Genomic DNA, 124125 nt, shown 5'->3' with positions numbered 1-124125 from the left:
ATCCCTGGAAGTATTCAAGGCCAGGATTGACAGGGCTTGGAGCAACCTGGGATAGTGGAAGGTGTCCCTGCCCATGGCAGGGGGTGGAACTGGATGAGCTGTAAGGTTTTCCTCATGAAATTATGCACATCTGGGACACCCAGCACTGTATTGCTGGGAATGATTTTTAGCTTCATACAGGTGGAGATGAGGAGACCCCTAAATCAGAAGTTGAGAAGATGAATTCTAAAAACAGCTCTGAGCCCTGCTTATCTGTCTGTGAAGAAGGGCCCATCCAAGCTGCTAAATCGAATTTGGATGTCAGAAGGCGCGTATAGCACCCAAACTGCCTGTGGCCAAAACAGGTCCCTTCCCCAGGAACACACAAGCTGACAGGGCTGTGACAGTAACTTGAGCTGGCAGTGGAAGAGATGCCGAGGTAAAGGCAAATACCAACTTCAGAGATAGGAACACCCACCATAAATATCCTGCCTTGAGCCCACCTGGAATAGTGACAGAGCTTCACCTCAGAACCCTTCAGCCACATAGATCCTCAGGCTGCCAGTCCCAAGCCTGGATTAGAGTGCTGAGACCTCCTGTCTGTGCTGATGGGAGAAGCGAACAGCCTGTGCCAAGCAACGGGCATCTGCTCCTGGAGGCTGCAGGTATATCATCCAGCCCAGCTTATGGCATGTTCTGCTAAAGTCTTAATCCTTTGGATGTTCTCCTTTTATTTCTCAGCATTAAATTAGCCCTGTCTTGCATCGCCAATACTGCACACTCCCCTAAAAATAATTCCATATTCTTTCTCTCCACTGCCCCAGTAACAGGCAGGAAGGAATCACAGGCTGTAGTTTTGCTTGCATTTTCTTTAGCAAATGTGGGGTTTTTTTCTTCAGGTTGAGTTATTTTTAATCTGGCTCAATTCCCAAATCAGGTTCACCGCCTGGCAGCAAGAGCAGTTGAACCTGCGCACTTGGGAGGAGCTGGGGAGCACATGGAGCAGCTGCAGGAGTGCGGCAGGGGCCAGCACTGCTGCTGCATGAGGGGCTGTTGAAATACAGCCTTGTCTTCTGATTTTCACAGGCATTCACAAAGATATGTAAGAAATTGTCCCAAGGCACACAGGAGCCATGGAGGCTGCTTAGAACAAACTGCCAGTCTTGGGAATATACATGATTTCCCAAGGTTTGTCCTTAGCCTACCTCATGCAGACAGCCATTAGAAGAGGGTGGCTGAATTCACTCTCTGCCACTCAAGTCACCCTTTTCCCCTCTGCCAAAGGCAAAGGAAGAAAACGCAGGTGTAACAGCACAGACGGGGCAATTCAAAGTGCCAGAAAAGGCTCTGGAACTTACACAGTCCCTGGTATCCCCTTGATGAATCCTGAAGAGCCAAACCTGATCCTGCATTGAGGCCAGCTCGTTCCTCAGCAAAAGGAAAATGGGAAAGACAAGCCACCAGTCCTCCAGGAGCTGCATCCTGCCCAGCTTGTGCTCTCTCAGGTCTCAGGTCAGAGAGAGCTGTCAGGGGTCTGTAGGTACCTTGTGGGTACAGTGTGGGTGCAAAAGCCTCAGCCCTTAAATACTATAAGGGCAGGATTTTTCCCTGTGTACTTTTGTGTTGTGACACAAGAACCAGCTTGGCTGAAAACCACTGATACAAGTTGCAAAGCTGTGTCTCTCAGGAGCTCACTGAAGAAAAAATAACAGCATTTATTAGCTTTAACAGGAACAAAAATGGAGAAGCATTTTGGGACAAAATCCTTTGACCGTGAAACAGAAAATTCCCCCTTCAGGGCAAGTGGTATTGCAAAGAATATGCTCTGGGTTTAATTTAATCATGTCAAGAGAAAAAGATAGTTAATAGCTGTAAAACTAAGGCCAGAGGTTGCAAGTCCTGTGCATCAGAGACAAGTAACTCTCACCTGAGCACAGTGATGGTTTGGACAGTACGGCCGGCTAGAAACATCAGAACGCCCTACAATCAGTATCCCACGGCCAGCCTGGGAAGGAAACAAGGTTTACTGAGAGCTGTCGTCATTAGCTCTGCTGTTACTCTGTAATTAAAAACAGCAACTTGGTTTCTGGGATCAGTTTCTCATAACAAGGTCTTTATTTCTCCAAAGCTTTTCTTTTCCAGGTTACTATGCTTCTCTGCAAACCAATTCTCCCCAGGAAAGCCAATCGCTGAGCAATCACAGATAAAATGCTGGTACTGAAAAATGCTTCTCCAACAGCAGTGAAAACAAAAATTGCCGCCTTTGGAAAAAAACAAAAAACAGTGTGAAAGGGTTAACAAAGAACAAGGTCAGCAGGCTCTGTGGAGGCATTGTCTGTGCTGGCAGCTCTGGCATCTGGTCCTGAACCTCCCAGAGCCTGCACTGACTGCGGATGGCCCTGTCCCTGTGGTGCTGCTGCTGCAGAGGCCCTACTCCTCTCCTCTCCGCAGGGCTGACTCACTGCAGTGCTCCCAGCCACGCACAGAACACAAAAGCACCATGGCTGTGCCGGCACAGCCACCCCCTTCCCCTCCTCCAAGCCGACCACCAAGTCAATCCCTGCCAGCTGGGATTGCCCTCTGATCTGCCATGCTCCTGGCAGTAAAAGAATTTCAAAAACCCCAAAGGTCCCTCATCTTCTTAATGCCACGAGTCACTTGAGAAATGTGCTGATGCAATAGTACCAGCAAAGGACTTGAAATGGGAGTTTTCAGCCGGGAGTCATCACAGAGGATTCAGAGCATCACATGTCATGGCTGAGGCACTACAGACTAATGCTAATCTGACTCTGGGTGTATTTGCAGGTACTTGGCACAAAGTGATCCTCCCCCAATCCATGCTCACCCCAGCTCTATTCTTCTTGCATGGGTATATTAATTACTAAGGTTTCACGTTCTAAGGCATGAAGCAAAATGCCATTGAAGGGATTTTCCCCGAACTCGTTCTGGTCCTATTAACTGCCTCTGCATGATGTCACCAACCTACAAGGGACCTTAAGGTACCTTGGAACTGGGGGCCTTTCAATTGCTTATTGCTTTTGGAGATAAGAGCACTTACCTGCTCTCTTAAATGCAAGACTGGCAGTAGGGTCCCCTTACAGAAGCTAGAACCAAATGTTAAGCATATCTGCAACCCCAGACAGGGCCCTCTCCTAGCCTTTCACACAATTTGACTTGCCAAATTCAATTCCTCTCAGCAGAACTGCAAGCTGGATGCAGCATCCTCTCCAGAGCCTGGGATTGGGATTCACCCCTCAGCTGCAAGCTGTCACACTGCACCAGGAAAGCCCCCTCTACAGTCAGTGTGAGACAATTAACCTACAGATTCCATAAACATTTATGACCCCTGGGGAAAGTCTAATTCAGAGGTTTAGTCTACTTTTGCTGATGAAAAGAATGACTGAAACCATTCAGGTCAGGAATTTCTCCTTCTACCAGCCACTGCTTCAGCAGGCATGCAGGATATTCCTTCAGTCAGCTTACACCTTTGTACAGCCCCACCACCATCTCACACTGACTGCCACAAAGTGAAGCACTGCCCAAGCAAAACCAGCTCAGCATCAGCCCACTGAGAGGTGACTGCATAGAGATCAGTGTTCTAGCAAACAGCAAAAAATAAGCCCATTCTTTGTTAATAATTATTGCTGACCCTGACGGGACAACCAGCTCATAGCTATAGTCTCCTGAACGCCCTGAAGGTGCACACAGTGGCACCAGGCCTGGGCTGGGCAACACCCTTGCCAGGTTAGAAGCTCCAAACAGCTTCAGTGAATTCCTTATGTTCTGGCCACAGCTCTTCATGGTACTTGCACCACTCACTGGACAGGTACCTTGGTGAAACACACATATGTATTTTCATTCCCAACCAGGTGAAACACCCCTCCAAATACATCAGCTTGGTTTGATGCCAAAGGCACTGCTAGCACCAAGTGTCTGAGTAGTAACATTTTGGCTTTGCCACTGAAAGGGTCCAACACATATTTCCCATATAAGATTGGCAGTACTCAAATCCTCAGGCCAGAAGAGGCTGCTCCAGCACTCAGCAGCTGCAGCACCAGAATCTCCCAGCTCAAATGGTCCTGTGATTTATAAGATAAAAATACAAATTCTTGACTGAAGCCATTTTGTTGATGAGACTATTGTTGAGGTATTTCAGAGGCAATTACTATTCACAGTAGAGCTTCCAAGCAGCTCAGCTTCTGCAGGGCCAGCACAAGGACAGGCTGCTTGTTTCCTGACAAGGCAGCTCCTCTACTGGTCACAGGCTGCAGCCTGCACCCTCTCTCCCTGGCCCTTGGCACAGGGTGCAGCTCCCTGACCCCTGGTTACAGAGCACCACACCGAGCCAGGTGTGATCAGGGTGAGCACAGCCCTGCATCCCTGCTCACCACGAATATGGCCCATGGCAGCAGATGGGAACCACACTGCCACAGCCCAGGAGAAAGGGAAAGTTGTGGCAGAGCTGGCAGCATCACTCTGGCATGCTGCCCAGTCACTTCAGGAACCTGCCTGCCTCAAGAGACCTCACCCACTTCCCAAAGGAGCAGCAACAGCTGGAAATCAGAGCCAGGGACTCATTACAGCAATGTAGTGAGGAAGTTTTATTTGGAAACATGGTAGAAGTTTGTAACCCAACACTGGGTGCACGACTGATGCCGGAGCATACGCAGTTACTATTGAAACACGGGAGTGTTTCGGACAATTGCTGTAATAAAACACAAAATTCTCATACTCCAATACCAGGACACTACAGCAATCTTTAGAATCAAAATTACATCCAAGGAATTCTCTGCACTTACAATTTACCCCACAGTGTAATCTACCTATATATAAGATTAATATATATAGCATGGGAAATTGAAAATCCTTGCTCCATAGATGTATGAACATGTCAAGTCTTTTATAAATAAACATCCAGTGAAGAGAAAAAATTACATTTCTAGTTCATATTTATACATAAAATACTAACAGCAATGGGTGGAAAATTGCACACGGGCCACCCCAAGCCATGCAGCAGGCCTGGAGCAACCCATCCAAGTTAATATTGAAGTACACACAGGACAGACGAGTCACTAACATATATTGCGCATTTACAAGAGATCAACTACCAAACTGGGACAACTGTACACATTGGAGAAACCATTTTCATTCTGGAGCTTTTTTTTTTTTTTAAACGTAGATTTGTTACATCTCTTTACATCATACCGCAACATTTACTTCGTGGAGAGGATAAGGGCAACAATGAGGCCATAGAGACCCAAGACTTCAGCAAAGATCAAAATGAGGATCATCCCCACAAATAACCTGGGCTGCTGTGCTGTGCCCCGGACACCTGCATCGCCCACGATGCCAATGGCAAAGCCAGCAGCCAGACCGCTGAGACCCACGCTCAAGCCAGCGCCCAGCTGAAGGAAGCTCCTGTGGGACAGAGATGGAAGAATTTCAGTGGCAAGGAACAAGACACCCAGTCTTAAGCCCCTAACTCATTCAACAAGCCCAATGTGTCTCAAAGCAATGCTTACTGACACTCCTAACTCTGATACTTAAAAGATAGGCAGCAGTGAAGGATCTTCACCTGATGTTCATGTGAACATCTGGCCACCAGCAGGCTCAATATGATGTCAGAACAGCACTTGCAGCAATGCCTGTCCCACAGTACTTTGCAGCCTGTTAGTAGCTGCTCATCTCCAGCCACAGCACATTCAGGTGTCTTGCACTGCAGAAGCTGGGCAGGAATGGTCTGGTTTTCCAAGAAGGAGAGCGTCCTGTGGAGCAGTCCCTATCAGTGTCTGCTCACCTGGTAATTGCAAAGGACAATTTGTATCTGCTGTTTTAGACCATGTCTTGTTAGGCCAAGCACACTGCTCATAGGTAGAGCCTCTACAGCAACACAGATGCATGTCACTTCAGCAGCATTGTTTAATTCCAAGAGGGCTCAATCACACCAGTTCCAGCTGTTTTCAGAAGCCAAGAACAGACTAAGTTTCAGACAGTAGCTGCTAGAGGCCCAATGTATAGCTCAAGGATTGACTTACCACAGCAAAAGCAATATTAATTATTTACTTGGATCTCCCAGGCAACAGCAGATCTATTTAGACAGTTTTGGAAACACCTGTGCATCCAGGTCTGGAGTCTGGCATCATGACACAAGCTTTGCCTCCTCTCCCAGTGCTGCCTGGGAGAGGCTTCTTTCAAGCCATAGCCCCACCACATGAGCAGTGGGATGCCCAATTGATCTGTGACAGCCAGTACAGCCAACTCCACTGGGGCTGAGGCATCTGACAGGACAGCTGGAATCCAGCCCATGCTCCAAAGCCTAGCCAAGCACATTTAGCACTGCCAGCCCTTCCAGGGGCCTTGAGCCAAAACCACCCCCACACAGAGCATCAAACAGTGACAGGACAGTCTGAAACAGAACTGCCAGATGCAGCAACTTACTTGAATAGCGTGATTTCAGGTGAGAGGGCATTGGCAATGAGCACTGCCACTACAAGGCCGTAGATTGCTATAATACCCGCCATGACCACAGGGATGATGGACTTCATGATCAGTTCAGGCCTCATGACAGACATGGCTGCAATACCTGTGCCACTCTTTGCTGTTCCATATGCAGCTCCCAAGGCTGGAAGAGGAAAAAAAAAATGCATTACACATATCCCCAAATACCATTTCTTTCACTAGGCTGCAGTTAGAACAGCTAAGTCAGCACAAGGAAGGATTATGCAAAACTAACACAGTCACATGACAGCCAGGAATACTCCCCTAAGGGATGAGGAAGTGACCTACCCAGAGTCCTACTCCAAAAATGAATAAGAGGTGCTGTTCAAACACAACTGATAGCAGAACATCTTCCCAGGCCAGCTTCATAGCAGGGCACACCCCCAGCAGCCATCCATGCCCCTCCGTAGGGGCCAAAATCCAAAGTCCCAAGGGGAACTCCAGTGTTTGTGTCCTCCCAGAGTCCACACTGCAAGGCTCAACAAAGCACATCTGTTTACCCCAGCAGAACATAGCTGAGAGCTGGGCCACCTGAACTGAGTTCAGCTGCACAATCTCCTTTGTGGGGCCCATTCTCCCACAAAAAGCCATTTGCCTATGCTTTGGCTCTGGAGTTAAATGTGCCATTGCAGCTTCATCAGACACACGGAGATAGAAATCAACTCAAATATTACTGCTCCACGTCATTCATTGAAGAAAGGTTCTGGCACATGGAGAGAGTGACCTCACCTATGAAGGATTCCAGTCTGAACACTTGTCAATCCAGCCACTGGAACCACAAAGGAGAGTTTGGCTTGTAGTTTATAGGGGACCACAACCACCTTACACCTAAGGTTTACTCATCATCTCTGTCAACACCTGAGCATGCAGACACCTGCACAGGGTGATGGGTTTATCAGCTGTACCCAAGACCTGCTGGAAGAGTCCAAAGCTCTATCCCTAAGTAACTTCTGCCTTGAAAACTTTGTATTAGTCTCACAGAAACTTCCTCAAATACATCGTTCTTTGATTCTGCAGTACTTGAAAAGACATCATTCCTTTCAGCCTTACTGGGGAGTACTCTGGAAATCCACAGCTTCCTACTGTATTCACCATCATTCAGAGATGATATGCATGTCAACTGCCAGCCAGGAATAAGTCCCTGAAGCAGCGGAGACAGGCATATGGACCTCAGAGGTCAATCCTATTTGGCAAGAAAATGTTCTTGCATCTGTTCTAAAACACTGCTGGAGCGTACTTAAACTGTGGGCATTTAAAGTCTTTGTACTGTTCTGAGACCTAATAGTTACGTCTGCTCCACCCACAGAAAACTAAGGTTTCTCCAAGGGAGACCTGCTTGTTCCACAAAGATGTGTCACTGCCTTACACCAGTATTAAAGCGTGAGATTGTGCAGCTTGTCCTGAAGAGTTGCTGGGAGGTATTTTGATACATGCTTCCCTGCTTCTCACTCAGCCCTCCCATAAAGCCCATATTTGGAGTAGTCATCCTCCTGGCTTGGCACTAGAACCCCACACCATTCATACAAGCAGCACCGCTGCACTAACACAAGATTCATTCTCAAAAGGAAGTTCAGTTTTAGTTACAAAAACCTGAAGGGAAAGTCTCATTAACTACCAATTTGTTCTCTGCTAGCAAAGCTCTTGAACCTTGACTGGCACCAAGTGATGTAAAGGGCTATTTTGGGCTATTCAGAACTAGAACCCAACTTAGGAAGCTTGAGCCAGGAGCAACTTCTATCTGCAAATATAAGATGAACCTGGAAATGAGCACATGGACTTAATCAGCCATTTCAGTGAGGGCTCTGTTTAGGGTCTAGCCCTTAGGAGCTCTAGAAAGAAATCACTGACTTGAACTAGGAAACCTTTTTGTTGGACGAAGCACCTTCTAAGAGCTGGAACTAAGCCTGAATCCTGGTTCCACTGGCTACTCTGGGTACAGAATTTAGCAGAAACCACTTCTCCTGTCCGCAATCTTTTACAACCCTCTCAAAAAAATGCAGAGGCTTATGAGGGAAGTTCACTATTTAAAGTTTTATCAGGCATCACTTCCTCCAAAAGCATGAAGCTACTTGAGGGTGTTGCAATTAATGCAGTGATGGATTAGAGAAGGTGATTTTGTAACCCCACTTACAAGAAAGTCAGCTTGCTCAAGCTTTTGTGGTGGGGCAGTGCAGCACGAGTTTGTCAGTTCCCAGTTAAAATCCCAGAAGAGGCCAGATCTTATGCCTTGAATTTGTTTTAGATACAGTTTGAAAGAAAGCCTATGTTTACCAGTCTTCACATGACAGTCTTAGATGTCACTGAAACTCTACTGAACTCCCACTGGTGGCCACACAGAGCTTCAGAGCTTGGCACATCTGCTCCCAAGGAAGCCTTTACCACCACCCCAACCAAGAGACATCTCCAGCACCTTACAAGGCAGCTTTACTAGTCTGGCAAGTAGTCCTTGTATCTTTGACATTATCTCAGCATTACAGGGAAGGTGGCAAAGACAATACCTGCTTCCCACCATGCCTCTAAGTGGCACAGCCACTCAGTTTTGGGCTACGGACACTCTGGACAATGTTCCTTCACACCTTCACATCTACCTTGCAGCAGCTCTAAACAACTGAAGCACATATACTCATATGCTACATTTAAATATCCCTGATCGATTGGAAGGATGTGTTTTCCAAAATCTTGCTAAACAGGGTTTGAGGAGAGCTCTGTGGCAGACACTGGAAATGGGGCAAGAGCTGTACCTCTGCTACACACCAGGACTCTGGGTTTCTGTGTCAGCTCATCCAGCTCCCTCACCTCTAACATGCAGGCCAAGCAAGCTCCAAACACTACCTTTAAAGAGGTAGACCTGTCAAAACATTTACCTGGCAGGTCAAAAAGCACTTCACCTATCTAGTTCACCAGAGACAATCCATGCTGGTCTCTAACCAGGAATTGTGCCATTTAGAAGTTCAATGATGTTACAATACACAGAAGTTGCAATGCACATCACTCAAGACCATGTACTCCCAGTGATCCTGTTTCAAGGGGTAACCCCCTTGTGAAATACTTTATTTACTCCTTGAACTCACAGCCCAGAGTTGATTTATGTACTGCTCCTGGGGGCAAAATGCCCTCCCTTCTGGGCTGAGGATATGCTGCATGGCACCTCACCATATCTGTCCCTTTAAAAGTGACAGCAGAGGGAGTGGGGCTGTGCAGCTCCAGGATCAAGTATAAACTAGACAGACACTTGCCAGATAGGCTGTAGTGTCAAAGACTGAAGACTGGTTGTACTCTTGCCACTGCCACAGCTTTCCACAGGGTTCTGCCAGCATCCTGCTCTTCAGATCAAGGGCAGTCCCAGTATCAGAACCAACCTTTTCCAGCTCCAGCAGCTGACTGTGCTCAGTCAGGTCACACACCAAGAAGAGTAACCTTGCAATTAAATCAGATGCAAGTCACTCCCTTGATACAGAAAGAGGCTGTGAGGAGCCTTCCAAGTCAGGAGATCTAGTAGCACAGATCCAGTTTCACCAGCTGACATATTCACACAGGCTCAGCCCAGGAACAGGCTCAGAACCAGCCACATACACTCCAGTAGCATTTGGTCCATTCAAAGCCAGGGACTCCTCCCACATCCCACCATGGTGAAGCAGATTTCCACTCTGCACATGAGAGATTTGCAGAGCACTAACATGCAGAACTTGCCTGCATGAGAAGTGAGCTAGTAATAAAAGCCAGCTTTCCAATTAGGATACCACTGGCTACTATCACAGCAAGCATGAAGGACCATTTGGGATGAGCACTTACATCTGGAGCCTTTTAAAACTAATCATTATCAAATGGGCTGCCCTCTGCAGTAGGCAGGCTTCCCTGGGAGCAGATAGGCACCAATTCACCAACATCTATTCATCCCTGAGCAGGCTGTTCTTAAAAGGCTGGAGAAATGTTCGAGGTGACATCCAGGTGAAGTACAGTCCTTGCTTTGCCATACCAGAAACCTGGACACTTCCAAAGAAACAGGCTCCTTCCCACAGGTTGGCCCTGCCCCCTCCCACCCCACCACATTCAACAGCGCCACCTCAGGTTACAGTAATGGATACTTTTGGAAAAAGCCTGCTGCTCCGCCCAGGTGCAGCTGCACAGAACAGACAAGCTTCCTTAGGTGAACTGTACTGAAGCCTATGCAAATTCTCATCACACTGGCTGAAGCCTGTTCCCCAATGAAAACCCGAGGAGTAAACAGTGAAGCCGCTCTACAGGAAGCTGTAAGCTCTGAACCCTTTCGTGAGTCATCTGTTTCAGGATTAGGGATAACTTTTTGTTCTTCCATAATGTAATGAAAGGCTGCTAACACTGTCAGCTTACTGCATTATCAAAAATTCTCCAAGACTGGCAGGCCTTTTAGTCTTGGGTCAATACATCTGAGAACTTAAAAAACCACCAGCTCCTTTAGACATTGCTGTAATAGCAGCAGTTCAAGGAAAATAAAGGATCTGTGAGCCAACTGTCCAAGAGCTGCTTCAACTGGCACTCTGGATTGTCTGACACAGCACACAGAGCTCTTTGATTTTTTAAGTATGGTAAAGCACTTATGCCATGGAGCACAGGCTTGTCCTTCTGCAAGCAGCAAAGTCCATCCAGACACTTGTTACATATCTTTATCATCAAAGAGGTTCCCTCACAACACCTTAAAGACGACCCATTTCACAAACCAGGTGACCAGTGTATTCCAGGTACTGACTGGCAGAGCAGTGTGTTACACCACTTAGCAAGACCCCTTCCTAACCAGCAGGTCTCAGGGGAGCTTAGAACACTCAGCAGCACCCACAGCTCTGCTGCCCCATTGCTGTGGCATGGGATAGCCCATGTCCCCTGCCTGCACCCAGCAGACACTCCTGTGGCCACAGCAGCCTGACCCAAAGCCTTGGGCTCATACGATTCAAAGTCTGAAGGAAGTGAGTGCAGCCAGTTACACCTCACTGGAGAAGCACACACTGCTGTAAACCATTGCTTCAAGGTATACCCAACAGCCTGGTCAGGCTGGGACGTTGTTCACTTTGCAACATCTATGCGCAACCAGTCAGGCTCTGGAGATGGAAGAGGCCAGTTCTAGGAAGGAAAAAAGCTGACCAAGAGGTCCTGAGGCAGCTGTTCCCACCACAGGGGAAACACCTGCAGGCTGTGTAGTGACTCCAGGGTGACACAGGGATCCATCAGAAGCCACAGTACAAACTGCAGCATAACTGCTTAAGCCATGTTCTGCAGAGCCAATGGTTTATAATGATGATCCATCTCATTCTCTGATGTTCCCAAGACTGGCATTTACTGTGTGGAAATGATGCCCTTGTTGAGACGCCTTCCCTCATTCTCAAGCTGTAGAAACATCACCTACTTCAGTTCTGTTACAGCACTTAGGTCTTAGCCATCCACTGCTTTACCTGCTGTAAAGGACAAAAACTTAAGCTAATCTCTATTGCAGACAGTCTGGTAGTTCACACACCTGCCCACATCACAAGCACCCTCATTTGGATTAGAAAATTACCTTGAGCTGCACTCCATCATCTTATTTTTACTTGCAAGCAGCTCTCCTGTTCCACCTCCCCACCTCTCAGACAGTATTTTGGGAAGCACAGGTGCCATTTGCCTTTGAGGATACAAGCTGTTTATAGTCATGATGCCTTCCAGAATCAGACTGTGCAGGGCTGTCAGCTGCACCAAACTACATGTTCTGAGCCAACTATTTCACCATGGAGGTCCCTTAAAAGCCAACAAACTGCTAGGAGATCTAAAGCCCTAGTTTAAAATGAAAGAACTATTTCACTGCAGCAAAAATTAGAAAACACAGGACTAATTTAACACTGGTGGCTAAAGTTCTCTTCATGAAGAATCTTCCAGCTGCTCGGCAGTTCAGCAGGTATTGAAGGCACAGAATGCCCAGCGGGAGTTCAGGCCTAAGGACAACTCCTCTCAGCATGGAGGGCGCAGTGGGCACACCTGTGACAGCTCTGCACAGAGAACCAGCTGAACCAGAGCACACAGAACCAGACAGCTCTGCCCAACACCACACTTGTCCATTCTGGTGTGCTCAAATCACATGAAAAAGCTACAATAATTTAATTACTCAACAGCACCTGACCCACCACATTTCACACATGGGAAATAAGGAACTGCAGCAATGAGAACAAGTTGTAATCTGCAAATAACCAGACAGGCTCAAAGATGGCCAAGGTCACAGCAGCCTGCTCCTGTCTCTTGCTGACCAGAACAAGTTCTGCTATCTATTTACCATCAGCAAGTAGTGCTCACACAGCACATAGGCCTGCTCCAAGTCGCTTGTTTTCACATCAAACTAGCCTGGACAGTATAGAACCTGAACATGTTTACTAGAAACATATCTTGGAACTACAAGCTCCACAAGAATGTGATCTTTAGATATAGCATGAGTCAGACATGATTCACTGCACTAATTAACACGGATCCAGGACAATTTTAGAGTTTTAACTGCTTGTCCAGATTTAGCTCCTTACTTCAAAATCAGGGGTTTTTTTAACAACTACCATCAGAACATGCTGTGATGCAACATGCCAGTTACAAAAGCTACATAACACTGCAAGTTTTAGTTTATCCTCTGTTGACACCTCTGCCATATTGCCTTAAAAATACAAACTGCTTCACTGAACAGCCACATCTAAGAAATAATTTCCCATCAGCACTACTTATAACCTGTTGTCCAGCACCTGAACACATCACTGGCCCTGGCAAGAGTACCTGCATGGCTCAGACCTGCTGGTATTACAACATCATTAAGGTCAGGATAGACCTCTGAACTCATTAAATCCAGGACTACTAGACAGATTCTGCATCAAGGACCTCTCACAAAACAGCTGCAACACAACAGACACCAAACCTTCATCAATACAGCTTATGCACTGACTTTGCATTCTCCCACTCAAACATTCCCTTTGCAATCCCACAGCACCATGCTGTCATGCTGCAGCTTCGAGGAAAGGCTTCTCTGCTGGTTCAGACACGCCTGCACCACTCAAAACTCCTGTTAAAGAGCTGACTCAAGTTTGCATCCCTCACTCATGTTTCAGCTGAAGCACACTCACACATCACAAACATGGTGTCTAAAGCCATACAGCCACATTCTTTTGCTTCCAAAGTCCATTCTGCAAGAGGAAATCAGCAACTCCTTCCTTGGAAGGAAAGCTCACTATTTAGGACCATTTTGCAAAATGCAGTGAACCATTGACTACTTTTTCCCAACAAATAACTAGGTCTTAGTTTCCTCCTCCATTATCTTCAGTAGCCAAGAGGCAGGTAGGTCAGCAGTCCCAGCTCTGGCTCCTACAGTATTTCAACCATTGACTTTCAGGAAAATTTTTACCTGTCAAGTGTGAGTAAAGTGTCTGAAATCCAAGGTGGCAGGCCACTGACTGCCCTCAGCATGAACATCTGCATCCCACTACCATGTACAAACTAAGCAAGACTAAACACAACTAACCAAGCTTTTGTTTTATCAAAAATTTAAGTCACAAACATGGCTGGTGTGGAACCAGTCCATGGTGCCCACACCAGCATGGCTAGACAGCTTCCTCTCAAGCACTAATTTTAATTCACTGTCCACTTGGCTCTTTGCATGATTTCATCTCCCACACACATCAATCAGGAGCAGCTTCCCAAAAGCCATTCTGCAGACCCAGCCACCATCCTAGAGGCCATATTAACACAATGAGATCCCAAGCACCTCAACAGCACTTATGCAGCTTGAGCTACAACCAATTCAGGACTAGAAGGGAGCCAAAGACCAGTAAGTATGTTCACATCTGTGGAGACATGGGCTAAGCTTCAGAAAGGAAAGCCAGATTAGTTCCTAATTGTTTTATTCCTAATTACTGTGATACCTGCATTTGGGAAAAAAACAGCTGAAGCCTTCCCCATGTTAGATCCAAAAGGGAACAGCAGGTCTGCGCCCACCAAAGACCAACAAACGCTGTGCAGGAACAGCAGTCACCTTCTGTAGGTTTAACAAGGCTCTGAGAGACAATGCATTAAATGATGGTATTTCTGGCGTAAACCAGCATTTATGGTCCCTACATCTGTGCTCCTTCAGTGGGGAGAGCAGTGCCGCAGGATGACCCAATTTACACCGCACTGAGCTCGCTGCCTGGAGACGCAGAGGGAGGGCCATGGAGCAGGGCTTCCCCGTGCCCCGGCATCCCCGGTTCCGCGGGGCAGCTCAGAGCCCGTCCATCGCCTGCAATGGCATTAACGTCTCTAAGGCGGCCTGCCCGCCAAACGACCGCACATTTGTGTTTAATCCCATTAAAAACCGGTCTTGCGTTATCCGGGGAATGGTTTAGATACCACGTCCGATTCACAGTGGGAGAAGCGCCGCCGCCGCGGAGGCCAGGGGAGGCAGAGCCGGGGACTCCGCGGGGAGCCGGCACCGGGGTACGACCCCCCACCAGCACCGCGTCCGCAGCCCCGGGGGGACCCCGGCCCGCGGCTGCCCGGGGAAAGGGCGGGGGGACGACGACGACGGCCCGGGCGGCACCGCCGCAGTCACGTGGCCTCGGGGGCTCCGCCGGCGGTGACGTCACCGGCACGGACCCTCCGCTGCCCTCGAGAGCCCGGATGAAGCGGGGAGGGGGGTGGGGGCGCCCCCAGGAATCCCAGCCCCTGCCGGCGAGGGCGCCCCGCCGGGGCAGGGGGAGTGACAGGGAAAAAGAAGCCGCTTCCCCCACACCGTGCTCCCCCTCCTCCCCACCCTCCCTCCGGCCCCTCCCGTTGCCGGTCGGTGCTCACCGCTGAAGACCATGGCGGCCGAAGCGCCCATCACGGCGAAGAAGGAGGCGTACTCGGGGCTGGCGCCGGAGGACATGGCTGCGCGAGCCGGGCCGGGCCGAGGCGCCGCTAGAGTCGGAGCGCGAGAGGGCGGGGGAAAGGCGGAAAGCTCCGCGGCGGCGCCGGTCCTCGGCGGGCAGTGCTCGGCCACAAAATGGCGGGGGAGCGGGCGGGGCAGAGGGAGCCGGGGTGGGGGCGCAGGGCGGGCGGCGGCGAGGCCCGGGGCGCGGAAGCTCCGTCCCGGCGGGAGTGGCGGCGGCGCGCGCGCTGCGCCCTAAATACGGCCTCCGCAGGACAAAATGGCGGCGGCCCGCCCGTCACGTGATCGCACCCACCGCCCCCGCCCGCCCCGCCCTCGGCGCATACCACGCGCGCGGCAGGGGGGATGCCCGCTCGCGCGCTCCTCACTCCTCCTCCCCGCGCCCCGATCCCGGTTCCGCGGCGCGGCCGCCGGCGAGGTCAGCGGCATCCGGGCTCCCTCGCCCGCCCACAGGTCGCAGCGGCGGCGCTGGCTGCCCGACTCAGATGCCCTCCCCTCGTTCCCCCCTCCGCGCCGCCTGGTTGAGCCCGTCCCGCCCGACGGCGGCGGTCCGCTGAGCGTGATTCAGCTCTCATTAGCATAAGGGGCGTGTCCCGTCACGGCCCCGCCCACGCGGCGGCGGCCTTCCCTCGGCCCGGGGGTGTTCGAGTCGTGTCCGTGTGTCTCTTGCCCCTGTCCTGTCCCCCTGTCCTGTCTGTGTGTCGTGTCCCTGCAGCACCGCCCGGGGCGTGTCCCGTTACCTGACCCCGGGACGCGGCTCCTGCCGCGTATCCCCATGTCCGTGTGCCGTGTTCGGTGCCGCATCCCCCACGGCGCATCCCGTCGGCATGTGCCGTTACCCCGGTGCCATGTCCCGTGTCCCATGTGCCATGTTCCCCGTGCCATGTCCTCCCCAGCACATCTGTGTGCCAGGTGCCACCCGCCCTGTGCCTTGCCTGCGTGCTGTGCCCCCTTTCCTGTCAGGCCCTGTTGCCTGAGCTGTGGTCAGCTGTTGTGAGCCTCCCACGAGGCATCAGCTGTGCCCGTGGGGCCTTGCTGGCTTGGGGTTCCCTCTAGGGCCTTCCAGCCCCTGCACTCCACATCTTCCAAGGGTCCAGTACCAGTAGCATCTGTTGGAGTTCCACTGCCGTCCCAGCCATCGATCCTGCTCCCTTGGATGTGACAACCAGCCCCTGGCCCATCCTTTTCCCCAGGCTGGAGGTGAGCGCGTGGGCTGGATCTGAACCGTGCTATCATCCCTCCATAGGCTTTGCCACCTGCTCTCTCCTGCAGGTGCTTCCCTGAGCCAAACCTATCTCAAATCATCCCAGAGGGATGCTCCTACAGCCCATCCTGGAAGGGTGACTCATGCCAGCCATTCTGTTACCCAGGATTTGGGGGGTCATTAACAGTTCCTGCTGCCACAAATCTGGATGAGCTTTCCATGTCCCAAAACACCAGGTCTCTTAATTACTCAAGGGCCACCTGCCTGTGTTGCCACTTTTCTGTCCCCCTCAGCCTTGTTAGAGCCCACAGGGAAGCTGAGGACAGGATTTACTTTGGCAAATTCCTTTGCTGCTGCTTGAGCATAAAGAGCCCTGGCACTTCTGTGGGCAGAGGTGGCTGGTATGTGCTGGGGACTGGCAGCAGGGCATGCTGGTCCTGAGGGGGACACTGTCTTGTGGCAGGCTGTCACCAGGTCTTCATGGGGACATCCAGCACATGGCCCATGGCAGAGGTTGGCTGGAAGCACAAAGAGAAGCAGTGGGCTGGGGGTCAGCCACAGAGGTGGAGCCTGTCCTGAGCCCTGGCAGAGGTGGGTGCAGGGGCTGTGCGTCCCATCTGGGGAGCACATTGCCACTGTCACCACCAGCACTGCCACCAGCACTACCACAATCATCATCACTGCCACCACCAGCACCACTCCCCCCATTGCTGCTTTTCCACGCTGGGACATGAACTTTTTCAGTGTGGTCATCGTTGTCATCACTCTGTGGTGGTGGCTGTCACTGCTAGCAGTGTTTCCAGCAGCTCAAATTAACCTTTCACTGTCACAGGACAATCCCTGCCTCTAGGCTCCAGAGCAATTGGTCACTGAGTGAATTTCTCACCCTTTGGGCCACTGGCAGCATCAGCAGTTTGCTCACCAGATTTGGGCTGGTGAGGGGAGATGGGGCCTGGCCTGTGGTGCCTCATCCCACCCTGGTGCTCAGGTCTGTGCCCTCCTGGTGCTCACCTGGGCTGGGTCTGGCCATGCTGCCACCAGCCCTCACCTGGAGTGGGCATCTCTCCCAACACTGTGCCTGGCCTGGCTGCAGTGAGGGGACCTTGCAAGGTGCAGAGCCCAGAGAGTGCCATGAGCATCCTGGCTGGCAGGGATGAGCCCAGATCTCTGCCCCATGGAATTTATCTGTGGGTGATGGGTGCTGTCTTCTTGTTGGGCGAGAGCCTCAAAGCCCCAAGGACACCAAGAGACTGGAGCAACACCAGCAACAATATTTGGAGCAGGGACTCAGGGCCCAGGGTGGATTTTAAGGGCCCCTAAAGGCTGCTCTTCCCCCTGTGCCTGTCCCGGTCCCGGTGGGCAGCCCGGGCAGCCGGTGGAGCGGCTCCGTGGCCGCGGCGCTGCTGCCTCCTCCTCCCGTGCCCCTCCCGGCCGGCGCTGCCCGCCGATCATCCGGCCCCATCCCCGCTCCGTCTGCCGGCGAGCGGCCACCCCGGCCCACAAAGAGCCTCCTGGAGCCGGGAGCTCACGAGTGGCGGCGGCGGTGCCGCTCTGGGGATGCCGTGTCTGCGGAGGGGTTGAGCAGCGGCGCCCCGAGCGCCGAGCTCGCCTCCCTCCGCCCTTTGGAACTGCCGGGAGTCTCCCTGCCCCTGCGTCGTGCTCCAGCACCTTGAGCCAAGCCCTCTTCTCCTTCCTTCTCCGCCTCCCATGCTCTTCATCTGGGACTCATTCCATGTCTCTGGGTCTCAGTTCTCCAGCATTAAAGGTCCAATAAGTTGTTTGGGTTTCACCTGAAATTGCTGATTCACAGCGAGGATATTTTTTTAAGCTCTTGGCAACAAAATTTCCTTTCAAAACATTGCATTTTATATTTTCCCTGCGGCATGTATTTATTCAGCCTCCTCCTACCCGGGTGGAGCCATGGAGGTCACGGTGGAGTCAGTGTGGCTCCCCCTGCACATGCTGGCGCCAACACTCTTAAGGGTTTGCACAGAGGGGAGGTCTGGGTGCTGGAAGTGAGAACATCCACCTCCTTTCACCCATCCGGGACTGCCCAGCCCTCCTCACTCTCTCCACACCCCCCTGGACTGACCAGGCCGATGGAGGGAGCGTGTGCCAGGCATCCTCCTGAGATGCCCATGAAGCCACATTGGTGGCCCGGGTGTGGCTGTGATCGGTGGAGTGAGGGGACACAGGGATGCACAAAGCGCACGGGGGCCAGAGGAGGGGAAGGGCTCATTGGATACTGGTGACAACAGCACATGTGACCTCCCCGGGCTCCCTGTCATGCCTGGTGTGTTGCAGCAGGTACCCAAGAGTAACTACAGTCCTTCCCAGAGCAGGGCTGTTGGAAAGCACTGTGGCATTCCCAGCACAGCGGCATGGCTGCTGCAGCTGCACCCGCAGGCCCGGCAGCCATGGCACCCTTGGCTGGGGGTTCTCAGTCAAACCTGGCTCTGTTCTGGCCCCATGGTTGCTGCACTCAGCCAGCCCTCCCCAGGATGTCGCTGCCCTCCTGCCACCCCTCAGCGGGGACACCAAGGCTCTCATGCCAGTTCTGCTTCTGCCTTGTGGAGCTGCAGGGGTATTTCTTCCTCAGGAAAAGGGCAATGGGAGGAGGAACAAAATTCAATGCAAACTGGGAGGTGAACACAACATCAAAGGCAAAGGGCCAGAGCTTGGATGCAGAAGAACCCAAATGAATTCCTGTTCCCACAGCAACCAGCACTCACCCCCTCGCCAGGCGCTCGCCAGGCTGGCACCAAGACACCCACGTTCACCAGGGGGACGTGAGGGTGGCACCTCCAGTGCTGCCTTTTCCTTCTGACCTGGATTCACCACACGGCGTGGCATGGCACCACACTAAACCAAACCCAGCCTGAGAGGGATTTTGGGTTACCTGTTCCCATGCCAAGGAAGGAGCAGAGGGATGAAGTGGGCTTTCCAGCAGGTGCAGGGGAGAGGTGCCACCACCTTTTGGGGGGTATTTTCTGAGTGGCCTCATGGCAGATGACTCTCCCGCTGCCCTGGGCCTTGTCTGTGCATGGACCAAACACCCTGGAGAGCAATTTCAGAGGGCTCCAGCTTCTGTCAGCTGCTTCCAGTGAGCAGGAGCTGGACACTGTCTGCTCCATGCTACATATGGGACTCCAGGGCTGCTGACCTGCCCTGACCCAACTGGCTTTTGGCAAGTTGGAGAGTTGTTTACCAGGGGATCTATTTCTAAAAGCCGCGGCAATGCTGGTGGTTTTGCCCATGTCATGAAGCAAGGTGGAAGGCATCTGTGAAGCCAGCTGGGAGCACCCTGCCCCTGCAGGACAGGTCTGGGTACAGAGACGCCAGCATGGAATTGCATTGTTGCAGGACAGGCGGGGAATGCTCTGGCCCCCGGGTACCATGAGAGAATTTGTGTTAAGGTGTTAAAAATGCAGCTCAGCTCAGGACAAGCCCAGGTGGGCTTTCAGTCTGGAGGTCTGATAGACACAGTGGAGCTGAGCTGGTGCAGGGATTGGGAACAAGAAATGCAGGTCTGGCAGTGGATGCATTGCTCATGGCCTCGGCAGCAAGCGCTGGCCAGCCACAGAGCAAACCCTGTGGAGCATTTCCTCATTCAGTGCCTCCTGCAGTGTCTCACCGAAATCACAGGGCACGAGTCACGGCCTTGGGGCCCATCCCCCGGCTGCTCCTCCCTCCCCGAGTCAGGACTTTGGGGCATTTACAAAAGGAGTTTCTCTTGCTCTATTTGGGTCTTAATTAACTGATGCCCACCCTGAGTTGTTAATTCTTTCCTGGGATTTCCCCGGTGCTGGACTTCCTGATAAGGCAATCAGGGGCCTCTGATCCTATCCTATCCTATCCTATCCTATCCTATCCTATCCTATCCTATCCTATCCTATCCTATCCTATCCTGTCCTGTCCTGTCCTGTCCTATCCTATCCTATCCTATCCTATCCACATCTACCCTGATCTAATCTCTTTCCCTTCTCATCTTTTTGTCCAGGACTTCCCTACCCTATGTAAACCCTCTGATCTTCCTCTTTTCCACACCACGCTTCTGTGTGAATGCAGCTGGGAAAATATCCGTGTTCCTACAGTTTCTTCAGCTCCTGGGAATGGTGTGGAGAGAAGCTGCGTTTTTTCTGCCATCCTTTTCCTCAAATGCCCTACCCAGGACTGCACACTGTGTGGGGCTGGTCTTCATCCTTCCCTCCACAGGGGATCCATGCTGGCTCCCTGCACTCAGCTGGCAGTGGGGAGCAGCCCGGGCTTCCCACAAGGAGGTTCTGCCCATGGTTTGAAAATAGCATTTATTTCCTCTGGGTTACCATAGTTACTGGTGGAAGTCATGTGGCTCCTGCTGTTGGGTTGGGACATTCTCTCCATTGTGGCATCACTGTCTAGTTCCACCTTCACGCATGGAAAAGACAGGAATTTCTTGGGCATTGGGTGGGCTGTGCATGGGATACTCCCTTCCCCCTTGGCACCCTTCAGCAACCCACTGGCTGTACCTGCAGTGCTGTTGGGGATTTTCAGTCCCCAGTCACAGGGTTTGTATTTCTAGGAGGAGCCAATGTGGTTTTCCCAGCACACAGCCTGTCCCTACACTGCATCTGAGAGCTCTTGGAAGCAGACACTGAGACCCAGCACACCAACCTCCCACCCTTGGCTTTTGGGAAGCTGGTTTGCAAATGGGGGCCTGGAACAGCTGACATATCCTGGAGAGGCAATTTTGGAGGCATGATGCTTGGTGAGATGGGCATGCAGCGTGGGAGGGATGCTTGGTGGCTGGGAGCCACATGTGGGCTGTGCTCCAGGGCTCCCTGCAGAGACACCCGGAGAAGTGCAAGCCCAGTGCTCGGGTTAGCTTGCACTGGAGCCTTCCAGCCATGGCTTTTTCTTGCCAGAGGCTTATGAGTGCAGGCAGTATTTGTTATCTTCCCACAGCCATGGCAGACATCACCCCACAGAGAGAGCCTGGAGCTAGCCTGGAATGCTACTGGGACTCTCCTGTCTATGGATCTTCTCCTGCTGCCCTGGTGCCACTGAAACTGTGGAAAAAACAAAAACCCTCCAACAACATTTTTATGTTAGAGAGTCAAGGCATTATTTTAATCTGGCCAGGATGTACCACAGAAATAATCTCATCCACACATAGCCTGGGTGTGCAAAAGAGAATAATTCCATTACACATTCTTTTACAAGATTTTCCCCAAACTTTATACAGTCAAAACCCATAGAGATGCACTGTTTTAAAGCTCATTGGTCCACAGTTGAGTAACCCCCAGTATTCAGTTTCCCATTGGATCCGAATCTTCTCACCTCTGATGTTAATTAGATCTTCATTCTTCGATTTTTCATAAGTCCTCTCCAGAGGAGATGTCTCTAACTCTGCCAGAGGCAGAGTCTGGGGTAGGTGTTGGTAGATGGCTGCTGATGTTCCGTTGATGGCCTTTTATCTTTCTGGGTATATGTGGGCTACTCCAAGTCTATCAGGCCTCATCTAGAGAAACAATGTCCTGGAAAGAAAGCTTCAGTTCCCTTCCCCAGGGCAAAGGTGAACAAACCTGGCTAAAGTTATATGAAATATTTTTAAACTGGTATGTTTTCCAACACCGGGAGCTGCCCTGGGGACATGGGGAGAGGAGCATATTGGGGACAGGATGTGGCAGGACAAATCCAGGCCCAGGGTGCCACAATCTTTTTGAGGATGGTGCTGCTGGCAGATGCTGAGAATAGGCAGCCACAGGGCACCAAGGAAGGGAAGGATGATTTTGGGTCATTACACTCAGTTTTGGGGAGAAAATCCAGGTTGGTGAGGGCAGAAACTTTCTGCTGCCCGGGTGGGAGCTGCTTCAGAACCATGTGCTGCGCTGCTCCCAATGTGGCCTTTGTCACTGAGCTGGGACAGTGCCATGGCTCTGCCCTCACAGCCTGCTTCTTCTCTGTGCTGCCAGCTCTCCCTTGGCCTGTGGGCCTGGCAGGTAGGGAGGGAGATAAACCTTGGCTGGCTGGCAGAACAGCACCTTCCTGCAGAGCTGCTGAGCACGAGGTGCTGAAGAACCGCTGCTGCGAGAATCACCAGGGCTGGAGTCTCTTCTCCCCTCCCTGTCTCCCTCCCTGCTTGGCTCAGCACGTATCAGAGTCCTCACTACCAATTAGCAAATTAAACCCAATCCCTCTCTGTGGTATTCACATATTCTTTGAACAGAGAGAGACATAATTCTCTCTCCCAAGATTTCTCCTGGGAGAGGCAGTGAGAAAGCTCAGAGAGAGAAGAGAAAATAATTTTTATCTCTACTTGCTGCTCCTGTGGTTTGGCACATGTGGAATGTGTTATGGAGATTGTTTACCAAAAGGGATTTGTTAATTGGACTCTGGTGATGGTTGTTTTGACTGATTGACCAATTAGGTCAAAACTGTGTTGTGACTGTCTGTAAGGGGCCACAGGTTTTTCTTTAGTACATTAGTAGTATGATATAGTATTAGTATAGTGCAGTATAATATAGTATAGCTATAATAAAGCAGTTGTTCAGCCTTCTGAATCATGGAGTCTTTGCACGTTATTTCCTGGCTGGGGGTCATCCTGCATCGATACCTCTGACACTTCCCAAGTATTCCTACACAGCTGCTGTGCTTGTGTTCCTCCTGCCTTGGCTCCTGCACTCTCACAGAGCATCACCTCTGGCATGCCGTGCCTGCCAGCCTCTCCTCCAGGTTCCTATGCCTACGGACCCCTCAAGAGCTAGAGATGAAACTGAGATGGTGTTGGTGCCAGTGGCAGCTCAGTGGCAACTGTCTGGGAGCCCCTCAAGCTCCTGTCCTGTGCAGTTCATGGATGCAGTGTTACCCCCACCTCCCACTCTCTTCCTGTGCACATTCTCCGTCGGGCTTGACTAATACACTTAGAGAAGGATATTTTTGACTGGATAAAGAAATTTGCCAAAACAGGCTCAGATTTTCCCCAGCAATTGTTCTGTTCATGGGTTGGGGTGACCAGTTTTTCTGCAGATGTATTTCTGGGTGTGGGTGCTGGCAGTGCCCCAGTCTTACCCTGCTGGTCAGGGGGACCACGGGAGCTGTGCTCCGAACCCTGGCAGCCCCCATTAGTTCACAGTGGGGCAGGACACCCCATGGCCTCACCTCCCTGCCCCACTATTGGACAAAGGATGTGGCAGCCAGTGCCTTTCCTGGCCATGTCCCTGCTGCCCAGGACCACTCAACCTAAAATGTTGCTGGTGAGCCAATTTAACCAGCACTCAGTTATTACTTTGTTTGAGGAAAGACAAACTGAAAGGCAGAAGGAATGTGTTTCCTTTGTTATGGTTATTGTCCTCTCAGGGTGTTGTTTCCTTGCTCAGGTTGCTGGGGAAAATCGGGCCATGGCTGCCCCTGGAGCTGCTGCTGAGGAAAAAAGCACGAGACCTTTTTGTTTTAAGCATAATTTTTGTGTTTCCTGGGTTTAGCGTCTCCCTTGCAGGCAGTTCCTCTCCTCCAACTCCCTCTGTGAAACGTCCCGCCGTGGGGAGAGGACAGTTGACTAATCATGGGGACGAGGTGACATCTGCTTGTATGAGCCCCGCCCGGGGCAGGCAGCCCAGTACCAACTGGCGGCTGCAGGGACCAGCGCCTGTTTTCCAAAAGCATGGGCACCTCCTCTGGAACGAGCAAGTTGGGAAGGATCAAGACTACGAGAAAGCAGAAAAAGCTGCAGCAGTGAGAGGGAGTTTCTGTTCCTCTTGGGTTGGAAGAAATGCTCACCCAAACCCCAAATTCATATCCTGAGACCGGGTATGCTGGTCTGAGCTCTCAGGGTCTGCCCTGCCTCTGGCTTCATGTGCTGCCTTCTCCCCTAAGCCTCTGGAGACCAAAGTGCTGGTGCCTGCAGCCAGGGACATACCCAGCCCCAGGAGACAGACAGTATTTTAGAACTGCCTTGGCAGGATGGAGAAGAAAAAACCAATGATTTCACCACCAGCCCAGCCCCAGGGCCTGGGATTTGTCACGCTGCAAAGGGGACTGAGTGCTGAATGTCTCTGGCTGCAGCCAGCAAAAGTGGGGGCTGGATGCACTGTGGGACCTCAGTCTGGGGCTTTTTCACCCCTCTCCTATGTGCCAGAGCCTGATTGGGATTTCTTCTGCCCACACTCATCATCGACCATGGGTGTGTGGCATCCAACACCTCCTTTGAAGGAAACTCCATCATGCCTAGTCAAAGATGACCTTATTCAGACCTGTTGTAGCAAAGAGAACACACCACAGGGAAATTCAGAGACCCTCAAGGGCTCCAGTTCAAGTTTCCAGTAAAGTGAGGGGCAGCTGGTTACCTGCAGGTTCCTGCTGGCCACTTACACTTGTGTCAAAGGTGCACGCCAGGCCTCAGCCCACGACCACCACTGCTGGCAGGAGGTGTGCTGCCCTTGGGGCTGAAATACCCAAGAAAGATGATATTTGATAGGAGAAATTACTGTGTGCCATGGACCTGCTCACGTCAATGACACCAAAGCAGAGGATCTGGATAATGACCCCAGGGTTTCCAAAGCCCAGTTCTCTGTTTTCTAGTGGTTTTTAGGCTGCCCATCTACATGAAATTGTTTAGGTTGGAAAAGGCAGCTGAGATCCTTGAATTCAAGCATTACTCTAGCTTGGCCAAGGCCACCATTAAACCTTGTCCCCAGATACTCTAAGCCTACTTGTTTCCTGAACACTTTCAGGAATAGCAATTCCATCACTACCTGAGCAGCTGTGCCAGTGCCAAACCACCCTTTCCATTGAGTAATTTTCCCTAACACCCAATCTGAACGTCCCCTGGCACAACTTGAGGTTGTTCCCTCTGCTCCTGTCCCTGTTCCCTGGGAGCAGAGCCCGATCCCCCTGGCTGTCCCCTCCTGGCAGGAGTTGTGCAGAGCCACAAGGTCCCTCCTGAGTCTCCTTTGCTCCAGGCTGAGCCCCTTCCCTGCTCCCTCAGCCCCTCCTGGTGCTCCAGTCCCTTCCCAACTCTGTTCCCTTCCCTGGACATACCCCAGCCCCATAATGTCTGTCTTCTTGGGAGGATCTCAGAACTGACTCCAGGACTGGAGGTGCCTCAGCAGTGCCCAGCACAGGGAATGGTCACTGCCCGGGCCTGTGGCCGCACCATGGCTGGTACAGGCCAGGTGTCACTGGCTACTCTTGACCATAGGCAGCTGTCATGGGCTCTGCAGGCATTGCCTACTGCAGAGACAGCTTCAGTCTGGGCTCCTTGCTGGGGCAGAGCTGCACTAATCACTGAGTTTTGCAGAAGACACAGCCAAGATGGCAAAGTTCAGTGGCTGCAGATGAAAAGGGCAAGAGCATTTGCAGATGACAAAAGATCATACAGGGATGTTGGCTCAGAAAAGGGGAAGAGGGAGAGGAGACTCAGTGGAAAGATGTGGGGGAGATATGAAAACAATTGGTTCCTCTTTCTACCATATCCCCTAAGTACAGCATAGAAATTAAAGGGCAGCATATACTGAACAGATTAAAAGAAGCTGATTTTATATATTTTATTTCTTAGTTCAGAAAGTTTGTGCATTCGTCAGAAAGCCAGAGGTAAGGACAGACATGGCACAAAGCCCAGGGAACAATAAAAGTGACAATGAAGCACTGTGTTTTCCAGCACTGCTTCAAGGGTTTAAAAAAACAAGAGGTTTTACAGTGAGCATAAAACCAGCCTTGTGACTCCTTTTGGGAAAGGAGGAAATACCATCACCTTTAGGCCCTGATGGAAACTGGAGACAGCTGGGATGAGTGCAGCCACACAATGTCCTCACAGCCTGGTCCTGCACTGGACTCTCCCCTTCAAAACACTCTCCTCTCCCTGGAGTGAGAAAGCAGCTGGACACTCTTGGTGTGTGCTGGGAAAGGGAGGACAGCTCCCTGCAATACACAGGAACTGTGTTTAGATTGCAGCCCCATATCTAAGATCAGGACAGGGAGGCTCCACCAAGCCAAACATCTCAACCAAATCTCAGTTTGGTCCCTCGTCCATCTTCCCTCCAGGATATGCAAGGCTCTGTCCTCACCCATCCCTCACACACAGCTGGCTCCATGCTGGCTGAGCCCAGAGGCGAGGGATGGCCCGCACAGTCTCAGGCCTTTTCAAGGAACAGCCGTTTCTTCCACACACAGATTTTTTCCCATCAGCTGACACAAGTCAGGATCACACGGGGAAGCTGAGCTCAGGAACAGCTGGTTATTTCAGAATGCCTGTAAATGTGTATTAGTAATATCTGCTGAGGCACTGGCTCACTGGAACAGCCACTGCTTGTTCCCTGGGCACTTCTCATCCTCGTGGTCCAGCCCTCCCTCCCCATTTCCATGCTTGCAGGAAAACTTCCAAGTGCTGCAGCAGCCCTTGGATGGGGACCTCTGTATCTTACTGGCAGCTGCAGGCTCGGAGCTCCCGGCTGGGTGGGAGGCAGCAGCTCGATGTGCTGGATCTCAGCAGGCAGCCCTGGGCATGGCACAGCCTGCAGGAAGGGCAGTAGGGCACATTTGGGATTGGGATATAGGGATTCTTGGCCCCCAAGGGCTTTCGTGACAGATCCATCCGTGGTTGCTTTGGTGACAGTGAGGGACCAGCAGTAGGGAGGATGGGCTCAGGACAAGGTCCTTTGGAGAACACCAGGGTTGTTTGGGGCCAGGGCAGGGCTGCTCCACAGGAGACAGTGGCTGTCTCCAGGCATCACGGGGGACCTGTTGGATAATTTCCATTTCTGCAGCCTTGGGAAAAGGGAGATCCTGATCCCATGCATAAGGAGGAACAGAGCTGGTCCCACAGCCTTGGTGTGACCAGGGGAACCAGCATTGCTGTGGCAGTGCGTGGGGCCACAAGAGCTCACTGTTGGACATGGCTGCTCCTGCTCAGAGCAGTGTGTTTCTGCAGAAAACTGCCCAGAAATTCAAAACTTCCCCATTTTCCCTCTTCCATGTGCTTACAGTGCAGCTCTCCTGCCTGGAGGGGTATGTTTATCATGTGCCTTTCATCATCTCTGGCAAGTGGCTTTTCACACGGATTCACATCCCTGGATTTCACATCAATGCCCTTCTGAAAACCTCCCAGGCTGGAGGCACACAGAGCCTGGGAAGGACAAGGACCTTGAGCAGCCATCTCCCAGGCTCTCGTAACCTCTAGAAGTTCTCCTCTTCAGTAGGGTCAGATTAAATATTAAACCCCTAAAAACATCCCCTGCCTGAGAAAACCAGTGTAAAGGCAGGGCTGGAGCTGACTGGAGTGTACTCTTGTTGTGTGTACAAGGAAACACAGATCCAGCGCCGGCGAGCAGGCTCCGGCTGCCTGAGGGACGGACCATGGCAAAGGTCGCGAGCAAATCAGGCCAAAAGCTTCTGCCTGGCGTGCATTTGTGCTGGTTTACAGGACAAGAGCCTGCCCTTCCTCCTTTGGGCAGCTCTGGACCCTCTTCTTCGTAAACATCTCTCAGGACAGCCCAGGAGCTGGGACTGGATCTGACCCAGCTGGAGGTTGCTCTGACCCAGGGAATAGGCTGGAGCAAACATCTGCTCCCACCAACCAGAGGAGTAGCACATTTCCCTCCTAAATATGCACTAGAAATGCTCCCCAAGAGACTGGTCTGAGCTGGAGGCGTCTCCAACATTGTCAGAGGGTTGAGCACAAGGCAGGCAGCTGGTCTGGAGAGGTGCTTCCACACTTCCTTTGAAAGCCCTAAGTTGCCCCTGCCTCCACCCCAAGGCTCTGGCAAACACATTAATAAGATTTCCTCAGTGAGTCAGTTATTCCTCCTCTGGTTTCTACTTCTGCAATTTCAAAAATCTGTTCATGAGTCTGTTATTGCCCATTAGGGAAGAAAGGCATCCTGAGGAGAACCACACCCTGAGGAATTCTGGGGGCTATGGCTCTGCAGTCCTTAAATCGAACTCAGCTGAACTGCTGAGTTCAGCTTCTGAGCTGGAGTCAACCCTGGGGCACAACCCATGGTGGGCTGCGAGGAAAGCCATGACTCTGGGAAATACTTTGCCCCACAAGAGCACAGCATCCTACAGGAGCTGGTGATCTGGAGTGCAAGGAAAGCTTAATGAACTTGAGAGAGAGGTTGTGGCTGTTCGTTAGGCAGATCCTTACAGGAGCATCCACAAGTATTTCTGTGAGCTGTGGAACTGCTGAAATCCATTCTCCTCTGGCTTTTCTGAAGGGTGGGTAACTGGGGGGGATTTTGCTCCCCAGCAGGGCTCCAGCCCCACCACAACCCTTCTGTGTGGGAAGCAGTGCTGGAGTTCACTGCCTGGTTCTGTGGAACAGGCAGCCAAACCTGGGGAAATTCAGATCTCTGAGACATTGCTGCCTCTTTCCTCAACAACTTGGTCTGAGTGGGGCCATGGGGAAGTCCTTTTGGCTGTGGAGGCAGCGAGGAAGCTGCCTCCACTGCTGTGCTGTGCCCAAGGGTTATCCTGTGGTCCTGCTGAGGGGCGCGGGTGGCTGCGGTGTGCTGCAGTACAGAGACACAGCTGGTCCTGGGGGTGCCAAGGACTGATGCAGATGTACCCCTCGTGCCAGCTGGCTGCCAGAACCCGGACTGCAGGGCATCACAGCTCAGCAGGAGCCGCACAGCCACTGGCTTTGTGCTGCTGGAGCTGGCAGGGCTATCCTCAGGCAGGTGTGATTTGCCATGCAGGAAGTCCATGGATAAGACACTGGCCTGATGTACACCTAGACCCAGCTCACCAGTGATAGCTTGTGGAGTTTCAGCCCTAAACCTCCCTTGAACAAAACTGGACAAGTTGTTGCTCTGCAGGATTCACAGTGAGCAGCCAACCTTGTTTGAGTTGTAGTCTTTCTTGGGCTTGAATTCAGAGCATCATCAAGCTGAAAGTGCCAAGAATGGCGTACTCAGACCCCTGCAGCAGGTAAGAATGCAAAAGGAAAAAAAATATTCTAAGAGAGGTATTGGCTCCCTGCAACACAGCCAAGAGCTTCAGAGAGTGAGAAAGCAAAAGTGCGTCTTCACATAAACCCAGAGAAATTTAAGGAGGAGGATTTCAGCATGAGGGGGATGTTTAAGGAAGAGGAACAGACTGTGCCCCAGCCACTGCCAGTGGGAGAGTTCTGGCTGCAGCCAGCTAGGCTGCTGAGCTGGTGCAGCCAATGCTGCTCTGGAATGCTCACGGATCAAAAATGTGTACGCCCAGTCATTTATGGGACACAGGATCCAGCATCACACAGGCTGGGAGGATGAGGTACTGATCACTGGCTTGCTGTGCTTGCACTTTTCCCCATGGGATTCCAGACCTACCTCCTTCATCTCATGGCTGAGGGATCAGGAGGACGAGGCCAGTCAGAAACCCCTCAGTCAATGACATGTGGAGGGCATAGATGTAACTCTGGAGGACATTTAACCATGGAAAGGGAGGTGACTCACCATGAGGCTATGGACTGAAGCTGTGTCAGCACTGGGAGGTGCATCCCCCGGTTCAGGACAGCACAACAGTCCTGGTGCCTTATCTACCCTTGCCCAGCAGCAGGTTTGCAAAGCAGGAACAAACACACTCCACTATTCCCCAGCAGAATTCTCTACCCAGCTCCACCCAAGAACTGTTTGTGTGGTCTGAAATCAGTCAGCAGCAGCCTGTGTCACCAGAGTACAGACAAGGAGGGGAGCCACGACCCTCCCAGAGGCTCAGGCACAGGCTGTGCAGCCCAAAGCAGTGCTTGGGAAGGGCAATAGCAGGGCAGAGCTGAAAACACCCAGTGAGGGACTTGAAAAGGCAGAAAACCCTCTAATTTGCTGCCAGAGGCAATGTTGTGCCACAGCCAGTTATAAAACATCTCTCAAGGAAGCAGGTGTCTCTGAGACATTTACATAAAAGCCTGTACAGAAAATCCAGAAAAAAGAAGCACAACTGACAAACATCAGGCTCTTCTCACACTGTGGCAGCACAGCAAGACACAGCACAGCCTTCCTTTTCCAGTTCAGGCTCCTGTAGCTGCTACCAGCCCTGAGACGTCATCCAGGACCTTCCCACCACCGTGCTTTCTAGGCAGGACACCAAGCTACTGCTGCCTGATGGAATCAAGCACATTCCCCTCTCAGGTCTCAGTCACTGGGTTTGCAGCAGTTGCAAGGCCCCAAAACAGCTGCCTGCGCTGCTCAACTCCTTACTATCCCTGACTTACACCTTCCTGCGACTAAGCACCTTCATGATTAAGTTTACAGATTTCATCGGAGTTGTAAAATTCTGATTTGTGGTATTTAAGGCTCAGGCCACATTTGGAAACCATGCAAAGAAAGCTCTTTAAGATTGCAAGGATAGATTTACTGTTGATGGAGGCACAGGACCAGGCTGAGAGGAACCTCTAGTGGCCACGGGCTTCCTGTGCAGCAAACCTCCTGGCAGTGCAGAGCTGGCTGGAGAATTAATCATCTGGGAATTGCTTCTGCCAGCTCAGCAATCCCTTTTCCACACTGCACTGCCTTAAACCACAGCTCTGCTCTTGGAAATGTACAGCAGCACGAGGCGGCCAGATTTGGGTATGAGGTGGATATAGGGGGGTGGGACTATTTTTGAGGGGAAATACCCAAATCCCTTTGGCCTGACAGCAGTTTGTTTAAACCCCCACATTTCATGGAATTCCACTTTTTTCATTTATGTCCTTGGTCACTGTATGGTCTGATTGCAACTTACAGGCGCTGGCCAGAGGACACCCCTAACCTCCATTTTAAACCTAGGCTGGGCTGGAGCAAACCATGCTCTCTGGCCCTGCAAAGGGAAGAAAACTCATGTCAGAATTGGCTATCTAGAGACTTCAGAGTCAGTCTGACACCTGATCTCAGGGGAAGTCTTGTGAGATCTGAAATGATCAGGAACCATGTCACCACCTCACCACAGTGAGAGCTCTGTCAGAGAACACATGCTCCAGGGTTTCTCCTCGTTTCAGGGTGCCTTTTGCTATGAGCCCTACAGGAAGGAAAAGACAAGAATAAAGGACAAAGCCAGCAGCCTCCACAGTCAAATACCTTTAATACCCAAGATTCTGCACAGTGACAAAAATACCATTGACACAGGGCAGTGATTCCAAGATAGGGTAGAAAACCAACTCGGCAGCACATCACCACTCATCTGAAGAAAACATCACCCCAAATAGTACACACACATTCATTCTGACTATGAATAGTCTGAAACCCATCACAGAGAGCTGCAGAACAGCCAGGTGCCCACACCTCAGCTGTACCCAACAGCCTGACTCAGTGCCAGTGGCAGGAACCGAGATCTCGCAGTGCCACAGTTGTGGATCAGCTCCTGACTGCGGCATCAGTGTCCCCATGGGCACAGGAGATTATGCTCCACAAAAAATGAGGATGAATTTCCAAGGACAAAGGTACACAATTTCAATACACACACATGAAAGAGCAGTTCATGGATCTGCACATATCACCCCTCTGTGGCTCACCACAGATCTCTATTGGCATGGTTTAACTCTTCAAAGAACAGTACTGGCCCCCACTCCATTTTGACTTCAGATATGTCATCAGAGAGGAAATGAAAATTTTTCCCTTCCCTTGGCTGATTTGTCTCTATTAACAGGAGGTTGATTAACATACTGCATCAGAAAAAGGAATGTGGCAAAGTGCAGGAGCTGCAGGAAAGACATCTCAGGTGCAGTGAAGTCTGTCCAGCCTGGCTGTAGCTGGATACAATTCCCATGGTCTGCAAACAGTTTGGTTGCCATTTACAGTGGAGTCAGGTTTCTGATGTCAGGAGTTTCTAATATTTTCTGCCTTCAAGGAATATGACAAAGCAAAAAGCAGCTTTTCAGGAAAGCACAGATGCTCTCACAGAACTGTGGTGACCAATGCCTAGCTCGCAGCTCCCAGCCCAAGCCCATCCCGTAACTCTGGCACTCTTGCTGCTGCCAGCAGGATCACAAACAGAGATTACAGCCTACTTCAACAGGTGTGCAGAGCTGCAAGTAACAACTGACTAAAGCACTTCATGGTTGGAGTACTTGAGATAACTCCACTTTCTGATAAGGGGTCCATTGTAGCCATTGTCTTCAAAACCAGCCTATGGCTTCCATCTCAAGAGTTTTGCATGAATCAAAGTGTTTGCACTTAGATATACAGTTAGTCAGCAACACCTTAACTACACAGACAGGAAAAATGCCTCCCTGCTACTGGAAAGATAACCAAGCCAAAATGCTGTTCTTCTAAGGTGTCTCACAACCACAACAGGAATGATGGATGAGGACTTGCACATGACAAGGAATATCCATTTTTACTGAACACAAGGATTGTGTGAAGTTGCTGCAGCACTGTAGAACTGCTCTCCCTGGATTATTGCTGCTTCTTGCTCATCCAGGCTATTCCAGTTTGAACCACACAGATCAGTCCCACATGGTGGCTGTGGCAGGGCAGTACTTCATCAAGCCAAACCAGTCCTGTGCCTGGCGTCCAGTACTGCTCCTTGGATTCTCACACTGATATCCTATGATGATTTCCTGAGGACCCAGGAGTTACTTCAGATTCTAAACACCCAAATCTTGGTGCTCTGTGCACCAAGAACAGAGCAGGGAAAGAACATGTTTCTGAGGAATGTTTCTTAGATATGGCTTAAGACAAGGTATTGACATAGTTGCACCCAGCAGGGATGGGAGCGAGGCAATCCCATCACACTGCCAGATGCAGCCAAGTTTTTGCAGATAAAATTTATTCATTTGGAGTAGAACTTCACACTCCCACAAATCCTACCAACACACAGCTCCAGGGAATTTCTGACAACAAGCTGGAAATTATTACTATTGTGTTTTTGAGTTGCTTTTTACTCCCAAGGGCACCTCCTTAGACAAACACAAAACAGGAGATGCAAACCAAACTGAAATCCTATCTACACTAAGTAGAATCTATACTTTCTGAGTGATTTCTTTTGTCCGAGGAAGCTTGTGGGATACCTGCAAGGGCAAAGAGACATGGGTGGCTTGGAAAAATAGAAGGCAGCATCAGCCAGTGTTCACAAAAAGCCAGATATGACTGAGATCTTCCACATCAAAACATATCAGTATAACTGAATTACCTCTTGCAGTTCAATCAAGCCTATGGTAAACCTGTGGAAAGACAACTGGGCAGAACTCACTGGCCCAATGCTGACTCTCAGAGAGGGTGAGAGAATCCAATTGCAAATACAAATGGTGCAAGACATCTTAAACTGTTCTGCACAAAGGCTAATTTTTCAAAGAGTTACTTTGACAAAAATTCAAAATGGCACCTTAAAAAGCAAATCTTATTTTTGCCAAGTTTATTCACATACTCTACAAGAGGCAACTCTTTCCCAAGCCATGAGGTACTGTCATGGCTGGCAAGCTGGACAAGCCAGCATGACCAAAAACTTACCTCAGACCTCTGAATATGAATGTGACCCTGTCCAGCCTAGATTTTAACATTATTAAATTTTTTCTTTTAATGAACTTCAAGCTTAAGTAGCAATAACATTACGTAAAAATCCCACTCTACAGCAATTTTTTAGATTGAACTGTTTAGAAAATCAGCAATTTCTCTTTCCCTTCATTTTCCCTGTTGTGATAAATCTTACTAGTGAGTTACTCACTGAAGCTCTGAGCATCCTGTTGTATGCTGTGGACTACTCACTGATGTTTATGTATTTGTGCTTCATGTGGGAGAATTTCCACAACAGATAGTGCAATTTTTGGATAAAGACTCTGGGCAATTGCCTCCAGACATCACATGCCACAGGGCATGCCTGCAGAGAATGCAGGAATGCTCAAGAATGAGCAAAGTCTCTTTTCATCACCCAAACCCTACCAGAATATACAGGAAGAAAACTGTTAGCTTCTCAGGAGGGATCTCATCACTGGGAAGACATCTGGAGAAGCAGTGTTGCCTCTAGTTCTCCTGAGGAATCCATTCACTCCCAGATTTGCCTCCGGCCTTCCTTTCTTTACTTGAGGGGAGAGGATTAATTTCCCACTATCACCACGTCTAATTCCCCAAACACACAGGGATATCAGCACAGTCATTTTCAGATTTAAAGCTTCATTTCAGTTCCCAGGAAAGATGAGGAAATGAACATTTCTGAGCACTGCAGATACTCTCTAGCTTTCAGCTGCCTGACACAGGAAGTCACTCTGAAGTCATCATACTGATATGGAATGGGAATGTAAACAAAATCAAGACTTGGAGATATCACCGTCCAGCCTGGATGCCTTTCTCAGAGGCAGACTGCTCTAACATATGCAACTGGAACATGTCAAAGGTTTTGGTACAAGAAGATCAGCAATCATGGTTCTGGTGCGAATGAAGAGCTTCATAACTTAATGGTACTGATTTGTCTATACAACATCTGCTCATAGGAGGGCAGCAATTTTATGAACTACTCTTCTATGTCAGATCTGAAGTCACCAGTACTCCCTGTGAGGAAACATTTGATATTCCTGGCTCAGGCCACGTACTGGTACCAGTGGCTCAGAGCTCTGCAGCACAGCTCAGCCAGGGCTGTGCCTCTGAGGAACTGTGGACTCAAACCTATCCCATGATTAGAGCCTCTATCCATCTAGCATGGCTCTGAATTCATCACATTTTCATTTTTACCAACAGTCCCTGAATACAGATCTCTAGAGCTAAAGGGACAAACAGTTAACCAGACACATTACTTCACCTTGACCTGTCTTAAATAAAGTAAGAGTAAACAATTAGGCCTGCATCCAAGTGCACCACTTAGGAATGACTCACAGCACTGAGCCCAGCAGAAAGGATGTTCTAACTTAGCTCCTGTATCGGAATTTACCTCGGACAACTGAAAAACTAGCTGATTAATGATAGTCACATCAACCATTCATGGTGTCCCTGAAGCCCCACACTTCCAGGATGGAGATCTGGAAGCTTTCAGAACACAGTGGCTGGTTATTGAAAGTGTTGCAGTGGCTGGTTCTCCCGTGGTTCAGATCTGCATCAAGGTACAGAGCCTGGCCATCACCACCGCCTGGGAAGAGACAAAGACAGAGTAAGGATATTTCCACATTTCTTGGCATGGGAAACAGCTGTACAAATACTTTAGTGCTTTTCCCATGGGGAACAACTGGAAGCCCTCAGTAATGTCTGCTTGCTATCTTCAGATGTAACAGTATAAGATCAGATGTATAGGTTTTTAATGATAATATCAGAACTGGATGATTTCTTTCAATGGTAATAAAGAAAAGTAATGCAACTCAGCAAGAACAAAAACTACCCACATTTGAGATTTGTATTTCAGCGCTGAAGGATATCAGAAGCTATAACTTCAAATTTTTCTCCATTAAAAGAAAACCAAATAATTCTGTTAGTAGTCAAAAATCAAAGCTGGGAGAAGAACAAGATCAGTAAGTAACAGCACTGGCTTGGTCTTCAAAATAATTATAAACCATGTACATGTTAAAAGCATTTTGGTTATCTGTGGGTCTATGTCAAGGTTCACAGAGCTTTCAGTCAGAAAATGCAGAGAAGTGAAATAAAGTTAGACAGAAATATGTTAGGAGAACAAAAAGGAAGATTCCCTATTGCTTACTTGGCAACCATCAAAGAACAGTTACTAAAGCCATCTGAAGAATCAAAAGGGTGGGAATTCTGGTCCACAGCTGGAGCTGTGTACAACACTCACTTCCATGGATCTACTACCCAAGGCTGTATAGTATAGTGTAGTATACAGTAAATATAAGTGACTCCCTTACCTAAAGCTGGTAGAAAGAGCTGGTGGGACACATCACACTCGACACCTGCCTGAAAGGAGGGTGGAACCTGATGGAGGTTGGGCTCTGCTCCCAAGGACCAAGTGACAGGACAAGAGGAAAATGCCTCAACCACCAGGGAAGATTTAGGTTGGATATTGGGAAAATTTCTGCACTGAAAGGGTGGTCAGGCAATTAAACAAGCTATCCAGGGCAGTGGTGGAGTCACCATCCCTGGAAGTGTTCAAAAACCATGTAGATATGGCACTTGGGGACATGGATTAGTGGTGGCTTTGGCAGTGCTGGGGAAACGGCTGGACTCGATAGTCTTAGAGGGCTTTTCCAACCTAAACAATTCCATGATTTTATGATTAGAGCACATGCTGCCAAGTGGGAAACCAGCCAACACTTGACATTACAGAGGAAATTATAGGCCAGTTGCTCTCCTAGCAAGTCTCAAGTAAAGACTTTTGGGAAAATGACAACTATGATTTTAGATCTGTTCCTTGTAAATCCCATTTAAGTGGCAACCTTACTAAGCAGATTTTTGCCAAAGTCAGCAGCACCACAGATCCAATAAAGTTCCTGGAGAATTAACATGTTTTATAGCTTACTCTGTGTTTCAACAGCCTTGATGAAAAGTAAGGTCCTTTTTGAGAACTACTTCTCATCGTGAATTAGGCAGTATGAAGGAATGGCTATACTTAAAGCCATGAGTTACTCTCTTCTCTAAAATGCTTGTATGCAGGTTTTCCCACAGAAAATTTTGGTTGAGAAATGATGTCAGGTTTTGGGCAATTTTATCTCTACCTGTGGTGATACTGAAATAGATAAAGGGGTCATGTTTACCATCTATCTAAGGTGGACAGGAAGAGATGGGGTAGGACCTGTGCTCAAATTCTCACACGGACTCACCTACAATGATGCACTCACTGCTGCCAGCCATGAACATGGAGGCTGTTTTGGAAGGCAAGTTGAAGTGCCTAGCTGCTAAGAAGGGAGAAAGGCGATCTGAAGGATCTGAGGGAATGCTGCTGGAGGAAAGGGTGCTAGACGCTGGTTGGGCATGGTTTTCTGTCTCTGATCCTGTCGAGGCTAGTTCTGGGTGTTTTATGATCACCCACTCGTAGCGTTCCACTTCTGGCTGCAGCTGCAGAGAGGCAGAAAAGGGCAGAGCTGACATTAGTGTACGCACACTACACAGAGTTCTGCTCAGAAAAGAACATTCCAGCACCTCAGTCTCCACCTGCACAGTCAGCAGTAAAGCTTGGCTCAATCCTTCTTTTAGGCCAGATTTTATCCTTTATTCCTTTGCTTTTAGGTGGTTGAAGAAATGATGCAATAACTCCTGAGTTACCTTACTACATCTCTCTTCTCTAGATCATCTTTCTCTACAACTGCATAAAAGGAGGGTGGAGTCTGTTGGGGTAAGGCTCTGCACCCAGCTAACAAGAGATAGACAAGAGGAAATGGCTGCAAGTTGTGCCTGGGAAGGTTCAGATTGGATATTGTGAAAATTTCTGCACTGAAACGGTTGTCAGGCACTGGCACAGGCTGCCCAGGGAAGGGGTAGAGTGACTATGTGTGTCAGTTTTGCACACCCTGGTTCTTGATAGTGGGGAGGCCACAGAGGTGGCTTCTGTGAGAAGCTGCTGGAAGTTTCCACCATGCCCAGCAGAGCCAATCCCTGATGTCTCTGAAGATGGACATGCTGCTGGCTAAGGCTGGGCCAGTTAGAAATGGAGGTAACGCCTCTGCGATAACCAAGGAGGGGCAAGGAGGTGCTCCAGGTGCTGGAGCTGAGATTCCTCTGCAGGCCGTGGTGAAGCAGATTGTCCCCCTGCAGCCTGTGGGGATCCATGGGGGATGCAGAGATCCACCCACAGCCTGTGGGGATCCATGGGGGATGCAGAGATCCACCTGCAGCCCGTGGGGGTCCATGGGGATGCAGAGATCCACTTGCAGCCTGTGTGGAAGGTGCCCAGGCCAGAGCAGGTGGGTACTGGTGGAGGCTGTGAGCCCGTAGGAGACCTGGTAGAGGGAGGGGACCCTTGCTTCCAGGCTGGAGCAGCCTATCCTTGGAGGAGTGTGCCCCGCGGAAGAGTGACCCACGCAGCAGCAGTTTGGGGAGGACTGTTTGTCTGTGGGAGGGGTTCATGTTGCAGCAGGTTGCAGGGAGCTGCTGCTTGGAACCACAGAGATTGGAACCACACTGGAGAAGTTCATGGAGAACTGACTCATGTGGGAGGGACCCCACAGCATTGCAGGGGAAGGACCCCTCTCCCTGAGCAGTGGAAGACAACCTAGGGTGATGAACTGACCAAACCCTCCAGGCCCTGTCTCCCTGAACTGTCGGCGGGAAGGAGGGAGAGGTTAGGGGGAAAAAGGTGTTTTCAAGGGCTTACTTTACTTCTAATTTTCCTGCTCTGATCTTGTTAATAATAAATTCACTCTATATCTCTAAGTTGAGCCTGTTTTGCCTTTAGAGTGTTTTTTTCCAGTCCTTAACTCATGAACCCTTTGTTAAATTTTCTCTCCTCTGTCCAGCTGGGGCAGGAGAGGGTGAGCGAGCAGATTTCATGGGTGCCTGGCATTTGGCCAGTGTCAAACCACAACACCATCCTTAAGTGTTCAAAAATGTGTGGATGTGGCACTTGGGGACATAGTTTACTAATGAACATTTCTGGGTTGGTGATTAGACTTCATGCTCCTAAAGGTCTTTTTCAACCTTGATGATTCTATGATCTTTTTAGAAAATGTTCTGTGCAAGGGGAGAAAGAGTCACCACAAAACTTAAAAGCAAAATTTTTCCTCTATATAATCCAGCCTCTTGAAGTGGAAGGGAGGTGATAGCTAACCAGTACAGTTGTTCTGTCTTGGTACTGGGCAGCAACAACAAAATTTTACTCACCCTAAACACAAAGCACTCCCCTGTTCCAAAGAAACTCAGCTTGTTCCCTCCTCGCCGACGCTCGCTCCAGTCAGTGGACAGGTAGGCTCCACAGACCTGGCACAGACAGCACAGTCAGGCTTCCCATTGAAGAAGAAAGTGTGTTAAACCCACTGATACTGACATTTCAGAGAGCAAAACTGCAGGTTTTACTTCAGTTTGAGTTTCAGACTTTCTACACCAGTGGATTAAAGCAGCACAAGCACTTATATCTAAAGACAGATTTAAGCTGCTTTAAAGCTGTTGGTTACCTCTAAATCCTAAGAGTGTCATAGATTATTTCATACCTCTGATGCCTTAAAAGAGAAATTTTCTAAACACAATTTTCTAACATAACCTCAGGTACCAAAATATAGATCACTCCAGGCCTGTACAGCCTGACTCCTACTCACTCACTCTGGCAACCAAAGCAGCAGTGCTGTCCCAAGTTACAGTATGAGCAGCTCTGCCTGAACACTTTTTAGTCAAATAGTGGCCTTGGTGGCTTTTGTACATTTCAAAGTATAGGTTAAAGCCAGCTTAGCTAAGCAAATGCTGAACTAGCTCAGATATTTAGAGCATCCACCCAAACCACATGGGGGCCACTAGTCTCCAATAAAGAGAAGCCTCCTTTGAGGGCTGAGCCGGTCTCTGCAGGCTTGTGTTTGCACTAGAAGTTTTTGCTACCAGCAACACACATCACTGCCATGTGCACACAGAGGAAACAATGAAGCTCCAAAAGTGGGATGAAAGCATCTGTGCTTTCCTCCCCTAGAAATCAGAAAAACAATTATGATTATACAGAATTGTTCTACAGTACATTTGCTGTTTGGGCTCCACAAGCATTACAAGCAGAGCTCCTAGGACAAAATTACTGAAGATCAGATTTGTTTTATATAGATAAATCTGTATTTAGATTTAAATGTAAATTCAGATTTAGAATTAAATCTAAATTATCCAGAAGTCTATTTGATGTGATATGCCTGATGGGTATGAGAGGCAGAAAACCAGAAGGCAAACTTTCCTTATTCTAAAAGTTAACCATAGACATATGAATAAAGGATGAACAACCCTTTGCAAAACCCCTCCAAATCCATAAGCATGAAAAAAAACCCCATAGTTTTCTCCTAGTTTTTGTTTGTTTGTTTTGGCTAATACATGGTTTTTTGAGGGGTAAGAAACAAATCAGCCTATAAAAAACAGAATCCCTTACAAAGCCAGACTTTTGACAGGTTCCAAAACAAGAAGCAAAAGAACTGTCCCCCCCTCTACCCTTCAGACACCAGGGGCATTCCATAAGCCACTGGCATCTCAACACAGCCCTCAATGAACGTAAACCATATGCAGAACTAGGAAATGGCCTGGAGGGTGAGCATTATGTAGATGTAAATAGGAGAAGAAATGGGCTTGTTCATGGACAGCCATCCTGCAGAGATATAGTAACTGCAGATGAAGAGAAGGCAGAGGGGCTTAACACCTTCTTTGCCTCAGTCTTTACCGAGGAGATGGCTTGTCCCCAGGACAGCTATCCTCCTGGATTGGTAGATGGGGTCAGGGAGCAGAATGGGCCCCCTGTTATCCAGGAGGAGGCAGTCAGAGAACTGCTGAGCTGCTTGGATGTTCATAAACCCCTGGGAGCAGATGGGATCCACCCCAGGGTGATGAGGGAGCTGGCAGATGAGCTTGCCAAGCTGCTCTCCATCATTTACCAACAGTCCTGGCTCACTGGTGAGGTTCCACATGACTGGAAGCTGGCCAGTGTGATGGCCATTCACAACAAGGGTGGGAAGGAGGATCCTGGTAACTATAGGCCCGTCAGCCTGACCTCAGTACCCAGTAAGGTAATGGAACAGTTTATACTAAGTGTCATCACACAGCACTTACAGGATGGCCAGGCTATCAGAGCCAGCCAGCAGGGGTTTAGGAGGGGTAGGGCGTGTCTGACCAACCTGATCTCCTTTTATGACCAAGTGATCTGCCTGGTGGATGCAGGAAAGGCTGTGGATGTTGTATACCTGGACTCCAGCAAGGCCTTTGACACTGTGTCCCACAGCACACTCCTGGAAAAGGTGGCAGCCCAGGGCTGGGACAGGAGTTCTGTGCTGGCTTCAGAACTGGCTGGATGGCAGGGCCCAGAGTGGTGGTGAACGGTGCTGCATCCTGCTGGCAGCCAGGCACCAGTGGTGTCCCTCAGGGCTCTGTGCTGGGGCCAGCCCTGTTCAATATCTTTATTGATGACATGGATGAGGGGATTGAGATTTTAATTGGTAAATCTGCAGACAACACTAAGCTGGGAGCATGCGTCCATCTGTTGGAAGGAAGGAGGGCTCTGCAGGGAGACCTGGAACAGAGTCCAGAGGGATGGGCAGAGTCCAACAGGATGAAGTTTAATCAGCTCAAGTGCCCAGTCCTGCATTTTGGCCACAACAATTCCCCGCAATGTTTTAGTCTGGGGACGGGGTGGCTGGACAGTGCCCAAGTGGAAAGAGACCTGGGGGTCCTGGTTGGCAGCCAGCTGAACATGAGCCAGCAGTGTGCCCTGGGGGCCAAGGCGGCCAACGGCATCCTGGCCTGGATCAGGAATGTATCATCCTGTATCAATAGTCTGTGTCAGGAATAGTGTGGCCAGCAGGAGCAGGGAGGTCATTCTTCCCCTGTACTCAGCACTGGGGAGGCCACAGCTCCAGTGCTGTGTCCAGTTCTGGGCCCTCAGTTTGGGAAGGACATTGGGAGGCTTGAGCACGTCCAGAGGGGGCAACGAGGCTGGTGAGGGGCTGGGAACACTGAAGCCCTCTGAGGAACGACTGAGGGAGCTGGGGGTGCTCAGCCTGGAGAAAAGGAGACTCAGGGGTGACCTTATCACTCTCTACAACTTCCTGAAAGGTGGCTGTGCTCAGGCGGGGGTTGGTCTCCTTCACCAGGCAGCAACTGACAGAACCAGAGGACACAGTCTCAAGCTGCACCAAGGGAAATACAGGTTGGATACTAGGAAAAAGTTTTTTATGGCAAGAGTGACAAAGTTCTGGAATGTTCTGCCCAGGGAGGTGGTGGAGTCACCATCCCTGGATGTGTTTAAAAAAAGCCTGGATGCGGCACTGGGTGCCAGGGTTTAGTTGAGGTGTTGGGGTTGGGTTGGACTCGATGATCTTTGAGGTCTCTTCCAACCCAGTAATTCTGTGATTCTGTATAGACAGGAATAAAGCCCACAGTAATAAGCAGGAATAAAGGCTGCAGTAACAGCTTAATGTTAGATAAAGAATATTTAAAAGTCATGTACAGCAGCACAGACAACAACACCATTACAGGAAGTTTGTGTGTGCCCTCCTGAGAAGGTTCTGGGAAGACTTCTTGGTTAGTTATTAATTTTTTAAACAAGCATGTTGCTGTTTTCGCATTATGCTGTCCAATATTGTCACACACAGGAGCAGAAAAAAGGGATGTGTGCACTCCTCCTCAGGTTCTCAGAGCTTTCTTGGCTTATTTTTTTCCCTGTCAAGAATGAGATGCACTAAGGCTTTTGTTTTCACATCATGTAGTCCAACATTATTCATACCATTTAAATTCTGCTACTTTCTTTCCTCATATCCTTGAGAAAATGAAAATGTCTTCTATGAATCATAACTTTAGCACAATTCCCACTCTGTCCCTCTGATTCTGCATTTCAGAGTCTGTCCAAGAGCAAAATGAGCTACTCTAGTCCATAACCCCACACTACTTGCAAGAGAAAAAGCAGTTAACCAAGACCTGGTTTGCAAGGTCTGTCCAAGAGCACATAGTCCTATAACCAACAAATAGAATAATTTAAAGCATGGATTCTTACAAAAACAAAGCCAAAGTTTGCTTATTCATTTTATTATAAACAGCTGTGTGTTGCAACACAGCATTACATATTGCTCAAACTCCAATTTAATCACTTGTCTTTCACCTCACTCACCTCTTTCGCTGTTGTCTTGATGAGGAGCAGAGTTGGTTCGTGTCCCTCGCTGTGGGAATAGAACCTGAAGTGCAGAGCACAACAAAGTGAGCACTCGACTGCCACCTCCTGCAGCTCCTTTCCTCCTCAACGTCAGGCACCACCTCCTTCTCCAATTGGTGCCATGGCAAAAAACCCCCTGAAGACTGAGAATATTCCTGCAAATACTTTATACAGTCCATGTAAATAATACAGCTGAATGTAAGCGAATACTATCAAGCAGTTGATCTCTACTCTGTCCCCTGTACAGTTTATGTCTCTGAAGAATAACTAGAAGCTTACCTAGATGAACTGCAGCCTTTTACAGCATTTTGAATTGAAACAACCTGAAAGATTGTAAAAGCCTAGGACTGATGATCATGTTTGAAGGGCTTTAGGTCCTCAAGGAAATTAATTGAGATGCATTCTCTTTGCTTGCTTTTGCTCTTCCTCATAGGCATATAAGGCTGGGAGAGCAGGTCACTCCCTGCCTCAGTACCTGCTGATGTCAAAGTCATTATTAGGGGCTACAGGGTTATAGTGTTCCGTACCAGGTGCAAGGACAACTTACATCTAGTTTATCTCACTTAAAAAAACCCCCAATCATTCATAGGTAATTTCCAGTTTCCAGTTCTCTTCTTCCTTGGATCAGTATGAATGCGGTTATCTATCAAAAGTGCCTGCAGAGCAGCCACTGAGTTAAACCATTCAAACCCTTAAGGAACCAGACTTAGACCTGCAGAATCTGTGAATTGATCCAAGTTTGACTTTTCCAATTGATCTCGAACAGTTTAAAATATTATGGCACAGGAAACATCCCAGTCAAATGCTGTAGGCAACAGGAATTTGTCACATTTATATTCCACCATTAATGATATTCTTCAGATCAAATCCTGACTAAACATGGGCTTTTTGTCAATCCAGCAAATACTTCATCAGTTGTTCCTTTCTGCCCTACAACAGAGAATAGAGAGGAAGGTTTTCCTTACCTGCTCAGACTACAGCCATGTTCTAAGGTGGTGAAAAGCAGGAGGGGCTGGCATAGTGCAAATCGCTCTGGGATCCATGACCAGATATCCCGCATCTCCTTCACACTGACAATTTCTGATTTGAAGTTCTCAGCATGAACTGCCAAGTGCACATTCTGCCTGAGAAATACAACACAAAACACTGAGAAGCAATAATTTAACAAGTTTCAGATTACTGAATTGAAACATGAGAAGACAGCTGAACACTAACAGACTCCAGCATATAAATTATTGGTCAAAGCTCCAGTCCACGGAATTAGGTGGCCGTGACCCGGTGAAGGTAATAAACTACTGCAATTTAACATAATCCTCAGAGGCAGAGATCTGGCTTGACTGTATTTTCTATTTCTCTGTATGGCAGCTGTGGCCTGCACCTTTACACACAGAGGACACAACACAGCCACTAAAATTACCATGGCCTTATATTTGTTGTTTGTAATTCTCTCTGGCACTTGTGTTTAAGCACAGAGAACAGAATACCCAAATAAACAGACAGGATCTGAGAGGAAGGGATAGTATTTTTTCTACCTCTGAAGTCCTGCCTGTATCGTCTGACTAGAGAATTCCTAAACCTCTCAGAAACTTTAGAGGAATAAGTATTACCAGGATAAGCAATTTTAATCCAAGGCAAATATTTGAAGCTTTTGAGAAGTTCCACCTCTTGGAAACATGTAATTACCAATGACTTCCACTTCATTATGAAACAAACATGTTCCTGGGATCATGGTTACAGATGGAGCCACTGGGAAGGAAATCCCTGTACCCCCCAGAAGGGTCTGATACAGTCAGGATTGATTAACGGCTTTTAAACACTTGAAGGTAACAATCTTCACCATCTTAACCAGTCTTCATTTCGCAAATTAAACATGCACGCAAACCCAGAGCCTGGGGATTAAATGTTATTTGCTTCCATGGTCTATGTTAAATGCTTAAAATACAGTGGAGACAGCCAAGGACACAGAATTTACACAAGTCACTGAATTACTGGGCAGCCAGGTGTTAAATAAAGCTTTATTACTTTGCTCTGCATGCAAGGGTTTGGGTGCAAGTATTTGCCTATTTCTGATGGGGTTTTTTTGACAATTACACATTTCTTTTCTCTCAGTTTTATGATCATGAAGGGGCCCTTAGTATCATACATCTGCATGGATCTGGATACCTTAGCTCACTCCCTAAAACATACAAAATATATAAACTTTTTATTTTTCATGCTCATAGTACCAAAAATTCAACAGTATTTGCAATGCAGAGCAGTGCCTGCTTGCAGACACTGGGAACTGCTTTCTGGAATTCACTGTAGGCACCTTGATGTCAGCATTTTGAATGAAGTGACTATTCATTACCGCTTATTTTAGCCAAATGAATGAAATCAATCTTTGCACTGCTACCCTGCTTTATTTAATGCACGGAACTTCTGTGGGCAGCTATTAAGCAAGCTGTTTATGGGTTTAAAACTTACAGGATCACTGACTAGGGACATTATTTGTACTTTTAAACACAGCAATCTGAGGCAAAGGAGAGATCCACTGAAACAAAGCAGGGGCCAAGCCTTGAACCTCCATGTTCAGAATCTTTAGGTCTCATCCTCTGTGTTCTGGCAGGTCTGCAGCTAAAACTGATGTCACTATGGAACAGAGCTGAGAGACTAAGACTTGGTTTCAGCTCAGCAGGAATTAAGATTTTTCCTCCCTCCACATTTAAGGAATTAAAAAATATTCAGGGCAATCAATTGTTTACTAGAACGAATTTCCAGCAGGAAAGCAATGGTGATAAATAGGTTAAGACTTAATAACAAATATCAAAACAGGTTTAAATTTATACCTCAAGCAAGCCTCAGAATTATTTGTGTACCTGGTCTGTACATTTTTCACATTTCTCCGAGTTGTTTGGGCAACTAAACTCCAGTTCTTTTTTCTAAAAGGCTCTCAGAGAATCTTTGCTTTTGTACTTTCTCCTTCTCCTGTCTACTATAAACTGCTGATTTAAAGACTTTCCTACCCAAACCCTCCTCAAAGCCTGTTCAGCAGCGTTCTGAACACATCTCTTTCAGTACTCTGTGCCTTCCCACAACTCTTTAATGCAGGTAGAGTATCGCCTTTTCAAACAGATCTTTCTGATTTACTAGAAAGAATTTACCACTGTATTGACCATTTAAAACTGTACCAGGCATACAGTTCCTGCCTTTTGAATATCACAGTAAATAATTTTCTATTTAATGGCACCATCTAGTTAAACCAAAGAACATGGCCAAAGAATGTGAAACAAAATGATGTGTTATTTCCCAGTAACAAATCACAGTTGCGGATGGTTGAGACTGAAACCTGACCCTGTGTTGAGAAGTGTCCACATACAGCTTGCACCTATCAAACCAAACTCCATGCTGCTGAGCAAAAATATAACTTTTCTGAGGGGAGTTCCAGATTGCAACTAGTTACAAGTATCCAATCTGTATTAATTGCAACTAGTTACAAGAATCTAACCTGTATTAATTCTCTTCATTTTTAACAGTATTTATCTAATGCCACTGAAAATCATCTCCTTCACTTTGGTAGTTGCTTTTCAAAGTAGTAAATGAGTGAAAATGAACAGAACACAAGTGGGCTATGAAAGAACCCAAGTGTTTTGGTTTTTATTCACTGAGGAAAATTCATTTTAGCCTTCACCACTCCACTCTTTTCTGGGTCATCTGTAAAAACATTGTAGCTTGAGAGACCAGTAAATTTGGACAGCATTAAAGTCTACCACTAGGACTGAACAAATTCAGAAGGTTTTACCCTGCATTAGTGTTTTCCTCAGTTACTGGGATGGCCATGACAACCTTCTCTTGATTGCTGATGTTAGAAAGACTTGTTCAACTGCTATTATTCCAAGGAATTAGATTTGAAAAACAGCACAATTACTGTTTAATTAGCATTTGCTAATTTCATAGGAATGTTGCTTTTCCAGCTATTATCATTAATTCTATGTGCTTCAGAGACCTCAAAGCTCCCAAAGGTAAAGCCAAGGATGAGGATGTGCAGTGGCACCTGTCAAAGTGGATGTGCCCTGTATTATTCAAAAAACAAAAAATACCCAACTCCAAAGATTACTTACTGAATGGCACCTTCCTTCTCTACTCTGGCTTGGGTGAAATCTTAGAGGAGATGCATTAACCTTGAAATCCATTATAATTTCAGTGAGGGCATAATTGTGTGGTAAAAGGAGATTTCTTTTTCAGTCATAAACAGCTATATAAGTAATTTGTGATATATAAGCCTGAAACTTAATCTTGTGTCCAGATCAGCATCAACAGACACCCTGCTCTCCCTAAGTCCCCTCCAATCCAAACTGCCTCCTAGCATAAATCAAGGCTTTCTGCTGCTTTCAGAACAACCTAACTGCAAAAATAATACACAGATGCTGAAGATTTGCTTGACTGGGATTAACAGCTTTTTGATTTATCAGAGGTAAAATCCTCAACACAGAAGTTATAGTACGAAACATGCTTTGCTAAGTCTCTTAAGGTGTTCTTTCAAACACGAAAACATGAGGAAGTTAACTCCAGCTTTGATTTTATAAATTAGTACAGATGTTAGTGTGCATCACTCACTAAAGTTAACTCAGGGCACCTGCAGCAAGGCCAGAGGATTCTCAAAGGCATGAATTTAAACCCAGACATCTCTGGTATTTAATACTCACAGGGCAGCCTTTCTCTTTCCAAGTTCTCTGCTTATCAGATATCACAATCCACTCACTGGGTTTCGTTCTTTAAGATTTACTTTTCAGGCCAAGACTTGATAAATGACTTCATTAACCATTAATGCTCTACGGCTGAGTAACTCTGACCTCCTTGACACAGAAAAAAAGAGTCTTGTCTTGGCTCTAGAAAACCCCTACCTACTTAAAAGCAAATATAAACTACTGGTGAATAGAGACAGGTCGCTTTTAGGAGTGTGCCTTGTTGGGGTCAGTTTAAAAATTTTCCAATTAACTGCAGAAAGCTTCCAAAGAAGATAAAAAGTTGACTCTATTTCACCTAATGCAACTGCATATACGAGGTTTGGAGTTGGGATGATACCTAACAGCTCTTCTGAGCTGTTGAGATGTTTAAAAAAATCACTTTTTTTTCTTCCAGAGTAGAAAGGACCATTATTATAAAGGCCTTTTATAGCCATAACCATAATCCCAGCATGTACTTTCTCCATGTACAGTACTCTTTCCCACTCTGGAAAACACAGGTGTATTGCTGTCGGAAGTGCTGTGCCCTTGGGCCCACTACCCCCTCTCTCACAGCTTTGCAGGTGCTATGAACTAACTTTGCAGGAGGGTATTCTGGAGATGTGGCACAGCAATCGGGTGCTCTGATTGCTGGCCTGCTTCTCCTGCCCCAATGTTAGCAATACTGACCACCTTGGAAAAAACAACAAGCCAAAGACAGCAGGAATGAGCAAAGTGCAGAGACTCCAGTGTTTTAACCTACCTTCTGGGAGTTGCAAGACTGCATACAGGAGTGGTGCAGTGGAGATGGAATGGACAGAAGGAGAACATACAAAGAGAAAGACAAAAAAGATAGAAAAGATCAGTGACTTCCTACATCCATGAGAAAGAGACAGAAAGGAGCCTGGAGAGAAACAAAGCAAGGTTTGTTTTGAGTCACCTAGCATTAAAAAATAATCAGACAGGTTAAAACATTTATCTTTTTATTTTCTCCCTGTTTAGTTATGTGATGGGAAAATAAATCATCTTCTCCTTGTACAGGCCAAACACAGGTGGAGAAGAGAACTCACTGGCACCCCATGGAGCCCTGGAGAACAGCTCACTTCTCCTGCTCTTCCATCTGCCCACACTGGGATCCAAACTGAGCCAAGCCAAACTCCCAGCAGCCCCGTGCCTGGGGACACTGAGAAATTTCAGTGGGTTTACAAAGGTAGTCAAGAGGGTGAAAATTTTTCAGTAACAACTCTGCCTGGCATAGCAGTAACTACTGGCTTTATTTGGGCATCTTACTGTATTTTGCCTTGAAAGCATCACTGTTGTGAGAATTTCCCTGCAACATTTAACAGAGCAGGAGCTTTTGGAGCGTCTGTGGTTGCTTGATGCAGGTTTTCTTTTTCTCTGGCTTATTTAAATTATTTCCTTTTTTTTAATTTACAGCTCTAATTCCAATTTAAACAATATACTGAAGGATATTATAACTCTCCTGAACTTCCCAACAGGAAGACACAATGGAGGAGTCAATATTTTGTTACAAGTTCCAAATACAAAGGTCTGAACTGCCTCTAGTGTGACAATCCAGTGGCCAAAGACCTTGAAATATTTGAGACTGACAGGAAGATACTGAAGCTGATTCTAAGCCAAGCTGTGAGTCTAAAAAGTTAACCCTTGGAAGAGACCAGGGGGAGCTTTACAGGTATGCAGACACATGAAGGAGGTTCAGCTAACATTTATGTCATCTTTTAGGCTGAAATGTACTGAGTATGTATTGCCATGCCATGGAATGGTAACTTTGCAACTACTGTAACTAACTCAGCAACGCAGCTGGCTGGAAGATCCTACTACATCAGTGGAGATTTAGAGAAAGTGAGACTGTGCGTCTAGAACACCAAATTCCAGATACCACACTCACTGACCCAGGAGACTTTGAGAAGTCACTTCTCTTCAGAGGGCAGCTCATAAAACTGTCCAACAATTCTGAACTTGAGAGTTCAGAAATGGTTGGGAGAAGTTTTCTGCTGTCAGAAGCCTCTGGAAAAACAGAACATGTACTACTTACCTGCACATATATTTGCACTTGCCAAGATGCTAATTTGGTTCAGATTAATATATTGGTGCCTTTTCTATATCCATCGAGAGGCCTTTCAGCTAAGCTTTTTATGAGTATGACTTTTACTGTCACAACAGAGCAGGATTTCATTTACTGGTTTCAGAGTTAGTTCTTCCTCCCCTTATTTCTGAGAAGAGCTTGTGATTTTGCAACAGTTTCTTGGATCTGTATAGTCACTCTTCCATGGTTCTTTCAAAATTATTTTTTCTAATAGTACATGAACCTGCCACAAAACAGATCAACTCCTATCTGTGAGTACTACACTCTTGATTTCCAGGAGGCTTGCAGTCAAATTTATTTAAAAAGTGACCTGAAAATAAGACATATTTCTTCCTTGCTCTGTTAAAACAGCTCCACAGTCAGGCACAATGTTCCCAGCTGTGACAGTGTCTTACACTAAAGAAACTGCTGAATTCACAGCACTGGGCAGCATCAAATTGACATTTTATATAAATAATATCATATTTAAGTATCAATTTTCAGATTTCCTTGGGTATGTTTCTTCCAAGTAATTTATCAGTGCTGGTTTTATCATTGGAGCTGCTGAGAGCTTCCTCTGTGCCTGATAAAACCAATCAGTGAGTGGTGTTGAATATTGACACTGTTAAACCACTAGAAAGCTGAACATGCCTCTGTGAACACTGATGTTAAAAATGAAAAACGCCGGGAATTCTCTCTTTTTCTCTTCCGGCCTGAGAGCAGCTAACAAGGCCAGCCCGGCCCCTCCCTGTCTCGGCTGGGCTGGGTGGGCTCTGACGCGGGGCCGGGCCCCCATCGGCTGCCGGCCAGGGGCAGGGGAGGCCGCGGGGCCCAGGCCGGGCCAGGGCTGCGGCTGCAGCATCCGCTGTGACTGAGCCCTGCCCCACCGCCAGCCCCGGCTGAGCTGGGCTCTGCCCGGCCGCGGGAGCAGCCCCGGGCCGGGCCGGCTCGGCCAAGGTTCTGCCGCCGTCGGGGTTCGCCCACAACCCCCGGGCAGCGGGAGGAGAAGCCATCGGCCCCCGGCCGTGCTGCTGCTGTGTTCTGGCCTGGCTGCTGAGATCCCGGGCCTCCCCCACAGCGCGGCCCAGCCGCAGCTCTGGCCGGGCTCAGGTGACCACCTGCAGGCCGCGGGTGAGACACTGACTCTTTCAGTGCACAGATGAGACTTGCAGACCTTCAGTCCTCCCTCAGATGAGAGAAAAGGACAAAGTGAGAACATGTAGAAGAACAACATGAAGACACCAAGGTCAGTGAAGAAAGAATCAAGTCTCAGATGGGAGAGATGAGGAGATGCCTTGATCTTAGGGCTGAAATCCTCTTGTAAAGCTATGGAGAAGGATGTAATTGATACATCAGACTCCTTTTCCTTGTGATTCATTCAAAAATATGGGGAGATGAAGCGTTCAAATTGTAGATATGAGCAAAGGCCTCCAAGCTACAGTAAGCTGTGGCATTCACATTTTCTGGAAAAATCTCCTTGTCCAGGATTTTTCTCCTGAGAAACTGAGAAGCCTCAGAGAAAAAGGAAAACAATAATTATCTGATTTGCTTCCCCTGTGTTTTGCTCCTTTGGAATGTGTTTGGAGATTGTTTACCAACAGGTGATTGTTTCATTGGTTTCTGCTGTGCGTTGTTTTCACTCTTTGGCCAATCAGGGACAAGCTTTGTCGGGACTCTGGAAAGAGCCACGAGTTTTCATTATTATCTTTTTTAGCCTTCTCTAAGTATCTTTTCTGTATTCTTTAGTATAGTTTAGTATAGCATTCTTTAATATAATATAGTATCATTTAAAGTTCCCATTACAATCCCAGCAACACTTGATTTTGGAGCTGCTGAGTTTTTCTGCAGAGAAAGTGCATCAGCCGACACCAGCATGCACCAGTGGAGCTTCCCCACCTGTCACCCAGGACTGCTCCCCACACTGGGAAAATTCAGGAGATTGCTCAGGTTACCTGTGCTGTGCCCTACCTTTTCTGTTTGACTGTGATGCCCTTCTGCTGCAAAGCCTTCTCATTGGCCATCTGCAGGAGCTGGATCTCCTTCCGAGAGAAAAGGCGGATAGCAAAGGCTTTTTCCAGGAGCCTCTCTGGGGACACCGACTTGGCGATATCCCTCACAAAGGCTCGAATGTCCTGCTGGATGCTGTCAGACTCCATGGGCTGCCCAGCTCTGACTTTGTGAAAGAATTTCAGAAGAGCCAGAGCGACACGATAGAGAACTTTGTACCCTTCCACCAGGAAGACGTCAAAGATCCGCGCAATGTATGCCATGGGGAGCTCTCCAAAGAGCCACCGCTGCCAGTCTGAGTACACCTCCAGCACATCCTCGGACACTGCCACCATCAGCTTGTGGGCTGCCTGGCAGTACTTGTTCACCAGGTCCCCAAAGGTCATGCAGGAGGACTCGAAGGCCAGGAAGGTCTGGTCGATGAGCCGCTTGGATGGGTCATTGCAAGCCAGGATGCGACAGACCTGCTCGAAGCACTCGGCCTCGTCCTTGCTGTAGTGCAGGAGTAGCGCGATCACCGAGGGCAGCGCCGGGCAGAACGAGATGTCCGGGAACTGATTGGCGATGCACAGGATGATCTTCCTGACAGCCCCGACGCCCTCCGCGTTCAGGCAGTACGTGGGGATCAGGCTGTTGTCCACGAACTCTGGCAGTGGAAGGGAGCTGCTGTTGCGTTTTCCAATGATCTTCACCACGATGTCCCGGTATACGTTTGCATCTGGGGTCACTGTACGGCATGGGATATTGCTGATGAGTTTGTGGTACACTTTGGCTCTCAGAGAGTGGTTTTTGGCCCAATAGCCCTGCCGGGCGAGCTGCTTGAGCTCATGTAAGTCTGTGCAGGTGAGCTCTTTTGTATCCTGGCTCTGGGCACTCACATCCATTTTGTCCCAGTCTACAAAGCGGCTGTATTCATCCATGGCTTCAGGAGAAGCAAATCACATAAATCATGAAAACTGAGACTTTAGTTAGTCATTGATGGACTCTTGGATTTTTCTGCAAAAGGGAAGTAAAAAACCAGACATTTGAGTAACAGATAATGTCTTATTTTCTTTATGAACACAGATCTGTGCATACTTGTTCCTGCAATGGCAAAACTGTTTTCTAAAGCAAAGAAAGTTAAAGATGCCTTTTTATTTTTAAGCCAAACTTTTCTTCCATTCTGTCAGTAACTCCTACTGCAGTAATTGATCAAAGGCCAGCCAAGAGGCTGATCCTGAGGACATCTCTCCAAGAAATTAATTTCCCTAACTGAAAGTCCAAGCTGAGGCTGGACCTTTACATTAACATCCTACTTAAGAGAACAGAAGACTCCCATTGCAAAAAAAAAATTGCAAAGTATGTTCAATTTGCAATCTCTCTTTCCAATTCTCTGGGGAAGTATAAAGTGAAACTTATACTTAGAAGGATGCAGTCTCACAGGTAGTGTATGCTGTTCTCAGACAGTGCGGCCACTGAGGAGATACACTGTGCTCGTACTAACCACAGCCATGTCTTCTAAGTAATTTCTTTGTAATAACACTTGTGTGACCACATAGTCACTGAGATTAGCTTGTTAATCTGGTACAATTTTCCTCTTCCATTGGATAAGATTTCTTCATGGAAAGAGTGGTCAGACATTGGAACAGGCTGCCCAGGGAGGTGGTGGAATCACTCTCTGTCCCTGAACAGTGTTCAAGAAACATCCCTGGAAGCAATCAAGAAATGATGGGATGTAACATTTAGTGCTCTGATCTAGTTGACTAGGTGGTGATTGGTCAAAGGTTGGATTCAATCTTGGAGGTCTTTTCCAACTTCAATGACAGTGTGCAGCTGTACTGTCAGCCAGATCATTGCTAGTGCCAGAAGAGAGACTGGTGCAGGACAAGAACCCCGCTTCCAGACTGCAGCACAGGGTCAAGTCAGTTTCAAACACCTTCATTAAAGCACTTAGATTTTCTAAGTGCTGCTCTGGATGCTGGCCATGCCCTGTGACAGGGGCACACAACAGCTCTTCCATTGGAGATGCCACAGAAACCTTTGTGACAGCACCAGGAGCTGAAACATCAGGTTCTGGTCTCTAGTGCCATGTGCCAGGTTTACCTGATTTACCTGCTGGCTCCAGGTTCAAAGCACACCTGTGCCCCAGCAGAGAGTGTGGCTGTGACCACTAAAGGCTATATTCAAACCGGCTTTAATCAGCCAGTGCAAAGCCAGAAGGGGATGCACAATAACCTCCACTGTTGCAGCAGCTCTGCTGAGTGCTGGATCCTCTGCCCATGTGCCCTCAGTGTCCAACTGAAGCTGCAAACACGGTTGTGGAAGCCGCACACTCTGCAAAGGCAGACAATCCCTATAAAATCCAACAGGCCCATAAAACTGTTCTGTCCAATTAAGATGTTATATAGCAAGGTTAAAGCAATGAAAATACTCACTGAAAGGCCTCCAAAGAACTCTTAGCCATTCCAGTTCTGATAGACTGAAAAACACATGGAACTTGACCTTTATTGGCATGGTCTTCCATTCTGGAGGCCTTTGAGCCTGTTAAGGGAACTTCTGATGCCCTGGAAGAATCTGCCACAGGCTTTGAGAATGCCTCAGTGCTTAGGGTGAGACAAAACGGTTTTTTCCATGGTGCTCTGCAGCACTATGCTAATTCACCCCAGTTCCCTATAGGTCACTGCTCTTTACCCTGCCCTTTCCCTATAGGTCATTGCCCTCTGCCCTGCCCTTGTACCGCCCCTGACCCCATACTTAACCCAGAACACTGCATTGCTTCATTGTCTTCTGTCCCTGGACTCCTTCAGCATGACTCTACAATAAGCCTTGCTGAAACTCTGTACAGAGACCTTTTCCATCTTTTTTCGCTGACCTATCTGTGGTGTGAGTGTGGACTGAGGAACTGTCTGTGCCTGCCCGAGCAGCTTTCTCAGAAGATGCTTTTGGGAAGGTAGTAGCAAACACCATCCATTTTCCACAAATCAGGTGCTTTAAAATGATTTGAAGCTCTTAAGGAAGATATACCATCAAGATGAGATCTCATCCTCATAGCTGCACCTTTGGAAAAGAAATCAAACATTTTGCCTGAAGCAGCCATAGCAGCCAATCCAGACAGTTCTAGATTCTGAGTAAATGCTAACCTGGGTATTTTGGAATCACATGCTGAAGTCCCAAATTTAACTCCTCTTTTAAAAGTTTGGCAGCAGCATGCAGGAGCCTTTCAGAGAACACTTTTGGTTGGCTCTTCTCTACCATATTTAATTCAGGTCTTTTTTATAAAAAGAAGACTGGTTTTAGATCATCATTCTTATAGTGTAAGAGCGATACAGAAATGCTCACCATTTCTTTTTGTTGCATTCTTCCACATCTAAAACCAATTATCAGACTGTAATTAAAGGAGGCAACACATAGTCCTGACTCCAGTTCTGAAAGTGAGATATCTTACACAGTTCAGCTGTGGGGTCTCAGTGAGCTCAGCATGTGTTTCCTGGAGATCTGGTAACAGCAGGACACCAGTCCATCGCAGAGCCAATGTCAGCTCCAGGGAAGTGAACATTTTTCAGTAATTCTCCACCTGGGAATCACAGAAATTAAAATTCCTTTTTAATTCAAATCCTAAAATAACGTCCTTTTGTCGAAGAGAAATTTAATCCTACTTTGCAGTGGCAAAAGCATGGGAAGATGAACCATTCTGTTCCTGGACATTTCATCATAGAAACTATCACTGCCTTGTGCTTGCTGTGTCTCCAGCACGCTTCTACCTTCTGCCATCATCCCTTGGGAGCTGCTTAGATTTATATTAGGGAGGGTTAAGTAAAATGTTCATCATATATGACAACTTCTAAGACACCCAGATTAATTTTGGCTTTTTCTTTTTTCTCCTGTAAACGTTCTTCTCCTGTCTTATTTCTTAAGATACACAGGCATAATAGAGGCTGCATCAAACAGACATTTTTCACTCTAGCAATTATTGCCCATTCCAGGAACTAATGAATTTCATTAATGTGTGCTCTTGAAGCTCATTGAAATCTGTGGCAGTCAGACTGCCAGAAGCTTTAATTTGAGCTCACAGTTTTATACATTTTTTGGCTGGGATAAATCTGTGGGGTCTGCAAGTAGGTCTGGCTGCTTATACTTTTCACAGGTCTAGATGCTGCAATAAAAAGTGACAGCAAAACAACTGGGCATTGTCAGGGTTGCCAGAGCATGACCAGCTCTTAACTGTGCTTGCAAAACCAAAAGAACTTGTGTGCTCCAGTGCAATGGTGCATAGCTCCTGATACCTTGCCAGCAGCTACTGTAAGCCAGCAGGCCTCAGACAGGGAGGATTTACTTGCCACAGAAGAGCCCAAGAAATATCAGGAAAATTCCAGCCAGCCTTCAACTCCTCCTCAACTCTTTCTGAATTGTCCTCCCCCTCTCCTGTGAGTCAAGTTCTCTCTCTTCTGGTAATCGTGTAAAGGGCAATGTTTAACTTTGGGCTGCTGGGAAGAGGAGACAGAAGATGTCTCGCCCTCAGCAGTCAAGAGCCAGTGAGTCAGGGCTGTCTCCTGCCCATCCCTCCCACCACAAGGAAATGAGCAGGCAGTACAGACTTGTATTTGGAGGGAGGCTGGAGTTTCAGTTAGGGGGTAAAACTAGAGGATGGCTGTGTGTGAGTGCAGTTGTGTCACAAAGTCCCATATTCACCTGAACTACCTTGCTTACCCCTCCATATAAAGGAGGGTAAGACAGGCAGAAGAGAAAAAATCATTTCAGAATAAAATGTATATATACAGATATGGCTATAGGCAGGCAGAGACTCATTTACAGCCCCTTATTGCAGCAAACCACTTTCCCTCCTGCTTTAGAGAAGTCAACGTCATGTTATGGTAAATGTCCCCTAACTGGAGATGGGGACAACAGGATGGATGAGCACCTGAACAGCACAGAACTGAAATGCAGTCTAGTATGTGTTGGCATAGAATGATAAGGGCATTGTATAAACTAGCAAAAACAAAAAAAAAAACCAAAAAAAAAAAACAACAACAAAAAAAAAAAAAAAAAAAAAACCCCAAAAAAAGCAGAATTTGTAACAACCATAGAATCACAGAACATTCTGGGCTGGAAGGGACTTTAAAGCTCGTCTCATTCCACCCCTTGCCATGGGCAGAGACACCTTCCCCTATCCCAGGCTGCTCCAAGCCCTGTCCAACCCTTCCAGGGATCCAGGGGCAGCTACAGCTTCTCTGAGCAGCCACAAAATGTTCAAGTTCTGTACTAAGAGTAAGCAGTCATTATCCTTTCTAGCTGACTGACTTTAAAAAAAAGCAGGAATTAACATAGAAGAACAGAACCAGGAGAAAGCTTTCTTTTTAGGACCTATCCTGCAATTGTAGATTGTTAAATTTATTAGTTTTTAACTGAGCTCTTGAGGTAAGTGCAATATAAAAAAAAAAAAGCAAGCACACAAGTGAGAAGTAGAACTAGAAAAATGCATACTGAGGATCTGCCAACAATGGCCAGACAGGCAAAAGCGTTTGCAAGATTAAGTTTAAACTCTGGAGCAGGCAAGCAACCATTACTATTTAAACCCAAGCAAAGACCACAGCAACCTGCATGATTTTAAGTCAGTGACTGAATTTTCAGGAAATAATTAGCTTGCTACTCTAGCCACATTTTCCATTTCATTCCCTTAGCTCTTCCCATTGTCTTTTGGATTGCTTTCAGAAGACTGCTGAAAACTGTCTGAATCTGTATAAAACACACAGCAGTGAAGCCAAGTGTGACAGGGAAATTCCCATACTGTCTACAAAGAAAAATTCGATGAAAGTGTTTAAAAACACATCAGAAAAAAAGATTTGAATTATTACTTACTTTCAGTATGGGGAATATAAGCTTAAAATTTTACTAAAGATAACATGGCTGAGGGCAAGTTCAACAATTTTATTATTTAGAATAATTATCTTATTATTAAAGGAGTTTGTTTGTTTTTTCTTTACAAAATGCAGGAGCTAGCAAACTGAAATATCTGAACTACAGCTAACTCAGAGGGCAACTATTTCTTTCAAAGTGAGAGCACATGAAATACTCTACAGTAGTGACATATTCACAGTCTGAACTTCTTAAAAAACAATTCCAACTTTGGTTTAGGCCTGAGATTACATTATTTGATATTGCTTTTAATAAACATAAGAGAGTGTCCTAAAAACCCAAGCAATAATTAATCAGGAGATCCTGGTTCCCCATTCCATTTAGGTATTCTTGCAACTTTGTGTTCTGAAAGTCTCCCTACAGCTTAAAAGATTATTAAAGCACTTATATTAATCCAGTGTAGTTGCTCTATAACAGGAACTACCAAATTTGAAAATTACATTTTTAATCTTGTGCATGAGCAGTTACACCACCTTGGATTTAGCTCTTTGCTATGTACAGATACAGTTAGATACTGACAACCAACATTCTGGCAGGCATTTCTTAAAGGTTCTAATAGAAAGCTGATTTTCCTTTTTGCAGCCTTTCAAATCAAGAGTAACGTAATCCTCCAGACCTGCAGCATATCCTTTGGTGTTTATATTTCTGATCAGTGTTGTAGGCATGGAAAAGACTCAAATTTGTTCTTTTTCATAACCTTGTGCAACTAATCCATGCAGAAGGCACATGAAGAGATAATGAGAACTGCTTCCTCAACACTGCTTGCTACTAGTCCTTTTCCCAGTAAGAGGAAATTAACCCCAAAAGTCTGAGATTAATTCCATTCTTGAGGGGTACTCAATCACCTCTGAGATGTTTGTTTCATAAAGGGAAGTCTGACAGAAGCACAAAGCAACTCAGTAAGGTAGTAATAACTGCAGAACGAAAGACAAGTGGTAGGCAGCTTCCCTCTCCTCCCCCAGTATTTCAGTGCATCCTGCAGCTTTCCCAATCCTGGACTTACAGCAGCACACCTTGACATCTCTGCTACATGGATCTGGGAACAAGACTGGACATCACTGTTCCCCCTGCACCCAAACACCTCCTGATCAGAAGTACAGTTGTACAGCCTCAACGGTAACTTTGCCACCCCTCCCTGGTGCAGATGTGTTTCAAAGCTTGAATGAAACGCTCCATTTAGCATCAGAAAGTGACCATCTCATTTCATGCAGAGTGTTTGGGAGCACGTGGCTGCATTGTGCAGTGATGATCCCTTCCAGCAGAGTACACAGAGCTCGATGGATTGCTTTGACATGGTTAAATGCAGTTCGATCTCTATGTGCCCTGGGCACTCTGTACTCACAAGCTGGGTGCCACGATAAAATTCCTGACAATGTTCTATTACAAGTTTAGCAATAGTGTGATAGCAGATTATTAGATGCTTCCTGCTGGGTTTTTGATATGCTTTTAGGACAAAGTCTAAAAACCTCTCAATTTCCCAAGTAACTGATAAAGACCTGATATCAGAGCACTCTACAGGGCCAATACTTTTAGGCATTTAGGTAATTTCTCTCAGGATATCACCACTGTGTATGAAGCACAGTAACAGAGTTTGTCCTAGAATCCCATGTTTTCTTTCTTAGGAACATACAATCACCTTCTTAAACAGTCTAAATTATCTATAATTAATTTGTTGTGCACTTCATTGAAGTTCAGATGCACATTCAGACACAGCACTTCCTCACTGCTGGGCAGGCAAGTGATCGTAGCATATATTGAGGAGAATGTGTATGCCATAGAATGATGGAACAGTTTAGGTCAGAAGAGACCTTAAAGATCATCTCATTCCACCCTCTGCCATGGACAAGGTCACCTTTCTCTATCCCAAGTTGCTCCAAGCCCCGTCCAACCTTGCCTAGGACGCTTCGAGTGATGGGGCAGCCACAGCCTCTCCCGGCACCCTCTGCTGGGGCCTCGCCATCCTCTGAGGAAAGAATTTCTTCCTAACATCTAATTTAAATACATCTCATAGCTGCAAGCACTTACAAAGCATCCCCTCCTTCCCATCTCCAGGTTGGGATGACACAAGCACTTCTGATGTCCAGTCCCTGCCTGTGGGTGCTGTGAGCAGTAAGATACCAAAAAGGCACACACAGAACCAAACAAGATAAAAGTCTGGGGAAAAACACAACACATTTTTTTTTGAAAAAATGTAAGAGGAAAGAAATGGTTAATGGCTCCACAAAGGTTCAAAAAGGCTAAAGAGCAGAGCATTGTAAGAGGATACTGGAGGCAAACGTTACCAAAGCCATAGGTCAGTAGCTTTCCCTCCTGCCTACACCTTAAAAACACTCAAGGAACAAACAGTAAAATTAAAGAGAGGGTAATTCCTATCTTTTTTCCTCCAGACGAAAACTGCACTTAACTGCAGAACTATCTTACATGATGCATTAAAAATGATCCATTATCAAAAAGATATCTGCCAAAGTAGTGCAAAAAGATCAATACAATTTTCTGACTACATAGTCTGAGTTTTCCTTCTGGTCCTTCCAAACTGTAAGGCTGAAAAAATCCTTCATGTTGTGCTAATTATTTGTCTTCCCTTGGTTGCAAAATCGGAAATAACTACAAACATGTACCCCCTGAACAGCAACCTCTGACTCTGAACATACAGTCTTTGGTCTTATTATTTTAACTTTCCCATAAGAAAGACTTATATCTTTCTCTGTTTGGAAGTACAGTCAACTACGTAGAACCAAAGACAGTGTTGACTGTCAGTGATAAACGTGATATGGTATCAAATCCATACACAATAAAACAATCCCTTTTTCCTCTCTGTTGCACTGGATGCTGTAAGTTTGACATCTATCACCTTGAGACTCTTTTCCACTACATTTACTGGCAGAAAAACATATTTAAATATCTGTTGATGATATGTTCTCCTCTCAGACACAGTGACTGCATTGGTTTCTGTCAAACACTGATTTATTCATTCTCCTCTTATCTAAACCAGAAGGTGCAGGAACACGTACTTTACAGGTACATGCAGCCATGTGTTATTTCTTTTACATTTAGAGTTTCTTCAGGTCCAGAACAGCAGTTCACAGCATGAATGGAAACACAGGTATATTTTTACAAGCAGAAGACACAATCTGAGATACCAGGAAAGGGCATCCCTAGGAGAGATGTTTGCCAAGAAGCCTTTCCCAGTGCATGGCAATATATTGTATATATACACAATATAACAAATACATATGTAATTTTTAAAAACTAATGCTCAGAATAATTTTCCCCACAATATTCATATTTATCAAAAATACACCCACACAGATGACTGCTGGACATTCTCTCTTGAGAAAGGTTCAAAATATGAATGGTGCCATTTAAAGTCTGTTAAGGAAATCAGCCAACGTCCCAATTCCCCATATCATCTTTAAAACAGAACAAAAAGACAATTTAGTCAAAAAAATTCAAGTATCTGTGTGGATACTTATGCCAGTTTAATTCTTCTGTAAAATTAACTGATAATACATGTTTATAGTGGTTTAAGACCTCCTCAGTGCAACAACACATGAACATATAAAGCCTTGAGGGGCAGTGCTGGAAAGCTTAAGGGGTACCTAAATTGGGAAGGGTGTGGATGCAGCCGTAACCCTGGTGTAATGGAGCACACAAATCCTTATCCATGCTGAGCATATGGAAATCACTACACACACTTCTTGTATGTGTAGTAAGCAAATGGAGATGTACACTTCATTCCTGCCAACAGTTATCCCCACAACGTTTTTATTCCAGGGGAGATCTACGCTCCCATAACTTCAGCCAGCAGCTAAAAACAGGGAAGGAAAACCTTATTATCTCAGACTATTTCATGATTGTATACATTAAGTATAAGGGCACAGCAGTTTTCTCTTGGAAAGCAAAAGCCAATTTACAGTAAGATGAGCCTACAAAAAAGAGTTTAATTTTCTTCCAGCCCTGCAAAACCCTACAGATTTTTTTCCTTCCTTCTGACCTTGCTCAGAAGAAAAGCTTCAATAATTTGGTATGCCCCGTAATGGACAACCCTTTTCCTGAAATCAAGTGTAGATTATCTTACACAGGGGAGATATTCAGATACTTACTACACTTTTCAAGCAAAGGAGAACCTAAGCTCATCCAAAAGCTCCATTTTGGGGAACTGGAACAACACATTGCTTTATCTTGGTACTTATTTCTGTCATCTTTCTAAACTTATGCTCGATTAAAATAATAGCAACAAACACTGCTGTGTGGCAGCAAAGGTACAGAAACAGCACCTCGTAATGAAAAACTGATGAGTGTGAAATCCCACACTAGTCCTGCATTACTTTGATTGTGATTTCAAAATCACAACAGACTGGTTGCCAAGTTTATAATCTTACTATTAGTGTATACTATACTGCTAATCTTCTAGTCTTTCTGGGGAGAGAACTTTGGGTGACTAGCCCTGTCATAATGTTCAGAATCCAGGGCACAGGTTTTACAGGAAGCTTTGCTGTTGAGGGAGCTCTGTACCCATGTGCTTGCTCTGAGGAAACTTGAAGGAATTTAACACACGTGACACACTGTTGGGGAAGATGAAACAGGAAAGCTTTATAAATATGATTGTCTGGCAAAAGATTTTGAGAATATGGAAACTATAAGTGAGATTGAAATGAAAGCAAGCTTTGAGATACCTCAGTTACTGAACAGCTGGAAAACAATGGTATGGCTGGCTGAAGGTAATCCCCTTTTGATGAAACAACACCCTCTGCTTGCAGACAAGTCCAAGGGTCAGAGCAGGGCCTACTAGCTTAGCAGAAGGGGCCCAAAGAGGAGTTTATAGGGTTAAAAAAGTAACACAGTATGGTGATGTAATGATTCTTATAGGCTGTATGGAAATGCTATAGGATTTGTATCTTGTACTAGATTGGTTAGTGAGAATTAGAATATTCAACACAGAAGATGATTTATTGTATTGTAATGGGAACCTCGCTCTCTTACCCCTTTTGCTCTCTTACCCTCTCATCCTCTCTGCCCCTCTCTTCTCTCAGCCTGCTCTGAGCTGTGGCTGGCAGCTCCCAGCAGGGCCCTGCACCCAGGCCCTTTGCAATAAACCCCAAGTTCCTGACCTGGCTGCAGAGATCTCTCATCTCCGTCCTGACTGTCCTGCCCCCTGACACTCCCACAACACATCTACTCCTCTCTCCAGTGGCACTGCACTGGCCAATGGATTCCAAGTTTCTCACCTGGAGGATACAGGCATATTGAAATGTAAACCAGGAGCAGAATCCTGTCTCCACATCCAGATTAGAAAACAAACATTTTATTTATAGAATGAAGGTATTACAAAACAAAACTATTAAACAAAAAGAATCCCAAAACTCCTCTGCCACTCAGAGTGAAGTGCTTTTATTAACCCTTATCTTAGAACTTGTGACTGTACAGATCTTCTTACAACTTACTCCCTTTAGTTGGGCCTGTTTGTGAGGTGAAAAATAATCTGTAAAAACTATTCTGCTTTTTCAGTAGTGCACTGGGCAACACTGACATGCATCAGGTGCACCACTGACCTCCACACCTTAAAAAAAAAAGTTATCTGCACGCATAGCTTCCAACCTTCATTCCTGAAACTGTGCTATAGAAAACAAGGTGACAAACACCCTCACCAAAGAGAACAGCTAAATAACATAACCACATTATTAAAGTGCTTGCAGCATCAACAACTCATTTCAGTCTCTAAAATCACAAGCAGGATTACTACTTGTGGCAGCTGTGTCACAAATACTTTTAGCCCCCTCTATTCTCTACAGGATGTACAAAGTCTACATTAAATAGGCAATCTCTGGAAAGTGTCTCTCTTTCAGGGACTAATAGGTACTTGCTGCACAGGTACATGATTTTGGAATTCCAGCTCTGCAGTGTTTGAATCACCAGTTCTGAAACAAACCCAACTATACTCTGATGATATGCAGTGGACTATGGGGTTAGAACAGCTGATTTGCTGAGAGTTGGTATCTGGCCCTTGTCCTGTTAGGTAGAAAAATTCAAACTAATCTGAACATTATTTTTCTTTTCAAAATGTTGATAGTCAGTGTAGCAGATTTGGCAATAACATTACAAGTTTTCTGAAACACAGTCACTACACTTGTGGATGATTTATTTCTCCTTTAAGTTGTTTTCCCCATAAAAAAACCAAAATAATGAAGTGTTGAATTTTGGCAGCTACACCTGAGTTACCCTTATTTGACAACATAATCAGGAGAGTGAGAAAGGATTTTACACTGACAGAGAGTAAGTTCAGATTAGATACTGGGAAGAAATTCTTTCCTGTGAGGGTGGTGAGGCCCTGGCAGTCACAGAGAAGCTGGAATCCCTGCTCCTGGATCCCTGGAAGTGTCCAAGGCCAGACTGGATGGGGCTTGGAGCAACCTGGGACAGTGGAAGGTATCCCTGGACATGGCAGGGGGTGTAATAAGATGGGCCCTAAGGGCTGCTCCAAGCCAAACCACTCTGTGGTTCTGTGGTGACGCAGCTGCCCACACCTCAAGCATCATTCAGCACACTCCTTAACACAGACATTGGCAGTCGCCTAGATTTCTCCTGAGTCTCCTTCACAAGACAGTGGGAATCAACAGCTCATGGTCTTTTGCAACATTTCTGAAAGTTCAGGCAATTGTTCTCTAACTGCAGAAGTTTGAGCAGGAGGAGAAAAAATGAATTCTGTTAAAGCCCAAGAACACCACAGATACAAGCACTTCCATTAACATCAGGGATTTTAAAACATTCGAGTCCAGAACAGGACCTCACCAGCACATATTCCCACCAACACATGTGGACTCCAAGCCAATCAATCATTAATTAAAGTGCAATAAGATCTATTTTTGTATCAGGTGACTGGTCAAGTACCAAAGCAGGAAATAGCTCAAGAACACCATTTCTGCAACAAAACCTACTGCACCCGCCAACACACTCCATTCAATTGTGTCAGATTATTGCAAATAAACCTGAAAATAAGGGCATCCCCAAACAAATCTGAGAAAAATTGTAGTTCTTTAGTCCTGATTCAAGGCTGTACAGACAGAATAAAAGGAGCTACTTTTCTTTCAGACCAGCAACACAGTTTATCAATTTTGAGTGGTAACACAGACTCATCTGTGCCTGAGCATGCAGCCACACAGCCCAACAGCAGCAGTTCCAGCTGCCTCTCCAACCTAACAGGGAAGGCAGGGGCAATTCTGCAGAGCCAGAAGAACAGCAAGGACCTAAGTTATGATATGTTACCAATAACGTGCTTGTCACTGGCTGTATGTCTCTTCAGCACTAAAGCAAAGGCACTTACAACCTAAACAAATGCCAGACAATGCATACAACACAACAACAATAATGCCTAAGCAATGCATTATCAGACTGCAATAACCTTGGTATTGGAGATGGTGAGACACCCATGCAGTGTGGACTGCTTTGCTTTGCTTGCCTTAAATACAGTTATTTCAGTACAGGGATAGCTTCTTTTCCCATTTTTCTTTACAGTCCAAATAACAGGGGGATCAGAGGATGGAGGCCTTAAAGATTTCAGATTAACAGAACAAATAAGCAAATACAACCAAAAGGAGAAAACAAAGATCACAAAAAAAAAGGAGTGAGCTGGGAAGAGCAGAGGTACTTAAATATGTGATGGATCCACAAACAGCCTGCTAGAAATATTTACTTGGCAGCACTTAATCATTAACAGCAAAAAAACCCCAAAAGCCCCAAACAAACAAACCCCCCAGAAACAAAGAACAAAACAAAACCCACAACACCCCCCCACCACCAAAAAAATCTCAAACAAAACAACACAACAACTCCCTCAAAACAAACAACAAATAAACCAATCCCCCAAAAAACAGGGAGAAAGCTGCTTTTCTTTGAGTTAAAATTTCTGGCCGTGTGAACACCTGCAAACTTTCAAATATTAATGACAGAAAAGACTTTCAGTACAAGGATTCCCAACACCTAATTATTGTTCAATACTATCCACAGCTGTTTTGAAAATTACAAAGGATATAAGTATCATGTATTGCTTGGAAGGAACAAAAAGTTACCATAAAATGCTGCTGGAATCCTTGAACTTGAGTTATCATTGTTATTCTTGAGTAACCACCTTGGAGAAGTCTTTTGCAACAGTCTAACAGCTAGTGATTACAGAGAGAAGGAAATTCCAACACCAGGGAATTCCCTGCTCTGGTAATACAGTGCCCTAGATATGATCCATGTTATTTCTATGCTCTGGTACTCCTGTATGCTCTGAAAACCCTACCGGGATTTCCTCTAAACTAGAAAAGCTTTCAGATGCTCCAGCTTCTTGTAGGAATTGGATATAAAAACACAAGGATTGAGATAATACAGTTCAAAGGAGAAGGTCTCACTGTCCTCTCCTCACAAGTCCACAGCACCTGAGAGGCGTCCTCCCTCCTGCTGCCCTGGGACCAGAATCAGCTGAGCATCAGCTGCATCCACCCAGCTATTGCTCGCTTGTTCGCAGGCCCAGAGAGGCCTGGGAGCATTCTGGCAGGTTCCAGCCAGCACTCTAAATTTGGTGTTTGGTGGCTAACAGCGTGCCAGCCCAAATATTCCAGCAGCAATTTTCACTGAAGGATGGGCCGGAAAGACCAAGGTGAAAACAAACTCTCAACAAAATTCTATTTTCATTATAGAAATTTCAAAAACATTGAAGACAGAGGCAGCAGAACACAAGTGCTGGGCTTAGAGAGCTCTCCCTGCCAAGATCCGCTGCCCTGCTGCGGGGGTGGGCTGGCAGAATAGGTATAAACTGTGCGTGCTGGGGCGAGCGTCAGCAGCGGGCAGAAGATCCTCAGGCACTGCCCGGCACCTGAGGCTCGCACAAGCCATTCGAACATCTTCCAGCCCCTCCACACACCGAGCCAGCCCCAGACGCAGCCCAGAGCCCCCACGGCCGGCTCGCCGCAGGGACCAGCGCCCGCTCTCCGGTCACCGACACCCCCGGAGGTTCCGCCCTGGGTTCTGGAGCCCACGGCCAGACACAGCGGCTGGGGCCGCGCCCGAGCCTCCCCCGCAGCTGCTGCTTGGTCTCGCACGAGCACAGCCAGCGACCCGCGGCCCGGACACGGGGACCTGACGAAGGCCGGTCTCGGAGCCGGCTCCCTCCCGGCCCCTCGCCGGAGGATGCTGCCGCGATGCTACCGCCCGACACCGAGTTCCATCCCCCTCGGTCGACTCCCGGAGCCGCGCTCGCCCTCACCACTCTCCACCGCTCCGGGCCGCGTCCGGCGGGACCGGGGGCGCGAGCGGCCCCGCGCCTGCGCAGAGGGCGCGGCAGCGGAGGGACGGGCGCGCGCACGCGGTCCTGTCGGGCCGGGCCGGGCCGGGCGGGCGCGCGCGGAGCGACCGCGGCCCTCGGGCCAAGCGGGGCAGTGGTGAGGGGTGGTGGGGACTGTGAGGGGCTATGAGGGGCTGTGACGGACTGTGACGGGCTGTTAGGGGTGGTGGGGGCGGTGAGGGTTGGTGGGGGCTGTGACGGACTGTGAGGGGCTGTGAGGGGCGATGGCGGCTGTGAGGAGCGATGGAGGGGTTGTAAGGGACTGTGAGAGCTGATCGAGGGGTGGTGAGGGTGGCTGTGAGGGCTGATGGGAGCTTTGGAGGAACAGGAAGCTGTGAGGGGTCACAGTGAAGGACTGTGAGGGGGGTGCAGGCCAAAATTTAGGGAGTGTGAGGGGTGGCAGGGACTGTGAGGAGTGGTGGGTGTCAGTGAGGGGCAGTGTGGAGCAGACAGGGTGGTTGTGGCAGTGTTGTGATAAGAGTATAGAAATTTGGTGGAAAAGAAACCCCTTGTTAGCCAGCTGGTCGTTAGGGATCAGAGAGGGTGAGGGTAGCTGGGCTTAATCTCTTATTATAACTAGTTTGGTACTCTAAGTGGTTGCGTTCAATAGGAACTTTCATGAGCACAGGTTCTCAAACAGGGCATGTTCAACACTGAGTCTGGTAATGTTCAATAAGAACTTTCACCATCATAGATTCATGAATAATGTAGTTTATTGAAGTGGCAGAAATGCAAGGAGAAATGGAAAGGGAGAATAGCTGTAAGGTAGTATGTTTTAATTAGATTTTCAGAAGAAATTCTTTACTCAGATGATGGTGAAGCCCTGGCACAGGGTGCCCAGAGCAGCTGTGGCTGCCCCTGGATCCCTGGAAGTGTCCAAGGCCAGGCTAGACAGGGCTCGGAGCAACCTGGGACAGTGGAAGGTGTCCTTGCCCATGGCAGGGGATGGAACTGGATGAGCTCTAAAATCCCCTTCCAATGCAAATGAAATGATAGATTTGGAATTGCCCTAGATGGATGCACTAGCTGTGATAGAGTTCTAACAGTAGCAGTAGTATAGTGTTAGCTCAGGTAATAATAATCATAATCATTTTATGTAGAAGCTTACAGTGAATGCTTGGGAGGAGGGAGAGGAGACTAGTAGCCCATCATCTGTTTCTGAACTCCTTTTGGGTCTTCCTCCTAACTAGGTGAAATTTTTACCCTCCTTATATACACCCCAATCTCATCCGCCTCCTCCTTCTTCACATATAGCATGATCTAAGCAGAGAGCAATGTAATGCTGTAATATATGTGAGACTAAGGTACTTAATGAGGCAATTAGCATATGCAGGGTTTGTTGGGGTTTTTTTTTTGTGGTTTTTGTTTTGCTTGTTTTTTTGTTATGGTGTCCTTCGAACTTCTGGTCATACAGCTTTGTTCTCATTTGCTTCATTCTTCAGAGCGAGAGCATGATCATTGCATCTCCACAGGACCTGCTCCTTCAGGCCTTTCCTGACGTCAGCTATGCGGCTCTCCATCCACAGAGATAACACAGAGGGTACACAGCATACACTGTAGGTATTAAGCCTCAGCCCTTGCTTGGCTCCTTGGTCATCATCCCACAGAAAGCAATGCTGCGTGAGGAGAACTTGGGCTGTGCTTCTGCCCTGGGGCCTGGGAAAAGCTCAGCGCAGATGTTAGAAACAATTGCTGCTTTAGGAAAGCTTTAAAATCTGACTACTTTTGTGCTCAGTAACAATATGTCTGGTTTTTTTTGTTTTTTTTTTTTTTTTTTTTGCAAAGCCTACAATGGCCAGGACAGAAATTGGTTCGTTTTAAGGATGAAGGATTTCCATAGTGTTTATTTGACTTGGCTTGGCAGCAATGCTCTGTTTACGACTGGATAAATAACTGCCACATTAAAGATTATTAACTAGCTGTGCTTCAGTGGCCAATAAAGCACTAATCTTTTATATGGTGTTGTATATGTACACAGCTTGGTACAGCTGGATCTTGCCAAAGAGATAACAAATCCCTTACCTGGAAGTTTTACAATCTAAAGGAAACCACAAAGGACCACAAGGAAAGTACTAAACATGATAATGAAACATAAAATACACAGAGGACTTGGAGCCATTTGCAGCTGCATTTTAAACAGGGTCTTAAGAGGGTGTTTTATATTTACCTTAAAGCTCCTGAGCAGAGAGGCAAGATAAAATCCTAGGTTTGGCTTGGGAGGGACCTCAAAGCCCATCCAGTCCCACCCTGTGCCGTGGGCAGGGACATCTTCCATTAAACCAGATTGCTCCAAGCCCTGTCCAACCTGGTCTTGAGGACTCCCAGGGGTGAAGCAGCCACAGCTTCTCTGGGCAACCTGTGGCAGGGCCTCCTCACCCTCACGGAATAAACCTTTTCCTCATACCTGGTCTAAATCTCCCCTCTTTCAGTTTAAAACCATCCCCCCTTTTCCTGTCACTACAGGCCCTGCTGAAAAGCCTGTCCTCACCTTTCTTGCAGACCCCTGTTAAGTCCTGCAGACAGACACAGCGGCCACTGTGCTGTGACAAATGGTCAGTGGGGTCTAGGGCTGTGCTGTGCCCCTACCTCTGCTGGTGGCCAGGCAGGGCAGTCCCACTGCTCCAAAGCAGGCCTAAGCTCCAACCTGGGGGAAGCAGTAAGCAGTCCTTGCAATGTGCTTCCTTTAAGGCTTCCTTGTGACTCTGGACAGCAATGGACTCATGTCATGGAGCATGGGAGCCATTTCCAGAAGCTGTGATGAGAAATTATTTGTTTATCCAAATATAAATTGGAACTATAATACATTATTTTATATTCACTTGTGTTTAATTCTGCAGGGCCCTAAAGGACATTCCACACATGTAAAGCATTATGTTCCTTGTGCTAAATGAAGCTGAGCTAGCAAGGAAAGCAGGTTTAAAAGAGGATGAAAGTAGATGGAGAGGTGTGAGGACAGAGATAAGTGTGGGCAGCATTTGCTAAGATTTTGTAGGAGGATGGAAAACTTTCATCTGTCTTCATCATTTATGGATCCTTTCACTGTAATATGTGAGACATGTATTTTGCATACTTGGGCTCATGGTGCCCCTCTGAGGTAAAGCAGCACTGGTATTCTCACATCGCTCCCAGGAAACTGCGGCAGAGACAATGTGTTCACATGGGGAAAAAGAAGCTGGGGATTGACCGGCTTTGGAAAAGCAGGAGCAGGCACAGGGAGAGGGACCAGACTCACAGAGTTTCTCTCCTGAAATGTGAACCATTATTGGAGCTGAACATACTGTTTAGCCAGACAGCTGTTCTCAGTGTTCTGAAAGTAGGAAGGCTCTCTCCGAACTTCTGTTCTCATGCTCAGTGGTGCCTTATTGAGAGATAATTTAGGAGTATAATGGTGACTAAAGCCTCTGCATTGCCTGGTGTTTTTACCTAATTCTGGTACTCTGGGTGCAGTAGGGAGATAGAGTTCAAGGAGGCAGAGATAAGATAAAGGGCACAGAGATAAGGTCAATGTGGGGAAATCTTTCAGGAGAGGGGCCTGTGTGACTGCATGATAAAAGGAGACAGCAGTCTGTGGATTTATGGTGAAAATGGCAGATGATACAGGTAGAATGGATGTGAAACTTTGGAGCCTGCTTGGCTATATGAGTAATCTCCACCAAGCTGTGTTCAGGCTGTTGGACTGTCTGTGGCTGTGAGAGAGAGGGTGAAGGCCTTGCTTGAGTAGCTGGCTGATGGCTGGTGGAAAACGTGTTTGAATGCATCCACTCCTCTTCCTGGAGGAAGATGTTCATTGCTGGCAGCTTTACAGAAGCCAAGGAATGCCAAGGCTCTCTAAGTCCTAAACCCTGTGGTGGTTCAAATAAAGAGAAAGACCTGGTTAGCCCCTGGGGATGGAGGGCAGTGAGTCTATGGAGGCTTTTGAGGGATGAAAGAAGGATCTTTGTTTATATCCAACTAGTTCCCGGAGTTTTGAAACACTTTCACATAGCATGAAATAAAGTAGTTCCGCAAGTGCAGTGTTGGGTGAAGCCTGTGACCTTTGGGCTTGTGCCATGATGGTGGCTTCTCTCTCTGTTCTCTGAAGAACAAGTGAGCTCATATTGAACCATTCCTTTGTGTGGGAATGCTATTCCCTCTGAACATTCATTTTCCAGAACCTACAGGAACAGAAATTTCTCTGCTATGTACAGTTGTACATCTCACATTTTCTTACTAAACCAGGCTGAAGTTATAGACTAGGCCCCGGATGTAATGGAAGCTTTTTGACAGAGGCAGTGGAGGGACTGGAAAGCTGGATTGGGAAACATGAAAGCAAGAAAAGAAAAGCAAGTGAGGAATGGCTAAGTGAATGAAATTATCCATCACATGAGACCTATCTTCATGTGTGTCCAACAGCCTTGGAGAGGAGATTTGCACTGGTAAGGTGGGCAGAGGAGCAGCTGGAGAATCATCAGAGAATGCCAGGAAGCACAGAAGGGTCTTAGGCCAAAACCTAAGCTGGGCTAGTAAAACAGTGGCTTTGCTGGTCCCAGGGCAAATCCTGCTGCAGCAATGGGATTTGCCCTGGGTTGCTTGCATGGGAAGCTGATAAGCCTCGGCAAAGTCTGACCTCCTGTGGGTAAAACTGGGAATTACTATGGGATAATTAAACAAATCTTTTTCCTATCACGTGCCAGCATCTTAATGAGAGATTTGCTCAGTGGTGTGGATCACTTCTCTTCCACTTCCAGCAGCCAGATGTGGTTCTTCCCCTCTAGATGAGCTGCTGATGTTATTCCTGGCAATGAAGGTGAGACCGATGGTCCCAAAACTGGGAGAGTGCTGGTGGATTTTTTAATGACACAAAAGGAATGTGGTCACGAAGGCAGCCAAGCATTTCTCTGTCACTGCAACAAGTACTCCGTGGACACTGTGTTTTCCATTTGGTTGGATGGGTTGCAGTCAGCTTTCCCTGTTTCTTTGTCTCTTCCCCACATATGGCAACTCCTGCCTTTTAGGGGTGACATTAGTCACATTGTACCATGAATGTGAAAGGTTGTCTTCTGGTACTGGGTGATCCTTTTGGTGTGGAGAGGGGATTTGTGAGAAAAGAATTAGCAATTTCTCTTTAGGATGATTTTAACCCCCCTCCTTCATGAGGAGACTGCAGTGATGTGTAGTACATTCCCAGCATATTGCACCAGGTATTCCAGAATGGGATGTTGCTTGTTAGAATCCAGCTTTGGCTGCAGGTGCTGCTGTGGTGTTCCACACCTGGTAGGATGCAGTCCACAGAGATTCCTCTGGCTATTGGCCATCTTTGGAGCACTCTTACCCACTCTTGACTCTGGAGGATGAGAGTTCATTGCAGAAGGATCTTGCACGTGACAGTTTTCCTCCCCCTGTATGGTGCCTGCCTGATGACCTGTGGGATCTTAGGGATGACTCATAATCCAAGGGCTTTTCCTGGGAAAGTGGTTCTGAAGGAGTTTGGTTTATTCCAAGTGCAGGTGTATCTTACAAGCACCACGGATTGTTGGTCAGTCACATGCTACAGACATGGATAGATAACTAAACATTGCTTAATCTATGCCCTGCACTGTCTTTGATGTTGGCTTGATCCCTTTCTTTCCCCTGCACTCTGCTGCACCAGCTCAAACAGCACTACCTTTTCGCAGGAGGCTCATTGGCTTTCATCAGGCAAAGCAGGAACTTTTTTTTGGGAACTGGCATCCCTCATGGTATTATGTTTCTGTCTGGGCTGCTGGCTCTGGGTCTTCAGGGTCTCTGGTGTATTTACCTCATAGTGTGACTGAGCAGCAGCAGTGAGGGACCTGCAGAGTTCACAGCAAAGGTAGCTGGACAAGTAAGTTCAAAACCAGGCTGTGATCCCATGGATCTGCTTTTTAGAGACCTGAGAATAGGCTGAACCTCCCTGGGTGAAGGATAAGAGAGTGTGGTGCCCAGATAGCCTCTACCTGGAGAGGGATCCTGTCTGTCCCAGCCAAACAGCCAGGGCAGGCTTAGCTCTCAAGGGGGCTTTACACCAAAATCCGTGGCATTGGGTGCTCTCAGGCCTGCCTGTGTTCTCCTCTAAGGCAAAGCAGAACCTTCAATTAGTGTTTCCAGAAGGTGTGAAATAGAGCTGGAGGAAAAGCAGGCTTGGTGGTGCTCTGGCCCAGGCCTGGTCCTTGCAGCCCTCGTACCTGTGCCAGAGCATGAATTGCTACTCTGTGCTGGTGCCCCTCACCCCTCTGCAACTCTGTTTTCATTAGTGTGTGCTCTTTGGTTAAGGACCTTCTCACTTCCAGCTGAACAAACACTTTCCATCGCATGTAAAATCCTGCTTGGTGCTAATAGGCGTCTCCCCCACCTTCCTCCCTCCCCTTTACCACCTTTTCTGCAGTTGGCAGGACAAAAAAGTGTCGCTATTACCTGACTTATTATCAGCACGGGACTGTAATTTATGACATATGCTTGGTAGAGTGCCATGCTGAAAACATTTATGGCCCTCTTTGAGTCCTGCGGAGTGGTGGGGAGAGCAATGGCTGTGGAGGGGAAGCCAGTTGTTCCACCCTTGCAAAATACAGCACAGTCCAAAGGCTTCCTCTGCCTTCTGACAGTGGCACTGTGGGCAGTAGGCTCAGCACCCTGCTCTGATGTCAGTGGGTTGAGACACCAGTGCCCAGAACAGATGCAAGATTTTTCTCTCCTTAGGAAACACACAGTTTCTCCCTTGGGAAATTTATTGAATTCCCTATCTTTATTGCTTTTAGTCCTGTACAATCTTACCCCTCAGGCAGGATCTCAGAACCTGCCTTCCTTGTGTTCCACATACAAGTGTCACCTCCTCTTTCCTCCCCTGGCTACAAGTCCCTGTTCTCTCATGGGAGGGTCTGCAGCAGCTGCCCTATCTGCAGCAGGTCAAGCGCAGGAGCTGTGAAAAGCAGGCATTACAGCAGGACAGCTGCCCTCCAGCAACCAGATTCACACTCTGTCTGAAGGAAACAACCTGATCATTTAGTTCTCCATGTCTGGATTTGAGCTGAAAGTGTGGTGTGGAGAGAAGGGGGCAAATGAATTGTCATTGCTGTAGGTGGGCTAGATTTGAATAGCAGTATAAAAGGCAAGGGAAAGTCCTGGCAGCAGTGACTTTTTTCAGTGACTGAAGAGAGACTTATGAGAAATGAGACTTTATATCCCAGTCTTGAGATGAGTGGTATCGAAGTTTGGCATGGGAAGGAGTTTTTTACACTGGGCTATTTGCTGATAACTGAAAAGTTAATGTTGACTGTTGGGCTCCTCTCAGGAAAACACCATTGTTCATCTTTCAGAGGTATCTGGAGCTTGGCTGTCTGGTCTGTCCACTTGTTGTGTTTCAAAGGATGGGAGTAGAGATCATCGAAAACATTTCCCAGTTTCAGGAGCACACTTTCCCTGAAGCTGCTCAGTTAGAAGGAACATTTGCTTGGCCTGCAGTGAGGCAGGCTCTCTGTACACTGTGGGGAAGGATCACATGGCAGTTTGTCCTCTTTCTTTAATTCAGGCTTTGCCAGCTTCTGGGTGAGAAGTAGGTCTCTGCAGCCCTCTGCTTCAACAGTGCAATGTGTGCATTCATGTAAAGGAGACGTTCTGGCTGGGCTAGAGTCCTGGATGCTCTCTGCTGCTTGCTGTCTGAAGGTTTGCAAGATAAAGCCTTGAGAGCTAGGTGTCATAAGGAGATGTGTGAAGCCCACAATGCCAAGCTAATGCTGCTTCCAGAGTTGTCATCTCTAGCTGCTGTTATTTCTGGATGTCTTGTCCAAAAGGTCTCAAGGCTGAAGGTTTGGTCTGGGAGAATGCCTTGAGCTGGAGTTGCTTCATTCCTGCTGTGGTTGGACAGAATGTGTGTTTTGGATGGCATTTATTTCCCCAAACAGCAGTTATATAGAAGTTTGCCATCTGGTGAGTTCCATCTGTCCTGTGCAGTGAGGAGAGACTGAAGCCTCCCGTGAGTGAATCAGCTCATTTTGTCTTAAGCACTATTGGGTGGAGCAGGTTGCTCTGGAGCCGATTCTGCTTTTTCTCACTGGAGCTTAGATATTTAGGTGCCAAACTGGGTGCTAAAATCAGAGATGAAAACGCCCACTTTCACTTTTTGTGTGAGGGAGGGCTGGTGAGAAGCTCACATTGTCTATGGGGTCTGAGCCACCTTTAAGCCTTGTTCTGTTGACTGAGTCCCAGACACCCCATAACCAGGTCAAATCTCTACCTGGAGCCCAGAAAGAGCCCCCCTTTCTCAGATGGTGAGAAGCAGATGGATGGTGCTGGATCCTGCTGAAAACAGGGAAGAACCACACTTGAAAGGTTTCTCAATGTCCTGCAGAGTGAAAGCAGTTTAGCTGACAATAAACCTCTGCTGGGTGCAAGATTATTCAATGGGGAAAGGTGGGGGGAAATGGCAAAAAATGGCAACCTGTCTTAAGAGAGTTCACTGCATGTGCACCTGATAAAATCATAACATGGGATCGGCTTTCTTCTGTGCTTTCTTGACTTTTGGCATGCATAGCCAAGCTCTGGCAGGCAGGGCAAATTTCCTTCTCCCTAGGGTAATTAAAAAAGACCATTTCCCCATTTAAAGAGTGGGAGGGAGGTGAGGATGGAAAGGGGAGCTGAGCCAGGCAGTGGGCAAGCCCTGCCCACACTGCTGCATGAGTTAGCAGAGCCATGGCTCTCCCACCCCCACCACTTTTCACGGCGTTAGGCACGTGGGATTGAGGGGGGCTGGATGGGTATGAAAGCAAACACACATCTGGAAGTTCCTCCAGTTAATTGGGCAATTATTCATACCATTCTTGCTGGAAGCAGCCTGCTACTGCTGAGCCAAAACCAACAACAACAGACTGTGGGCGTACTTCATCCCTGCTTGGAGCGGGGAGGCTTGTGTGGCAAGGTGGGGCTGCAGAGGGCGAGTTAAACAGTGAGCCCACTGCTCCTGGGCTGCTCTGCTTGGCTATAGAGGTGTGTGGGGAAGCCCTGGAGACCCTGATGTGGTGAGATGCTTGGGAAGCACTTGCTTTACAGTGCATGTGGGCCCCAGGTGGGGAGGGGGAAGCTGCTGCTCTGGAGCAGCATAAGAACCCAAGTCAACCTGTGTTGGGTTTTATTAGGAGCTTGGCAGGCTGTGGTGTTGGTGAAGGTAGTCCAGGCCTAGCTATGCTCTGTAGCACTTTACTCCTCATAAATAATGGATTCACTGCCATTTCTGCCCAGCTCCCACCTGAGTGAGGCTCTGGCAGCTCATGTTCACCTTTTCCATCCCTCCTCCTTTACCTTTCTCACATCCTTGGTTCCTTCTTAGTCTGACAGCAATGTCTCTGGATGTCCCCATCCCTGCCTGTTTTCTGGTACAGATGCTATGTAGGTGAAGTTCTGAGGGAATGCAGAACTAGATGGCCTTGTTCATTCCCCAGGATTTGCCTGTGGGATGGAAGCTGGGAGTGACCATGTCAGTCTGAGTGGCTTTCCCTATAACAGAGTTGACAGACCTCAGCTGATCCTCAGGGAGATGATGTTCAGGAGTACCCTGACACCATCAGCCTTGAAGAGTTGTCTCTCATCCTTCTCATCTCTATATCTGGTGGGATATAGGGTTGCTCCTGAGGCTGAATTCTTTGGGATTGCATATCAGTGTGACAGACCAGATCTTGAAAGTGTTTCCCTGGAACTGTGGCTGACTGCTCTTTGAGGGCTTTGCCATTCCCTCCTTGCTGCCAAAGCCCACAGGAAGCCTTCCCCTTCCAGCAGAATGTCTTGATTGATAAAAACAATCCCCTTCTCTCAAACCGTGCCTGCTGCACAAGCTGGGGGTGCTGCGTTTGGCCCATCTGCTTCCCACTTTGCCTGAGAGCACATCTCTGGCACTGGGAGTCTTTGTGGCAGCCTCAGAAGTGCACGCTGTGCTGGGCTCCACCAGCATAATTGGAGCCAGCTCCAGCCAAGCCCAGCTGGGATGTGAAAGGAGAAGAATTCCCATGGTTCCTTCTTCCTTGTCTTTTTCCCTCTGCCATGAGATGGGTCTTCTCTAAAGAAGAAATTTATTGCCATTAACTCAAGATCTTCCTTAGGATAACATAAATCACACAGACAGTTTGGCTCCAGGATGAACATGCAAACGTAAGCAAGGCTGGAGTGGGTCACGCCATGGAGCCGTTGAGTACAGCGTTTCTCCACAGCATCACTGGAGTAAGTGCTGTAGGAAAAGGCTGGAAACAATGCATGCATGGCATGTGCTATCTTGCCTCTTCTCTGATTGTCCATGGATGTGGTGAAAGGTTTATCTAGTGGGTGATCAGCAAATATTTTGTATCTTTGTTCGTCCATTTTTGAAGTGTCTTAGATGGTGCTAACTCAGAAAGGCTTGGGGATGTAAAGTTCTCTGCATGAGCTTTAGTAGTGGTCTACAAAAGTGCTGTGAGGACATCTCAGCATCAAAAAGCACTGTAGAGAGGGAAGCATGATTCCCAGTTTTACAGGAGGGAGTGAAGAATTTAAATGACTTATCCAAAATATCAGTGGGAATCCTTAACAGAGTGTGGTGTTGAAACCAGATTCTCAGACTCCTGTGACTGTTCAGCTTTCCTCTTTGATAGTCACCCACACAGAGATCTAAGTTAGGATTGGAACTTACCCTCAAGCTAATGCAGAAATAAACCTAACTGAAGGGAAAGCCTTCCTTACTGTCCAGCTGGATGACTGTACTGTAGAAGGAGGACATTGCCAGGTGGAGAGGCCAACCAACAAAACCTGCTTTGTCAAGGATTAGGAAATGGAAACATTGCTGAGGGTCCAGCTGAGGAAATACGATTCTGAAGGTGCTCAGAAAATCAAGATTTGTGGTGGAAAACCGTTTCAGGGAACAGGAGAGAGTTAGGGACAGGATCTGCTGTTCAGCCAGAAGGGAGAGGGTAGAGCTGCCAGCCATGTGGAAGGGTTGGGAAAGGTAGGAGGGTATGTGGAGCTGGGCACTGAAATGGAGCAGCTGAGATAAAAGCACCAAGGGACAGGTCTCGCTCTCACTGAAGGGAATGGACTGACTCCCATTGACGTCAATGAGGGCTGAACTGGGACCCTTGCGAGAAATATATTGAACACAGACAAATCCAGCAAAGTCAAAACAGATGATGCAGGCTGCTTAATACAGTCACAGGGAGCTGATTGCGAAATCTCCTAACAAGGCAGTTCTGTCAAGCAGCCATCCAAGTCCAGTAGGTTCCGGCCTAGGAGAGGGAACATGGGAGGCTGTGGTCCTGGAGAAGGCATACCTAAGATGGAAAGCTGAAATGGCGTGGTTGTGTCCTCACTGTGCTTCAGCATAACCCCACTCACCACCTTGTTTGTGTGACCTTCTTAGCTATCTTACTGTATTCCAGGTGCTTTTTCCTGAGCTTCCCCTGTCCCACCAGTGAAGCTGTTCTGAAGCTGGAGGTGTGGACAGACTGGACAAGTTGTCAGAGAATACATTGCTGTACCTCAGCTGGCAGTGGGGGGCAGCTGAGTGTGCACACGCCTAATCCATGGCACATGCAAGTCAGTTCAACTTAGCCAACGTGACAGAACCGCACTAAGCTGGCTGAAGTGACCTTATTTGCATGGACTAAGCAAATGCACATGGACTGTGACGCTGACACGCAGTAACTGCTTACCGCGTGATAGCCGGTTCCTGTGTTTGCGCTCAGCCTCTGACTCATCACCCCAAACTCTTCCCTTGCTGTGCTTCTCAGTCCCTTGTTCCAGGTTCCCAGTGCCTGGTTTCCTCTGCGTCAGGGATGTCTGTGATCCTACCGCAGCCCCGTGTCTGTCCAGGGAGTAGTTTTGGCAACTTTTCTGCTCTGCTCCATGGAGTCTCAATGATCTGCTCCAGATTCAGGCTCTCCTAGTCCTCTTCTGAAGGTAGAAAGTCAGCCAGCTCCCTATGGGACCCCAGGTCATGGCTCCCCTCACTCCACAAATCCTTTTCAGCTCAGCAGGCCTCCTAGGGCACCAGGACCTGCGTCTCCTCCATCTTTACTTTTGTTCCCCACTTGGAGAAAGCAGAGAGTCCAGACATGGCTCTACCCTTAGAGAGCAAGAAGATGTGGAGCACTCTAGTGAGGTCAGTGGCGAGATCTTGGCAGTATCTTCTCTATGGCACAGTGAGAATTCAGAAAAGTTGATGGAGTTGAAAGGAGAGGGCAGGATGAAGTTACTAGTGTAGAATACAAAGCTGAAAATAGAAGGAGCTGAGTTTCTGGTTGCTCCTGAGGATGTCTCATCCTTTACCAAGCACTGGTTCAGGCTGAAGAGCAGAGACTTCAGTGAAGCCACACTTACTCTACACCATGTTGAAACAGAATTCAGTCCATAAAGATCCATTTCCCCTACACCTGGAGTTGTACCACAGTTGTAGCTGTGTTATGAAAAAAGGGACAGATCTAAATTAACTGATTTGTAAGTAGAAAATTCAAAGGAATGGGAGCAAGAGTGGAGACAGGAGAGCACAGGAGTGCAGACAGGCAGGGGGCATTGTTGCTCTTAAAATAGTCCTATACTGTATGCACAGTTTAGATGTTTTGGGAAGAGTGGAATTTCATTTTTTATTCCGCATGGATAGACTGGACTGAAACTTTACCTTCCTTTTCACCCTGGATCCACTGAAATAGCAGCATCTTGTACAAGGACCAGCTTCCTTGATGTGCAAGTAATGTTTGGTGGGGAATCCGAGAGTGTACACAGGGACAGGTTACCTGCAGTGGGCATTGAAGCATTGCCTGAACTTTCAGGAATGAAATGAGCAAAGTCAAAGTGCTGGGGCCAGCAGACATGAAAGACACCAAGAGGGGCCTCTTTCAACTATGCCAGATGCAAAGTAAAGGCCACGGAAAAGTGTGGGCTTGCTGTGTACTGGGGCAGAGGATCTAGAAACAAAGGGCATGAAAAAGGCAAATATTCAACACCTTTTTGATACTGGTACCCATAATGTTTAATGTCCTTTTTAATGGCTTAGAGTGCACTCTCAGCAAGATTAGGAACAACCAGTTGATACCCCCGAGGGCACAGCTGGTAGTCAAAGGGCACTTCACAAACTGTCCTCTATCCTGTGCTGTGATAGGCATTTCAGCGCTGATGGCCTGGCATTTTCTGCTGCCTGCACTACTTGTTTGCTTCTTGCTTCCATTTCAGGTAGCTCTCTTTTTTGAAGATGGTGGAGGAACAATCCTTCTCTAAGTAAGCAGCTGAAGGGACTGTGTTAGACTAGTCACACCTCAGTGAGTTAATTTGCACTGTGAGCCATAGTTTTATGTTGTGGATTTCCCACAGTTACAGTAGGACTAGGATGTATTCACAGCATTGTTACATGTAAGCTACTGTATCAGCCTACTGCACTTCTGCCAAGGGCTTGCCTCTATGCAGTGAGGTGGGAAAGGACCTGGATATGAGAGGAGGTGTGGGCTTGAAGGAGCCCTGCTCAACGTTAGTTCTGCAGCTACAGCCTGGCACAGAGCTTCTTCCCTCTCCATGCAAACTGGCACATGGGGACTGTGTCCTCAGAGAGGAGCAACCTGAGTGGTTCACCCTGTGTGGTGAGGTGAAGGTGTTTCTGGAAGCACACAGGAAAGCAGCAGCATCACTATCTCCTTAGCTGGTCCCAGCTGTACACCAGTATAGGCAATACTGTGTCTTCTGGAGTGTATCTGGGACAGCCTCCTCCATCAATGTTCCTACTTTTCCTTATTTATGGGCATATCATAAAGTGAGGTGTTATTATTAATAAGACTGATTTTTCTCTCTCCCTCATCTTTTTTTAGCAAACACTGCTCCTCTCCATGTTCCACAACTCTTTACCTCCCCTGGATATTTGTATGGGTATGTTTATTGATATGACAGCATGCAGCAGTCAGCGCTGCCAAAGTCAATGTGTCTTGTGTCTGTGGAGGATAGGCTGGGGCTGTCAGCTTTGTGTCTCCAGAGAGAAAGCAAGACTGTTTGTTGATTTTGCTTTTAGCCTGGTGTTAGATAAACAGTGAAATTGTATTATTTTTGTACTTCTTCCTATGACCAGCTTAAGCACTGTAGTGTCGGCACATCAGTCACCGACATCAATTGTTTCCCCTGGATTTTGTTCTGAGTGTTTGGTGACGCTTGGAGAAAAAACACCATTATCTTTGAAACTCATCTGGAAGGGTGGGAAAATCGTGACCCTTATGCTGTTCTGGGGCCTAGCCATGGTTGATGCTGCCTGACGTTTTGGGGTGCTGGTCTCACAAGGTGGGGGGCTGCTTCTGCCCATCAGATACAGGTGTTCTCGGTCATTCTGTTTATCAGTGTTAAAATTCCTGTTTTATGGTGGTGACATCCTCTGTGCAAAACCAGAGGCAGAAAGCCTGGGCAGCCTATTCAAGAAAACCTTACCTCCCAGGACTTTCTTTTCTCTGGTGGATCCTCTAGTGTTCTGGAAAGTGTGAGTCCTGCCTAAAGATTCTGCATGAGTAGGTGTTTGGGGAAACTCTGTGTACTCTTTTCTGGTGTCTTATAGAAGCTGAGCTCTCACAGCAGCTTTCTGTATGGGCTCCTCCTATGCAACTGGTAAAGAGAGGAATTCCATGTCACAGGTCGAGTCAGACCATTGGCTTCTTGATGGCTCAGTCTGATTGAGTGAAATTTGCTGATGGATTCCGAGCTGTTGGGGATGGATGAACAAACACAAACAGCATGATTGCTTAACTTTTATTTCCATTGGAAACCAGGCTGAAGGAGCCAGCTCCACTATTCCCTATGGAGTTGCTTGTGACCAAAAACATTGCAGAGGTCATACTTCCTGGTACCTGCATGGGATCTTTTGTTGGGGTAAACTCATTCTGTGCCTTTGGAACCAGCTGACAGATCCTGATATGCAGTAGGTGGCCTGAAATGGCAGATCCTGCTGCACCGGGATTTCAAGGAACAGGCAACCAGAGGAGAAAACTGGGTGAAGAAGTGCCTGGTCTTGGGCTTCTGCCAACAGAGAGCAAGACCCACTGACACAGTGGGGACACAGAAGTAAGACCAGTCATGTTCTCAGGTGCTGGGGCCTTTTAAAGTGAGTATGCTGGCCCTGGTAGAGTGGGCTTCTACAGAAAGATCCTTCCCACTGGACTTCATTAAGCAGGAGGATGAAGATGCTGGGAGAGGTGACTTGGGTAGCTTTTAGTCTGATTTTACTCACAACTTGGCACTTTTGTTTGTGGTACAAATGTAAAAGTTGGGGCCCAGTCTCCCTCTTCAGTGCAGCAGAATCAGAGAATCTTAGAAACCCCTGAGTTGGAAGGGCCTTACAAGGATCATCAAGTCCAACTCCTGGCCCTGCACAGGACAACCTCAACAATTTCACCATGTGCCTGAGAGCCTTGTCCAAATATTTCTTGAACTTTGAGAAGCCTGGGAATGTGACCACTGCCTGGGGAATCTGTTCCAGTGCCTGGTCATCCAGGGGGTGAAGAACCTTTTCTTAGTATTTGATCTGAACCTCCTCTGACAAAGCTTCATGCTTTGGTTCTACACCATGTGTCAACAAATTATGCCTGATCAGCAGGATTAGTGCATGTCACAGTTTCTTTCCAGGCTTTATGTCCAGCTTTCCTTCCCACAAAACTCAGCAAGGGAGAGGGCAGGTCAAAGAGTTTGCAGCTGGTGTGAGTGATGGTTTAGCAGAGACAACATATTCTGAACCACAAAAATGGGGAGTGGAGTTGCTGCTCTGATGTGATTCAAGGCTCTTTAAGAAGAACAGAAGAGATAAGGAGAACCAGGAAAACTATCCTTGGAAAGATAAACAGAACAATACAAAGTTACTGTTACTGTTGAATTAGGAAGAACAATTGCTGAGAGCAACAAAGGTGTTTAACTGCAAACATTTTAAAAGGGAGCCAGAATAGAGAGACCATGAACAACTGGGCAGGCTGTGACCTCCTCTGAACCTGAAGGAGGAGCCTGGCAGAGCTCCCAGGCACATCATCTCCACATGTCTGATGCTCTGCAAACATCTGCCCAGCACCTTGAGGTCTTGCTAAAGGCAGTGGTGTAGCACTGTAAGTCTAGGACAGTGCCTGACAGCTCAGCTCCTGCTGCCTGGGCTGACTGACTTTGGCATTGAGTGGGATGGATGACTGTTATCCTGCTGTGGAGCTGTGATGTGATTTGATTCCCACAAAATACTGGTGCTGAAATATGTTTCTGGGTCCTGCAGTTTGAGTATAGCTGCTGTTTCTTTGGACTGTCTCACTTCTCAATCTTCATTACGGAAGTCCTCCTGTCACATTGCAGCTGACTCCCTAACATAATACCCTTGGAGGCAGCAAAGATGAAGAGCTGAAAGACTTATGTTTACATTACAAAAAATACTCTTTCTGGCTTCTTGTTTTCTATCATGGTCAATCACACTGCCAGTCTCCCTTTCCCAGTTCTTCTCATGGCATCTAGTGAGATTCTTGAGGTTGTCCTGTGCAGAGCCAAGAGCTGGTCTTGATGACCCTTGTGGCTCCCTTTCCAACTCATGATATTCTATGGTTCTGATTTCTCTACCCCTCTGTAACCATCCATTGCCCTTCTGCCCCATCCTTCATCTCCCCCCTGCAGCCTCCCTGGTGCTGTGATGCCATGAGAGCAGATCTGCTGCCAGTGGTGGATGGAGATAGTTTGTGCCATGCCAGCACTGTCTGTAGGCTCCTTGTGCAGTTCCTGGCTGAGTCTCTGCGGCTTAGCTCTGTGCATTGCGGTCATGCAGCTCTTTGTGAAGCTCGTGGCTGCAGTATTCCATGCATTTCCCACTGAGTGCAGCACCCATGCAGTCATGGATGGCAGCTGGCAGCAATGTGCCAAGCAGAAACGACACATGAACGTGTCAGCTCTGTCTTGTGGTGGTTGCCCCTGGATGCTTCAGAATAGCCTGGCCCCTGGAACCATGTGTTTTCCATGTGGTTCCCTCTCCTCCCTGAGTGGGAGTGGATTGTACAAGGTTGTACAAGTGGGTTGTACAAGGTGGATGTCCCTTCCACCCTCAAACATCCTGTGCAGTAAGAATTCCCCCCTGCAGGGGAGGATGTTCCAGTATGGGGGTGGCATGGTGCCTGGGGTCTGTAGGTGTGGGGTGATGCTCCTCTGCTGGGGCAGGTAGTCTTGTATTCAGACTCAAAGAGGAGAAGTGCAGTGAGTCTTGTACCAGGAAATGAGCTCAGGGAGCGGGGTACTCAAGTGATAAATTGCTGGAGTGTGTAGATGTGTGTCCTGTAGCCCTATGTGGGACCTGGCCTGGAGACCAGGACCACTTTAGAAACAAGACAGCAAAGATTTGCCAAGGGTCCGTGGAGCACAATCTCAAGCAACCAAATGTTTGCTTTCCTCATCCTGCTCCTCGGAGCCTTGGCTACCTGAGATGATAGTGTGTGTCTGTTATTTCAGTCGGGCAGGCTGAAACACCCAGAAATTATAAGGTTTTTCTGCAGAACTGACCTGAAAATCTTTCTTGGAGGCTGCATGTACACCAGTCTGCTATGGCAAAAACTATCTATGTATGAAACCATTTTCCAGGACAGTGGGAAACAGAGGTGCTGAGGTAAGTTGCAGGTTCCCCCTCTGAAAGCACTGTCCTTGCTGTGGATTCTATGCTGTGCTGGATGACAGAGTTTCATGGTATTTATCAGGATCCTTGCACACCTTGTCTCCACCCAAGGCCACTGTTGTAATCTGACCTTAGCTTCAGCATGCCTTCTGCTTCCCTTCCCTGAGGATGTGCATGAGCTGGCTCTTACATCCCCTGCAGTTGCTCTGAAATAGGTAGGGAAAGACTGTAATAGTGGCATAGAGGTTCACTGAACTGCTCCTTCTCACCCTCCAGATAATGCCACTGAGACTGCCTAGAATGTTTTGGTGCGTGAACCAACTTCTGCAGCAAATGGCAGTGAGGTGAGTGATGCTGGAGGCCTCCATTGTGATTTCAGGGCAGAGCAGTGTGTGCCCCTCCAGCAGAGGCACCCTTGGGGCTGAGCCTGCTACAGACTAGGTCTCTGAGTATGCACCTGAAGGGTAAGGATAGGATCCTTATGCTTTGCAAACCCTTTCTGCTTGTGGCTGAGGACACCCAGGATTGAAATAGAAGGACAGCATAATTATGTCATGTGGCACCTGGTGTTCACGCTACATCATGACCTGACCCTGCCTGGGGTCTCTACCTGCAGGCAGGTTTCCCTTGGTCACAGCAGCTCTGCTCTGTCTCAGATGCAGCTGACTGTGAGCAGGCTCCACCCAGGCCGTGCTTCCATCAACACCTCTGGCACTGGGGGTGTGTCTGCCTGGAGCCGGGCCTGCCCAGGGGAGTTGGCGTGGGGCAAGCACACACAGCCAGGGGGTGTCTGCAGCCCCTGCTCGCTGTCCATCCTGACACGGTGCCCTCACTTTTCTTCCCCCACTATGGCACTGTGTTGTGAAACATTGACTACCTTACACCAGTGAGACAGCCAGGCAGCAAGAGATGGCAAAGGTTTTTTGTCTGGTCACACGGGGCTCAGGTTCCCCTGTGCTTACACACAGCATTGTGAGCAGGGCATGGGTACAGTGTCAAAAGATAAAGATGTAGGGATAGGAGAAATACTAGGAAGAAATGGCATTGTCCCAGAGCAGAGAGAAGCAAAAAACGTTACAGAGAAGACAGTGAGGAGCTGCTTCAGAGGAGCCGCCTGCTGAGCTCTGAGGCCTGATGCTCCATGGGCCAAGTCCTCAGCCAGTGCACAGATGCAGGCACTGAACTGCACAGGGACATTGTGAGGTGGCTATCACAGACCTGCACCCACAGCTGGGGACCTGCACCTCCTGAAAAATGTTCCTGCCTGAGCTCTCTGAGACCCTCACAGCACACCTGGCCAGAGCTGGTCAGGACAGCCACAGAGATCCACCCTGGCATAGGAGCAGGGCCTCAGGAGGGAGCAGCATCTCAGCCACAGTGCTGGCAGTGGAGCCTGCCAGGGAATTACTAATGATTGTAGAACTGATCTGAGATGAAACACTTTGGATCAAGACCACAACCAAAAATATTTCGGGTTGGATCAAACTGATCCAAACAAATCTGTTTGTTTCCTGCTTTCCCAACAGACAGTCAGTCTTAAAGGTCACAGAGCTGAGAAATGTGGCTGGGCACAAGTGGATTTTCCTTTAGGAAAATTACAATGACAGAAAATTCCTGACCAGCTTTGCCCTCAGGGCGAAGAAGGGGGTGATTCACCTCTCCCAATTTTAGACATCTTTGTGAGGAGCTGAGACATGGAACCCTGGAACTCAGAGAGTTTTGCATCTCTAGCCAGCACAGAGGTCCCCACCCCCCAGGGGACTAAGGCCAGCAGAAGTGATGGCTGGTCTCCTGCATATTCCTGCATGCTGAGTGGAGACTGGGACTCCTCAAAGCAGCCCTCCAAACTGCTGACTTCTGGGAAGTGGGAGCCTTTCCAAGCCTTGGGGACTGTTGTTGACATGGCGTGAAGGTATGCAGACAGGTTGAGGCAGACAGTGACATGAACAATCAGACTTATCCCTTTCGACAACTGCTTTTTTGATAACTGCCTGTATTGTTAGCCAGCATCAGCCAGTGACTCAGAGATGGAAATGTGCAGGGACAGGCTTTGTAACTGTCCCAGTTGCTGGGTCCTCATTCTTTCCCAAAAGCAGGGCCCTGATACCCTGATCCACACCCCTGCGGGTCCAGCTCTGGAGCAGCTGGTGGTGACAGGAGCAGTCTGAGGGCTGCTTTCCTTTGTGGGTGCCTCACTGCGGGCACTCACGTTGGAGGAGATGTTCGGAGCTGAGAGCTGCTGGCTCCCACCTGAGTGCAGGTCACTGATTCAGCCCGAGGGCTCCCAGCTCTGTGCTGTGAACTCACCTCAGCATCCGGCTGATCCCCGAGGTGACCTCACCCACCAGGTTTTTCCGCAGGTGGGATTGCCTCCGGAGGCCGCACAGCTTTGGGAGAGCGCAGCTTTCGTGCTGCCTGCTCCCGCATGGCGGCAGCCGGCCGTGTGCTGCACCGTGCAGCTCCGGCTTCCTGCAGCTCCGCCCGGTGCGCTGGGAGCCCGGCTCTCCCGGGCAGGTGTGCTGAGGGGGCGGGCCCCGCACATCCCCTTGGCATTTAGGGATGATGCTGCTGCTGGAGAAGCAACGCAGAGGCCAGACGTGTGCAAGCAGCTGTGTGCGCACAGCGCTGTATACAGGAGCACACTGGGGTACTTGGCCTGTGTTCCTCATCTCTGCTGCTGTCCTGTGTCTAACTGATGCAGGCTAGCTTCTAAACTAAGAATTTGCCCTTCAAATTTGGTTATGTCTCTTTAATTCACAGAGCACTTTTAAGATGCTCAGATGTATTTGGCAGCTGTGGGTTTTTTTATTAGTAAAATTCTAGCATATGACATTAAAAATCTGTTTTCATTGCCCTTGTTGGAAGGGATGCCAAATGCAAATCCATTTAGATAAGTGAACTGGGTTTATAGACTTCCTTTTGCTGAGCCTATTAAACAGGTGACAGGCCAGGGCCTTGGAGTTTCTCTTCTTTTTCTCCCAGTGGGAGCTGGGTGCTGGATCAGGGGCAGCAACGGCAAGTGTTCTGACCCTGCCCACTGCCCACTCAAGCAGGTGGGCAGAGCTGCCTGCCCAGTGCATGCTCAGTCCCACCTTGCCTGGAGCCAGCTGGGAATGGAAGGGAACAGACTGTTCAGTTTGTGAGTGGTTCGGCTGGAGGTGGCTCCTCTGGAGCCCCAGGAGGTGCCCCTGTGCCCTCACTGGGCTGTGCTGTGACACAGCTGCACCAGGAGCTGCCTGCAGACTTGCTGGCAGAGAGCTTGGCTGCCACGGCCTGCAGAATGCCCTCACTGCCACTGGGGCTGGTATGCCTAGGGCCACAGCAGAGTCTGGGGCAGAGGAGAGGTGATCCCAAACCTCTACAGAGCTGGACAGAGCTGAGACCACTGAATGTTACCTTTGATGGGTTCCTCCCATCCTGTTTCCCCCCTGACACCCCAGTAGCTGCATTATCTGTGGAAGATACCTGTGTTCTGGTGCATGAATTTTTCCTCTCTCTGTCTCTGTAGCTGTTCATTGTGCACTGTGAGGGGTCTGGCACCTGGCTGCACACCTGAGGCACCTCTGTGCCCTGCAGAGGGGAACAGTGCCCTCATGGGAAGGCTGGCCAGGGTGGAGGTGCTGGCCAGGGTGCTCCAAGCTTGCTCTCCATGTTCACACTCCTGCTGATCTCCACACCTGACTTGCCTCTTCCTGTCACAATTTTCTCTTCAGGAAAATGCAGAATTTGTGTTCATGGACTGACTCTTGTTCTCCAAACAACTGCAATGGTGCCCACTGCACCTCCCAGTCTGCCCTGGCCTGGGACACCTGTACACGTTCCCGACCAGTTCCTGCATTTCTTACCTTCACCCCCTCATAACATCCCAGAGGCCACTCTTCTGGAAGTTCTTCCAGAAACTTGGTGATCCCTACCACAAACCCCTGATGAATGCAATTTCCCAGCCAATGCAATGGGAACAATACCCTGCAGGTGCAGCTCCTCAGGTGCTGGGCATCTGTGCTAGTGCAAGCCCACATGCAGAGCTTGTGCAGCATTAGCAGCATTGAGTCATCATTGATAGTCCAGAACATTTATAGTTTTGTTTCGATCATCAAGACTCTTTTTTCCCAAATGATCTGATATCTTTGGGATACTGCTGCTGTGTCTGATCTGGGTCTTTTCAATTGGCACTAGGAAGGAGGGTGAAGGAGCCCCATCTGACCTGGCCTGATGGAGCATGAGGTTGTCCAAGGCAAAGATGGGCTCCAAGGATGTAGGGATGGCAGAACGGGACACAAGGGAGAGAGGGAGAAAACCTCTTTGGTGGCATGAGGTGTTCATTCTGTGTCTGCAGTGGCAGGCTGGGTACTGCTGGTGGGGTCAGGCTTCTTTACCTTGGGCCTCTTAGCAGGGATGTCCTGGTCCTCAGGGTCCTGAGGAAGGTGAAAGCTGCCCCTTTCCAACATAATGTGCCCTTGCTGCCTGTCCTGCAGCCACCCAGCTACATCCACCTGCTACCTGGGGAGCAGCAGCTGCCCTGGCTGGCACTTCCCACATGGAAGCACAGGAGGAGGGAAGTGATTGGAAGCCACCCAGTGAGTCAGTGGCTTAGCTGGGAATAAGGCAAAAGTCTTTTGCTCAAACCACTCACTCAGCTTCTCTGGGGAGGTTGAGTGCATTCAAGGGGGACTTTGCTGCTTCAGCAGTTTCCAAAGAACCAGAGCTCTAGACATAACACAGCAGATGCTCTGCTCCAAGCTGCGCTTGCAAGACTGGTTGCGTAGAAAATGATAATGGGCTGAAGGGACGAGACAGCTGCTCCCTGGGGCAAAGCACAAGGATCTGTGCAGGGGAGAGGGTGGTGAGACTCAGACCCTGACTCCAGCCCTTATGCAGTCACAGGCAGGGTGAGGTACCCAGATGTTCCAGTGCAGGGTCTAACTGAGCAGTCAGAGCAGTTTAATGATTGTCTGCCCACTGTATGCCACCATCACTGTATGTGCTTGGCCACGTGGCCTCCAGCAGGGCTGGCTGTGACATGAGGGGATGGCACAGCGCTCTCCAACCCAGCAGACCTCCCTGCATCCTGTGGCTGGAGTTGGGCACTTCTGTTCACACCTCGGGGTGCTTCCCCTCCCTAGCACCCAGAGGTGGGATCAGGCATCTGCCAGGGCTGTCTCCTCCCCAGAAGCACATGGCAGCTCCACCGTCCTCTTCTTCCTGCTCCACTGCCTCCCTGGGATTCAGCTTTTGGAGCAGCTTATCTCTGTTTCCAATGTGCAGGCCAAGCCAAGCTGTGCATGTTCCTTGTTTGTGAGTTGTTTCAGCCCTGCTCTGTGCCAGCTGTGGTGGGAGGCAGTGGCTGGCAGCTGAGCCCACAGCCACTACAAGGGCTGAACCTTGCTGAAGCTCTGAGATGTGTGGTGGCACAGCCAGCCCAGCCAAAGGTGGCTGTGGTGGCCGGAGGCATCAGCCCTGGAGGAAGGGCTGTTTGTTTACTTGGGGCTGTGGGTGTGCTGGCCCAAGTCTGTGGGGCATGGGCCCAGCTGCAGTGTCTGGTGAGCAACTGAGAGAGGACGGAGTGTGCGAGGCACAGAGCTGTGGTTTCTGCAGGCAGAGGAGCTGGTGCACAGCTTTGGCAGTGTCTTGCAAAGAAGCAGCCCCTGGGTTTGGAAAGGAAGGAGGGGGGGAGTCCTAGCTCTCTGTGGTGCAGCTGGAGAGCTTGTTTGGGTTTCCAGTGGCTGCTCTGGAGGTTGAGCTCATGTATGCTCCCTGTCCTGCTTCAAACTGGTAGAGCAGTGGCAGGAACCCAGTAGCTCCTCTTGCTCTGGAGCTAGGAGATTGATTCCCCACAGCTGCCACTCTTCTGGCTTGTCCCCAGCCCAGTAAGCCCAGTGGCTGGAGCTGTGTGGATGTCCTGCCTGCTCTACCATTCCAGAGCCCACATGGAATGGAGCAGCTGGCTGCAGAAAAAGCAAAGCACAGCCCATTGCCTGAGACTGCAGGGGTGCTGGGGTGGAGACACTGGGGAGATGCTGGCAGCAAGCTGTTCGTCTCCCAGCAGACCAGTCTGTACCTCCTGGCCTGGACTATGCTGAGGAGGCTGGATGGAGGAGATGCTGCAGTGCAAGGAGCTGTGGATCTCTTAGAAGGAAAGAGATCTCTGTCCTGATGATGTCACTGTCCAACAGGGACAGGGATGGACTCCTTCACCCTGCAGTAACCAGACCATGGTGCTAGCAGGGTCTGATTGGTTGCCTTTGGTGGAGCACCTCAACTGGTTCCCTCCAGCAGACACGGATGTGCTTGGCGCTTAGATGGGGAGATGTAGTGCCTGCTGCTGCTCCTGTACCTAGGGAAAGCTGCTGGGATGGCTGCAGAGCCAGCACCCTTGGGGATGTGAGGGGCTGGATGTCTGTGTCCTCTTTTGCATCTCTTTAACAAGGCATCACCCATGTGGGATCCCGTTCTCTCTGGGCTGCTCTACTTCATTCTCTTCTGGCTGTTGGACACACAGGGGGTTGCCTATAGCCTTGCCAGGCTGGCAGTGAACTGGGAGGGCTCCAGCTGGCATGCCATGGCTAGCCCCAGGCTTGGCTGCCCCCTGACACAGGAATCCCAGTGAGAAAATTATTCCCCCACAGACAAGTCACAGGCAAGTTACAAGCAGTCACAAATCAGGGCCAGGCTCTGTTCCTTCGTCCTCTCTGCCCAGTGTTGGGATATTTTTACAGTCACTGCTTGAATTCTGCCTTCTTTGAGAGCAGGGGCAGGGAAAGAGGGAGGCTGGAGACATCTCTGTCCTTTGGTGCATGGTCTATGGTGAGGCAAGGTGTCCCCAACCTGCCAGTGCAGCCCTCAGCCCCATGACCAAGTTCTGTCCATGCTCAAGAGAAGAACCAGAGAAGAGCAACCATGAAACACAGCTGGGTTTGGACATGCCTGGACACCTCTTGGTGTTGAGTCTGGCAACCTCCTGCCAGTGGTGCTGCCGTGGTGGGATGGGCTGCAGCAGCCTCCCAGGATGAATTATCACCCTGCAGCTGCTGATGACAACAAGACCAGCATGGTTACGCTTCCCTGACAATCTCTTTATACCAATTTCATGCCTCAGATCTACCCCAGATCTGCCCTTTTTCTATGGGGAGAATAGCACGCGAGGGGCTTCTCCTCCACCCTCAGACCCTGGCCTGCTGCCACCACCTTCGGAGGCCGTGGCAAAGTCATGCCACACTTTAATTGCATCAATTAATTCCTGAATACCAGCTTTACTATGGCATGGGGCAGGGCAGGGGCCCGGGAGCGAGGAGCACAAATGGGCCGTTGTATTGTCCTCCCGTCTCATCGCCTGCCAGATCCTGCTGGCCTGGCCCCATGCTCTGAAATACTTCAGCATCCTCATGGCCCGCCCCAGGCACTTGGCTCTAGCTCCCCTCCAGACTGGATGCCCAGGATCATTTCTGAAGACTCCTTGTGCCAGAAGAGAAAGAACTGGGAGCTGTGGAAGTCAGGGAGGGTCAGGGGCCCAGGGGAACGGGCAGTGTTGTGCCCATCCCTGGGGTCACACCAGGAGTGCCATGGTCCATGGATGGGAGGCATTTCCCAGGGTGTGAGGTTGTCTCTTGGCTGTGCCCCTATGAGGATGCTCAGGACAGCCAGAGGTTACATTGCCCCCATGGCTCCATGACGTGTTGCTTCGCCCCGGTTGAAATCAGTTGCAATGCCCATGGCTGCAGAGCTGTCAGTTCCCATAGGCACAGTGCCTCAGGTGTCTGGGGAGTTCATGTGTGAGCTGGCTCCCATGACTGTGCCCCCTGCTCCCAGATCCTGTCCCATGCTGACTCTTGATTTTCCCAGGGGAGTGAAGCCTCTTTAATGCCACCAGGCTATGTGAGGCCTCCAGGGACACGGGGGATGGCCAAGAAATCCATGCTCGTGCCTGGGAGATACAGTCCTCAGCCTGCTGTGAGCAGCCTGGGGAACTCAGGGCATTTTGTCTCTCTGGGTCTTGTTTCTTGCAGTTGGAATGGTGGCATCATCCCAGCCCAGGGCCCGCTGACCAGGAGGGGTGTGCTAGTAGGTGCTGGGCAAGGACCAGGGGCTTGATGAAGATGGGGAGAAAGGCACCTGAATGGTTGGTTGAGCTCCTGCAGGGTGTAAACCCTGCAGCCACTGGAGCTGCTTTGCTTTGGGGCTTGGGATGTACCCTGTGGAGCCACCTGGGTGCCATCTGCCCTCTCCACCAGGAACCCCAGAGCCTGTATCCAGAAACACTCTAGAAAATCCTGGTTGGCCATTGCTCCTTTCTTGTTCAACATTTGCTGTCAGAAGAATACCTCTGGTGGCTGCCCATCCCTGGAGCCCCCTGCCTGCTCTAGGATAAGCTGGGCAGGGAGAACCCTCAGCCTCATGTCATGTGGCACTCAGGAACTCAATTTGCTTTCACCCCTTTTCCCTCTCCCTGGAGCTGAGGCCACACCTTGCCCAGGTGCCTCTTTTTCTCTGATATTCTCAACCATCCAGGGGTTGGATGGTTTTTAGCAGCAAGCTGAGGCCGTGCTGGGGCAAGATGGGCAGAGCTGCCCATTGGATGCTGGTTCCTGGCCCCAGGCAGGGCAGAGTGGGCAGAGCTGCCCACTGGGTGCTGTTTTGGCTGCTTTGCTAAGGCATTGGCTGCTGCTGGCCCCGCTCCCAGCAGGAACATTTGAAGGAGGCAGTTCCATTCAGCCCATTGTCATACAATCTGCAGGAGCATTTCTGGGAGGGTTTTTATTCATCTGCTGGCATTTACCAGCCATAGGTCCTCCCACCCCACCAAGGGCTCAGCCCTATGTTACCCCTCCACTAGCCGTGGGGTGCTGCTGTGCTCATGTGCCCGCCCTCAAAAGAGCAAGATGGCAAATGATTAATGGGTATGGGAAGGTCAAATGATCTTTGCATGGATTGCATGCAGCTGGACCAGAGAAAAGAAAAAAGAAAAGAAAAGAAAAGAAAAGAAAAGAAAAGAAAAGAAAAGAAAAGAAAAGAAAAGAAAAGAAAAGAAAAGAAAAGAAAAGAAAAGAAAAGAAAAGAAAAGAAAAGAAAAGAAAAGAAAAGAAAAGAAAAGAAAAGAAAAGAAAGAAAGAAAAATGAAGAAGAAAATAAAAAAGGAAAAAAAAGGAGAAGGGAAAAAGAAAAGGAAAAAAAGGAAAATAAAAATAAAAGAAAAAAACCCATAATAATAATTAAAACAAGAAGAAGGGAAAAAATAGAAATAAGAAACAGGAGGGAAAGAAAAGAAGGGGGAAAAAAAGGAAAAAAAATTTAAAAACCCCCAGTGATCAAAGTATCATGAGGAAACAGCCCTGGCCTATGTGGTGCTTTTGGCTTGGAGCAGTTCCCAATGGGATGATGTGCCTGTAGGGCTGTCTGGAGGAGAAAGCCAGGATACACTCCTGCCTTTACATCCAGGCTTCTGCATGGATGAAGATTTTGGGATCAGGAATGGTCAGAGGGTGGAGCATTTCTCTTGTGGGGAAAAGCTGAGAGGTTTGGTGTTGTTCAGCCGAGAGGACAGAAGGCTCTGGAGAGACCTTAGGGTCCATTCCAGTGCCTAAAGGTGGCTTGCAAAAAAGGTGGGACAAACATTTTAGCAGGGTTTGTAGTGATGGGACAAGGTGAGATGGCTTTAAATGAAAAGTGAGGAGATTTAGATTAGATGTTAGGAAGTATATTTGTACAATAATGGTGGTAAAGCCCTGAACAGGTTTCCCAGAGAAGCTGTGGGTGCCCCTGGATCCCTGGAAGTGTCCAAGGCCACGTTGGACAGGGTTTAAAGTTGGAATAGTGGAAAGCGTCCCGGCTAATTGAAGAATTTTGGACTGGTTGACATTTCAAAGTCCCTTTCCACCCAAACCAGTCTGTTATTCTATGATTATATTTTCCTGCAGGGAGGTGGTGGGGCGCTCCTGCCTAGGGGAAGGCAGTGGTGCCATCCTGTCTGTGCCTGGGATGCAGAGGGTCTTCAGCCTCTCTGGTGGATTCCCAGCCCGGCTTCCCACACAGCGCTGCCAGCGAGCAGAGCTCTGCTGGGCACTGCATGGCCCCGAAAGGCGCTGCAGAGCCTGCACTGCCGGCACCGCACCGAGCCCGCCCGGCTGGCACCGCACCGAGCCTGCGCTGCCGGCACCGCACCGAGCCCGCCCGGCTGGCACCGCACCGAGCCTGCGCTGCCGGCACCGCACCGAGCCCGCCCGGCTGGCACCGCACCGAGCCTGCACTGCCGGCACCGCACCGAGCCCGACCCGCAGGCTGAGCGTGGAACCCGCTCCCCTCCACTACCTCGGACTCACCCACACACCAAGGGGGACTCTGGGTATGGGGAGGGGGTCCCCAAGCTGCCCTCCTGGGGTGATGAAAGCTGCCTGCAGAGTGGTATTGTGTGAGCTCACACAGGTGTGTAAAGGGCAGTGTGTGAGCTCACACAGGGTGTCAGGGCAGTGTGGGAGCTCACACAGGTGTGCAGATGGCAGTGTGTGAGCTCACACAGGTGTGCAGGGGGGAAGAGTGTAGGCCTGCACAAATGTTCCTGGATATGTTCCTTGAGTTAGTGTGTGCATGGGGCGTGTGGGATCCTACTCACAGATGACAGGAAGGTCTGGGTGTGAGCTTGCACGTGTGTGTGCAGGTGTGCTTCTCCTGGGGAAACAGGACCAAATGGAGCCCCAGGGCCTGAAATAAAAAGAGAGGATAATTTTTGCAGTGAAAGCATTCCCTTCACAGCAGAGGGTTCGAAAACAAATGGCTCTTCCAAAACAAATGGGGTTCGTCAGCCTCAGCATCGGAGAGAGCTGCCAAGAGGCTGCTGGGTGGGAAAGGCCATGTAAACATTGGTTTAATCCCTCTGCCCTCCTGCTGCTTGCAGTGATGCTCTACCAACATCCCTGCCTCTTGCACCCTGAGATGCTGCCAGGGAGCAGTCTGGGCACTGTCCCTCTCTCAGGTCGTCCCTGGCTTCCCCAGGCCTGCCTGCCCCGTGGCTGAGGTTCCTGGGGGGCTTTCATCCTCTGCCAGGACTCGCACCCCCTTGGCTGCTGGAGCTGGGCATTTGTGCATCCAAGAGCAGACAGAAGGCTACACCTGAGGCTTCTCAAAGATGCACAGAGAGGCAGTGAGAGGCAGCAGCAGGAGCTGCAATAAGGGAAATTCCCCATGAAGACATGGACAAATCATGAGGCCACTGTGAGTGTTCTCAAATACTGCAGTAGGGGCCTGGAGAGGACTGGAAATCTGACTTCGGAGACACTCAGAGCGGGGTGGGAATCTATCCTTGGAGATACTTGATGGGAGCAGCCCAGGAGCAGCCTCTTGGAGCTGGCCCAAGAGGGAGCAGATTGTTTCATGAAGCTCCACCATCCACCCTGCTCTGGGAAGGTCCCTCCTGGAGTGGGAACTTGTGAGTGCCTCATGCTCACAACCCAAAGCAGGGTAGCAATGGTGGGCATGGGGACTCTTGCCACCCCTTTTGCCTCCTGCAAGAGCAATGACTCCAGGTGATACATCCTCATGTCCCCATGCTGCAAGGGAGTGAGTCTGCATGATAGTCTGCATCTGTTATTGGCCCTCATGACCCAGAGACCACTCTGCCTCATCCTCCTCATCTTTATCCTCCTCCTCCTCCAGCATGTTGCTCCACAAAGGCCCTTTGGCATAGCTGCCCACTATGCACTGTGATGTCTGATTCAATCTGAACCAGTGTCTTGCTCACCAGAACCACTGGAAACACCTAGGACAAGGTTCAGCAGCACCTGGCAAATGTAGAATCTGCTCAAAAAATGTTAATGAAGAGGAGAAAAATAGCAAAACGTTGAGGAACGAGAGAAGACAGGCAGCAACTCTGAGACCCTTGCCTCAGGAGCGGGAAGCAGGAAACATAAGGAGCCATTTATTTTAAGTAAACAACAAATTCATGTAAGAAAAGAAAAGTTGGTCTGAATCCAAAGATTTACAAAAGGTCTTGAGCAAACATGTGTGATTGAGTCTGGCAATGTGGTGTGTGCATGTTTGCTGGTGTGTGTGCTAATCAAGGGCTGCTGCACTGGATACAGCATCATCCCCCAAATTAAAAACAGGGCAAATTCAAAATGGAGATAAAAGTGTGTTGGAGTCTCGTGGCTGATGATAAAATCAGTGGGTGGGAAGTGAGAGTGGAGCACATCCCTCTGAAAATGCCTGCTGCAGCTGGGAGCAGCTCTGTGCTGCCATGCCATGCTGCCATCCCCAGCACTGCCAGTGGAGAGCATCCTGAGTAGGTGAGGATGTGAAACTGGGGGACCTGCTGAGCGGGCTTCTATGGGGCTGCAGGTGCCCCTGGTGCCTGTGTCCTTCACTGGTGCTTCCTGCCAGGACTGGTGTGAGCTGTCAGGTTATCTCTGGGTTTGTACTACCACTGCTGACCTCTTTTCCAAGTCCCGGTGAGCTGTGACAAGCTGGGATGCAGCCACATCCTCATGGGGAACACCAGGGTATTCCCAGCTCCATCAGCTGCCTCCCTGGAATGTCTTGGAGAAGAAAGTGCCAAGAACAGTGTCTGGTGGATGCAGCTGCACCGGGATCTGCTGCAGCATGGGCAGGGCAGCCCTGCAAGGGTGGGATTTGGGCAGAGCTTGTTGATCACCATAGAATCGCAGGGTGGTTTGTGTTGGAAAGGACCTTAAAGTCCATCTCATTCTACCCCCTGCCATGGCAGAGACACCTTCCACTGTCCCAGGTTGCTCCAAGCCCCAATGTCCAACCTGGCCTTGGACACTGCCAGGGATCCAGGGGCAGCCACAGGTTCTCTGGGCACCCTGTGCCAGGGCCTGCCCACCCTGCCAGGGAACAATTCCTTCCCAATATCTCATCCATCCTGTTCTCTGGCAGTGGGAAGCCATTCCCTGTTGTCCTATCCCTGCACGCCCTTGCCAAAAGTCCCTCTCCAGCTCTCTTGTAGGCCTTCAGGTACTGATAGGCCCCATTTAGGTATAGGAGGGCCTCTCTTAGGACTGATGTTTACAGAGTTACAAGATGATTGGCTTTAGCCACCAGTAAGTTTCCATCCTGGCCTGTATCCGAGTTGGAAGCTACAGGACATTTCTTCCAGTAACAATGGTACTGTTCCACTTGGGCTACGACTCATTTTTTCCAAAGATCTAGTAACAATGGTACCAATTCACTTGGGCTGTGATTCAGGTAAATGATTTACCAAGGCTAACAAGAATTACTGCTTTTCCTTTGTTCCCCATCTTGGTTGGGCAGCTGATGTTCCTGTTACAGGCAGGATCATTCCCTCCAGTACCATGCAAGAGCTCCTGGTACAGTCAGGGGACGCTTCACTGCCCAACTACCACCAAGGTTTATCAGGAACTTCTGGCACTGCAGAGCTGGCCTGAGGAGGGGTGGGGGCAGGGTGCACCACCACAAGACCCATCCCGGGGAAATGCCACAAAACCAGCCTTTCTTGCCCCAAACTAGCAGGTTTGTTGAACCGTTCTTGGGTTGCAGAGCTTCTGCTTTTTCCAGCAGTCTTGGAGTTTGCTTGCACTCTATGAGTGCTGGTGGCTCTGTGCTCATACTTGGGCATCTTTTGGCTGATTTGCCCCAGCTTTGTTTGGACCAGAGCCCTGCTTTAACCTCAGGCAGAGAATAAATCTGATGGGCATGAGGTGCTGGCCCCTGCTGTGCTGCCAGGCTGATGACAGTGAACATATTGCTCTGCAAGTGGCGCCTGCTTTGTGTGGCTGCTCTTATCACAGCCAGCTGACATGTTTTGCCCTTTTCTTTCTGCCAGTGTGAAGTATCGCCCCGGTCCCCAAGGGCCAGCCTGGCTTTCACCCGTGAACCACCACACTGTGGTACTGCTGCCTGGGGCACCTCTGTCCCTTCTGCCTCCTGTAGCTGATGCCACAGGCAGTGGGGGGATGCCATGGGCTGCAAGTGGCCATGCAGCACCCAATGCACCCACACCCCCCAGCATGGCCGTGCTGGCACCCTGGCTGCACCCACTCCCTGCTCCTGGCTGACTGCCCCGGCCAGGGCTCGTGAGGCCATGTGCTGCTGCTGTGGGGCTGCTCCTGCTGCATGGGATTGGCTGTGCCAGGGTGGGTGCCCCCCGCTGGGCAGCTGGTCACTGGATCTCAGTGAGACTTTGGGGTTCTTGTCCCACTGTGCGGGGGGTCCAACACCTCCTGCACCACCATGCTGGCTCTGCCCTCCTCTTGCTGGTCTAAGAGCACAGGTAGAGCTGGGCTGGAGGGGACCAAGGTGTCAGCTGGTGTGCCACACCACACCATGCCACCACTTCTTACCCCACACTGTCCACAGGAAGCTGCAAAGAGAGGTTTGACCTCCTGTGCTGCCTGTTTGATCCTTCAGGAGCCTTGCAGGACTGTGGCATGCTTGGAGCCAGATGTGTCTGCAGGATTACAAACAACCCAAGTAACAGATTACTGTGTCACCACTTGTTTGCTCTGTCTGCCACCAGCATTGTCTGACATCTCTGTGGTCACTGTGGTGTCCTCCAGCTGCCACTACTTGTCACCATCAGTCACACACACTATCCTCAGACTTGGCCATTAGGCAGATTAGCCATAATTAGTACTGCCCGTCATCACTAATCACTATCTTCATTGTCAGTTTCAGCACCACCCAACGCCTACTATTCCCATTTATTAGGAGTCTGGTGGATTCTCTGGTGCGTGGCGTCTCTGATCTAAGATGAGATATCTTCTTTGAAGGGCACTGCTTGGTTTCAACATGTCCTGGAGACCTGGATCACTGAGCAGGTTCTTCCAGTGCTCCCAAAGCATTCAGCAGGTTTGTCCCTTCTTGGCCTTGGAAGCATCTGCTACCAGTTCCTGCTGGCTGATTGGATGCTGCAAGCTCTGTGATGAAATGAGATCCAGGCTGTGCTGAGTGCTGGGGTACTTGGGTGAGCCGAGGGGATGCTCACACAGCCAGGCTGCTCTGGTGCATCTCAGGTGGGGATCTCAGGGACTGAAGAGAGGAGGACATGGTTGCAGACCAATCCCTCTTTGTAGTCCCATCCCTCTCTACTCTCACAAGACTTCTGGGGCAGGAGCAGACACCTGGCAGGCTGGAGGCTGTGAGCAGGCTCTTGGGCAGAGTAGACACCCAGGGTTGGTGTCCTGCTCTGAAATGTACTGAGTGGGAGCCCAAACCAGGGTGGCTGTATTGCAGAAGGATGTTCTCCTTCCCTCCAGGCTGGCAGCTCTGGTCTGTGCTGTGCCCTGCCCTGTGTCCCCTGATGCTGTGTCCCTCACATCCACCACAGCTGTTGTGCCAACAGCGATGCCTGCAGCACTTGTCTGGCACATGGCTTGTCCCAGCAAGGAGGGACCAGCTGCTGTGTGTTTAGGAGAGACACAGAAAATATTGGGGCGGGCTAAGGGGAAGGTCAAACAAACCATTTATTTTTAGGCAGAGCAGTCATATGTGAGTGTCTCTGTTTAGGAATCACATCCAGATGCTGAAATTAAACATCTGGGCTTCACCTCTGTGTTTTGTCTGCATCCCCCAAGCGTGGTGCAGCCTCTGGAACCATCTGCTGAGGAGTTATCACCTCGTTCATCAGCTGCCCCTCACCTCTGGCTGGGGCTCCCACATTCCCTCTAATGTGCTGGGAAGGGCTGGGAAGAGTCATGATTGCAGAGCCCCCGCTGCTGGTCACACTCTGCCTGTCCCCTGCTCCACCCCACAGGCTGCTCTGCAGCTGCCACTGGTGCAACATGTCTGAGGGCCTCAATTCCACAGGCCCGTTCCCTGGGCAGCAATGTGGGAGCGTGTTCAGTAAAACTTGGAAGCAGTCCTTTCATGTCCTGGATGAGATGAGGGCTTTTCACTCCAAGAAAGGCTGAGGGGCTGACAGTGGGTTTGCACAGCCCCTGGCAGTCAGATGGGCAGCTCTGAGCTGCCAGCCCTGTGCTCTCAGGCCATCAGTCCTTTGGCAGAGGTCTCTGTGTTGGCTGTCTGCAACCCAGGCAGCTCAAATCCTGCTGGACATCTCAGCTGGCAGAAATAAATCCCTCAGAAGGAGGAGGTCCTCAAATCCTGCATGCAGCCCCTGCTGGAACAAAGCTGGTAGCGGGGCCAGAGTGCAGGGTAGCATGGGGAATGTGGCCAGGGTAAACCTCCCCCAGCTCAGCTCGAGCCGGAGGGTGTGATGCTGGTGGGTACAGCCACTGCCAGTGGGCAGGTTGCAGCAGGGCTTTGCCATGGGCAGAAGAAGCCAGAGGCTCTGAGGATGGCTCCAGAGATCTGTTTGCCCTGTAGCTGCTGAGTCCTCTCCATTTAGCAGGGCCCTGGTGAAGGTGGTTTCTAGAGAGGGTCGAGGGCTTGCAGCCCCTGTGACATTTGATCTGGCAAGGTTCAGGCTTGTTTACAGCATGAAGAAATGCTGGCTTGCTCAACCAGAGCCCTTGCATGCCTTGGGTGATCAAACGCATGCAGTGGCACTAGCAATGGATGGGATCTGCACGGTGGTGTTTGAATAGTCCTTATCACAGGATCAAAGAATCATAGAATTATAGAATCATAGAACATGCTGAATTAGAAGGGACCCATCAGGATCATTGAGTCCAACTCCAGGCTCTATGCAGGACACCCCAAGAATCTCACTGTGTGCCTGAGAGCATTGTCCAAACACTCCTTCAGCTTAGACAGGTTTGGAGCTGTGACCACTTCCCTGTGAGTCTGTTCTAGCACCCTCTGGGTAAAAAAGCTTTTTCCTGATATCCAACCTAAACTTCCCCTCAGATCCAGATATTTCCTTGAGTCCTGTCACTGATCATGAGAGTGAAGGGATCAGAGCTGCCCCTGTGCTGCCTCTCAGGAGGATGTTGAAGAGCTCAAGGAGGTCTCCCCTCAGTTCTCCTCCATACTCAACACACCAAGTACCCTCAGCTGCTCCTCATATGGCCCCTCCAGACCCTTCCCCATTCTTGTGACTTCTTTTGTGCTCTCTAAAGGCTTAATGTGTTTTTAATATTGCACATAGGATTTGAGGTGAGGCCACTCCAGTGCAAAGCAGAGTGGGACAATCCCCTCCCAGCCCGGCTGGCAATGCTGGACCTGGTAGCCCCAGAACAAGGATTTCCCTCTTGGCTCCAGGGCACTGGTGACTCAGCTCCAACTGGCCCTTGACCAGGACCCCCAGGTCACTTCCTGCAGCTCCTCTCCAGCATCTCTTTCCCAGTCTGCGTACACAACCAGGACTGCTCTGTCTCAGGTACGGGATCTGGCACTTGCCTTTGCTAAATTCCACATTCCATCTCTTATTTGTCAAGGTCTTCTGCAGGGCCTTTAAGGGAGTCAACAGCTCCTCTCCATTTAGTGTTGTTGGTAAACTTAGTATTCCTTTAAGTCCTGCATCCAAGCCATTAATGAAGATGTTGCAGAGAACTTAGTTGAGGATGGAGCCTTGCAGAACCCCATTAATGACTAAATACCAGTCTGATGTCACCCCACTCACTGTTGCTCTTTGTGCCTGACCTGTGAGGCAGGTGTGAGCTGGACAGTTTGCCCAGAAGGATCCTGGCAGAGACTACATCGAAAGCTCTGCTGAAGTCCAAAATTATCACATCTAGTGGCTTCCCTGGATCAAGCAGTTGGGTTACCCTGCTTTAGAAGGAAATCAGGCTTGACAAGCAGGACTTTCTTCTCATGAAGCTGTGCTGGCTGTGATTGATGCCAGCATTGTCCTCCAGGTATTTTTCAATACTTCCCAGAATAATATTTTCCAGGATTTTACAGGGCACTGAAGCGAGACTGACAGGCGTGAACTTTCCAGGGTCCTCCTTCAGCACGAGGGAAACAGTCCTTGCACTGTGTAACCTCTGGAGCTGAATAAAAGAATATATTTTACTCAGGGGACAACAATGCCGTGGGTTCTCTCCTGGGGTGGGTTGGGAATCATCGCTGTTCCAACAAAACCAGGACCTGGCTGTTGTGACTTGGCCAACGCAACTGGCCTGTGTTGCTGTAGAGGATACTGTGGCTCTGGCTTGCTCTTCCTCTGCTCTTACAGGAAGACCCCCCCAAATCTCCAGCAGGCCTGGAGGCAAGGGATGCTGAAGTCTCACTCAAGTCTATTTACCATCCAGTTTCCAGGCTAGAACTGCAGATTTGAACTGCAACAGTGAATGAGACCCTAAAGAAGGACAATGATCCTACCACGGGGACGGTCCTGCCTCCGTACAGCTCTTTCACTTGCAGAAACCCAAGGCACATTACATCTTGCAGCCTTGTACCAAGGACTTTCATCATCTCTGGGACTGACCATCAGCTTGGGAATTTCAGCCTTTTCCTCTCTGGAGGTTAACCACAACTGCTTATTGGAGTAGATGGGTGTTGGAAGCAGAGCTGGAAAAACATAGCACAAAATCCCCTTTGGTTGTATAAACTCTTCAAAATATAGATTACCATTTGGAAAGAGTCTAAATGGCAAAAAGGTTGTTCATTTGTCATGCTTCATCTGCAGATCTTTATGGTCCTCAGCACTCCTCTGTGGTCTGCCCAGCTCCAGCAGAGAAGAGGCTTGGTGCTGCTGCCCGAGGCCATGACCGTGAGGAACAATCACAAACCTGGATGGGAAGGGCAACTTCATGCTTTCTGCTCCCTCAGAGTGTCAGGTGCATAAACATCAAGAAGCTTCCCCTCGTTTTGCTTCATTATTCTGCTGTGAAGCTCTGTAAATGTCCTGGCACAGGTGGCCTTGGAGCACCTCCACTGCACAAGTCTGATCCAAGACAATAAAAGAAAAACTTTGGTTCCTTCCAGGTGTTCTAAGATGAAGGCAGCTGAAGCAGCAGAGCCCAGGATGTTGAAGTGGTCTCTAGTCCCAGCTCCTCTGCTCAGGACTGGGGTGGCCACTGGCTCTGGTATCCTGGACATGAGTCCCCGTTCTTGTTTCTCCATGGCTGGCACCCCGTGCAGATAGCTCTGCTCAGGGTGTGTCAGCTGTGGGTAATAAGCCAAGCTGACCTTGTTGGGCCAGCTCTGCAGAGTTCTTCATTCACCCTTTATTTTCTTTTGTCTTCTGAACCCTTGAGACTTCAGCCCCAGCTCTGCATGGAGAGGAGCTGCAGTTGCATGTGAGAATGGGGCCAACTCTTGCCTCCCTCTGTGGTGTGCTGAGATCAGGAATCAGCACAACAGGCTGATCCTCATCAATCTGCTCCATCCTGCTGAGAGCTGCCTGTGCCCTGGCCATGCAGCAGGGTGGGGTCTGGCTGTGGGCAGCAGCATGGTTCCCACAGGGATGGCCACACATCCCAGCTCTGCCGCTGGCACTCCTGGCCCCTTACATGCAGCGCGACTGCATCTTGAAGAGTGTGTCCTGACATTGTGTTTCTGTCCACGTGTTCAGGCAGACACACATTTGGAGATGATTAATTAGTAGAAAGGAAACAGGTCTAGAAATGAGGACCAGCTGCCAGCTGAAATAGGGAGCAGTGGTAAGTTTATTGCAAAGGCCAAAGGCTGTGAGCAGCAGCTTTGGAGGGTTTTGGGGATTCCTTGCAGCTAATTGCCATGCGACAAACCCTTCTTGTCTCTGCTAGCAGTCCCTGTGGGACAGAGACCAGCTTGTGGTGATCTGTGGTGCCTCAGCTACAGCTTTTATTCAGAGTTAACCAACAGACAGGCTTGTTTTACACTACAAGTTGACCATGTTTGATTCAAAAAGGGCATGAGAGAAATGTTGGTGTGTTGGTGGCTGTTGAAGGCAGTGATTTGGATGTCCCTAAGCTGACTACTCCTGGGAAGGTCTCATGTGAGTTCTTCTGTGATCTGGCAGAGCTGGACACATAGCTCCAGTCCTTTTGGTATAGTCTTGTGGGGTGTCTCTACCCCTGTGAACTCCCAACAAAATTATTGGTTTTTTGGCTTTTCTAAGCATTCTTTCTCAATGTAGGACCCAACAAACTAGGAGATGGGGCACAAGGGAGGGATATTGGGCAAGGCAGACCCTGCATGACAGCACCCTTACTGAAGACTCCTGCCTTGTGCTGTCTGCTGGGGTTCAAGTCCAGGCTTGACTTCCAAACAGGTGTTTTGAGGTCTCTTCTCTGTAAAAAATTATCTTCCCTTGAGTATCTTCATTAAATATAGCCCTGTTGCCTCCATTTTTTTTTCTGAGGTCACAATCTTCTGGATGCCCCAAACGTGCATGATTGTCCTTCCCTACCTCGTGCACCTCATGATTCCCATGTCTCCACCTCCTTGGTGGCTCAGCAAGGGCTGGGGGGGATGGCACCCGTGTTCAGCTCCAGTGCAGGGCCAGGCTGGGAGAGGGGACCATGCTGTGGCCTTGTGCCTCACGGAACTCCCAAGAGTCCCAGGCTGCAACCCAGACACATCTATATGTGTATGTGAGACATCTTCTCAGACCTCCTGGAAAGACCTTGGGAGAAAGTGGCTGAAAATCAGGAGTTTCACCCTTGTGGAAATTGTGTTATTTCAGAATTTGCACCTGTCCACAAGAGGGTGGAAAAATTGACTTCTTAAAATCTTCCCTGAGCTGGAAAGAAAAAAAAAAAAAAAAAAAAATAAAAGAGGGCACCAATACTCAGTTCTGAAAACCCACATGCTAGCCCGTGCCCTTTGGAGCTGGTGGGGCATCACTTTTCCCCAGACCAAGCTTTGCAGGAGGTTTCATGTCAAGCTGATATCAAACTGCTCAGGTTTGGTTAAACAAGCCTGAGGCTTGCTCTCTGGGAGAAAACCAGAACTGTCCTGGAGGGAAGACGTTATTTTTGCAGAAGCTGTGGGTTCGATCAGAAAAGTGCTGATCACTAAGAAGCAACTCTGCCCAGGTGTGGGCACCTCTGCCCTGCTCAGGGCTCTCTGCTCTGAGCTCGAGGGCAGAGCAGTGTGGAGCTCAGGCACCTGTGGCTGGGTGGGAAGGACCACCTGAGGGTTGCTGATGGAGGTAACCAGAGTCCATGGTGGACACATGGAGTATCTTTCTCCTGCCACAACCCCTAGAGCAAACGCTTAGAAGTGGATGTCTGTGGGCAAGTCTGATTGGAAGAGGGGAGCTCCTTGTCCTTCACCTCATGTATGGGGTCTCACCAGGAGCCATGGCTGAGGCTCTCCATCCCCACACGGCAGTGGGATGCCAAGCTGGAAAGGCACACAGAGGGGCAGATGGGCAGGTGGGAGCAATCTGCACCCTGGCCAGGTCTAGCTTTTCTTTACTGAGAGGAACAAGAATGATGAAATGCCTCATTCCTTTATTTCCTTTGGGACTGGCTTGGGCTGTTGCTAGGGCAGATCTGTGCAGCAGCTGATCTCCTCCTTGAGGTTGGAAAGAAGTAACTGTTTTCTGTGAAAAAACATGAATTAATATCACAGGAGATGACATACCTGCAGCAAGGCCTGGCAGCACCTAATGTGAACCAGCATTTACCAGGCTGTCCACAGACACGCTCAGCACCCTGCTTAGGGCTGATCATGACTCCTTTTCTTGGAGACATTTGGCCAGGGAAGTTGCTGGTGTGGTAGGGGATGGTGCCCCCATTTTGGGGGACGTGGATCCTGCGGTTTCAGGCACCCTTGAGGGGGAGCATGCCTGACCCAGGATATTTGGCTGCTGTCCTTGTGGGATACCTGCTCTGGTTGCAGCAGGGCATTGCAAGAGATGCCCACGAGGGGCTGGGATGGTGGTGTAGGGACTGAGGGGGCTCAGGTGCCCTGGGGTGGAGGGTGCTGTGCATGAGCCTGGGCAGGGAGGAGCGAGTGATCCTCAGAGACAGGAGAACAGCTGGAGGCAGTCCTGTTGTGAAGATGGGAGATCTCTGGGAGTGTCCTGCCTGGCCCCACAGACGTGGGCAGGTGGGACATTGCCCCTCCAAGCTGCTCTCCTGACTGCAAAGCCCTGGAGGCACTTTGCCCTGCCAGAGTGAGCCAGACCTGGCATGGGAGCAACAGGCAGGGCTCAACTTCCCTGGGCTAATCAGAGTGTAGGACCACTGACAGCATTCAAGAGGGCAGCATATTTGGGATGTCACACGAGTATCCCAGGTATTTTCCCTGCTTTATCCCTTCTCTCCCCATGGGAGCCTGGCAGAGAGCTGAAATTCAGGGCTGCAGGGGCCAGCCCACCACCCACCCTCTCTCATTCTCATTGCTTCTTGCCCATGGCTGCTCTTTCCATGATCTGCCCTGACTGATCCTCTGCAAAGTTCAGCATCAGGCTGGGACCTGGAGCTGGGGGAGGGAATGGTGCCCCTACAGTGGGGCCCTACATGGCCTCTGTGGCCAGACTGCTGGTCCCAGCACTGCTGAGTCCTGATGGGCTAACAAGGGCTGCTGGCTGGGAGCCAGGCTTGGCCTCAGCTGGGACCACACCTGCACCTCTCAGTCCCAGTCTGGACTGGTAGGCAGGGCCTTGTGCTGCTGGGTGGTGCTGCTTCCAGCTGTGGGGCCTGGATCCATCCTGGTGCTGCCAGTTGGTTCTGGCCCTGTTGCACCAGCTCTGGCTGGCTGTGCCTTCATCCTTCTCGCAGCAGAGAAGGATGGGCTGCTGGCTTTAAGCAGACACTCAGCTGCTGTGTTGGGGTGGTCTCTGCTCCCAGGGCGAGGACCAGGCACATCTTCATCTTCAGGTTGGTCTAGGGGTGAAGTGAGACTGCATCCCAACCGCAGTTGCTGAAGTTTCCAGCCAGCATGGAAAACCCAAGCCCATGTTTTAGAGGGGTGGGAAAACAGCAGGTGAAAACACAAATGGGTGTTTATGAAGAGTTTTGCAATGTGTCAGTTTTTAAGCCTGCAATGGCATTTTGCTGGCTTTCTGATGGAGTTATGGTGGAAAGGTGTGGGCATGGCTTGTTCCAATGTGTGTCCATGGGAGCATAATAATGGCTTGCCAGGTTTTAGATCAAGTTCCAATCCTAGAGGTAAGGCAGGAAGCCACCACCTAAGTGGCCCAGACCCTCAATCAAACCAGCTCCTCTTAGGGGGATGGTGGAAGGGAGCTGTCTTCAGTCACTCCTTTTTAGGCAGCCATGAATACAGGCCGGAGGTGAATTTCTGGAGAAGTGGCTGAGCTGATCCTCATGGAATGTGGCACCACCTCACTGATCCCAGGGCCTTGCCTTGCTTCCCTCCTCATGTGGGAGTTGCACAGGGATTCTTTGGACCTAGAGCCATGAATCAAATGGATATCCTGGTTCATGGAGACATTTCCCTGTGCAAGGAAATGTTCAGCACAGGGTGAAATGTCTCATGATGCTCTCAGACCCCGTGATCTCTCACTTCTGTGGCTGCAGGAATCCGCCGCCTGCTCCGGAAGCAGAGCTGGCCTCAAACTCACTGCCACGGTGGCAGAGGTGGTGATGAGGAGGGGGTCCTTTCTCTCAGCAGACTGCCACTTCTAAACCCATCTTCCTAACACAGACTGGCTTTGAAGGAAAGCTCCTGAGTATGCCTTTCATTAAGATTTAATAAAATGTTGCTTGCTCCTGAAGAACAAAATGATTATTAGACCCTTTATTGAGGATTAATAGCTATGTAATCAGCACGTATCTGGTTCCTACAGGCATCTATTACATAGCTTCTAAACCTCAGTGAATATGTTTCTAATTGGCTTTTAAGAACATGCTGTTGCTTTATTAAACCCTAATTAAATGCATATTGGGTGAAGTCCATTCAGAAGTGGTTATTGTGAACCACTTGTCATTACCTAATATGTGCAGCCTAATGGGCCTTCAGTTATTTGCTCTGTTAATTATTGGTTTTTATGGCCTTTGTTTGGGCTTTGTTTTTGCAAACTGGGTTGCATATGTTGTTTTCTTCCCTTTTTAAAGCCTTTCCAAGAAGTGGGTACTGCTGGACAGGCAGGGACTGGCAATGGGTTTGAAGAGCAGAGCAGATTGGGAGAGATTCTTCCCAGCCTACAGATTTTTTTAGGGATGCTCACGTGTCTCCTGCTTGCATTGGGCTCAGCCCTGGTGGAAAGCAAGTCGTCAGGATGGGCTGAGGGTTTCAGGATGGGCTCCAGCTTGGGCAATTGTGGGGCCACCTTGGGGCTTGAGCAAAAGGCCTTTACCAGTCTCAGCTGCAGCTTCCACTTGAGACCTGACAAACCCTCCAGCCTCGTCTGTACCCATTTCCTGCCACGAATATCTATATCCATTTCCTTCTAGTACTAGGTGGAGCAGCCACACCAGCCACCACCAGCCTCATTCTTGGCTTGTCATGGTGCCTGCAAAATGAGGGTGCAGGTTCTGCCTTCACACAGTCTCTGAGCTCCATCAGGCATCTGTAACATGTCTGCAAGGCTCTTCCCCAAAGCTCTGTGAGCATAAATTGTAAGACACCCAAACTTAGGGGATGTGTAGGAGGTTGGTGTACAGACCCTGGTTGAAGAGCAGAACAAGGGATGCTGATGTGGTGTTTTAGCAAAAAAGTTCTGCATGTGTGGTCAGTCAGCAAAATGCTGATGGGAGGATGCAGTGTTGAGCAGTATGGCATGGCTGAGCTCTGGGAAATTGCATGGATTTCTGTTTGAAACCTATTTTCTGTATTTTTTTTCTGCCAGTTTCAGAACACATCCTTTCATCAGAATCAGGACAGGCCACTTCCAGGGCAAAAATGGTTCTGTTTGCCCACAAGGGTTGTTATTATTATTATTATTATTATTATTATTATTATTATTATTATTATTATTATTATTATTATTATTATTATTACTACTTCTACTACTACTACTACTACTACTACTACTATTATTTAGGGAGAGGTAGGAATTTTCCATTGTTGAAGAATTTCAGAAGTCCCCAGAGCCTCTCAGGGGGAGGACTAGCACATCTGGTCCCTATCCCTTGCCCTGCTCTGCTGCCCTGCTCTCCAGCGAGTCCGAGCGCCATTCTCGGGGCTCCGGTTCCTCCCCGGCAGAGCCGCGAGGTCACCGGGGTACATGGGCCGCATCTCGGGGGTGTGTCTGGCTTCGCGGCGGGTGGAGGAATGCTGTCCGAGGTTCAGAGGGAAATTGGCTCATCCGGGGCTCGTCTGCAGCTGCTGAGCCACAGCGGCTACCTGACCCTCGTGCCCCCATCGCGGTGTCTCACGTGCTGCCTGGGCTGTCCCCCCTGTCCCTGCTCCAACGCCTCGCACGGGGCTCAGCTCAGCTCCCAGCCGCAGGCTGCCCTGGCCAGGCAGAGCCCTCGGCCCCAGGGGCTGGCTCTGGTAAAAGTCTCTGCCCCTGACAGCCGCCTCTTCATCCTCAGCTTCCTGCCACTCCGGATGCTCTGACTCACAGAGAATGAGCACCTCGCCCGAACTTTCACCTCCAACTTGAACCACCCCCAAGTCAAACTTGCTAATGCTTGAAACCTTCAGTTAGCCCCCCTCCCCCTATATTTTTTTAGGTTTTCCAACATTTGTACTTTCTGCATCCCTGTTCCAAGGGTGCCAAAATACTTTGCAAAAGGCTGTTCTTGCAGCGCTTCCCAGACCTTCCCTCACTAGGAAATGCCGGAAACCGTGGGAGCAAGCCTGCTCGCTGGAGAGTCCCGGCACAGGTTTTGCAGACCCTGGAGATCTGGAGAAGCTTGAACTTCTCCAGGCAGGAGCCTCTCTCCAAAGCCAACAGGAACTCGGAAACTTTGGGGCCTCTTCGGTTTTTCTCCTCTCCAGACCTTGGATCTTTCAACTTAACCTTTGTGTTATATTTATATGTTGCGTGAATATGCCCTTATTTTTCTAATTAGGGTCGCAAATTCTTCATTAAAACTGCCTGCAGGCCAGGGTTTGTCTTGCTTGACTTAAGGCCAAATCAGAGAGGTATCCAGGCTTGGAGCTGCATCTCCTTACCCTCCTTCAGAGCCAATGGACAAAGAAAATGATCCAGACCTTGGAGGCAGCTCTCCTGGGAAAAAGGTTCCGCTTTTCTGTGGCAAAAGGGGGAGAATACACAGCTGAATGAAGTAGCATGAAAGGGTTTTAGAGGCATCACCAAGAGAAGCCAAAGAGAACCTCCTTCTCTTCTCCTGCCTGAGTTTCAGTGGGGATGAAGATCGATGTGCTCTGCAGAGACAATTTGGTCTGAAATTTAAGAGCAATGGAACCATTTGTTTGTTCATTTAACATTTCCCAATGACTTTGCTGCTAGCTATTTTATTTCAATGGGCTTCCCATTCCTCTAGCTTTATCAAGATTTCCTCCTCTTTCCTAGAAAATGCATGGGAAAGGAGAATGTTTCCTATCCCGTGGAAATAGCATTTGACTTCTTACTGGCCCTGTGTGGGGAAAGAGGGAAAAATTCACAGCAAAGCTGAAAATGAAAAATTTTCACTTTGAAATGTCCCTAAAAATAAAAGAAGCGGCACTTTTGGCAAATCCTCTTGGCCACAATTTCCTTTTGTTCCATTTGCATCCATGGAGACAAGTCTCGGGGGGGATTCCTGCTGACTGAATCACAGAATCACAGAATTACTGGGTTGGAAGAGACCTCAAAGATCATCGAGTCCAACCCAACCCCAACACCTCAACTAAACCCTGGCACCCAGTGCCGCATCCAGGCTTTTTTTAAACACATCCAGGGATGGTGACTCCACCACCTCCCTGGGCAGAACATTCCAGAACTTTGTCACTCTTGCCATAAAAAACTTTTTCCTAGTATCCAACCTGTATTTCCCTTGGTGCAGCTTGAGACTGTGTCCTCTGGTTCTGTCAGTTGCTGCCTGGTGAAGGAGACCAACCCCCGCCTGAGCACAGCCACCTTTCAGGAAGTTGTAGAGAGTGATAAGGTCACCCCTGAGTCTCCTTTTCTCCAGGCTGAGCACCCCCAGCTCCCTCAGTCGTTCCTCAGAGGGCTTCAGTGTTCCCAGCCCCTCACCAGCCTCGTTGCCCCCTCTGGACGTGCTCAAGCCTCCCAATGTCCTTCCCAAACTGAGGGCCCAGAACTGGACACAGCACTGGAGCTGTGGCCTCCCCAGTGCTGAGTACAGGGGAAGAATGACCTCCCTGCTCCTGCTGGCCACACTATTCCTGACACAGACTATTGATACAGGATGATACATTCCTGATCCAGGCCAGGATGCCGTTGGCCTTTGGCCCCCAGGGCACACTGCTGGCTCATGTTCAGCTGGCTGCCAACCAGGACCCCCAGGTCTCTTTCCACCTGGGCACTGTCCAGCCACCCCGTCCCCAGACTAAAACATTGCGGGGAATTGTTGTGGCCAAAATGCAGGACTGGGCACTTGGGCTGATTAAACTTCATCCTGTTGGACTCTGCCCATCCCTCTGGACTCTGTTCCAGGTCTCCCTGCAGAGCCCTCCTTCCTTCCAACAGATGGACGCATGCTCCCAGCTTAGTGTTGTCTGCAGATTTACCAATTAAAATCTCAATCCCCTCATCCATGTCATCAATAAAGATATTGAACAGGGCTGGCCCCAGCACAGAGCCCTGAGGGACACCACTGGTGCCTGGCTGCCAGCAGGATGCAGCACCGTTCACCACCACTCTGGGCCCTGCCATCCAGCCAGTTCTGAAGCCAGCACAGAACTCCTGTCCCAGCCCTGGGCTGCCACCTTTTCCAGGAGTGTGCTGTGGGACACAGTGTCAAAGGCCTTGCTGGAGTCCAGGTATACAACATCCACAGCCTTTCCTGCATCCACCAGGCAGATCACCTGGTCATAAAAGGAGATCAGGTTGGTCAGACACGCCCTACCCCTCCTAAACCCCTGCTGGCTGGCTCTGATAGCCTGGCCATCCTGTAAGTGCTGTGTGATGACACTTAGTATAAACTGTTCCATTACCTTACTGGGTACTGAGGTCAGGCTGACTGGCCTATAGGTACCAGGATCCTCCTTCCCACCCTTGTTGTGAATGGCCATCACAAGGGCTGGAGCCCTGTTTGGGTTTGTTCCTGTTCCGGTGGAAGCAGTGGGGCTGGGGCACAGGCCAGTGAGCCCTGAGCACCCTATTGTTGCCCCCGGACCATCACCTGCCCACCACAGAGCTTTAGTCTGTGGCGGGTTGGGCTGCCTGACCTTGGCTGTCAGGCAGGGTGGGCACCTGGACACATCCTCAGCTGCACCAGCCATGTCCACCTGAGCATAGCTGGAGGTAGAGCAGTGAGAGGAGAGAGGCACTGGCCCAGCTCTCCCCATCACCTACTCCTCAAATGGCTGGATGCTGCCCAGCTCTTCCTGACCATGTGTATACATCCATGATGGCTTAGGGCTTGAGCAGTGCTGTCCCTGCAGCTTCCTCGGAGCTCATCTCCCAAGGGTGGGATGTGGCTGGCTCTGTGTGCCACCCCTCGGGGCACTGCCAGCAGTGTCAGCAGCGTGGCCGTGGTCGTCAGTGCAGGTGGGAAGGCGAGGGCAGGTCGGGTCACTCACAGAGTGATCACCTCAGCAGAGGCCTGGGCTGGGAGCAGCAGTAGGAGGTGTGCGGCCATGGCACCTGGAGTGAGGGCAGAGAAGCCTGGCTGTGCTGGGAGGAGCCCAGTGGTGGCACACTGGGGGCATGGCCTCTGGCTCATCAGCTTACCTTTTCTGTAGCTTCTCTTGACCTTTGCATGTGGCCAGCAATGTCAGTGCTATGTCCCTCTGATGCCCACATCCCTCTGCTGACCCTGCAGGTTGCCCAGCTGAGGAAGAACATGGCTGTGGAGGTCCCACCATGGGGGGGATCTGGATCCATTTGTTTTCCTTCCTCCCTTGACATTTCCCTTGGCCATGGATCAGCTGGCGGGACCCAGCAAGTCTTGCAGCAAAGATGAGCAAAAAAAAAATCTCCTTATGCCTGTAAAAGGAAGAAGGAGAGCATGGCAGAGACAGGCTGTCTGATACAGCTCCACTTTCTGCTGTGGAGGCGGGAAGCCTTTCGGGCAGGATTTATTTTGTATAGTCTTCCATGCAAACTGGATCCCCCTCCCCTCCTGGCCCTGCCCGGCCTTAAATCATATCCTTTGTAATGACATTTCGTGCTTGTGTGGCGCCTCGCTTCTGAGCATCCCCAAGTGCTCTGTAAACTGATGTCTCGGAGCCTGCCAGGAGGCTGCAGTAGCACCCCTCCACTCCCCTGCCACCAAGGGAAAGTGATAAACCCTTCCCACACCTTACCTGGATGCCTGACCATGCCTGCATTGGTGCTGCAGCCTCCTCTGCATTCCTCTTGACTGCCCTCCCACCCCAGCCACCTCCACGGAGATCCCTTCCCTTCTGGAGTGCTCAGGGTGAGGTGCTCAGGGATGAGCAGCTCCAGTCTAAGTTGATGGGATGCTGCCTTGCAGCCTGGCACATGGCCTGCAGCCTCACTTCCCACCTGGAAAGTCCCTGCCAGGGAATCAGCATAGCTGTCCCCCATCATCAGAGCTGCAGGGTCAACAATAAGCCACCCTCTGTGTCCTCAGACCCCCTTTTTGGTCAGGAATGGATTTCTCTGGTACGCTGTGCCCTGGGGCAAGGGGGGTGTTAATTGCATGGAAGTCTTGCTTCCTGGATCCAAATAATACAGCATTTCAGATTCCCTCTTCCCTGTTCAAGCCCTTGGCTGTCATCAGGTCCTCCTTAGTCCTGTCCAGAGGTTTCTTCACAGTGGCAGGGTCCCAGGAGATGCAGTGGTTTTTGTCGGACCCCGCTCTGGCTTGGCCCAGCAGCAGACACATTCTGCCTCCCTGGACCTGCTCCAGCTCCTTCCTCTGCTGGACATCCTGGGCTGTGGGCAGGGCTGCTGAGGAAGGGACAGCTGGATGGCTGCTGCATCCAAAGAGGATTTTGGGCTCTGATAGATGGTTTTGGAGGCTGTCTCAAGCTACCTACTGTTTTTTTTTGGTGAAAATTGCCCTGCTGGGAAGAGTCCTTTTAACTTTCCTCGGAGCTGGAAAGCCACAGCCCAAGAGCTGACTGCTGACAGTGGTGCCTTTTGCATGGGAGCCAGCAGTGATGTCAGCTGGGAATGGAGAGGTTAACTCTGGGTGTAGGTGATGCCTTCTTCCAGTTCAGCTGGTCGTTGCTGGGAGAATCAATGCAGAAATGCCCCCAGGCACGTTGGTTGGCTCCAGGTGCTGATGATGCAGCCCCTTCCCGGGGGTCTGGAGGATGGACCTCAAGTCTGCTGGGCCACTGCAGATGCTTCTGTGAGGAGCAAAGCTGGTGTCCTGCTCCAACCCTCCAGGGACTTGGCTGTGGGTCTCCAGTGAGCCCTGTCAGTACCAGGCTGCTCTGGGCTTCTTTTTCCTCTACAGAAAGTCAGCTTCCCTCTTCCAAGACACCTAGAAGAAAAAGATTGGAGTCTGAGGGAAGGTTTGTGGTGAAGTAGGGAAAAGCAAATGCTCTTGTCTTGTCTGGTCTGGTCTAGTCTCCATCTCATCTTGACTCATCCTATAACTTTATCCCATCCCATCATACTCCATCCCGCCCATCCCAGTCTACTTACCCTATTCCCTACTACCCTACAACCTTCCCATTCTATCTTCCCACTCCATCCTATGCCATCCCACCCATTCCATTTTACTTACCCCATCACACCACATTTTCTATTCTTCCTGTCCCATCCTACGCTGTCCCATCCCACTCTCATCCTATCACACCCAGCCCATTCAACTCACTCCATCCCCCCACATGCCTCTTCCCTCCCATGCCATCACACCTATTCCATCGCCCTCCATCTCATCCCCATCTCCTGTGGACATCCATGCCAGCCATCCCCAGACGGAGCTGTTCTTGCCAGGGGCACGGGCCCACTGGTGGTGAAGGCCACTTGAAGCAGTTCCTTATCCAGGATGTGTGTCAGTGAAAGCAGAAACCCAATAAGCAAGATAAGGAGACGATTTATAATGGCATTTGTGAACTTTAGGAAAGAGCTTTACAGCCAGATTTTGCAGACCACACAGGGAGAGGTTATACTCTCCAAAACCTTGGAGATTTTTTAAAAAATATTTTTATATTTAAAAAAAAGAGTTTCCAAGAATTAAATAACACAAAAGTGTATGAAATATGATGTAGGGAATGTTCCCCTTGCTCTCACATCTGAAGTTAATTTGGGAGACGCTCTGAATAGCTTTTTAAAGAGTGGATAAACATTGGCATCAAAAGTGTAAATAAAGTTACCAGACAAAGCGGCCGTTCAAAGGGAACCATCCCTGGGATGTTGGCTGGGCAGCTCTAATGGCTGCCTCAGGAACATTTGGAGATAAAACAAGGGCCTGGCCGATTAGCCTGGGCTGAAGTTCCCCGCCTCGGCTCCCTCTCCTGATGGCAAAAGCGAGCAGTGCTGGCAGCTGCTCCTGCAGGTTTCCTGCCTGGGGACGACGCTGGCAGGCAGCTCCTGTTTGCTGGGATCCCCCTAGTCTCCTGCACCACTGCTGCCCAAAATTTGGGTCGCACGCTCCTAAGCAGGACCTGCTGAAGCCTAATTAAAGCTTATTGGTGCTGGTTTCCTGGGGACCTGTATTTGTCAGAGTTGTGGCCCAAAGCATTTCTGAGAAGCCCTCAGGCTACCTCACTGTGTGTCATGCCCACTGTTTTGCCCAGGACAGGCCTATTCCCCCAGGTGTTTTGATTGACACATGCTTGGTTGGTCACAAACGTTATGAAATACAACAGGACCTTCTGTGTCACTGGGTTTAAGATTGCAGCTGGTTGGAAGAACCCAGAGGGGTTGTGTCTCTCCTGAAGCACATCTTTGCACCAGCATCAGGGTCCTCCATGACAGTCCCTCCCAACAGTCTGTGGAGAGAAGGCAAAAACAGTGAAACAAACGCTGATATCTCATTAAAATCTTCCGAAGAGGAAGAAAAATGGACAGATCTGAACCAGCCTTTTGTTTGCATCTTTTGGTACAAACTTGAAGGAAAACCTTTGAGAGTTGTCTTTGATGGAGCAGTTTGTGAATGAGAGGCAGTTGTGGGTTGGAGTGATTCTGGCAGTCAGATGCCAATCATGAGTTGCTTCTCCTTGCCCTGTATCTCTATCAGAAGGGATTTTCCTGGGAGTTGTAGAAGTAGGAATATGTGTGGATAATAATACTAGCTCTCCTGCATCTTGAAACTTTTACCTCCACAGCACCCAGCTGAGGGCTGCTATTGCACTTGAATATTCTAGAGTGTCAGTCCTTTTTTCAGCTGAGACCTTGGTCATGGCTCTGCATCCCTTGATTGGTGAAGACAGGATGGTAATGACAGCAGCCATGACAAAACAGAGAGTGTAAATCCACCTCTGGGTTGTCCGAGAGCAGCTCACAGCTGCCTACACTGCAATAGGGGCACAGCAAGCACCATTCATGGCTGGGGGGCTGTTGCGCTGCTCCTGGTGCTCTTGGCCCTGGAGACTCAAGAGTTCTGTGTCTTGATGGACCCAGCCTAGGGAACGTGGTGGATCCACCACATATCTGCCAATGTGCCAGCTGGGAATTGTGTCCCACTGCTCACTTGTGACCTGGGCACTGCCATATGTTGGGGAGGTATCAGCTCCTGAGGCTGAGGAGCAGCATGAAGGGCATCATCACAGGTAACTCTGCAAGTCTCCAGTGGTGACACATCCTGGTTTCTCCTACCTTGCCCTGGAGACCATCTCCTCATTCCTCCTGATGCCCTCCTGTCAGAGCATGTCCTTCTTGTGTCCAGCCCCAAAGGCTGCATAGTGGAAGAAACAAGCTGGTTTGAAGCATAACCCCTATTAGGTAGAAGTTACAAAATTGTATTTTAATATTTCACCTACTCAGGTGACTTTAGGATGGATAAAGTCGTGAAGACTCATTTGCTCTGTCCTTTGCCTGGCTGTAATAGGAGCTAACAATGACCATAACTCTGATCATTTTTTTTTTCAGTCTTCATTACACAGTATTTTCCTGAGTGATAAAGAACAAATCTCCCATTGGCAGGGCCGGGAAGATGGTGTCCCACATGCTTGGTGTTAACCACAAGCAGCAATAGCTCCTCTCTGCATCCCAGAGAGCATCCTGCTGAGACCCAGCAGGATGGGGATGCCGCCTGCCTGGGCAGCAGCTGCCAGGGTTGCGCTTCCCCAGAGACCGTGGCAGGGGTTTTATTGCAAATAATGGAATAAATACTCTTTCTTTGCCTGGGACATGCCTGCAAATAGCTGCCGATTCCTGAGCGAGGGCTCATGAGCCCAAATTCCCGTCAGGGGGCTCACTGGTACCTTTGGGATGGAAGAGGCTGGCACTGAGAAGGGGACCCTGGTTCGGAGGGTGCCTGGCGTGATCACTGTGGGCTCGGGCTTGTGCAGACCGCCCTTGTGCATCAGCCTTCGTGCCACTTGTGTAAACTATTACAGCAAAGGGCAAAGGTTAAATGCAGCACATGTGTGGCATCAATTAACAGGATTTCAAGGTCTCCAGTGGAGTTTCTGCTCAAATCTCTTGTGGCAGGTTCAGTTTTCTTAACCCCTCCGATGCCATGCAGTCAGAGGGTCTTAGCTCTGCCAGACTATTAGAGAGGAATGGGTTTATGCTGACTGGGGGTCTCCCAAGGACTGTGCTGGAGGGGCCTCTAGACATTTGGGCATGGGGAGACAGGGACACCCCACCCACCACACCAGTGGTCTGTGGGGCAAGTGGGAGAGACTGCTCTTTCTACTGGAAGTGTCCTTGGAAGGGAGTCAGGCCCTGGCAAGGCAGAAAGTTGGTGTATAAGCAGCCCTTCATCGTGCCCCCCTTCACTCCAGGTCCATGTACCCCATCGCGGAGCCCTCGTGGGGGGTGGCTGCTCCTGTGTTTGGTCTCAGCCAGACCCTGCTCCACTGAAGCACCCCATTGTTCCAATGTGTCCTACTGCTGAGCAGACAAAGGTTCCTGCTGGGCTTGGGACTGCTGATGCCTTCACTCCCCACCCCTGGAACAGACACAGTCACCCCCCCATTGTCTGCGGGGTTGGGAGGGGATGGCTGCAGGGAAAGTCTCAGCAATGATTCAAAACCAGGACAATTTTGGTGGAGAAATTGCAGCTGTGAATCTTCACCAATCTGAGGCCATTCAGGGCTGCTCCCAGGCAATGTACCCAGCCACCACTCATCTCCTCCTGGATTTACCAGTCATACTGGGCATACTGGGAGAGGGAGTGGTTTAAAAGATGGTAGGCTGATTCAGGCAACCCTTAGTGCATCCCATGTCTCCTGCAGTGGGCACATCAGAGGCCTGGATGCCACAACTTTGCACTGGAGCTCTACCAGGTTGTCCTCCCAAATTCCAGATGTTTCTCCTAAGGGCCAGGACCTTGGAGTCAGAGTGCTTAGGGGGCTTCCACTTTGCCCTTTTCAGGGTGTTTGATAAGGAAAGGAAGGCTTTAGCTGCCACCATCATGAAGAAAGTGTGAAAACTGGCATAATCTGAAGACTCAAAAGCTCTAAGATATTCTAAAAGCTTCCTCATTGCTTGTGCAGATTTTTGCCTATACAGATTACTAATTTTCCATGAACAGGTGCTTCTGAAGGGAATCCTGCCTTGGAGGTTTCAGTTCCTGGGGTTCCCAGTCCTGCCTCAAGGCTGGGGACCACTGTAATGGAACACAGAGCTGGGAGCTTAGTGAGGAACATTGATCCCAGCGCCAACTGATGCAGAACCTGCAGGCTGGAGGAACAGGACATGCAAGTGCCCTTCTGCACCTGTGTGCCCCTGACATCACTTTGCCCATGCATTCCACTCCTTTTTGGGAAATGAATAATTTCAATCCTCCAAGTTAAAAAAACTCAGTGCCCAAAACATTCAAAACCACTATACACCCTGCATTTTGATGATTTCAATCTGTTTTTCAGTCCTAGACCCTGTTAAGATGAACAAAATGCATGCTTGAAAAACAGAGATGCTCTGCCCACAGCTCCCTATGTCAGAGCTGAGGCTTCTGGCTGAAAGATGGATTTGCCCTGGATATCTCCTCAGAAATACTCTGTTTGTTAGGAAACCTGTAAAAATCTTGGTAATCCCCTTGATCTGAAACAAATGGGCTCTGCTGTCTGGTGCTGATTTTATTATCAGACACTGCTTAGTATCATCCCATGGCTTGGACCAGTGCCTGAGGCTCAACACCAAGTCAATCATGCACTGGCAGGCGAAGGTGTCCCCTGAGCTCCAGACCTGTGCTGGTTCTCCACATGTTTGTGCTGCCCTGGATAATACATGTTGGATTTACAGAGCCACGTGGTTGCCTAGGGACCTCCAGGACCTTTCAGGGCTGCTCCATCGCTGTGTCCAGATGGAATGGGAGCAGCATAGCATGGCTGTCAGGGTGAAAGCTCAGGTTCTGTTGAATTGTCCTGATCTTTTCTCCTTCTGGCGTGGGGAGCTTGGCTTGGTGATTGTGTTTCCAGCATCTGGAGCTTTGTGCAAACACAGGATGAAGGAGCAGGAGTTTTTAGGTCCTAACATGATTCTCAGGGTGTCTGTCAGCCTGAGCTCCCACCCAACCATCCCTTGGAAATGGGACCTAGAACAAGCCTTGAGCATCCGTGGGCTGATTCAAGGACTGTTGGGAATCTTGATGGCTTTGAGGCCAGGTAGATCCTCAGCTGGCTGCAAGTTGGTTGCACTGATCGTGGCCCCTGACAGCAACACTCCCAGCCCCACTCTTCCTCCATGCTGGCTGCAGCAGCCAAATATAAAATTTGAGCCCCCTGGAGACCCACCATCAACCACACGAGCCCCAGCCGGTTTTGTTTTGATTATACATTTGTTTCCTCCCTCCTGGGAGTGTCTGACACAGCTTTTACCTCTCAGCTCGGCTTCCCCCGCCACCTCCCTCCCCTCCCGTCGGCTCTGCTTGGATTAGCTCTGACCCCTGCTGAACTCTGCTGCCAGAAGAAGTGTCAACCCCTTTCACTTTCCGAGAGCTTTCCAGCCCCAAACACTGAGCAGGGAAGGAGCGTCCTCCAAGGGAAAACCTCCCACATAATTTTTTCCAACTCCATGCCCTTGCTGTGCATCTGGGGAGGACAGACTCTGGTCCCTGCCTCTGGCCATGCTCTGGGGGCAGTCTGGATGACCTGCAGCACACCTCTGCCCTCCCCTGAGCCAGCACAGGTGTAAACAGGGCAAAAGGGGTTTGTAAGGAGGATTTGCTTCATGGAGGAAAAGGGTGGGATAGGAGAGAGTAGGAGGTTAGCTATGGGCACAGCCTGGCATAGCCTGGTGCCAAGGACAGCTGTTTCCATGGGAGTATGGCAGGGTCTGTGGCTGCATGTCTTCAAGGAAATGTCCAGCCTCCATGGATGGGTGGACATCAGCAAGACGGGAGGGAAAGGAAGACCTGGCTGCTGCCACCAGGAGCACAGAAGATGGGGAGAAGATCTTTCAATTCTTTCCACCAGGTCTGATGGTGGTTGTGCTTCTCTGTGCCAAGCAGCAGCAGCTTAAACATTCTGCCAGAGCTCCAAAATTCAGGGGAAATCAGCCCACTGAAATAAAAAGACCATCCAAGGAGAGGGCAGCAGCTGATGCCGTGTGCCCACAGCTCAGCAGGGTTGTGGGGCTGGGAGTGACACCCCCACCCCGAGCAGCCACCCCAGCCAGCAGAGACACTGGGTGGTGGATGTGGGGCCACAGCTGGGGAGCAGGGAGGTTAACTCCAGCAACACCAATGAAATAAAGAGAGAGAATGCTGCATGCTAAGGAGTTGCAGATGTTTGGATGTTGGCAGGGATTTGGGTGGAGCTGCCAATACACAACATGATTTGCAGCAGGCGGAAAGGATGGGAAGTGCCAGGGAAAACCTGCCCCTTCTCTAAAGCCTGTGGTAGTGGAGGGAGCCTTCCTGGGGTAGGTGTCATGGGGAAGTGCATAGCTGTGTCTTCTCTCAGAGCTTGGAGATGCCATGGAAAGGGTGGGGGAGGCAAATGAAAATTGACCAGCTGCTCCCAGGTCTGACTGCTGCTGTGTCCCTCTCTGTTGGAGTCCCCAGAGCAGCCACCTGGGCAGTCAAGGATAACTGAGCCATGGAGACAACAGCTCAGAGCACAGTCACTTTATTTCTAGGACACCGAGGATGTGCCTCGGTCTTCCAGAGGCTCTTTCCCATGTTTCTTTCCTAAGCCTGTGGCAGACATCCAAAGCCATTCCTCACTTTTCACAGCTCAGTGAAGGGATGTCCCTGCCTAACTGAAGCTGGATGAGGGTCACAGGCCTGTTTTGGTCTCACCAGGTCAGCAGAAACCAGGACTTCAGGACTGTTGTCCCAGAGCTGAGTAGTGGTGCACGCTGTGCCAAAGGGCGGAGCAGCATTGCCCCAGAAGAGAAGAAGGCATCTCTGGAGGTCTGTGAGGACTCAGGCAGGATAAATCCAGGCTGAAGGGCACATTTAGGGCTGTGCTGACCTCAGTGTTTGATGATTTTGTCTTATCCATGGCAAAGGGATATACAGGGATGTGGTAAAGCCCAATTGGGCAGGGTCAGTGAGGTCCAAGCCCTGCTATTATATCCAAAAGAGGTGTAGGGTGGTGGGGACAGGGGCCTGAGGGAGCCTGTGTGAATCTGGACCACATCAACTCTGGTGTGTGGGTATGGGCAGGTCTTGTTCCTTTCAGGGGTGCCAGCTCTTCAGGAGGAGCAAGAGTCCCCTTGCTGGCTGGCAGTCGGAGTCCCACCCCAGAGAAGCTCTTGGGAACCTACTTTGTGTGACTCAGTGAGAAGGCAAGCCCCCAGAGTGCTTTGCACCTGCAGCCCCAGGCTTGCAGGAGCACCCCCTTCTCTTGAAGTCCTCCTGATGCCTCCTGGCCCCCATGGCTCTTCAGCCGTGTCAGCCCACTGTGGTTCTCTGGGCCTTTGTCAGCATCATGTTTAGTAGCTCTGTGGCCATCGTGCTTCCTGACATGTTTTCTTTTCCCCCGTGATTTTGAGAATTGTATTCATTTCTTTGTTGAGGAGGGAGAGGGAAAGGTCATCCCTTGCTAGCAACTCATTAAAGCAAAACAATGGAAAGAACAGCAAATGGGTTCTGGGACCCGCTTCTCCAGGCATGTGTGAGCTGCCTTTTGTCAGTGTAGGAGAGAGGCATCCATGGAGGTGATGGCATTGCAGGGAGGCTCTCCCACCCCCACCACCCAAACTGATTCAAGGATCACTGGAGGACCTCAGTGTGTGTCAGAGCTTTTGTTTGTTTTGTTATTGTGTGTTTGTGTGTATGAGTGCAATGTACATTCAGCCCTGCTGTCATTAAAAAAAAGTTATAATGAAAATTTTCTCATTCCCTCCTCCCAGGCTCCCCACCTTGGACCAGTTCTGTTTCTTTCATATGGGAGGCAGCTGCATTTGTCTCAATAATTGTGTTTCCCTGTTGCTGTGTACTGCTGAGGACTTGGTGACACAATGAAGATGTGATGCATTTCTCTTTCCCAGGTCTGGCTCTGGGGGTTTGGTTTTGGCGACATTATGGCCTTCTTTCTCTCCAGGATGCCCATATGGGGTTTGAAGTTCATCTGGCATTTGGCAGGAAAGACATTGCTTAAAGCTGATGGTCGTGCTCAAAGTGGTGCTGAGAAGGGAGCACTGCTCCGTGCCTGTGGTGCCTCTCAGGATCACTTGCTTAAGTCCACTGCCTGTTCCAATGGAAATGGTCATGGAGGGGGCCCAGCTCCTATGTTTGAATGTCCTGCTAGGCCTGTTGGCCTCCAGACCCCAAAAAGCCACCTCATGGCCTGTCCCAGTCCCATCCTACCAGCTGCTGGCTGGGCAGCCCTGGTGTTTCCTGAGGGAGTGTGGAGAGCTGCGCTCTGGGCAGAGGCTGCTTTGGGCAGCTACACCCCTGTGGTTCATCACTTGTTCTGAACCTCTGGGACCCAGCCCTCACTGCACACCCGCCAGCCCCCAGAGGTGGGAAGGGCAGCACAGCCAGGACACCCTGCCCAAGGCACTGGGCCCAGAGCAGCACAGGAATTCTCCCAGTTTAAGCGGGACACTTCATTGCACTGGGAAGGGGGGCCAGGCAGGGCATATTGCCAGAGCAGGGCTGGGAGTGCAGGAGGAACATGGGTGGCATGGGGCATCGAGGGGCATGAGGGACGTGGGAGTGGGGCTGCATCTGGTGTGGGGCAGGTGGGGCAGGAGGGGATTGGGAGTGCAGCTGATGCGAGGCACCAAGGGGCACGTGGGGCTGGTGTGGGGTGGGTGGGGAGCAGGAGCAGGGGAGGCACCTCACAGGTTCCACGAGTTCCTCCATGCTGGGGCCCGCGAGGGCTGACCTTGCTGACACGGAGGGGTCAGGGTGTGAGAGCAAGGAGCGACTTTTGGGAACGGAAGATTTGTGACCCCCGAGGCCGGGCTGTGCATCTCTCGGGGCCAGGGCCGGGGCTGGGGCCGGGGTCGGGGCCGGGGTCGGGACCTGGCTGTGCATCCCCCGGGGCCGGGCTGTCCTTCCAGGCAGCGCGGAGAGGTGGCAGCA

At 49.3% G+C, this 124125-nt stretch overlaps 2 protein-coding genes and 1 long non-coding RNA gene across 6 annotated transcripts; 1 reads left to right on the top strand and 2 right to left on the bottom strand.

The window, feature by feature from the left end:
* Positions 1 to 4561: 4561 nt before the first annotated feature.
* On the bottom strand, positions 4562 to 15640 carry ATP6V0C (ATPase H+ transporting V0 subunit c). The gene is made up of 3 exons (XM_030958059.1): positions 15274 to 15640; positions 6418 to 6601; positions 4562 to 5397 (listed from the first exon to the last, which is right to left on the bottom strand). The coding sequence occupies exons 1-3, from the start codon at positions 15347 to 15349 to the stop codon at positions 5193 to 5195; spliced, it is 465 nt and encodes a 154-aa protein (XP_030813919.1). The 5' UTR covers positions 15350 to 15640; the 3' UTR covers positions 4562 to 5192.
* Positions 15641 to 31534: 15894 nt separating this feature from the next.
* TBC1D24 (TBC1 domain family member 24) lies at positions 31535 to 67166 on the bottom strand. 4 transcript variants are annotated; one of them, XM_030958128.1, is made up of 9 exons: positions 67099 to 67166; positions 55281 to 55515; positions 51924 to 52958; positions 48633 to 48650; positions 44135 to 44293; positions 43128 to 43191; positions 39176 to 39271; positions 37180 to 37414; positions 31535 to 35543 (listed from the first exon to the last, which is right to left on the bottom strand). In XM_030958128.1, the coding sequence occupies exons 3-9, from the start codon at positions 52880 to 52882 to the stop codon at positions 35389 to 35391; spliced, it is 1686 nt and encodes a 561-aa protein (XP_030813988.1). In that variant the 5' UTR covers positions 52883 to 52958; positions 55281 to 55515; positions 67099 to 67166; the 3' UTR covers positions 31535 to 35388. The 4 variants fall into 4 exon arrangements, with proteins under 4 accessions (XP_030813988.1, XP_030813987.1, XP_030813989.1 ...); XM_030958127.1 differs by having other exon boundaries at positions 55387 to 55515; XM_030958129.1 differs by lacking the exon at positions 55281 to 55515 and having other exon boundaries at positions 67099 to 67148.
* Positions 67167 to 67212: 46 nt separating this feature from the next.
* On the top strand, positions 67213 to 94788 carry LOC115909212. Its single transcript, XR_004061139.1, has 3 exons — positions 67213 to 67273; positions 68619 to 68732; positions 94678 to 94788. It is a non-coding gene; the product is annotated as an uncharacterized LOC115909212 (long non-coding RNA).
* The last annotated feature ends 29337 nt before the right edge of the window (positions 94789 to 124125 follow it).

Source organism: Camarhynchus parvulus, chromosome 14 (assembly GCF_901933205.1).
Source record: "Camarhynchus parvulus chromosome 14, STF_HiC, whole genome shotgun sequence".
NCBI lineage: Eukaryota > Metazoa > Chordata > Aves > Passeriformes > Thraupidae > Camarhynchus > Camarhynchus parvulus.
The sequence above is the reverse complement of the archived record's forward strand: the minus strand, read 5'-3'. Positions and strand labels throughout refer to the sequence as shown.

Coding starts and splice junctions, on each gene's coding strand:
- ATP6V0C (XM_030958059.1), bottom strand. CDS start 15,349: ATGTCCTCCGGCGCCAGCCCCGAGTACGCCTCCTTCTTCGCCGTGATG. Junction 6,602..15,273: donor GGCCGCCATGGTCTTCAGCG/GTGAGCACCGAC, acceptor TTCCTCTTCCAG/CCTTGGGAGCTGCATATGGA. Junction 5,398..6,417: donor CCTGAAATCACGCTATTCAA/GTAAGTTGCTGC, acceptor TCTGTCCCACAG/GAGCTTCCTTCAGCTGGGCG.
- TBC1D24 (XM_030958128.1), bottom strand. CDS start 52,882: ATGGATGAATACAGCCGCTTTGTAGACTGGGACAAAATGGATGTGAGT. Junction 43,192..44,134: donor CATGGCTGTAGTCTGAGCAG/GTAAGGAAAACC, acceptor TCTGCACTTCAG/GTTCTATTCCCACAGCGAGG. Junction 37,415..39,175: donor GGGAGTGCTTTGTGTTTAGG/GTGAGTAAAATT, acceptor GCCTCTCTGCAG/CTGCAGCCAGAAGTGGAACG.